This window comes from Atractosteus spatula, chromosome 1, assembly GCF_055471065.1.
Source record: "Atractosteus spatula isolate fAtrSpa1 chromosome 1, fAtrSpa1.hap1, whole genome shotgun sequence".
Classification (NCBI taxonomy): domain Eukaryota; kingdom Metazoa; phylum Chordata; class Actinopteri; order Semionotiformes; family Lepisosteidae; genus Atractosteus; species Atractosteus spatula.
The window spans coordinates 72,810,283-72,954,461 of record NC_142706.1 but is presented as its reverse complement, the minus strand read 5'-3'; the positions used below and the strand labels follow the sequence as shown (position 1 = coordinate 72,954,461).

General features: G+C 41.8%; 1 protein-coding gene across 5 annotated transcripts; it reads left to right on the top strand.

The window, feature by feature from the left end:
* The first annotated feature begins 61,810 nt into the window (after positions 1 to 61,810).
* Positions 61,811 to 140,129, top strand: fgfr3 (fibroblast growth factor receptor 3). 5 transcript variants are annotated; one of them, XM_088918818.1, is made up of 18 exons: positions 61,811 to 62,400; positions 70,082 to 70,362; positions 89,091 to 89,354; positions 94,648 to 94,698; positions 105,208 to 105,380; positions 114,484 to 114,607; positions 115,329 to 115,519; positions 118,438 to 118,588; positions 123,511 to 123,689; positions 125,036 to 125,181; positions 126,390 to 126,511; positions 127,226 to 127,336; positions 127,864 to 128,054; positions 129,029 to 129,151; positions 131,441 to 131,511; positions 133,787 to 133,924; positions 135,184 to 135,289; positions 136,029 to 140,129. In XM_088918818.1, the coding sequence occupies exons 2-18, from the start codon at positions 70,194 to 70,196 to the stop codon at positions 136,191 to 136,193; spliced, it is 2,475 nt and encodes an 824-aa protein (XP_088774944.1). In that variant the 5' UTR covers positions 61,811 to 62,400; positions 70,082 to 70,193; the 3' UTR covers positions 136,194 to 140,129. The 5 variants fall into 5 exon arrangements, with proteins under 5 accessions (XP_088774944.1, XP_088774959.1, XP_088774952.1 ...); XM_088918833.1 differs by lacking the exon at positions 118,438 to 118,588 and adding an exon at positions 120,065 to 120,209 and having other exon boundaries at positions 61,814 to 62,400; XM_088918826.1 differs by lacking the exon at positions 118,438 to 118,588 and adding an exon at positions 120,065 to 120,209 and having other exon boundaries at positions 61,814 to 62,400; positions 125,033 to 125,181.
* The last annotated feature ends 4,050 nt before the right edge of the window (positions 140,130 to 144,179 follow it).

Below are 144,179 nucleotides of genomic sequence, written 5' to 3'. Positions count from 1 at the left end.
ATTTTAAAATATAAGATTTTATATTTCAAGGCAGTGAAATTTAAAAGTTGAAAATATAAAATGTGGCAAACACGTGGAACTGCTGACGGTAAAAGGCCAGCTCTGAAAAATGTCTGCCTCAAAAAAAACATTAAAGGACTTCAGAGAATAAAAGGCAAAATACTGCATCTTTACGTGCAACGACACCAGTGTCTTAACTATTCACAACTGCTTTTCACAGGTGCTATCAATTCAATTCAATTTATTTTTAGAAAGCGCCTATCAACAAGAACAAACATCAGATTGGTCCTGCCAGGGAATAAAATACAAAAACACTCTGACAAAAATGTGGGACATTTAAAGTCCTGGGAAATGTTATGGCTTTTTGGGGACAGCCATCTTGGAAAGAGAGCAATCCTGGGAAAAACGGTCAGGTGGTGACCCTAAATCTACTGTGGAGTGGGGCTGTTGCCATGTAAAAGGTTTTGCACATCAAACAGGTGAGCTCTATGCTCTGTGCTTGTGTGGTGAATGAACTGTGCCCCTTCTTATATGTATGCAGGATTTTTGGGCCTGTATTGTAAAAGTGATTAAATACAGTGATTAAATACAGAGCAGGGAGACAAACATCCATTGCACTGTAATTTTACAGAAACAGAAACTTTTACAAAAACTGTAAAAACATTTAAACTATGTAAGACATAGTGATGCCTGATATAGGAAAATCTGAAGACCAAGTTTAATTTGAAGTATATGTTGGTTCTTAAGCTTCCCTTATAATTCATAATAAGTGCTTACGCTTATATAGCGCTTTTCTGGACACTCCACTCAAAGGACAGTTTACAGTTTACAGGTAACGGGGATCCCCTCCACCACCACCAGTGTGTAGCCCCAACTGGATGATGCGACAGCAGCCCATACTGCGCTCACAGTACACTCACCACACGGCAGCTATTAGTGGGGAGGAGAACAAAGTGATGAGGCCAATTCATAAATATGGATTATTAGGAGGCCATGATTGGTAAGAGCCAATGGGAAATTTGGCCAGGACCCTGGGGTTACACCCCTACTCTTTTCAAGAAGCACCCTGGGATTTTTTAATGACCACAGAGAGTCAGGACCTCAGCTTTATGTCTTATCCATTGGACGGCACCTTTTTACAGTATAGTGTCCCCGTCACTATACTGGGACATTAGGACCCACATGGACCACAGGATGAGTGCCCCCTGCTGGCCCCACTAACACCTCTTCCAGCAGCAACCTTAGTTTTTCCCAGGAGGTCTCCCAGCCAGGTTCTGACACACCTGCTTAGCTTCAGTGGGTTGCCAGTTGTGAGTTGCAGAGTCATATGGCTGCTGGCACATTATGACTTGTGACATTCGTGGTAACACCAGAGATCGACGATTATTGAAAACGCATTGCGAATGATTTGGGATTGCAAAGCAACCCTGGAATAATGTTTTTGGGTGTGCTCCCTTGTGTTCTCCTAAAATGGTCTTTTTCATAATAACTTAAAACTCATTTCTAACCTTCTCTGAGCTATGCTCTGTCTGCTTGCAGCCCTATATGTAAAAATGCTTTGGGATGAAAAACAACAAATACAAAGAATTATGATTAACCCACTACTTCGCTAAGTTACATACAGCTCATAACTCCTCTTTAATTAAAGTTGTATTACATTGCTATAGATCATTGTGCTTGTGATTTTTATATTCTCAATTATTTGCTCTCTATCAACCAATAGCAAAACATTTTCTTCCTTGTGATACTACCAGACATAATTTACCTTCTTGTCTGTCAAAGACAAAGGATCTGAAAGGTCTGGCAGGCAGAACACTCCATTATTGGATGGTAAAAAAGTTCTTCATTTTGTTTAGGGAAAATATCACAAGCACTTAGACTGTTGCAGAACCATGCGTTTTTAATTTTACAGTGACTTTGAGGGGGATTTTATCCTGATTGGTGCCTTTCAAAATAGCTGAGTGACTCAGATGCTGTGTTAGTTAACAGTAACACAGCATCTTCTTAATTGATAAAAATTACCTTTTTTAGTTGGAGGCGGCTGTCAATCATTTTGGGGTCAGCAGGAATTTGATTAAGGCACTCAACAGATAAGTGCTTCAAAAGACCTCAAGACCACTTTTCCCAGTGTAATGTTATGAATTAGCAATAAGCCAAATTCCAGTCTTCCACCGTGGTAGCAAAAAACAAATGTTCTGTTGGTACCCTATTCGATATGTGATGTTGATAGTCAGCCAACTTAGTAAAATTTGTTAAATTTTACAGAGTAAAAAAAAACATTTTCACAGATTGCATTTTCTTGAATTATACAAAAAAAGGGAAATGATTATCTACATGGAGTTTGTTCCCACCCACAGTCCAAAGACATACTGGTAGGTTAATTGGTTTCTGGGGAAATTGTCTGTGGTGTGAGTGTGTGCGTGTGTGTATCTGTGTCTGCGATGGACTAGCGTCCCAGCCAGGGTGAATTGGATGAAGGGGTGAGAAAATGGATGGAAGTATAATTCTGTAACTGTCATTGACCATAGCTTAAACTTTTCTAGCAGCTTCAAATTCGGGGCAATCTAATAATTTCGGTAAACTTTGTAATATTTCTGTATTTTATGGTCTAGTCCTTTATTAAAAGAGCAGTTTCACACCACTAAAATGATGAACTGAGCTTCTCTTAAAGCGATACTTAAAGTAACATTTTACAGAGTTATTCCTTAAATAAAAAGTTACAAAGCTGTAGTCTTTAATTTTAGAGTATGGAATTCATTTGTATGCAGTACATTGCATATCATATTGGTTCTAAATGAAAACCAAGGTGCTGGTTTTCTTATCATGCTGGGACATGTTTTCATTCATTTTACCCACTGCTATCAATAAAAATATGGCATTTTTTTGTTTGTTTTAATTGAGGCTGCATGACAGTTTCTCTATCCAGGACTTTGTCCTTGTTGTGCAATTAGGAAAAAATCAGTAGAGAATGAGATAAATGCCAGTTCTTTACTGATGTGAAATAACGGCTCGCTGTTGCTGTGAAGGAAGAGAGGTACACTGGCCTCTTTGTCTCAGGCTGGAGCAAAGAGCAAAACTGTCACCTGCAAATACGGATCGCCATCTTCTCAGGCATTGTCCCGAGCCCTGTTTGAACATCACACACAAACACTGTCATTTACTCTGTAACACAGCTCTCTCCCATTCACAGAGACAACAATCAATGAGCATTTAAATTCCAATTGAGTAAGCACACAGATTAGCTTGGCTGCGGCCGATCGCCGGGACAATGACGGGAGTTCAGCGCAGGAGGAGAGGGAGCAAGACTCTGCCCCTACTCCTCCTCCTCATCCCAGGAGGACGGCGCAGGCTTTTCCCTTCGTATCGCCGTCTCCCTAGAGATGGAAATGGGGGGAAGCGAAGGGAGGGCTGGGTGCTGGCCCAGATGAAAGGGACAGTAGATTGAGTTGTGGGCTCAGCCGACACAAGCAGGGCATTGAGCCGTGGGCGGGCGCTGGAGCAGAGCCAGCAGTAAGCTGCGGAGGAAAGCGAACATGAGGCTGGTCGTGCAGGGGAGCCACCTGAATTATCTCTCCCTTTTCTCTTGCAGGCAGCGTGCTTAAAACTCGAATGCGAACCTGACGGCTGATGTCCTAAATACTAAAAATTCCATTAAAACAGAGTTTTGCTCCTGCGGCTTTCCCTGCTGTGACTCTCAGGATTCACTCCTGCATCCCTGCAGCTCCAGAACGCAGAGTACTTCATTTAATGGTGCCGCCTGCTCTTTGTCACTAAAGAAGCTGTTTGAAGAGCTGTGTTATGTAAGAATGGAACTTCTGAAGGTACTTCTTTCTCGGCCTCATAACTTTAGCTTTAAGTTATGTAAACAGAGCTGGGTTCTTTCTTAAAATGTGCTCCTGTGGATAGTTTTAAGTATACTGGTCCTAACGCCTTGGACAAAACTTTTAGCCTAATGTATGCATAATTATATAGTTGTATGATATGCCTTGTTGAGAGCATCCTGGTATTTAACATGACAGCTTGGAATGGAAACCTATGGTTGAAAAGTAAAATCAAAATGTCCAGGATTCTGAAAATGGCAGGAAAAATAATTGGGAAACAGCAGCCCCAATTAAATGATTTATATAATAATAATAATAATAATAATAATAATAATAATAATAATAATAATAATAATAATAATAATAATCTGTACATCCACTCCATTTTCAATTCATAATGTTCCCATCAGTGAAATGTTATAGGGTACCAAATTCAAATAAAAAAAATTAATAAGAAGTCCTTTGTCCCCTGGGCAAGAAAACAGCTCAATGAATGTATGCAAATGTGGTCCCCTCCACCACCTATTTATTTATATATTATGTATTGTTGTTGTGATTTCATGTACTTTATGTGATTTGTATGTTTTGCTTGTGTGTTTCATGCTTTTATAGAAGGAGCCAAAAACAAATTTCACAGTAGTGGAAAATAACATATCTCTGTCTATCAGTATGGAATAGTGTTTAGTGCTCCAGATTCAGAACTGGAAGGCTACTGCAATAGTGCTATTATACCCTTCATCTATCATGTAATGTGATGAACAACACTATGACTAAATGCCCAGCAGTGTAAATGAACACAAATCGAATCTCTTTTGTATACTGTAAATACATCTGTCAAACAAATGATCAATCGTACTACTTGCAAGCATTTTTGTTTTGTGACATTGTATGACTTGAACCTGGACAGTGTGCTCACATAGAAGGGGACAGCTCCTCACCCTCCTCACTTAATTCACTGAAATCATAAAAAGAAGTGTTACCCTTTATGGTATGATGTGTTGGTTATGGCCACAAAACTGTCATGTGGCTGCAGTCCAAATTTATAAGACTACTTCCTGTGTTGTTAGTGCCACTGCCTGATTTAGGACTAAACCTGTACAATAAAAATTATATTTTGAGCTTGTTAAGTGACCCTTGTCAGCAAAGCAGATTAAAAGTGAGACACCTTCTCTGTGGAAAGATATTTAGCATAGGCAAATGCCCACTGTTTCAGTTTGCACTGTTCCTAAAAGCACATCAAAGTTATCAAACATTTCATGGTTAACTCATGCTGGTCACAATCTTCTTTATAGAAGTCAGTCAACTCTCCACCACACAGAGTTGCCCTTTTTCCACAACCCATTGAGAAAAAGTACCTCATGTTCCACAGCACAGTTTTCACTTATTTTCTATTTGTTTCCTCTGGTTCATGTTTTCACTGTTCATTCTGAAGAAGTCCTCTGTGTTGACTGTGTCAATGCCTTCGAGTATTTTGAGCCCTTGGAACAAATCCCCTTGTGGTCTTCACTGTTCAAGAGCAACAAGCTTCAGTTCTCTTCGCCTGTCAATGAAAGGACGCTGAGCCCAGAAATGTATCTGATCACTCTTCTCTGGACTGATCGAGTCTGCAGCAATATCTCATTTTTAACTTTAAATGGTAAACAATAATCTGACCACAATCGTGACATTTGCTTTTTTAATTTCTTCTTCACATTGTCTGAAAGAGGAGAAGGCAATGTCAACATGTCAACAACAATGTCAAAGAACACCAAGTTCTTTTTCAGAAGTGACTCAGTTTTTTTCACATTTCCTGAATTCCCTTTGCATCTTATACAGTGTTTGGTAATCCTCCGCTGGGATCATCTGCAGACTTCACTATACCATAATCTAGATCACGGATATAAATTTGGAAGAGCTGTAGTCCTCATACAGATCCTTGTGGTACTCCAGAAATTAAATCATCCCAACTGAAGCAGTCACCCCTTATCTCCATTGTACTGTCATCCTTAGCAGCAGAATACTGTTCCCCTGTCTGGTCCAGATCATCACACACTCACAGAGCAGACACCCAGCTGAGTTCCATCGCGTGCATCACTGGGACCCTACACTCCTCCCACTCCCCTGGCTCCCTGTCCCAGCAGACACCACTCCTCCACTCACAGTCACCCACAAATTGCCCTCAAAGGTCCAAAACGCTCTTCGCCTGCCACTTCACAAGGACCTATTTAGTCCACTGAAGAAAGATATGTCTTCCTTCAAGAAAGCCTATCTGGAAAAACCCTCTCCAGCAAGACTTCCAACTGTCCACTCTGAACTGCACTGGGACTGGTCAAGCCTCTATAGATGGAGAATCAGTGCAGCCCTCTTTGTTCCTGCGGGATGGAGCAAACTGTGCAGCACATCCTGCAGGACTGCCCAGAACACAGTCCTCAGTGGGGGACAACACACCCTCCACACAGCTGGAGCAGAAGCTACTGTTTGGCTCAGGGACTTTGTATTTGCCAAATAAATAAACACAAACCCCTCTCCTGTACCCTGTTTTCTATTCGTTACACACGTAAGCTTGAACGCACAAGCACCTAGACCTGCACCTTTTGCCTGTAGCCTGTTTGACACAGACTCTTATTAGTGACACTGATGGGTGCTTGCTTTTAAGGACACACCACTTTCTGTGTCCTGCTTCCTAACAATTTCATTGTTACAATCTAATGAAACACTATTGTTTGAGTATGTGTTGTAATTATTCTTACAGCTTGCAATCTCCCTCCCCTCGACTGAGCGAAAATTAAGCTGTACCAATCGCCACCAGCAAAGGAGATTAATTCACCCGTCTTCAGGCAACATTCATATTCCATCCAAGCTTTAAATCTGCCGTATTGTTGATCGCAAATGAAAAATGTCAGTACACTATGGCCGCAAATCATAAACCATTGTACTGTCAGATGACGTCGTTATAGAGGTCTCAGATCAATCGCTTTTCCTCTCGAGCCCAATTGCTTCCTAATGTCATCCATGTAAACCATGCTCTCCATGCAGGAAAAAGAGAATATAAATCAGATAAATAGGTGCTTTGTGAACTGCAGCAGGCAGAGTGATGTAAGTGTTTTCCCCTAATTTTTCCCAATTTAACAAATGTTCCTATTTCCTAGCTTCTCTCTTGGGTTTGCGATTCAATTAATTAAACTTCATATTTGTTTTTTAGTTTAAAAATAAGCATTCTTTTCAACTTCAATTACATTTGTGGATGGGCCACGTGTGCAAAGTTGAAAAGTAGGAAAAATGTGAAATATGAAAAAAAAAGAACTATTCTTAACTAACTATTAATCACGACCTGGTGTTTATTTTTAAAATGCTTGTTTCAGCAGAGCAGATTTGGCATCTTAAAATCTAGAAATGATGTACATTAAAAATGTTAGATGTGAGATCGAGCTAGGGAAGCTTTTTTTAACATCTGGGACATTGCCAATAGAAAATATATTTCTGCACTCTTTATTTGATAATGGAAGTGTTTTGTATACCATTTTTTATGTTTTATTTGATTGATAAAACTTATCTTCATTATGTTCTTATCTGGTCAAGCGTAAAATGTATCATATAAAATGCCAGACTTACTTGGCGACAGTTTATGAAATGCTACTCCTGTTCATTTTTTTATAATTATAAACATCATTTTTAAATCTGTGTAAACTTACAAGGACTCACTGGCTTCCATCAAAAATGGTTCATAAAAAGGAGACTCAAACATACACTCAGCAAAATTCCCACAAGAGGTAATTGAGTCATAAGCAGTCAAGTGTATTTTATATTTCACCTATACCTTCAATCGTTTGAATAATCCTCACTTCTGAGCCTGTGGGGTGCTGCCTTCATTACTTTAACTTGAAAGAAAGCAAGTCATAAAGTACAAATGCATGAAATCGTTGTGACTGCAGGAGGGTGTTAATGCTTGGAATCTTGCTCTTAACAACCGAAAGAATGTCCTTCAAGAGCTGGCTATTTCACAACTAGGAGTTTGAGAATTAGGAACAAAAGGGCTTCGCGATTTCATTTCCTAAAGTGAAACAGGAGAAAAGAGCCTCTGTAGATGCTCTATGTATTTGACAACTCCCCTGTTGTCAGTCAGGTATTTGTCCAAGTTGTTAAAGCAGGTTTTGTGTGGTTCTTTTCTGGAGCGCTGGCAGGCGCACTCCTGCTATTCAAAACTAATGAGCTGTCGGTAAAGGCCTATTGCTAAAATCGACAATGCACTTCATTTTCAAATGATAATGGCGTACGAGTAAACCAGTGCTTCCAGTCGCCGAAACAGTAATACCCTGCTGATTAAGGCAGATTAAATAGAGCAGGCTCCGGGCTCAGCAGATTTCTGAAAAGTTGTGCGCCTTCAGTGTTTGCTGGCCGGAGTCTGTTTTCTCGCAGGGATAGTTTTTGTCGTGGTGCTCAGTTTCCCATTCACACCTAATCTATCCCCAAGATCTTGCACTGTGAGTCCGAAGAGGCCGTGCCGGAATTTTATGATACCCTGAATCACCCGCCTCGACTTCAGGGCAGTGTGCTGGCATTCAGTCCACCCTGGCATTCGCTTACTTAATTAGTCTAATTATTTGAAATGGAACGAGTACAAGTTAATTCCACGCTGAAAGGCAAAAAGAATGGAAGAACCGGATGTTTCAGTAAGTGGGTGGGTTTGGGTGCAGCAGGTGTGTTCTTTTAGAGGCTGAAACATTCTTTGTCGTTTGTCGGTCTTTGCACTTTGGATTTGTTCCTCTGCAGCTTGCAGACTTATGCAGCAATCATTTCGGTTAACCTGGGAAAGTTCAACCTGCCTTCCCAGTCCTCTGAAGTCTTGCAAGTGCGATACCTTGATTCAAGAGTATCCTTAAATCAGCTATGAAGGACCTTGGAAAACAGCTCTTAATATGCCTGAGTGAACAAACAGTTTGATCAATGAAGCCCACAAAAAGCAAAAGCTGCAATATGATGGCCCTTTCATACTTAAACCAGTAATAAGTCTATTTCTGGGCACCGTGACATGAAAAAGCACATAGAAGTCTCCGAAAATACAAAAAAAGACTTAACCCTATTCGACAGGGATGGGCTTTGATGACAAACTGGAAAAGCTTGGTGAGTTGATTAAAGTCTTTGAAATTGCTATAACAACAACAACAAAGGTTGATTCCAGGAACAATGTCTAGATTAGTCATATTACAGGAATACAGGAAGATAAAAGAAAATCAAATTAAAATATAATTTCATTACAATATGTCACATCTTAAAAAAAGGGTTTTGACATAAAGGGTTGTGTAAGATGTGCAGTATAGCCTTTGAGCTGCAGGCTTGAATCCTGTCCAGGCCAGAGGCTCTCAGAGTCACACTGCATGAGTGCTGGGGTGTATGGACTCAGACTGGGGATAGGTACAGCAGCAGTGTTTCCACAAAAAAGATGAATAGATTTAAATTGGCAAAATAAAATCTGATTTCAGTCTATAAAAAAATCCATTAAACCAGGCTCAACCAAATGATGTGTCTTGTATTTTCTGGTGCTGAAACATACGATAACTCCATATATTTTCAAAATGTGAATAAAAACAATAATGTGCCCATTTCCATCAACTTGCTTCTATTTTCTCCTTTTACTTGTGTATAAACTCAGACGAGTAACTCACACAGATATTGCTAACTTGTTCCAGCATCTTACCACATTCCAATCCAAAGAGGTGAAAGGTCAGCCTGATCTCTGGTCTGGTACAGTAACAAAAAGGCTACAGCATGCATTCAGCATGTGAAGAACATGTGCTTTACTGGTAGGTGCGTGGACTGGATTGGATCTTATCTAGCTAATCCTGTTATAACTGGAGGGATTGCAATTCTGCTTACAATTAGTGGATTGTAACACATGGCTTGTTTGTGATGTGAGTTCTGAGGACTTGCAACACTGGCAGGTTGGACAGTCATCGCCCAGCAACTCTCTAGGCTGTGGATCAATTCAATTCAACTTAATTTGTCATTATACTCCCACAGGTGCATAGTATAATGAAAAGTGTTTCTCATTAAGTGTTTCTCTAAGGACAATAGACAGTTAATACAATCACAATAACAGTGTAAACAACAGTATGGTACCAGTGTGACAGTACCCATATCTGTTAAAAAAGTAGACAAACGGAGCAAATTAATACGGTGGGTTCTCAGTTTGTGTCTCCTAGATTTTTCTCCAGCTACGTTTTTAATTGCAGTCTAATTGATCTTGATATTCTAGGTCATAATTTCACATTTGCCATCTCCTCTTAATACCTTGATTGGATTTTGGAATTGGTTTCAAGCATTTGCCAATTTCTGAGCATCAGAACATCTCTCAGTCAGATGTTTTGCTGTACATCACATGGAACCATTTGACCTTTGCAGGAGAATCGTTCCCACCTACGTGTGTTCAAAATAAAGTGATAACGTATTAAGAGTTTGCATACAGCAAAAAGGTAGCAATCACATCATTACTAAAGAGAGAGAAGAGACTCTGTAAAGTTCTGTATGCTGATGTTTTCGCAACAGTATGTTTGAGAGCGTTTTTGAAACCGATATCTGAATACAGAAAGAGGCAAACAAAAATCTAAACAGCGAAGCAGACCAATTAAAGTCATTAATTACCACTGGTGATCCAGAGCTCAGATGGAACGAAGAGCAGCAGGACCAGAACTGGGAACCACTGCTCTAAGCTCACAGTAGAACAGTAAAGGACATACAGTTAGATAAGACTATTGATCCCGAAGGGAAATTGATGTGTTACAGCAGCCCAAGACAAGCAAAAAAACAGACACCAGGATAGATAAAACATTAGAATACGTACAGTAATACAAAATAAATATAAAATACTGTAAATAAATAAAAATAAATACATAGGTGTGTGCAAAATATGATCATAGTCACCATAAAAACAATAAAATATGTGCAAAATGTGCATAGGCATATACAGATTGAGTGTCAAAAAAAGTACAATGGAGCAACATGCTGTCCATAGACGAGCAAATGAAGGGCTAACAGTCCGAGTCTAGGGGAGCGTCATACACCCTGACAGCCGCCGGGAGGAAAGACCTGCGGAAACGTTCCCTTGAACACCGTAGCTGGAGCAGTCAGTTGCTAAAAGTGCTCCGCTGCCCAATAACAGTCCCATGATTGTTATTGGGCAGCGGAGCACTTCTAGCAACAGTTCGCACCAGAACAGTGTTCGTGAATTCAGTCATGTGGTGCACCTCAACACACCAACCCCCCAAAGCCACCAAAGGACCTTGTATTTATAACCCCACTAGTGGTGGCTGATAGCAAAGTGACTTGAGGTCAGTTTTACTGGTGCGAAGCAAACTGCCTCAGGCAGGGTTCAGCAATGTTTGCCTCCCCAAGGCAGTGCACCATGTTTGTCCCTAGTCTATCCCACGCGCACTGTCCCAAGGCACGTGGTCACTGCTCTGTGATCCTGCATATTATGAAATCCCTCACATCACTGGAACCTGCAGTCGGGTGCGGTTCTTAATGACCCGTTACTTGCCGAATTGATTGAGAAGTAACTGCAAAACGGAGAGTCACCAGGAAGCTTTCATTGGCAAATGCACAGTTTCGGAATCTCCAAACTACAGCCTCTGGAGAAGTATTGATATGCAAAACAGCAGAAGGCCTTCCACAAACAAAAAAAGAAAAGTGGTGTGGAATGGCCCGCTGCCGCAGTTACATGCACACTTCTATAAAAATAGAACTGCACTTTGAAAATACAATGGATGTTCATGAAATATGCATAGATCTGTAGTGAATTGCTGTAGGCATTATGATTATATACTGGAGGTGAGACTATGAGCTTATTACTTTTGAGAGTGTCATATATAATAAAGCTTATTATTATTATTTCGAAGGTGGTATTTATCATCAGGTTTTTAGTTGTTGTTTTATTGGACGTGTCGAATATGTAGAAATGTCTATTCGTTTGTGAAAAAAACAGCTACAGAAATCTTAAATTACTGTCAAGAAAGATTTAAAATATATGGATATACAGGTTTATTTAGATACATTTGAAGAATTTAATTTGTATTTTACTGGCACAAGGACAGCAATACTCTAAATATAAAGGCGTACTGAAAAGATATAGTATATTGTATGTTCTAAGTGTAAATCTCTCAAGAACATCAATAATCTTTAGAAACTCATTATTGGCCATTAATCTCACCATCTTTATATACCAACTGTCTGCTGTTCTGTGTCGTCTGCTGAACTCTGCATGTCTTGAGAGATTGGTGTGAGTAAGAAGTCCAATGTACATCCTACCTCTATAAATCCATAAAAAGCTCTGCACTCTATGGTCTGCACTACACTTTTTGACTATTGTTTTAACATCCAAAATTGGTGATGTTTCATTATGTAAAGATCTGGGATACATGATGATTTGCACGTGACATTGGCATGCGAACCAGGTGGCAATCTTTCCTCTGGTCCAAATTACCAAAACATGTACCAATTACCATGGTTACTGTACTACAGTTACTGGTTCCGTATTACTCCCACAATATGGAACCATTACCATTAACATAGTCTAAAATAAAATAGCTAAAAGTACACTAAAATATTACCAAACCCCTGACTAAAAATGAAAAACTGTGAAAATGGCAGTACAATGGAAAATGGCTTAAGACTTGGGAAGAGGAGCCTGTAGTTACATCCAGTCTCTGTGCTTGCTGTAATAGTCCTGACCTGAGAATAGTCCTAAGAATTTCATTCTTTTTTTTTACATTAACTAACCCATTTGAGACAATGGCACGCTGGTTTATAAGATCACTTTATTAGCCCTATACAATTTCTTGCATTAGGAACTTTCTTTTCGCATCTTTTCGCATACCCCAGCTTGCTCTCCATGAGACACACAGACACACAGTTAGAGAGAGAGAAGCCAGGGGTCAGAGCGCAGGGTCAGCCATTGTACAGCACCCCTGGAGCAGTTGGGGTTAAGGGCCTTGCTCAGGGGCCCAACGGAGTAGGATACCTCTGCCGACCACGGGATTTGAACTGGCAACTTTCCAACCACAGGCACAGATCCTGAGCCACAGAGCCACCGCTCCCCCAATTCTTATGTGTAAGAATGGCACCTTCTCGTTTGTAACCTACAGGAGTTATCATCCTTTGGATAAGATGTTAATCTTAATAAGATGTTATAAGATAACCTGTTCAATATTGAGCATCCTTATTTTATTTTTAGGTACGAAACTTAGACAATTTTTCAATATAGAGTTTAAGAGTATAAGAGTTTGACTTAAGAGCTGTCCTGTGGAACTTGTCCTGCTGAACTTGAGACCTTAGACTTTTTATCATCTTTAAATTATTTGAAAGGAATGTTCTCAAAGAAACTGAGCCATTTCTCCATTGTGTAGGTCAAGTCCTGGGAAAATCTACAAAGCATTTTGTGACCTTACTTCTTGAATATATTACTGTCTTTTGAAGATGTAATCCTTTAATCCTTTCTCTGGCTACACGTACAGATTATCTGGATCCTGAAGTTAACAACCTATGTTACCACCTTTTCCACAGAAAATTCCTATCTTGTGGACATCTAGTGTAGATCATCTGTTTGGTATAAGTGGGATCTGAAACCAATTTTTCATTAGAGTTGCATCAGGATTTCTCAATTTCCCACAGATTCAAAACACTCGTTAAAATAATCGACATAACCATCTTGTGTTTTCTGCTGTTCCCTCCTAACATTGAGACATGAGAAAAAGCATATAAATTGCATTTCAGTTCTTTCAAGGTGTCTAAAAGCATTTCTTTCAAACTACATTTACCTAACATTAAAACTGGTGCCAGAGGCACTTTTTTAATAAAAGCGCCAATTGTTTTCTCTTAAAATAAATCTGACATGTGGAAACAAGCCCATATTTACAAAAGATAAAGCCAAGGAGTTAAAGAGGTCCTTAACATTGCTGTGTAAATATGATAAATGTACTGGCACTGCCCATTTTATTAAAGCAATCAAGGTAGAAAGATTTTTTGCACTGATTTCGGAGCATTTTTTTACAGTGAGACACAATAACAGAAAAGTACTTTGCTCTCCATTTGGCGTGGTTTCATTTCTGTATCTTATTCCAATAATATGATATATCAATTGCAAACAAAAATGTTATTTTGGCAATGCTTGTGGTGCTTTATGAGGGCAGAGGCAAAAGGGAGAGATACAGAACGATGGGAAAAGATTGTCAAGAAATGACTGAAAACCAAACTCCTTTAAAATAGCAAACTGAATGGATTTTAAAAGACATTTAGAGCTCAGGTGGGTGCAGTCCATGTACATTGACCTGCAGACAAAAAAAAACTTGAGAAAGCTCAGGCTTTCTACACTAGATTCCACTGTTGTGTATGTTCTGCAATTGGTCAAAAAATGTCATAACTTCCTTAAGAATTTGCATGCTAGGGACACCGGCTTGCACAAGAACTACTTAGCTGAGAGCTTGAGGATTCGGTTAACTAACTAGGCAACCTTGGAGAAGATTCAGCACTTACTTACTTAGTGGAAATGGGTTTTCAGCCATTGACCCTAGCCAGGGACGAGCTGCTCTGTCCAGAGCCCTCTCAGTGCCCAGGGAGTACAAAGCTGGAAACCAGTCTGAACCACAGGCCATCTTTCTGGGCAGCACCTACCCTGCTGCTGTTGGTGGCACCTTCTCAAGGGGAGACTCACAGGGCCAGTGGCACTTAGGTGACAGGCAAAGACATATACGGTATGTTTAAATGCAGGTAAATGCATGTTTGATGATTGTGCAATAAGAATTGTGAACAACATATTTAGGGTAAAATGGATGTCTTGGCTTACAATAGCATTACAACAATTATTTTGTAATAACAACTATTATAATTATCTAAAAGGATCAAAGTTACACTGCAACATCAACTTGGCTCAGTACACAATGTTCTGTTTAAAAATACATTGTAAAACTAAGAAAACATGAGTAGAAAAATCTCCTGTGTATTTCTTGCCTGAGAGAGCCATATGGTCATTTTGTTGGGCTTTAGTTTTATTAGTAACCTTTGACCTATTGATTACCATCAAGCTGGTAATCAATAACTCCAAAGTTACACTCCCTCTGGAGCTGTCAGTGACATTATTGTACTGCTGGCGAAACTCCTGCTTCAGAAACAGAGGGACGACACTAAACATCACTCTTTGTTAGGAATCAAGAATTGAAAGTAAACAGAGTGAAATAATACAGACAAACACTCATAAATAAAAACAGCTGTTGTCCTCCAGCACTGGGCACTGTGTCGATCAGGGGAGTTCTGGCAACTACTGTGATGAATGAAAGAATAGCAACTCATCTGTATTTTACTAATCAAAGTCATTGTCTGGCACTTAATAAAACTGAAGGGATCTGCAATCAGTCACTTGTCTCTCCTCCCTGGTACCCTACAACAAGCTCAGAGATGTTTTTTCAGAATATAGGTAGGTACCACAGTGAACAATCCTAAAACACACAGAAATGACAACAGAGAATAATGCATGAAAGGGGATGTGGAAGATAAAAAAGAGATTAAAGAATAAAGATTAATGTTTTGAAAAGGAAACAATAACAACTACAAAACACAGACATCATCAAGTCAAAATGGCAAGACCAATGCTCATCCAGAAATCTGTGAGTCCAATGTCCCAAGCTATGCAATAGAAACAAAATAAAACACATCAGTCGACCACATTTACAAGCAAAAGGTGGCTACAAAATAATCGTACCAAAATATAATGAAATTAAGGCAAACGTAACTTTGAAATGTCATACATTACCATTTACAAAAACACAACATCAAATAAAGACATAGAGGCACTGGCACATTAAATCTTTACTTCTCAGAACTTGTGTGCTCCATACTCCATTTACCAAGGAAACTCAAACTCTTTTCCAGCACTTAATCAGCTACTCCTTGCAATTAATGCCATACATTTAGCTTGTAGTGATTAAGCTGAACAAGGCAACAGAAATACTGAATCTACTCCAAGCACAAGACCGAGGTAGTGATAACAGCTGTGATGCATATACTGTATGTCAGATAATCTAAGGTTACTTCTCATGTGGTGTGAAAGTTTATGGACAGATGTTTAGGATTTGGGAACATTTAGCAGTCCAGCTTTCCTAATATTAATGGAAACCGCAGTGAGCTCTAGAGGTTGATCGTGAGTGTGTCCCAGCCTTTGTATAATAACATCTGGCAAAATTTGACCTTTTGTGTCATCAGGATGCCAGTTGCACTACAGTCTTAAAATGGATCTGGGTCTATTCTTACTTTGCTCACAGAATAGAGTTCGCCCATGAAATTAGATGACTTAGTGCTTCACTTGAATTTTCTTCAATAACAGAAAAGCAACATTTACAGCTGCCATGGTTTACCATATATATCGTGCATATATAGTACATGCATTTAGAAGCATGATCAAGTGACAGGAAACCTTGAACCCTGGACTGTGTTAAATTCTCCCCCAACACAGGGCCTGACATTCTGCACAGCAAATCATGGCTGCTTGGGGAATGGTGCTGTGTGGCTCTGAGCTGGGAAGAGGATGTGATTGATCCTGCCAGGGGCCAAACAGAGTGCCACCCCTCACACATCTGAGTTTTTCAAAGTGCACTACCTTTACAAAGATTTAATTAAACGCCAATTTGCTTCTTACCCTGGCAGACAAAAAAAGGTTCATGTATGAAAATGGTTCAGCTTTTATTATTTGAGCAGTCGTGATTTATAACTTTTGGTTGGAGGCGATATACCTCACCACAAACCACTGCGCAGCCTTCTGCAGTTAAAGGCAAGTGCAAACGTTAGTGACTCTAATTAGGGAAAGGGGAGGGAAAGTGTAAAGTAATTACAGACCCCACCAGGGGCTTAAAAAAGAACAGCGGTACCTCAGGGCCTGACTCATCTGAAGCTTGACTAAGAGTAATAGAGAGCACATTTAGAAAGCAGATTCGCAGAGACCTATAGAATATATTAATTGAGGTTTAGACCATTTGAACTGGATTATTTTAAGAAACATTGTCTTTAAATAGCCATAAAGATAATTCCACACCCTGTGGAAAAACAAAACATCGTGAAGGGTGTGCTTTTCAGCTGCTAATCCAGAGAAATGCAAACACACAAGTGTCCTCAGGTGTGAGAAAGGCGAAGCTCTGACTACAGCTGTGAGGGACGTTTTGCACTCCTGTAAAATCCCTGTTTGCTTAAACCGGGACATTCAGCGTGTCGGAAAGGTTCCTTTGTGTGCGAACGTGTTCAGATGAGCAAACACAAGTGAAGAAAAGATGGATGCAAGTTTACAATAGATGTGGGAGAGCAAAGGCCATTCCCTCACCCTTTGCCATTCTCAGCTAAAAATAAATCTGGGTAACAAACCCCCTGTCCCAGGCGTGCAGTGTCTTGCCCCCCATTGATCATCACCTATGCAGCAGCACCCCGAATCCCCCTCCTTTATGGGGTGGGGTGGGCTGTGATGACCCCGTCTTTACAGGCGGGTTAAAGCCAAATCAGAGTCTCAAATTGTTCCTGCACTAAACCCCCGGAAAATACAGTAATTTAACTCTTGAAATAACGCTAGAACTTTCTACAGTCTTTTATTCAGAGGGAGTGGGATACCTGCTGCTGTGCACAAGAGCCCGATCCGGAGAGAAACAGGCATGTGGAGACTGAGAGCCGTTTCGACGGTTTTTGTGGAATTCTACTCGGGCAAACTGGGTGGTAGCGGAAGCTCTTTAGTCCAAACCTGATATTTGTATAACCCAGCGACCGCAGTTGCTACTGTATGTAACGTCTTAGTCCATGCAATATTCCCATGGAGCCATTCTTCAGGTTCTGCAGCTCCTGCAGCTGAGACCGAATATGACTCCTGAGAGCCAGAGACCGCATGATTTATTGATTCTGCTTGCAAAATAGCAAACAAAGAGAAACAAAGAAATGGATAGCCGGGCCCACCCGTTACCCTCTAATGAATATCTTTTAAAACTGTTTCACAGGGAAAGATACAGTGACATGTATAAAACAGTCTTGAACACCCCAGCCACGTAGGAGGGTGCCGTGTGTCTCAATGAATTAAGCTTTTGCTAAGTTAGCCTTCGTTTTAATTATTTCTCTCTGGTGGTATTTGACACCTGCTGGGGAATGTTGGCTGAGATCCACGAAGAGCAGCTGAAAGTGGTTTTGATTGATAACTACGGTTATTCCACTTCGTTCTGTAGCTCAGGGCACTTTCAGTGCAGCAGAGAACAATGAGCCACTTCTTGTTCTCAGCACAGAGGATAGTTTGCAGTGAGGGTACACACAATTCCTTATTAGACTGCGTGACAAAGCCAGAAACATTTGTCTGGAAAAACTTGTCATTTTTCTATTCCTTCTCCATTCTGTTGTATTTTATACATACCTCATAACTTTGTGCTACATTACATTTTGGGTGGGGATGGTGAAGTTAAAGTATAATCTTATTTTAATTATTTTTAGCTCTACAATGCAATAACAAAGGTTTAGCTCTCGTATGCATCTACATACTTTTTAGTGTATCGTATAATTACTGTTCAAAATTCCCAAACTATGAAGTCGTGTTGTGTACGAAAGCAGATATACAGTGTGTACTGTATAATATATGTGTACAGTATATTTACATTGAAATATAGGGAGAGACTTGTAATGTTCAGTCCTCATCAATAGAACTCTGAAACAAATAACATTAAATAATATAAATGAACAGGATTTAATTAGGATGAACAGCTTTTCTTGTAATAATCACTCATTGGCTGCTCAATAAAACAACATTTTAATCTAGATTGTGATTAGCATTTTCCTGGAATTAAAAACTGGAGAATGTGATTTGTTAGTGAAATTATAAAAAACAGGAAGAGTTTTTTTTCCCTAAAGAAATAGCTATTGGAAAATGTAAAGAATGTAAATGTAAAGAATCTCATAGAATGTCTGTAAAATGGTTTCTGTTAGTGCAGCAGAAAGATTTGTACTTTCGTGTCAACAAGCTTATGAGAAACTGACACAACATCACAAATTAAAAAGGAAGGTAATTATTGTAAATGCTCTACTGGTGAAATAGGAAAGCACTTCGAGGCTCAGGTTTTCCTTATATTTATATTTTAATTAATCAGCCACCCTCATCTGTACTTTTCATAATACTAATTTTGTAAATCCATTCTTTAATGAGTTAATTACTTTCTAAATTATTTTACTGCAGTGTTCCTTGCACATTCCATTACCAGGAGCAGGCAGAGATGGTGAAAGAGGAGGGGAAAGTAATTACTCTCTGAAGAATGTTAAATGCTTTCAATTAATCTAGGACCACGAAGAACTGCCTTATCAAGTCCTCGTGGAAATCTGACAAACCAGAGGAAAAAGACAAGAACGTTTACGACTCACTAGCTCTGTTAAAAAATTATGTTTGCTTGTTTCTGTAATACCTTTTGGGGAAAAAAATGTTAATCTACTCCTTGCTTCTTGCAAGAAAAACAATGATCGAGGGATGAGAGCATTTAGCCTAACTCTTCACATTTACCAGCCGTATTATCTGCAAATCTGACTGATTTCACCGATTCTGTAGTAGATACAGAGTACAGAAGTGGTGACAGACAGCAGCCTTGAAAGAGAGTTGATGGTAATCAAAGTGGGGGACAACTCCATGGCAAACAAATGAAAACCACCAACAAACCCCCTCTCCCATCCTTTCTCCACTTACAACTACAACAGCGTCACACACGCTGAAGGAATACATTGCATGAACTGGCTCGAGGGTAGATCACGAGAAACGCCCATCTCCAACATGAGCCAAAATCCCAGAAGTCATTTCCATCAGCGAGATGGTTGTCAGCACACTCACCTGACCGAGATGGCACAGGAAGGCCTCAGGCACCTTTAAACCAGTCTTCGATTGCTTCCCATGGAACACATTCTGTCCCTGGGTTGGACTGGATGTCAAGTCCTGCCGATTCCTGCAAATGCACGCTGTCCCAACACGCTTAGGTCATTTCCTTGCGATCCTGAAATGACCCATGAAAAAGTATGCACTGTGAAGGTGAAATGTTAGTCAGAGAAATCTGAGAAAAACCACAGCAAGCACCCAAACTCTTCGAATCCTTCAACGCAGACCACAGGCATCAATGGGTAAGGCTGTAGAAAGCCTTGACTTCAGTCACACAGGCCAAAGGACATGGGTTGTGTCTGTGCAGCTTGCCATCAGAAAGAGAGGCAGCAGCTATAGTCTATAGTAATGTTGTATGCATCTGGCCTTTGGATCTCACCCTTGAAGTATAGCTATAAGCTATAAGCTAAAAAAGCGGTTCCTATTCCCGTTCCCGGAGACCCACACACATACGCAGGGTTTGGTTCGAGCCCAGCTCTCAGTGGCACAATTGAACTCTTAATTGATTTAGTAACAGGATTGATTTTGACTGTGTTCAGCTCTTGTCGGAAGTTGCCAGTTAACCGCTGAGGCATAAATGTCCGAACTTCTGAGTGGAAAAGATCAAGCAGCTTATTTCAATGAAGACTTCAATGAAGTAATGAAAATGAATGGGATGAAAAGCTGCAGGTCTGTGGAGTTCCAGGACAAGGACTAGGAGCCTCTGCTCTTTGACAGGGCAGAGTCAGGGTACAGCCTTCCTACAAGCCCCATCGTGGACAGAACAGATGGAGGCTGAGAAGGAAGAGGGAGAATAAGAGGCACAGTAACCCCGATTATTTAAAATCTCTTCCTTGCTTTGCAATCAATGCAATCAATGTCTTTGCTTATTAAGTAGCAAATTAATACGAATGATTCCTCCCTTGAGTGCTAATTATCGTTGGTGTGATGCTGGAGATTATTAGCAAAAGTCAGCTGTGAAGTGGATGTCTCCGAGTGTTCAGTGTTTTAATACAGAGAGGTTCCCTGCTCGAGTAACCACTTTCCAGGATAAATCTGTAAAAGTACTTATGTCTGAAAATTGTTAAGTGATGAATTATTTTTTATTTACACGGCAGGGAATGAGTGCTGGCTGTTTGTTATTGTGGTGCTTTACTTGGTTGAATTAATTATTTTTTTTGCAAGAAGAAACAACATTTTAGTTTTGAACAGAGAAGATTATGACAGGACCTGATTCGAGTATTCAAAATCTTCAACAGATTCCGGAGTGAACACCTTAACAGTGAAACATAAAACAGGGGACACAAGAGGAGAGAAAGTGCATTTAAAGCTGAGAACAGGACATTTTACACAAAGGGTTGTGGGAGTGTGGAACAAGCGACCCAGCCATGTGGTTGAAGCTGATTACTTGGCTTCTTTCAGGAAAAGGCTGGATGAGATCCTTGAATCAACGAGCTACATATAGCAATATATATATATAGCAAACAAACTAGAAGAGGCTGAAAGGCTTCTTCCCATTTATGTCTATTCTTATGTACTCGGGAAAGAAATAAGCATTTTCCACATTTTGTTCAGATGATTTTCTCCGGGGCCTGGAAGAGAAAGATTGATTTCCATCCCGCCCTCCTTTTGAGAGCTGAGTTCACAATTTCTCAGCGTCCTTTGTTTTGCAACATGATACATGTTGACACACTTTCCTGAAAGAACCTCTTGTCTTGCATGTAGCCAAGTCAAAGTTACACAGTTACACATGCAATGCTGAGCAGTGGCTAAAACACAGTCTACCCGGGTGCCAAAGATTTTACTGTTTTTCTGACAAAACCAAGCTGTGCAGTAACTCTATGAGTGGCTTTGGATTAAGGAATACAAAAGATGCCCAATGTCCTGTGTTTGAAAACAGGGGAGGAGTTGTGGTAGTGGAGAGTGGTATTACTAATCATACAGTATTAACGACTAAGAGATATATGTTGCAAGCTTACACTAGGAAAAGAAGATGAAAGCGCTCTTCTGTGATTTTAAAGCAAGACTGAATGCAAATGCAAATCTTGGCACTTTCATTTGGATGTCGTTTTGAGAGACGGGGTATTTTAAGATAAATAAACAGTTTGGAATTGCCAATTCGGAATTCTGCTTTTACGTTAAGATAAGTATACGAATTGGTAAAAAAAGGGTAAAATCAGAAAATCGTTTTTTTAACATATCGTAAGCCAAAATGCATTAAACTTTTAAAAGATATAGTACAGAAACCATAAAAAATTGAAGTAGATGGCTTAAAGGCCCTGCAGTGACTGACAGTGAGTTGTTCTTCATATAAGAATGCTGTCATCTCATTATCCAGGCCTGCCTGCCTCCAGCTCTGCTCCAGAGAGGAAGTCGTCCGCTCCTTCTCTTACAGGATGTGTCAGCAGGAAATCAATGCTCTCCAACTGACAGGAGAGGTTTTGAAGTCCTGGAGATCAGCTCATCCTTGTCATGAGCAGGTGCAAGCATCAGCATTTCACTGCTCACGTCTCTTTGAAACACGGGAGTGAAATACGAAAACACATGGCTGCAGTGCCCTGCTAATGACTGACATCAATGATGGTGCCATTTTACAAGGCTTTCACTTTTCATATGGAGCTGAAGGACTTTGAAGCTTCCACAAGACGGGCATTTATTGTAGCCGTGAAGCACACATCTCAGCAAAGCAGATCAGAGAAAAGAAGAGAAGGAAGGCAGAACTGGGGGTTGAAAGTCTTGGCATGAGGCAGGGCTCTCAGCACAGATCACAGCCCCGCAGTTTACCATGTGTGACACAGGGCGAACCACCCGCAGCCAGACACAATAAGCCAGAATGAGCAAAGAGACTACACCAGCATCGACACAGTGCAAGGCCATCGAACAAAATGTTAAGAGATAAACTAGAAGAACATCTTCAGGCTAGTAATATTCATAGGAATGCTCTGCTTGACTGTAAAAAAGAGTATTTAATTCACCTACTATTTATTTTTTAGCAAACTGCTATAACTGCAAGTCAGTCACATGGTATCTTTCGATTTCCAGAAAGCATTTGCTGTTGCTCCACATCAATGTTCGGTCTACAAGAATAATAACCGTTAAGCAATTTCCAGATACTCTGCACCAGTCCACATTAACACAGCAGCGTGGGGTAGTGGTTAGGACCCTGGATTGGGGAGGACAAGGGTTCCTATGCCAGCTGGACTGCAGATGTTGCAATTCACTCAGACTTGGTGGTAAATGCAAATGTTTACTTAACTGACATACCTACTAAAATAAAACAGTACTTTATATTATAAAATAATGCATGGGTCATTAAAACAAATGCATTACAAACTGGATAATGAATAATAAGAGAAAAGAACGCTCAGTAGGCTGAGGCAATTTGTAACAGTACAACAGGGATCTGTTCAGGGCCCAAAGCTCCCTCTGATTTGCAGAAATGATCAAGAAGATTCCAGTACAGTCTGTGAGGCTGTGAAATTAGAGAATCACACAGAGGCAGGTGGGCTGGAAACACATCAAAAGCAGCACAAGCATAAAAAAGACAGCTATACCAGCCAGCATCAGACAGACACCTCACAAATGAAATGTAATGTCAACAAGTACAAAGTACATAGTGAGAAAACATGTTCGAAATGCAAACTGAGGGTTTAGCTGTTCACTCTCCAAGGGTGGTAGCCCCCCCCCTCACTCCTTCTGGGATCCAGAATTTGTTAAATCCCTGAAGCTTTGGGGGGGAGGGGGGTCGAGCAGTGGCCTGAGGAGGACAAAGAGTACGTTAGGGAGTAAGTGCCAGCCATCCTACTTGTTACTAGGGTTTGAAAAACTGTGCACAATGTTGGTCACCACATTTCAAAAGGGACACTGCTGTTCTTAGTGCACATAAGGGCGACAAATCAATGCGTGTAAGGGTGACCGGGTTAATTGAGTGGAAATGTTTTTTTCTGTTTGAGAACCGGAGGCAATTCTTTATACAAGGAGTTATGGGAGCAGGGAGCAATCTACAAGTATCAACAGCACGGGCACCGCCCTGGAACCTGAGCTGATGTGGTCTGAAGATAAGCAGGGCTGAGCCCAGAACGGACCAGGACCGAGAACTTCAAGTGAAACTAGGCTGCTGTAGTGGAACAGCAGGTGGTACTTGTCCCTCTGGACCAGGATGGCAAGTTGACCCACCTAAAGGTCTTTCACATATCTGCGTGTGCAGAATTAAATATGGCCCATGCAGTCCCCTCTTATTGTACTTCACTGACACTGTTGATAAGAGAAGCCTTGTTAACTCCAGTGTCCAGTGTCCTGGGATCGTTCCCCCTTAATCTAATACATGAAGAGACTTTCCTCCTCTCCTCTCATCAGCTGTGCAGTGAGGCTGCCGGTGAATCACAGCTGCCACCCTAATATATATACGACTTATTATTGTTATCATCATGTCATTTTGCCAAACCGCTTTATACCATACAGTGTCGCGGGAGGCTGGGGCCTACCCAGCAAGCAGTGAGCTCAAGGCAGGGTACACCATGGACGGGGCGCCAGTCCATCGCAGGGCAAGTGCAAGCCAATCATACATGGGGACAATTTGGAGGCCACGGTAATGGCCGAGGTGGTGGTGGGGGAATTTGGCCCGGACATCGGGATAACTCCCGACTCTTATCGAGGAATGCCTACAGATCTTTAATGACCACTGAGAGTCAGGACCTCGGATTAACATCTCATCCGAAAGACGGCGCCCACTACAGTATAGTGTCCCCAACACTACACTGGGGCATTAGGACCCACACCGACTGCAGGGTGGGCGCCCTCCGCTGGTTCCACGAACACCACTTCCAGCAACAACCATAGCTTCCCAGGAGGTCTCCCATCCGGGTACTGTCCAGGCTCAACCCTGCTGGGCCTCAGTAGGTAGACAGCTGAGAGCTGCAGGGTGATATGGCTGCTGGAGGCGGCTGTTGCTGCTGGTATTATTATTATTATTATTATTATTATTATTATTATTATTATTATTATTATTATTATTATTATTATTATTATTATTACTCACAAACAAGATTTCTAAAATCTAGTCTCATTTTTATGGACATGAAATGGAATTGTAACAAAAAATATAAAAAATTCCGGAGAAAAGCTGGATCCTAAGCTCGCACATTTTCACTCGCCTAAACATATCTGTTCTGCACCCAGGACTTCCTTCAGTGTATCCCTCTCACAATTATAAGGATCTAACCCAACTACTGAAACCGCAGTAAACATGGTGCTCATAATTCCCAGGACAGATCTGGCCAGACTGGAGGATATTATAGAAAAAGGGATGTACAGTATGGGCAGTACATCTATACACCACGGCTAACAGGTAAACCTTCTGAATTCACTTCTTGGAAGAGATACTGGCCTTTAGTGGTATTCATTTACTCATCACTATGGTAATAAAAGCAGAAGACTGGCTCTTGCACTAACCTCACCCTCATGATTTTTCCGAATCTGGCACACAAGCAGATGCCAGTGTAAGAACAGCATGAAACCAGTCAAGGGAGGCTGGAGCAGGTTTTTGTTGTAGTTCTGATGTGTCATAAACCCAGATAAAAATTTCAAATTTCTTCCCACTCACTTGCCGACCACAGATTCGAAAGCCCAGCACCTGATTTGGCAGTTTTGCCAGTAAGAGGCTTTGGAAACCTGCCAGAAAGCTGGGGTTTCTGGAACGTTGCGTGGGGCGAAGCCTCTGGCTGAATTCGGGCCGTAGTCCAGCGCGTGAGTCTGCTGGAAAAGAAGCAGCAGGAGGAAGAAAGCACCTGTGATTAAGCCTCCCTGGGATCTATGGAGATAAGTTGATGTTTTTTGGAAGGCTCTGCTGCGTGATTTTTGTTGTATACATTCTGATCTACTGAAACACAGAGACTCGCTGTCCATTAAAGCAAAAAGAGAAAACATTTTAATTTTTTCTTTGGCGTTGTTTAATTTTCTTTGCTGCTGAAGTGCACAAACATATATTAGTAGTAATACATTATGTTCTACTCTTGGGAGCCAAAACAATTGTTTGACATTGCCATACCAGGAAATATCCGAACTTTCACACACTGTCTCTGGCAGTGTTTTTTACTGTGACAGGGATTCCGGCCAGTGACGTGGTTCCACACCTCAGCCAGGGCTGGGAATATGATCACTTCCATGGAGCCCTGAGTACTGTAACATGGGGTCCCCGGTCTCGTTGCGGTCTCCCTGTGTCTCAGCTCTTCCAAGTCTCTTTAAAGCACCAGCAGCTGAAGAGCGGGAAGAAGCTGTAAGACTGGTCCAGTTAAGCCAGCAATGAACCGATTGTAAGGGCGGCATGATGGCGCAGTGGTCAGCATTGCTGCCTTGCAGCGCTGGGGGCCCTGGGCTCAGTTCCTGGAGTGCTGTCTGTGTGGAGTTTGCATGTTCTCCCTGGGCTTACATACATTTCCTCTGGGTGCTCTGGTTTCCTAACACATGCTGGTTGGTTAATTGGCTTCTGGGAAAAATGGTGCTGGTGTTACATTGTGACTGTGTCCTGTGATGGACTGATTTTGCTTGCTGGGACAGGCTCCGGCTCCCTCGCGGTCCTGTATTGAATAAAGTGGTTAGAAGATGGATGGATGAAGTGATTCAAGTCGTTACGAGCCCAGCTGGACTGAAAATATTCACACACAACCAACACTCCAGGACCAGGACAGGAGACCACTGCTGTGACCACTCCAGGATATTCCCAGGTGAACAGTGGACGCTGTTCAAATGCTAAAACTGTTTTAACTTTATTGAAAAGAAAAATACTTATCTCTCTATAATTTCACAACTCTGCTTCATGGAAGTGAATGCTCAAAAGTAAAAAAGATACAAATGAAGTAGGAAAAAGGTCCAAATGTGGACTGAATTGACGAATATGGAACACACACAAAGTCCCTGATCACATCTGCTAAGACTGGCATTTTCTCTCTAATTCAATCAAAGAATAAACAAGTACATTTTATTTTTGTTTTCCTAGCTGTTGTTTCCAAGGAGATGGCTGTTGTCTCAAATGATCCACTTGCAGCTGACGAGTTCAATTACAGAAATGCAGTTAAAGGTTTGACAAAGCTTTGATTAGATGATTTGTTAGAAGAAAAATGAGGAGAGTCTCAAATGTGAAATCGCATTTGCAAACGGGAACATAACTCTTGTTTCTATCATTCTAAATAGGGGTCTATGTTACATTTCCATAAAGATGGTGATGCACTCCAGCAGTGAAGGCTGTAGGCCTAGCACTGTTGTAAATTGTGCACATAGTTTTACACACAGGTAATTAAGAAGCCATCAGACAGTTTGTCTAGTCACATCAGGGACAGCTTTGATGGTGCTGTCAAAACCTGTTGATTCTTAGACTATTTCCTTCTTGCCCTGGGGTGTTCTCGAGAGGTAGGAGTGGAGAACAGACTTGTTGAATACAGTGCACGTCTACCTAGAGAATGTGGCTTCAACAGAATGCCACAATACAGGTTGGGTGTATAGAGGCCTAGCCTGTTGATTGACATGAAGCGTAGTTAGAATTTTAACCTCCTGTCTGCTGTCTATGTGCACATTTGCAAGGTGAGAAAGTCTTTGTACCTGTAGCTGACATCACAGCTGAAAATAATGTGCACAAGGGTTAAAAAATGCTGGAAACAGTTGTCTTAATGTTGTTTTCAAAGATGGTGTGAAATCAAAAATAATTCTTAGTTATGGCCATTAAGACTCATTAATAAAAAAACAACGTTTCTGCCATGTATTTTTCTCTTGCGTCTAAGATAAGCGTTCTGGTATAAAGTCTTCATTTCAGATCAGGTGTGGCCAACCCTGGTCCTGGAGAAGCACATTCCTGCAGGTGTTAAAGGTCATCCTTTAATCACCAATTTGAGCCGACATCAGCCACCAGTGAGCCTTCAACAATTTAGAAAGATGATTCATTCAGTTCCACCAGGAATGACCAGCTGTGGACCTTCAGAGCAGCCAGGTTCTGGGTTTTACATTTCAACTCTAAACAACTTAATTGAACAAAACACCTGCTTAAGTAGTCAAAATGAAATGAGTACTTAGAAATCAAAGATTTACTAGGCTTGAGGCTCTTCAAGACCAGCACTAACCCTGCCTGGTCTTGACCCCCAGTATTACTGTATAACAACTAATACCATCAGATGTATAATTTAGGAAGTCCAAAAAATAAAAAATACGTTATTGGACAAAAAAATTGCAAACTAATTGTAAATACTGCAAATCCTGATGCTGGCAAATGTTATCTAAAACCACACAATTCATCAGTAGCACTTTGTATGTTAAAATGATGGTTTATGTTAAAAATATTATTTTTCTGGTTTGGTAAACAGGTCTGCATTTGTAATTCTGAGCCATTAGAACAAGGCAGATGCATTGCAAATGTGTTTGCACTGAACACGCAGTAAAGAAGCGTACTCCATTCTTTTGCATTCAACTCCATTCCTGTTTCATTGCCACTCCTCAAGGCTCTCCACTCTTCGAACTACATCTCAGCCTGTTGCTTATTTTATTTCCTTTAGGCACAAGAGTGGATTATACTGTGTGATTGAGTGTTTAAATTGATGTGTGTTCATTTGTGTTCAAAGAATTGAACATAAACAGCTTTTAATTCTTTATTTTAAGCACTCAGGAGTTCTGGAACTCATTGTTGATTGAAGTAACATCACTTGGCATTAGATCAGTCTTTACAGTGAGCAAGAAACATTACTCACTCCCATGTAAGGGAAAGCAGAGAACAAGCGATTAATAGTGTCTACATTAGTGCTGGTTACAGCTCAGTACAAAGCACCCATGTTGATGAGTGTTACTAAGCTCAGATAATGAACTGAGACACGGGTAGTGTTAGTATAGTAGTACACTTGTTTGACTTATACACATGAACCAAAACATGAAATATGCATTCCTAACCTAATACAGTTCATTTGTATCTCATTAAACAAAAAAGAAAAATTGTCTTGAATATTTCTAGGACTGGGTCTGAACAATGACATGTACAATTTAGGTAATCCAATACACACATACAAACATAACATAACAACACATAAAGACATTTACAGATTATGAACAGAAGGCTAAGACAGTATTGTGTTTGGCCAAATATAATTAGTAAATTCAAGAAAGATTATCCCCTTTAAATTCCAAGTATTCAAAACCTTTGATGAAAAGTACGTCTGTAACACAAACACAACCCATTAGAAACACATCATTTCCGTCATTTGTCTTTTTCAGCCTTTAGCATGTCGGCCAATATGCAGGTCATATTCAGTCATTTTAGATTCCAATTTATGGCACAATGTTGGCAAAACATTAAATAATAAGTAACATTAATAATTCCATCCATCCATTTTCTGCTTCATCCAATACAGGGTCACAGGGGAGCCAGAGACTCTAAGGCAGGATAGCAGGCAAACACACATTCACATCTTTGGATTAGTGGAGGAAAGTTGAGCATAGAAAGGAAACACTCAAGCATACAGGGAGAACATGCAAACTCCACACTGATAGCACCTCAGGAATTGAGGCCAGTGCTCTGGTGCTGTAAGGCAGCATAGCTACCCACTGAGCCACCCCTTCAGTCTACTTTTACAGCTTCGTTAATGCGATAATGTAACAATCAGCTTGAAGAAGAGGGCATCCCGCCCTATCCGAGAGCTGTCTTGCAGGCCTCCCAACACCAGCCGAGCAGCGGTGATTTCAGTGTTTATGTTGACAGAACCGGAAATCAAACCTTTGACGGAAGATAGAAAACTCAGGCTGAATTTTGACCCAACGCATTGGGAATGTCACAGAGTAAAGGCACTATCTCTGCCCGTTTGAAGCTGAAATATTGATACATGCTTCTATTTCAGCCTTACTTACTCAGGTACCCCTTCTTAGGTACTTATAAAGTGCTAAAGAGGCTCCGGTCTGCTTCAGAATCCGGTAGATTTTGTGTTTAATTAATCCTCTGCATTAGCACCTATGGTAACTCCTCTCCTCGTTAAATTACACCCATCCCTTGAAAAGAGGGTGAGCGGGCCTCCTCTCGTTACGAAGCTCTGGAACTCTATCCCCAAGCACATCAGAGGGTCCCCCGGCCTGAGCATTCTCACATCCGAAACCTTCTTCTTCTGAGAAGTGTTTATTTAATTGGTGTCTGTGTCTGCTTCTAACATCTTGAGCTATGGTTCTACAACTCTACAACAAAAGTGTCTTTCTTTGGGTCAGTTGTGTTTTTCTCCTATCTCTGTTTTTATCTTTTGTTTTCACTTTTCCTGTCAAGCGCTTTGAGGATATAGTTTTAAAGATTCTACCTAAAGCTTCTGAAGCTGTGGTAGCTCAGATGGCAAGGGCATCTAGCTCCTGACTAGAAGGTCTGGGGGTCAATCCCAGGTAGGGGCATGTGATGTAGCTTGCTCCAATTCCTTCCAGATGGCTCCCAGCTCCACTCAGCCTGCTTTCCAAATGAGTACTGGGGGTTAATCCTTCTGGGGGTAATAGGCTGGCTGGAGCGTGATGCTGACCACATCACCTCCACCTCCAGTGTTGGATGGTTGAGGAAAAATGGTGCCCTTTCCCCCCATTCCCCATGGGCCTTTATGGCCTGAAAAGGGCCCTAACTACTACATGAAGTTTCTTCTTCTTCTTATGTCAGTTATTAGGTCAGACCGTGGGCTGTGTCAGTGGCCGACTGTGACCAGGATTCAGATTCCCGAAGGGAGGAGAAGACAGTCAAACAGGTAGAGTTCAGCCCACACACTTCTAGTGGGTCTGAATGAGACACTGTTATTTAAGGCGAGTAACCAGGCCAAGTCTGTTCTCTGAGTAGCCTATTTTGAAGCATTTTCTAAATTTGTTGTCTTTGAAAACCAAAAGACCGGGCAAGGAAGCACAGATGAAATTCAGGAGGTATGAAGGAATAAAGCCTGTGCCTGGGGCCAAATGTTGTCTCTGTGGTTTAGCAGGGCGCGATCAGAGACATGTCGACAGAGCAGGACCTATTGGCACAGAGAATGGGAACTTTGTTCTGGGCTCCAAGTTTACACTGAGGTTAGATGTGTGGCGACGGTTCGACCTGTTGACTTAAGGAATGGTTACTGTACACAGGAGCTGAAACCCCTCCTGTTTGAATAAAGAAAAACAGCAGAGCTTGTTGATAGTGCTGGTGCTCTGTAGGCATGTCAGATGCTTAACAAAGAACAGAACATCCAGGGGAATAAGCGCTGGCGATCACTGGCGCCACCTTCTCTTATCTGTGCAGTTGTCTGAATCCACATCGTGCCAGTCAGCATGGATTCAGGATCAAGGACGAGGGCCAGATATAATACACCTCTTATTTAAACATCAGTGCAGCAAGTAAACCTTCCACATTAAGTGAAACAACCTCAGCAAACCATGCAGAATTACAGATGTTGCTGCTTGTTTGTGACCAGCATGTGGCAGTGATCCAGATGGGACAGAATTAATACAGACAGACTTACCATTAACAGGATGCCCTTATCTAATGTATTTGCTTGTCACAGCTCCCATTGGTGACATTATGGACCACTGTGAAGAATGACATGTTCAGCTGCTGCTGTATAATCCAGGCATTGCAGTTTACAGTTGGCACAGATATGAATACAGGAATGAGAGTAATTGCTCTGTATACACATACATATGGACTGCAACTGATCCACAACATACAACACATGACATCACGAGCAATGTATTCCCTGCTGCCTCGGATTTTCTTCCTTCACGTGTGTTTCTCTTAAAGAAAGACACAGAGCTCTAGGGGTTCAAATCCAAGTCCCCTCCTATGGTGCTGTATTTGAATTAACAGGGTTCAGACCTTTTTAAAAAAAGTTTGATAAGAGGTCTGCTTCTTCCATCAAGAAAAACCAGACTGCCAGCGCTGTGCACTTGCAGCATGTAAAATCAAAAAACCAAATGTTCTGAAATTCAAGAAATGACATAACAACAAGTTTTGAAAGAGCCTCTGAAAGTGCTTTAAAGTCAATTTTGTGGGCACAATTAACAGTTTAGTAAAAGCGTTTTGTGTATCTGTATATAAAACCCAAACTCTCTTTTCTATCTTTACATGACTTTGTGAAGTACCTGAAGATAGTACTCATCATGAACCTGAGCTCTGCACAGTAAAAGATCAATTGATTTTTATACTTCCTTGCCTCAACAAGAGTCTTAAATTTGCATGTTAGCCCTACATAGGGATATAACAATAAATGTGGGTATTTTCTTCCAGTCCCACTCTCTTTGAACCCATGATTAACCAAATAAGAAGATTAATTGATGAATTGTTCATGATAAAGTGACTATTTTTACTGCTTTGCAGCTCTTAAAAATCTTGGTAATGGACTTTCAGTTATTGCATATAATTAGCCATTTGAAATCTTCAAATTCAAGTCTTTAAATAGTAAAAATAAACCCGATAGTTCGATTAGGGATGTGCGGACCTCTGGGAAGAGGACTGGGAACCCCGTGGCTAAGAGACCTGACCCAGATGGTAACCAATTGAACACCACAGAAGGCACACAAGTAACAGAAGACCCCCAGGTGGGCTGGAGGTGATCAGAGTTGGTTCAGCCTTCTTCTGTGTTTCAGGATAAAGAGACCCGGGCGCCAGGGAGGAGGATAAACAGCACAAGTGGCAGCAGAGTGAGGAACAGGAACAACAGAAAAAAGAAAACAAGTGGTCTAAGAGAGCAGTAGGTTCAGACAAGATGGCAGCTTTTGTTGGAACCACATTTCCCAGAAGGCAGTTGGTAGAAGACAATTGATTCAGTGATGACAAAAAAAACAGGAAGTAGAGACTTCCAGTGGCCAAGTTCTGCTACCTAAGAGAAGAGCAGAGCCTCTGAGATGCTGCACATCAGAGGGAGATGGGAGTAAGGAAGCATCCAAACTACTGATCTACCAACGAGCTCATGGATATGACAGTATGTTTGGAAACACATTCTTGGATTAAGTGAGTCATGTTTTCATGGGGGAGACTGATTTTGTCGGCTGGTGCTGGACTGGTTTTGAGCTTATTTACAGAGAAGGAACAAAATGAACTTTGGAGGGTTTTTTTAGACGTCATATTCATGATCTGTTTTAAAGTCTATTTCTGCTCCATTAATGATTTTTTCTTTCTACTTTGTGTTTCATTTTATCCCACACCTTGTTGATAGTGACACAACATCAGATGATTTTAGAAAGTATGAAACAGGGAGCTGTTTGAAGTATGAATCCCTGTAGCTTCTGTAGATTGCGGAATGTTGTACCATTGTCCCTTATCAACCTCCTCTCCTACACATGAAAGCAGAGAGAAAAGGCTTTGGGAACACAATGATACTGTCGGCCTCTTCATCGCAGTGGTCTATACTGGTGGCTCTGGGTGATTGTGAAAGAGGCTGTGTTTGCTCTGTACTGCCTGTACATCTCTGGTGGTATTATTATTGATTATTACTGTTATGTGTTCAATAATCATAATCTATTATTTTTAGAGATGACAGTATAAGACTCTCTCTCTGATGTTGTAAGGCACCTGTATACCTCCTTCATGTTGTGCATGGGAAGTCTGATGGGAGGTAATGTAGATAATGACTTCAAAACATGGTGACTCCTACAGAGACAGAGTAAGAACACATTGCGTGTATTCCACACACACACACAAGAACAAAAATGTTGTCGATAATCAGAAACCCAGAGTTTCATAAGGATCTTTTCTATTTCTGTGTTACTTGTCAGGTAAATTCAGAAATAAAGAAATACCTCTTATTTATTTAGGAAAGACCATAGATTTCACAAGTATTCTCAATGTTTGACATCACCAGAGTTACTATAATTAGAAAAACAACATCTGGGGTGCCGTTCCAGCTGTAGGAACTGGGAAGGCAATTCTTTGGGGGAGGAGGTGGTGAAAAAAAAGCAAATAGCAGTACAAGAGCTTAGTAAAACCATTCAAAAACCTCTTTGCATGAGGCTTGTAGGTTTTTTTTTCTTCTGGATATTGTTTTCATGCGGGTTTTGGGGTGTAAATTGTTTCCAGCTACTGGTTAGAAGTTCCCAGGCAGGTTATGAACCTTGTTTTATAGTCAATCGGGTTGTAGGAGTCTGTTCCTATTTAGATTTATTCCAAATGGAAAATGCGCCCAGAAATCTCCTTCTTTATTACATTTTTTTTCCCACGACGCCTTTAAATCAAACCTAGATGGACCTGAAGGTTCATAATCCAGCCCTGTGGAACTGTAATGGGAAACAGACTGGATTTAATGAAGTCCGCTGATTTGGCCCTATAGCTATTTTTCAATTGTCTGTAATGCGAGGTTCCCTCAAGGCCTATAAAGCTACAGAAGGTGAAGTGAAATTGAGGGAATGCCATTGCGAAACCTAAAAGCAATTGTCTTCCAGAACAAATATCACAGGCTGGTAAGCTGAGACCACACAGGACTGCCGGGAGGCTGTTGTCTTATCATTTATAAATTCTGCATTAAACGTCTTATGTGGTATCCAGTCTTGAAAGCAAGATTCCTTCTTTTTTTTTTTGAAGCAAAGAGCAGTGAGATCCCTTGAGATTGTGAGCTGTGAAAAGGCGGAAGGAGGGGAAATGAAATTCAGCTGGACATGATCTTCACAGGGCAAAGCAGCTCAGATGAGGATTTATGCCTATAGAGGAAGCAGCAGAGTATTTCAGTAGGTACCTCTGATTATAACAACACCTGATACTTCATGCACATTCTTTAACAATACACAATAGCTCCTTAGATAGCTTAAAAGTCTTAAGAAGCAGTCACTTTAAATCGATCTGATGGCACAAACATTCTCTCTCTATGTTTTATGGAAAAACTCTTTTTAACTAAGCAAAGTTAACTATTAACTCAGGTGGGTAGCTGCGTCAGCATGCGTAGGCTGCAAAGGAACAAGTAATAGGTTTATTCCATGCTGAAAAAAAGAAGAAAGAGAACACAACGTTTCGGCCGTGGAGCCTTCTTCAGGTGTGAGATACTTCACACTTCAGATGTTAACTATTAACGTCTGACAGTTCACATGGTGCAGAACATCTGTTTTTGGCTGCACTTTTCAATATTTTCTGAATTGCCTGAAGGAAGCTCTAGGGCTGTGCTTTCTAATATAGCAAAACATCAGGGTCATTCCATGTTCACATATACAGTACATTGAATGGAGTTTTGAATGAATTATCTACTTTCCACTGTTTCCACAGCAGTAGAACAACCCCAAAATTTAAGCACACATTTCTGTGTTTTTCTTAAGATACCATTTTGAGTTTTTCCACTTGGTTTTCTTTTCTAAACACAACCATATTGATGCCTCTGGAATTTGAGACTTAGCACATTTTATTTTTTTATCCTTTAATCTTTAAGGGTCATTGCCCATTCATAGGTTTTATTAACATTCTTTTCTAATCAGAAAAAAAGGTTTTCAAAATGCATAACTTCCCATCATATCAGCTTTCCAAAGTCTTATCCTTTGTTGTGTTCTTGTAATGCAAAGAGTTGTGGGAGTATGGAACAAGTTAACTGGCCATGTTGTTGAAGCTGGTACACTGTTTCTTTTCAGAACTAGCTGATACCCAGGATCAATTTGCTACTAACTACAAGACAGGATAGAGAGAGGCCATTGACCTAATAGCCTCCTCTCATTTTAACCTTTCTTATGTTCTTATGTTAAGTTCTCATGCTTTGATGGACCTGGTAGGATTTTGTATGCATTTTGCAACAACAGCAAGTTGAATTAGTTATAAAACAAATTTTATATGAAATCAGCCACTTTACAATTTACAGAACTACCATTTTTATCCTTTTGTTGAGAGTGGTCTGCCCTCCGTAACACTTATTTGGGGATATTCAGTATGTATATTACAAGGATTTAAAGGACAATTTGGGATTTATTTTAACTAATAGTTCAATCCAGAAAGACAACAGTACACACGAATATAATACAGTTTATTTCCAGTAACCCTGCCTGAGGAAGAGAGAATAGTGATATGAAAAGCAATATGAGAAGAGAAGAAAAGAAACACAACATTTCAGCTGTGGAGCCTTCTTCAGGTGTCACTACATTTCGGCTGTGGAGCCTTTTTTTCGGGTGTCACGCCCGAAGAAGGCCCCACAGCAAAAACATTGTGTTTCTTTTCTTCTCTTTTCAGCAGGCAATAAACCTTTACTTGTTCCTTTGCAGCCTATGCATGTTGACACAGCTAACTACTTGAACTACAGTACTTGAAAAGTAATATGCTGAATAGTTTTAAACAGGGTGACCCTCTGCTCAAGAAATATAGTACACTCACCACATGGCAGCTCTCAGTGGGGAGGAGAACAGGGTGATGAAGCCTGTTCAGAGATGGGGGTTATTAGGAGGCCATGATTGGTAAAGGCCAGGGGGAAATTTTGGCCAGGACGCTGGAGTAACACCCCTACTCTTTCCAAGAAACGGTCTGGGAATTTTAATGACCTCGGAGAGTCCGGACCTCGGTTTATCTATTTGGATAATTTGAATTATCCAGTTGGATATCTATGTTCCACATACTCTTTCCTTACTTTTCAAGGCTTTAATATTTTCTATATTCTTTTATCCCTTCAAATTTTGTTTTTTAATTGAAAAAGCAATCCATACAGCTGCCTTCCTCTGCTTATGTCCCACACATAGGCTGGTAAAATTGGGGAGAGATGGATATTTCCCACTTTAAAGCTTTTTACACGTCTTAGCTTACATTTTCCTTTATTTGCTTCACAGGTTCACACACACTGTGTGTGACAGAATGCTGTACGTGTACAATTTTTAACATAACTGTGTTTCATCGATAAAACCCAAGCCGGACTTTGCTGACTGTTAATATAAAAAACCTCAGTAATGTTAAAGACAAAATTATCTGCCCTCTATTAATAATGCCATCAGTCTAATGAAGGCCAAAGGCTTTTTTTTATCTAAGCGGGATGGTGAATATTTTTATATTTGTCAATATGCTTACTCCCTGCGGTTTCTGTCAGTATGAATGATGCTCGGCAGATGTCAGCCAGCACTTTGCAGGATGTAGGATGCTGGAGGGGACACAGATATTTCTTTCAACTGTGGTCTGAGAAGGTGATTGAGAGAAACATGAGGTGATTTGTCTTTTAATTGTTCTAGAACCTATTATGCAAATGCACTGATTTTGCTGCCCCTGTGAAATGACTCTGATGTTTACATAAACTGAACTTTCCTTTTCACCTTTGTATTCAATTTGCTATTTTACAATGTGGTGAAAAATTAAGTAAATCCCTTAAGAGTTCATGGTTTTACATATAAAGACGTATTTCACCTCCACCTAGTCCTCACCAAGTTCTAACAGTAGATAAAACGAACTTCCCTTGACCAATAACAAACAAAAATTCTATGTTGTCAGTATAGATTTAAGTAAAAACTGCTTCCTCACCTTGCTTCAGAGGAATGCGCAACACTAATTTACTTCCCCTCTTTACATCCTCCCAGTCAGCTTCATTAAGCCTTTCCAGTATGAGCAGCAGAAACAGCAGCACTCCTCCAACAAGCTGCATGGCAGATTGAAAGTTATCCTTTGGCAATGACTTCTATAAGGACTTCTTCATTACGATCACTGAAACATATCATAATAGTGAAATCAGTGAAACCACAGGTAGGACACAGGTGGAAACTATGTGGAAGTGTAGTTAAAAGTAAGAATAGGAGGCACTTCTTTACCTAAAGGTTTGTGGGAGTATTGGACAAGCTACCACAGCATTGTGGTTATACCCTTAACTTTGACTTCCTTCAGGAAATCACTTAGATGAGATCCTTGGATCAATTAACTACTAACCACATCAGCTAGATGGGCTGAATGACCTGCTCTCATCAGTAACCTTTCTCAGGATCCTAAGTTCTAAGTTTTAGAAGCTATGACATTCGGTATAGCACTTCACAGATTTACCCGATAGTTTTCTGATCTTAAAGGTCCTCTCCTTTTAAAAGATATTTCTTTTCACATCAAACCATTTTGTACTACAGAGAATGCCTTTAATTTTACATTTCCCAAATTTTATACGTGTTTGCTTTTTTATATATTTTAATATATCAAAGCCACCATCCAAATCAGTTTGCTTTCACTTGTGGAAAAAAGTTGCTCCTACGTCTGTCACTGAGGTCCTAACTCGATCTGATTTGCGTTCAAACCAAGGTTTTCAAAAAGGTACAGATTTAAACTGCTGTGTAAATTATTTAAATAATTTGTTATAAATTCTGACTCTTTAGCCTTTTCAGATGATCTCAAAGCCATGGAATTCAATCTTAACAAAGCAAAAACAGTGGAGACAGACTAAATTCATAGATTTAATAGATTTGACAAGATGTTGAAATCATTGTTATTTTCCACTGCTGACAGATTATCTTCACCAGGGAGAGGTCTCTTGTTTTCTCAGAGTCAGGATCTCGTCGACTGTTCCACTAATAAAACAGCAGCAGTCTCACATGCTCACTCACACTCTAGAGGAGCTCAATTACACTGTTTCACCCCTTTCACTGTTTGCTCCTGCCACGATAGCTGTCTGAATTTTCCTCTCCCTGAAGACCACCTTTTGCTCTTTGGATCCTCTCCCATCTTCTCAAGTGTAATTTTAGCCTTCCCCCCCCCCCCCCTTCTACTACATATAATACATTTGTCACCACCTCCAGACTGTTTCAAAATTGCTGTGAATACTCCTCTTAAAAAAAATCTAATTTAATTTCTAATACGTAGAATATGCAAATTACTGCCCTATTTCTCATCTTCCCTTCCTTTCAAAGATCTTGGAGAAACCACTCAATTACAATCTCGTTTGTCTCCAAATGACCTCTATGAGCAGTTTCAGTCTGGTTTGCGACTGTCACACTACAGAGACAGCCCTGGCCTTGGTTTCAAATGACCTATTAAACTTGGACTTTGGCTGTTGTTTTCTATGGATCCTATTAGATCTAACAGCTGTTCTACACTGTGGACCATCAGATCCTACTCGATTGCCTTAAATCCTGTACATGTGTGACCAGACCAGCTTTGAAATGGTTCCAGTCTTATTTGTCAAACCTGGAACAGTCTGTTGCCCCGTAGTCCCCCTCTATTCAGGTGTCCCCCTAAGCTCTCTCCTTGGATCTCCCATTAGGCAATTGTTTTTGACAACAAGGGTTTCTGCTTTCATTTTTATGATGACGACATTCAGCTTCACACCTCTAGCTCCCCTATTCCTCCGTGTGACATACCGATTCTGTGAAACCTTGTGAGCGAAATTCGGACCTGAGACCAGAGCCCAGATTTCTTCTATTTAAACATGGCAAACACTGAGGTGATATGCCTACTGCCAGGGAAGATGCATCTTTTTTATTAAGGTCCCTATAAATAGGAAACAGTGGCCTCAAATATTGCTCTTCTATGAGAAATGTGGGAGTCTTCTTTGATCCAGAGCTTTGTTTTGATTAACTAATAAACACCATCTATAAAGTCTCTTACTTTCACCTCAGAAACATTGCCCGCATTCTGTCTTTTCCTGATTACACTGTTGCAGAAGCCCTGATTCTTGCCTTCATCACATCCTGACTGGATTACCGTAATAGCCTTTGCAGTGGTCTCCCTACTCCTTCCCTAAACAGACATCAAGATGGTCCAAAACTCAACTTGCTGCTCGACTTCTAATGCATTCAAGGCTCTGTGGCCACCTCACCCCAACTCTGACACGTCATCACTGGCTCCCCATTACCCAGCACAGTCAGCTCTAAATTCCACTTCTGACTTCTAATGCCTACACACCAAGTCCCCTCAGTCCTTAGCATGTGCCATACTCCCTCTGTGCCAAGCAGGGCTTTGCACTCTGTTAAAGCACATCTTTTAGTACCTTCTGATAGGTCCTAGCTGCTCACCCACTTTGCTCCACAGCTCTGGAGCCCACTCCCTGCCACTCTGAGGAATGTAAACTCCTCCACAGTTTTTAAATCTAGACTCAGGGCATACAGTATCTGTTTGTACAGGCTTTCAATTCCTGCCTGCCTGTTTTTCTTTTCCCACATTTGTATCTCTGTCTTTTACCTGTATTTCATTCTAATAATTATTATTTTGTTGTTTTGATCTTATTTTTCTCATTTTTGTGTGTGTGTTTTTTTTTTTGTTTTTACCCTGTAAAGTACCCCAAACACCATTGCTATACACAGGCACTGAAATAAATTCCCTGCAACACCACTAAGAATGTTAAACTTATTTCATGACTTCTAATGGTAACTTAGTGACTTGTGAATTGCCAGATTAATGTGTCTCTAAACACTAAGGGAAAATACCATCATATCACAACAACAATGAATAAGACATGGAAAACTTTAGAAAGAAACATGATGAACAAGAAAAAACGTTTGTACAGTACATTTAGTGTAGCACAGGCCGAGCAGCCATTAAAAAAAGATATACTGTACCACTGTGAAGAATGACCAAAACCTAAAAGTGGCAAATAAAATCTCTTCACAAAAACCAAAACAAATGTTAAATGATAATCAGCAAAGATTTCATTGCTATCAAGGTACCATGTCTTAAATAAACTAATAGTAACAATGGCAAAAACCTTTATTTATAAAGCACCTTTCCAAACCCAAGGACGCTGTACATCGTGAATCAACAAAAAGAAAAAAAAAGTACAATAAAAGTAAATGAAGAAAAAAAAACAAGAGCACACAGGTTTTTACAGATTGACTGTAGGTAATCAGACGTGGATCTTGGTAAAGAGGTAGGTTTTAAGTTTAGATATGAAGAGAGTTAAAGAAGCTGTCTCTTGTTCTGAGGAAGGTCATTGCACAACATTGGAGCAGAGCCAGAAAAGGCACGGTCACCAGAAGTCTGTGATTTAGTCCTGGGGACGGTGAGTAGAGACTGAGCAGAGCCTACGGGGGGCAGGGGATGAGTTCAGAGATGTATGATGGAGCCAGATTGTTTAGAGCCCTGAAAGTCAGCAACAAGAACTTATATTAAATACATGACTTTATAGGCAATCAGTGTAGAGACTTTAGTGTAGGAGTGGTATGCTGCCAGGGTTGGTGTGAGGAATAGTCCAGCTGCAGAGTTTTGAACATATTACAACTTGCTGAGAAGAGAGCCCATAGAGTAAAGAATTGGAGTCAAATCAAGCCTTGATGTTATAAAAGTGTGGATCAAGCACTCAACATCGGACTTTGCTACAAATTGCCTAACGTCGGCTATATTTTTTAAGGTGAAAGAAAGATGTCTTAATCAAATTTTTCACATGTGGCTCGAAAGACAGGAGAGGATTGAGTGTGACTCCCAGACTCCTGACTATGGCTGACGTGTGAATGGGGAAGCCATCAACATTCACTGTGAAACCCTCAGGTTTATCCAGCTGAGGTTTGCTGCCCACCAGTATAATTTCTGTTTTGCCACTGTTTGGCTTCAGGGAATTTGATGTCGACCAGAGTTTGATGTCACACAAACAAGAGATAAGTGACGGAGGGGGGAGAAGTTTTAACATAAATCTGAGTATCATCTCCATAACAGTGAAACTGAAGCCCATGTTTGCTTTTAATTTGGCTGGGGAAAAAAAAACTAATAAATATTTGCAAGCAATGAAAAAACAATGACTGTGGCAAGTTACAGTTCTGTGCCACATAAAATGATGTGTGCTTGCACCAGAATGTACGACCTCCAAGGCAGTGGTGGTGCTCAATCAGGGAAATGCTGTCTGATCAATGAAGCCCTCCTGCCTTCTGTCACGGCCTCCCAAGCCTGTCGCCCTCTGTTTCCCCTCTGTTCCCTCTCCTGCACAAAGTAGTGATCGGCAATCTGTGGGGAATGCCCTTTCCAAGTTTCACTGTTGCACTCAGGCTCTCTCGGGATTAGTATCGCGGCTTCTGGCTTGGCACGCCGCAAGAGCAACACTGCAGGTGGGCGTGGTGGCAGGAAAGACAGAGCAGTGTGTGAGTCAGTCCAGATCACAGTGCAGGTCAACTACAGCTGCACAGTGGGCATCACGCGCCACAATGTTATTATTTCGTGTTTGTAATGTACTGTCCACATGGTGTGGTGTTGTCTGGTGTACTATGCGGGCGGAGTGGTGGCTCTGTGGCTAACGATTTGCCCCTGTGGCTGGAAGGCTGCTGGTTCAAATCCTACAGCAGGCAGAGGAATCCTACTCTGTTGAGCCCCTGAGCAAGGCCCTTAACCCCCACTGCTCCAGGGTTGCTGTACAATGGCTGACCCTGTGCTCTGACCCCAAGCTTCTCTCCCTGTCTGTGTCTCATGGAGAGCAAGCTGGGGTATGCAAAAAGATGAATTCCTAATGCAAGAAATTGTATAGGGCTAATAAAGTGATGTTATGTATGTCCTAAGAATTCAGCGTGATTAGGGATTCTAATGTATGTGTACATATGGCAATAAACTACTCTACACCACTTACAAGAGTCACAGTTCCACTTCCTATATTTATTTCTAGCTATCTTTTAAAGGAATGGTTTTATAAGGACCAGAAGGCTACCTTATGAAGAGATGCAGTAACATGAAATAGAAAACACTGTTTTCTTGAATGCTCGTTGTTATGACTCCCTGTCTACACTTGGCACAGCTGCCTCTTGAAATGTCTTTTTGTTTTGGCAATGGTTTTTGAATGCAGTAGGAATCATACTATTCAGAGGTACTGGATCCACAAAGAGTACATACAGGCAGTTAAAAAACCATTATGACTCATGTTTCAGAGTATGTGTTCTGTACCAAATATGTCAAACCTGCAGCCCATGAAATAAGTTCTATAATTTCACTGGTCAAATATTCCTTTTAGATGTCTGCAAATTACTATCACAATATTTCTTACAGAATCAGGTGGAGCTGGAAACTACTCAGTGTATTAAGACAGAGGAGAGCCCGTTGATGAAAAGCTTGCACTGCCGTACGCTACAGCTAGCGAAAGGAGGCCTACAGACGCTTGTAACAAAAAGTTGACACGATCCCTTGCAGTTTTTAAAGAGAACGATGTGTTGTAATGTGTTTCTACGCGTGTTTCAGAGTCGGTTCGGCGTTTAGCAGCACTGAAATGGGTAGTTCCAACATCATTGACAGAAAAAAATTAAAACATTTCAGGCAGCAAAGACGTGTAGCGGGTTTCAAAAGTGAAACAATGTAATGGTAAACATAAGTGTTTAAGCAGCACCATCTTGTACAAATAATGATAAACGTTTCATTCATTTATTTAAAGGTTCGATTTATCTTAAGACGACTATAGGATTTAGTACCGGCGTGTTTACATTTAAGAAAAACAACCTTAACAAATCAAACAGAGGTTTAAATATTAAACGCCACATCAAAGTTACCGGTTAGCTGTTCTAACGATGCCTGGAACTGACCATTTCTTTAGAAAAATGTTAACCCTTCATATAATGTTAGATGTACTTTATAATGGGTATTTTAATTAATGCTGACTGGGTTGTCTTGCTTTTAAATGTGCGGGGACAATACAATTTTTGCGATAACTTTTTTTTCTTTCATTTTAACTTAAATTGAAGAACACTGATAAACGAGGAGCCCAAAGAGATCACTTGGTCCGTATTCAAAGATCACCTCGTCGTCAGTTGCCAGTTATTTTTTTTTTCATTTACTTTCTGTAATGCTTGTTTTGTGCGCAGGGTCGAGACAGAGCGATTAGGCCGGCGGAATAAAGGAAGACGGGAAAGCAAACGTATTCCCTGAAACACAACAGAAGAGGCGCAGTGAAGCGCAGATATAACTCTATCAGTCCTGAAGCCCGCTCTTTATCCTCGGAGAGAAAGAAAACAGTAGACAATTTTAATTGAGAACTCAAAAAGACAACCCCTCTGAAAGCTCCTAATAATTACGTCTGCAGTGCCTGAGCTCTTCATCGCGGCCCGCACAATAGGGCCTTCTGAGCCCAGCCCCCTGGGATTACACCCCAGCTGAGAGGGTGGACACCTCTCTAAAAGACTTGTAATTTGTATTTTGCCAACAATGGCTGCTTAATCCCCCAGAAAGGGCTCCTCGCGAGAGGCGACGCTTTGTCCTCCTGCGTTTTTAGATGGGGGGCGGAGATGGGGGTTGTGGAGAAAGAGCATTATATTCTCCTCATGGTCGTGTTTTGCTATTCTGCAGATATCGGCTACAATTTGGGCCCCTTCTGGCTTGCTTCTCAGCTATCTCACCGGGCTGTGTGCTTTTTGTCACGATTGACAGTAGTGGGTCGCAGAGAAGGTTGTCACGGTTGTTGGAGTCATTTACCCTCTGAGTAGCTGAATACCTTGATATCTACAAGGGGCCCTATTTTAATAATAAAGTCACCAGTGCGTCAACACCAGAAATGAACGAGACGGGGGCTTTAAAATACCGTACCTGAAGTGTACACATGCTCACAAATTCTTCTTCCATGACGTCTCAGATGATTTGAACGAAACAAATCTTTGCTTATAAAGGCAACATTCTTTTTCGCTTCTGTTACAACGTCAATGTTAATGTAAAAAAAAAACACGTAAATAAAATGTCGCGAAAAGGCAAGGAAGTGTGTCACTCGCATGGAAAAAAGCGTACTGTTCATTAAAGGCATTCATCAGGATACGTCTCCCATGAAAATATTTTTTAATACATATAATTTCCGAGCACAGGCTGCTTCAAAAAGCAACAGTGTTCAACGATTCCGCAGCCTTTAAACAATCAATACAGTGTTTAAACCCTGATGCAGACTTTACAGCAACAGAGCAATAGCAGCTACTGTATGTGGCGGCATCATAAATTTACCTTTTCCGAAGGAAGGAGATTTAACTTCACCAGGATTTACGTCCTCCTTCAATAGCACAAGCTGAGATAGTGTGATCTAAAATTAATATTTATTTATCTGGCACTTATTTCTGGCAAGATGGTGAAAACTTATCCTGGGGGAAAAAATATAAAAGGCATTCTCTCTGACTTAAAAGAGTTACATGTAATGAGAGCCATGTATAGCAGTCGGTTTTTAGTAGAGTAATAGCTATTATATTACATTAATGTTAGTGGTGAGCGCAAGTGCTGCTGGATTATGAAGGTGTGCAACTGTGGTGGGCATACAGTAGCTCAGCTCCTGCCAGTATTGGACCGCAGTCGCTCATGGACTCAACAGCTCCAGAGAACTCTACTCGCACCTTCTGGGTTTCAGAGGGGTGACATCACATCTGCCTCGGGTGCACAGGTGTGTTGCTCTGGTTTTACAAATGTGCCCTCTGTATCTTTTCTGTTTCTAATTTGAGCACAGCTCACAAAGCCTTCCTCTACTATATGAAAATGTGCTTACTGGGATTCAGCTAATTGCACATGTTCCCCTGGGCCTGGGTATTTGATACTCTGTAATTTCTTCATTTTCATTTAACTCCACCTTTCTCATTTGAGCTGATTCTCCTACTCGGTAAACAAGCGCGTTTTTTTAATACTGAAAAGCCTTTTTAAAAAAGCCATCGAGTCTTACGTTTATAAGCTGCCTGTTCATTTTCTATCTCTAAAGAAAGTTGTACTGATTTTCTTGTTAGTTTCGTCTCTTCCTCCACCTGACGATTGTCTTCTAAACCCGTGTTTCTTCACGGCGGTGTGTCTTCAGACATTAACGGGTGTGCCGCGAAATTTTAAAAAAGCTAACTTCTATAGTAAATTGAATATATTAAATATTGTTCATATATTTATATTCTTTTTGTGCAGAATACCAAAGTGTCACGTGGCGTGTGCGGTGTATTCACACGAGACTAAAAGCGAGTTAAATTTCTCACGTTTGTCAGACATGAAACAACGTGTGCGAGAGAATGAGTGAGAGCTCGGAAAAGCTGAAAAAACTGAAAACAAGGAAATGTCTGCGGAACGTCGCACAGGCAGCTCTCGGGAAAGATGAGGAACTATCGACCTCAACCTTGAGATGATGATGATGATAATAATAATAATTCATTACACTTACAGTACATAGCGCTTTTCTGGACACTCCACTCAAAGTGCTTTACAGGTCATGGGGACTCCCCTCCACCACCACCAGTGTGCAGCCCCACCTGGATGATGCGACAGCAGGCCGTACTGCGCTCACAGTACACTCACCACACACCAGCTCTCAGTGGGGAGCAGAACATGCTGATGAAACCAATTCAATGGGAAATGGGAGTTATTAGGAGGCCATGATTGGTAAAGGCCAGGGGGAAATTTTGGGCAGGACGCTGGAGTAACACCCCTACTCTTTCCAAGAAACGCTCTGGGAATTTTAATGACCTCGGAGAGTCCGGACCTCGGTTTAACGTCTCATCCGAAGGCAGGTCCCCTGTCTACAGTATAGAGTCCCATTACTACACTGAGGCATTTGGAGCCACACAGACAGCAGGGTGAGCGCCCCCTACTAATCTCACTAACAGCTCTTCCAGCAGCAACCTGAGCTTTCCGATCTACTGGCCAGACTCACACCTGCTGAGCTGCAGTGGGTTGCCAGATGTGAGTTGCAGGGTGATGTAGTTGCTGGCTATGTCACGCCAGGAGGTAGAAGGTGAACCCTGAGGAACTTCTCAGCTCCGAGCACACGCCCTCTTTACAAGACACAGTGCTAGGGGCCTCTGGACTGATCAGGCCTCTCACCATTGATGAGGTCGCTGTGAGGTTTCCATGCCTTCATGGCGGTATGGGAGCCGAGCTGGTGGAGGGTCATCCCAGAGATAAATAGCTCTGTCAAGAGAGGACAATGCTGGGGTACCTCTTTAATGGTTGGTACAGTACCACTGGACAGGCAAAAGGGATATATCCCCCAGCGACTGCCCTGCCTGGAGGAGTCCCGAACCTCGACAAGCTTCTCCGATGGGTTGGGTCTCCTTCACAGAGAACCTCCACCGTCTTGGTGTTAAGTGGCTCGTCCTCGGTGTGAGGTGGTCCCAGGATCCCGCAAGAATCCCCCCAGGATGCTTTTGTTGGATCTCCATTGAATGTGACCGGACCTGGCCAAAACCACAAGGCCAACCCTGGACACAGTGAAGGGACTCCTTCCCCTGGCAGTCTGCTCTGAGAGGAGCTGGAATCTGGTGTGGAGGGAAACAGCCTCTGGCCCTGCCTCCTTGACTTGCTGTGGCTGTGATCTTAGGAGATGTGGACTGAAAATGGAGGGACTAACTACACAGATGTTTCTGTAAAGACCTTTGATGGTGCCAAAGCAGGCTGTTCTGCCTCTCTTGCATTGTTTTTAACAGATAGAAACATTATTCTCTGTGTTTTTATCCAAAATGAATCTGTACCCTAGATATCCCGACTTTGAGTTGCTCAGACTAGTAGATTCTCATCTACCAGGAAATGCAGCTGTCGTTTACCACACATGGGATTCTAAACTGGTCTGACAGGGTGCAGTCGGCTTGCCTGTAGCATTACTTAGCACAAGCTAGTTGATTCTCACATAGGGGTGTAGGTTAAAATATGCAAGTGTTCCCTCCCACACAGTCATTAAAAAGTGAATCAGAGTTTAAAGAAAATCTCTTTTGGCACAAAGACTCATCAAATGCCTTTCTGAAACTCCTGTTGCCTCCTTCCAACATCTTCCTTGAAACTGCTCCGATATGGAATTTGTAATCATTTCTAAGATTCTGCTTTTAATTTAAAATGAAAAGTGTATTTGAAACATGTAGCTAGATCAGTTGAAATAGGCATGAGAATAATTTGACCATAAATTCATTATTGTGTGATGAATATTTACAATATTCTTAGATGAGGGACATTAACTTTAGTCGACATGTCACTACTACTCCCATTAATACTTCATTATTACTTTGTGGGAATGTTAAATTACACCACAGCTGTATTATCCACAAATGAGTCTGACATCGCCAAAATCAAATATATATAACTGACAATAACAGAAAATATTGTTTTCATCTTTGAATCTCTCCTCAGTCTGGAGGAATAAAGGGACACTGTGGTGTATACATATGCCTAATTATTATATCTCCAATTAAGTGGCAGGTCTAATATATTAGACTAATATTACTAAATCCTCTGTTCTTTTTTTCTCTCCTGCTATTTTTGGAATAAGACAGCTTGTGCTGAAATGTTTCAGTTCAACTTGGCAATCAGAGTACATTAAGGCAATCAAATGTCACTAGTTATGAGATTAATGTTTGGAATCAGTGATTGTAGCCTAGTTTAGGCTGCCAGTTGTATTGCCACTCATGTCACTAGTATTGTTTCATTATTTGCAGCAAAATCAAACCCTAGCCTAACCTTTTATAAACAAGTAAGGCTGGATAAGATGATTTTTATATCACTGATTGTAAGGAACTTGATTGAGGCCGGGTTATTTCACAGTTCTGAATTTGAGTTATCAGATCAATATGATTTTAATAAGCATTAAGTTAGTGGGGTGGTGCAGTGGTGCAGTGGTCAGCATGAGCCCTGGGTTCAATTCCTGGGCTGGTAGCTGCATAGAGTTTGTATGCTCTCTCTGTGTTTGCATGGGTTTCTTCTGGGTGTTCTGGTTTCCTTCCACGGTCCTACCATGCTGGTAGGTTAATTGGCCTCTGGGAAAATTGGCCTTGGTGTGAGTGTGCCGGTGTCTATGTCTGTCTGCCCTGTGATGGACTGGTGTCCCATCCAGAGTGTATCCTGCCTTGTGCCCATTGCTTGCCAGGACAGGCTCCAGCTCCTCTGCAACCCTAAATTGGATGAAATGGTTAGAAAATGGATGGATCGAAGTTAGTTCACAGGTGCAACCCTTATCTGAACACTACAAGGCAAAGGTGGTCCAATTTAGAATCGGCAGACAGAGACGTTGCATCATTTTAATCAGAAGCGTATCATTTCTACATGTTAGTTTTCTAGATGGTTTACTTCAATAATTGTGTTCACCATTAAAATGAGAACACTTGGTCAAGTCAAACTTAAAACTACACAGGCACCCATAAAAAGACTTATTTTATAGATCCATTTCAAAACCAATCAAAATACAGAGCCAAACATCCACCCCTTGTATCTTTCCATTTTTCAGTTTACGAGCTCTACAAATGTGTAGACAGTGTGCTTTTGTATTGTTTATTTGATCCTCTGAGTGACTGTTCCAATGGGTTAATGTGGAAGAAAATGTCCGAGGTCTCTCAGAGGAACACTTTTCAGGAAAGTGTCAATGTGACACCACAATGCTTCCTTAATGGGGACAAATCGTGTAAAATGATCCTCTATGAACCTTTAACTGAGCTTCAAGCTGACTTTTTAGATCACACATTATTGGTCATTTTAGAAAATAAAAGCCAAGAATCACCTATGGCACTGTAACATGTCTTAATGAGACATGTTACATGCAAAATTAAGAGAACTGAAAAATTCAGGTAGTATAACATTTTCTTTTCATGAAACTGTCAAAATCAAATTGCATCGGTGGCTCTTAACTTAGATGTGTATACTGGAGGTGCTTTCTAACATGTATATAGATTTTCATTTATATTTGCTGTTCAAAAGTGGAGGGAGAAGACATAGAGAATGAGCTGCAAACTTAATTAAGGCCTCGTCAGCCTAGCGCAGTGTATTAATCGAGCAGTCCTCTACACAGCAGGGAAATCTATATTAGATGCAATTATCTCCTTCATCAAGGGGCTAAATGCTTCCCAGAAGACAGAAAGCTCAATCTTCGGATCTGTAGCCTGTGAAGATCTGATTTTTTTTTTATTACTATGACTTTCCTCTTTATCTTACTGTAGAGTTTGTGTATTGCTACTACCGCCGATGTGCACTATGAAAAAACGACAAAAAACATATGAGTTCTGATTATGGTCACAGAAAGCCTGGACAGGTCTAAATCTTGTATTTCAGCTCCCTGTCCTGCCACGGCCCCAGATCGCCTCTCCAGTGCTCTACTCAGAAGAACACGGCAGCTCTACCTCTGTGCCCTTGCAGTTCTGGAGGCTACAGGGGCTGCAGGAGTCCCCAGTTGCATGTTGGTTTTGGATAGCAAGGAGTGCAGTTGCTCCTCCCACTCTCCCCCCGCCTCCCCATCACTCCAGCTCACCCGTTCGCCCAGCAGAGAGAGAAGGTAAATGAACTCTGTCACATTGCTTGTCCTTTCTACCAGGTGGTGTGCCACAACTCGCCCACTTTCAGTACAGGAAAGCTGTGCATCTGTGAGATTGTCTCTGCCTTCAGGCAATGGTTATCAAGCAGATCTTGATACACAAGCCCTTCGGGTACAATCCTGATCTTAAAGGATTGCACTGCATTGACGGGCGGGAGGAACTGAGTCTTCTTTGTCTTGAACAGACAGGGGATCTGATTCAAGCATTCAGGATCCTCGTGGGCATTGACAGTGTTTAACGCTTGTGGACGTCTTCATAACAAACAGCGAAACACAAACCTTGGGGCACAAATACAAAGCCACACAAAGGTTTTGCAAAAGGGGTTCTGGACTAAGTTGCACCGGTAAGCATCGCTGCCTTGCAGGACTGAGGCCCTGGGTTTAACTCCTGGGGAGCTGTCTGCGTGGAGTTTGTGTGTCCTCCCCTGTATGTTTGTGTGTTCGACGGGTGTCCTCCCAGACTCTAAAGACGTACTTGACGGTTAATTGGCTTTTGGGAAAACTGGCCCTGGTGTGGTTGTGTACGTGTTTGGTTTTGTGTCTGACTGTGATGAACTGGTGTCCGGTCCAGGGTGTATCCCATCTTGCGCCCATTGCTTGCTGGATTATCCTTATGCTTCCCCTGCGACCCTGGACTGGATAAAGCAGTTAGAAAACCGATGTATGGGTCTGGATTTTCTAGTTGTCCTTCAGCAATGTCCCAGCTTTGCGTGGGAAGCTCATTACTACAAGGCAGGTGCTTGTACTCTGAGCTCTGTTCACTATAGTTTAAGAGATGAGCATCCATACTAATGTACCACCTAGGTGAGAATGGGGCTGGATGGCAAACCCAGAGGTCTCTTCAAAATGTGCAGTGCTATGAGTGTTTATTGCAAATATTGAGGTGATATCTAACATATTGCCCTGGGTTGTCTAGCTTGTCTGTCTTTGGACTCAGAGAGAGTTCTCCACTGTGGCAATGGACCAATAATCCCTAGCTAACAGTATGTCTTCAAACCCTGGAGAAGAAAGGAGAAAATAGTATATGATTTGCCCAATGGAGCTTCATCTGGTATACTTAGGAAGAGGAGTTCTGGTAGTAGACACATATTTCAGGTGATCAGGCCCTCAGATATAGACATTTTGAGGTGGAGATCCAAAATTTATACTATACTAGGTCTTCTTTTTTTTTACTTTTCAGCATTAATTAACTTCACATTTTCCCTCAGACACAGCGTTAACAGCATTGCACTATTCTTCGTAAAGAATAAGAAACTTAAAAAATACAGAGAAAATGGCTACATATAGGCACATTTTTACAAGGTCATTACTTTCTGTTTTCTCAAGAACCATTCAACTGGTATCTTTTTCTAAAAAAGCAAATCACTATGCAATACTTTTAATGAAGGCAAGGGACACAGGCTCTAATATCCTGATTTTAAATTATATGCCGTATATTCATGTCGGTCTGTTTAAAGGAAATCTCACTTGATTCTTAGGTCTCAGCAATCAGATTTCCACGTTGATCCAATGGGCATAAACTGTGTCAGAACACAGCTAAGGATATTCTAGTCTTCTTCACGTACGGACACTGCATTCTTCGATTGTGGCTGCAAACAGAGCCGAGATTTTCGCAGCCTGAGAAACCGCGGTGCGTTGGTGCACAGGGAGGCCCAGCAGGAGAGGCTCTGAATGTAGAGGGCAGGGTGAAAGGTGGAAAGGTGAAAGGTCAGACTTGCAGAGATAACCTGGGCAGAGAGAAAGTGATGGGGGAAGGTGAGTGCTTATGCAAATTGGACATTCAGTTAAAGTAGTTTATGCAGATCACTTCATTCTGGCCTACCAGATCTTTTACATCTAGTACAGTAGAAGAGCTTCTGGAAAGTATGGAACAATCATTACTCCATCCAATCAGGCAATTGAAATTATACTTACCTGAGCCTCACTGTAATTGCTATTGTTATGCTTGTTTTTAGTAACAACAGCTCTAAACCACTGCTGTAGTTGTATTGAGTGTCATTTCACACTTAAAGCGCTCATCCTGTTTGCTACCCCAGTCACAAGCTGAACGTTAAACTCTCCCAATTGTTCTTGCTTACAGCAATGCCTGGAACAAACTGAACAATAGCGATGAGTCTGCCCTTTGCTTCTCTAAGGCTAATAACCATTTGTGCTCTACCGCGTTCAGCAAGAGCCCTAACTTTAAAATCTCACCCTGTTTCACCCTGACCAGATGAGTTTGATGTTTCTTCTTATCAGTGTGCTTTGTCAGTGTCACCTTATTTAACCTATTGCTTGAAGTGCTGAAAAAAAAGCAGGGAGCTGATATTTTTTTTCATTTGCAGCTTTGGTTTAGGAGCTTGTTTAGGAGCTTAGAAAATATTCATTTACAGAGCAAACTGCAGTTAGAGCACATTTCAGCTTCATTCTTATGTTTCCATCGGTGTGACTGGTACACTAACACTGCTTCATAAACGTGTCATAAATGGGCAATTCATCACAGTGATCTCCTTTGTGCTCTACACTGTCACTGATCAGGTACTCCAGCCCCTCACTTCAAAGTTGGTTTAGTGTGACGAAAAAATTAAAACTCGGTCAGCAGCAAGGACTTTCATTCGGGCAAGGCACATGCAGTATAATCTGTAAGCAGCCCCCCGACTGCTGCAAACTTCCCGATCAGCATGTCAGCGTGAAACAGAGGACTTTCCAGAATTTTGTGCCATCTCGGCAGCGGTCGATTTCAGAGGCACTTCAAAGTGATCCGCGTGAATTATTGGCCTGCGGCCTTTGTTGTTTCTTTTTTCAGTTGAGACAATGGCTGCCTGCCTCAGACATCTCGCTCCTCCATTGTTCTGATCTGCTGGCTCGGTTTACCTGCTCCCGGCAGAGTACGGCTGAGAAGAAACATGAGGCTTCAGCCGATCTCTTGACATGCAGAATTATCAGTGCAAGTATGCATTCCCTGATAATCAAATTAAAAGAAACAGTCTGGCAGAATGTTTTTGTCTGCTTGTAAATCAGTAGCCAACAAAGCACTGATAAGAAGAGCCATCTGCTTGTAGCTCTGGTTGGGTAATGTAATTGAACCAATTAAATCCTGAGATATGGTGCCACTAAAAGACTTCAAAGGTTGCTAACAGCATGGAGCTTTGATACTGCAATGATGCTGCTTAATAATGGCTCTACCTGGCTTGGTGTTTTTTGGCCCACTCATGTACTCCATCTGAGTGCACTGAGGTCAAACTCACTGAGATCTTGCCTTTGTTTATTTCAGCAACTTCAGAACAAAGACCGATTTTTTTTTATCTCATGTCCAACATCTTTAGTCAGGATGTGCGGATCGATATTCTTTAGTTCATGACTGTGTTTATTCAGAGATGAAGGCTGCCCTGGGAGAGGCATTGACAGCCCAATTCCTTTTAAATAACCGACGGTCATCGTTTATGAAAGGAACTCGGTAGAGGGAAGAGGTGAACGAGCACTGGTCAAAGTGACTACGTTCAGATGTACAGGGGACACTCGCCATTAATAAAGAGCACAGCCTTGTGTGGCATTTCACAGAGAGGGCTGTCAGGGAAGGTGTCATTCTTAATTTGTTTGGGCAGATTTTCATATCCAACAAAACGGCACAACAGCAGCTTGCTTCCTGAAGGTTAAGGGTTGTCTTTCGACAGCTTTTCCTCAGAAACTTCAAAAGGAAGAGGGTGTTTGAGTGTGGGCCACCATCCTCTCTAACTCGTCTTAGCGGACACTAATAACCTCTTTGATTTTTTTCTGTCTGCTTTGGCAGCATTACATCACTTCTGCTAGATCTTGTCCGATGAGCTTCCATTGACAAGCACGCAGTTTAAGCGAAGCCTTTTTGTTTTTGTCAATGCTGAACAGAGAAGAGGAGAGGTGGGGTGGTTTTCTTATTTTAGTGCATGCATGTGTAACACTCCCTAATAAAATCCTTAGGATTTATTTTTGTCCATAGATTTTTATCAGTATTTTTATTTGTGTTTTGAATCTTATTTATAATTAAGTGCCGTTTTTCAGATTTTCATTTGACTTATAATCTCACCTCCATGCCGGCATCCACCCATTTTCCAATCACTTCTTCCACTACAGAGCCACAGGGGAGCCGAGCCGGAGCCTATCCCAGCAAGCAACAGTGGCAAGGCAGGACACACCCTGGGCATGATGACAGGCCCTGGCAGGGCAGCCTCCTCCACATTTATTCATGCCCGAAAAATGAAAACGTAGAAAATCATCACCAATCAGATAACAGCTACACTTAAATACTTCTCAAGGCGTGATGATGACTTCTTCTCCAATAGAGTGCCCCGTAAAAGGCTTGGACATATTTTAAACTCATTTCACATGCCCTCATTATTATTAATAATAGCAGTAGTAATGTCTTGTAGCTAATGGAATCTATCAAGTTGTCTCTTGAAAATAGTCAGGGTTTCGTCTTGGATATGGTGTGGTGGCATGTTACAGACTCCCACAACCCTTTGTGTAAAGACATCCCCCACCCCCATTTTAAACTCCATCTTAGTCTCCTTTTATACCCTTGCTGTTTGAGATTTTACTTTTTCGACAATTGATTCTATAGGAATCCATTGCAGATTTCTGATGAAGCCAATTCATAGATGGGGGTTATTAGGAGGCCATGATGGGTAAAGGCCAGCTGGAAATTTGACCAGGATACCAGGAATAAGACTAGAGCAATTTAATGGATCGCTTACAGTTGTTCGAAGTATGATGGATGAGACGCAGAAACTGGTTAAGCACACAATATTTTTATGTGCCCTGTGTGTCACAGGTGTTTAATAAATGATTTGGTCCTAGCCAAATCCATTCACTTGTTCCTGCTGTCAATAATAATGTCAGTAATGTCAGATGTTTTCCTTTTATTTTTCCTTTACCATTTCTCCACCATTTCAGTTTCTATATTACTATATTCTAATTTGCATTCTCCCTGTGTCAATTAATGGGTTAACATAATCCATCCATCCATTTTCTAACTACTTCACCCAACTCAGGGTCGCAGGGGAGTTGGCGGCTATCCCAGCAAGCAATGGGTGCAAAGCAGGGTACACCCTGGATAGGACGCCAGTCCATCACAGGGAACAGCCACACACACAAAAGGGCCAGTTTTCCAAAAAACACACTGGAATCTCTTTGGCCTGTGGGAAGAAACTGGAGCACACAGAGGAAACCCACAAGGGCAGAATATACAAACTCCACAGGGGTAGCACCCCAGGGTCCAAGACTACAAGGCACCAAGGCTAACCACTGTGCCATCTTGCTGCCTGGGTTAAACATCATGCCTAGTCTAATTAAAGACAAAACACTGGTTACATTTGAATAGGTGGCTCAATTTATACCAGAAACTCAAAATAATGATGGTTCTAACAGAACACTGTGAAATCCAAGCACACGTCCAATCCAAGAATATTCCATTTCTTTGTGTGCAATATAGCACTGCCAATTCAATGTTTATCCTATGCTATGTCTTTTTATAACAACAATTACAGAACGAGACGGTGAAACCGCCTGGGAGATAAATGGTTTCTGAAATTCTTGTAGTTAGAGATTTAGACAAAGTGGATGTTAAAACAGAAAGAACTTCGCGCAGACAGGCGAATGTGGGGCGCCAGTGGGCATACAGCCTCGACTTCTGACTTAGCAGATGATTAAAACCAACTTGTTCGGACTTTATGGTGCCATAAAACTGCTCTGTCGAAACAGGCTGGAGAAATGACACTCATCGACGCTCTTTTACGGCTTATTTTCACTAAATTAGTGGCACGGTCCCCACGGTGTTACAACGCTAATTGGTTTGTAAGCTAAATTAGGACATGATAGGTTTTACACAAACAAGTAATTATTAGCCTAAACGAGCTCACCTCTGCCTTCGTTGACCTCAAGATTAACAAAACTAAATCGCCGTTAAAGAATACACATTCAAATTTACATTCCTCAAATTTACATTACCTTTATTTTAAAATGTACGTTATTTTATGTATTAATCGCCAGAATATCGAGCCACATTATCACACTCATTGCAAAAGCATTTCACCTGTGGAATTCTGATATTAACCTACAGTATTTTCCCCGATTCTTGCTTTGAATTGTACTATCCCATTTGTAAACCATACATTATTTCTGTTGGCATTGAGCGTTGAGGTAAATAGACGTATTTAATGTATTGTGAACGAGATATTTCGAAAGAAGACAGCTAAATGCTTATATGTTCATATAAACTCTTGCGCTATTGATTTTCCGGCTTACACATAACAATTTCATCTGATCGAGTTAAAAGAGCTTTATTGCCATGACTTATTCATTACAATGTTTAATCTTTAGCTTTATCTTATTTCTTTAAAAATGTTGGTAAAATGCGGCCCTTCACCCACATCCATGTGACGTCTTAAACTGATTCTTCACTACTACAGAATAATTATATTGCCATCTGTAAAAAAAAAAAGATAGTTATCAAAGTAACCTAAAATGATTTTCGAGATGAACCCGTAGCATTTCGTGTTTGTGTGCGCCAACTATATAAAAAGGTGTTTGAAGTCTTATCACAACACAATGGGCTGGAATTACATTTTCGGGCGTCTTTATTTTGCAAAGCAGTTTTCTTCGGAGTGGGTCAGAAAGGTGTGTCCCGGCGAGTTGAATGGCTACTGTTGTCGATGCCTGGGCTCTTTCTGTCCGATGAAAGTTGATATAAAGAAGAGGAGAGGGGGAGGAGGGTAGTGGGAGCTAGTGCTCGCTGGAGCGGCAGGAGGTCAGTCGGGTCCCAGGCATGCTAAATGAGACTCATCAGCGCAGGCATTCTGGCCATTGTGCGGCCGGCTGTAAAACTGTCTTTGCTCGGCACTGCGGAGTTTGCTTCCCAAGGTCCCGTCCAAGGGCGGCTTTTGCGAAATCCCCCCGTTCCCTCCAATACCGGTATGGGACATTTGTCTCCAGCCGGGGGTGGCGGCCTCTTAAAAAATGCCAAGGTATGAAGAGTTCAGCTGCGCTGTCGGTACATAATTCTCCAAATTTGTTCAATCCACAGACGCGCACCACCACCGCAACACTGTTCCGCAGATGCGGGAGTGCAGCCTCTGTTGGTGATATTTAATTCCTAAAGCTGTGGGTATATGTTTATAAATCGATCCCCTTGTCTGTTGGCGAGAGTCATTGAAAGGAAATGGGATGTCGGTGCGGTATTATTGGCTCTTCAGTCTCTCGCCAGCTCCCCGTGTGCACTCACTGTACACTGTGCGGCTGACAGCTTGCAGTTTGCATTAAAACTTCGCAAAAGTCACCAACCCTTACCTCCCTCCCCCGAGCACTCGTCGAGCTAGGGTTAGCGTCGTGAATCTACTGTATGACGTCAATGGCGAAGCGAGCGCTCGTGTCAGACACAGCTCGCTCGCTAGGGCAGTGGTAAGCGGTGAAGCACTGTCCAAATTGTCACACCGCAGAGTAGAGCAACAGAGAGCAATACATCTCAATAAAGTCCACACGAAGCCTCTGAGGGTCATACATTGCCTGTACAGAGTACAGCCTGTATGGACACATCTTAAAGGTATTGGCACAAGAAGAAATTACTGTAATACAAAAAAGTAGTACAGAAACGTTTTTAGAGTGCTTTATTGTTTGACGGACTTAAGCATGCTTTCTGTCATATTTTTTATCATTAATAATTTTTAAATCATTAATATCTCTAAGAAGATAGCGACACATCAACACATAATGGCTATTTTACTATACTGAAATGACTTTTTTATTACTTATTACTTAACATAGGTTTAACATATACACTGTCTACAATGCAGTGTGTAGAGCTTGTTACTTCTCTAATTTTGTCTTAATCTTTTATATAACATAATGTAAATGTTAACAGCAATATTAAATAATTCCGATGGAGTTAAAGATATAAAATTGAACAGAAAACATGTTTGAACTAGCAATTTGAAATTCCTGAGCCTATATTTTCCCTTAAAGCGTCAACTTATTTAATCTACTTACAGTCGACCTACTTTAATGCTGATCAACTTGTGTGCATCTCAAGCTTCTTATACTTTCTGGGTTTTGATTTATTCAGAATCCACTGAAGCATGCTGCTTTCTGGGGACCTGTTGTCCAAGAGCAGAAATGTCCACATCTTGTTTGTTTATTCTAATTGGTTTCTACAACCCAAGCCAAATAAGAATATATCTGGAGGTGTTGTTCTTCTGCAGTCTGATGATATTTTATCAATTGTACTGATGTTATTCATCAACCATCAACAAATCTCTTCCAGTAGTCTCTCATTTGGCCAATGCTGTTTCCAAAGCACCTATTTATACAGCTGGGTATTTTACTGAAACACTTTAGGTGATGTACCTTACTCAAGGGTACAAGAGCAGTGTCTTACCTGGGATTCGAACCCTCAGCCTTCAAGTTAATTCACTTCAAGTAAACCTTCAAGTCCACTGCACTGTGCGTTGAATGGAAAATTGCTTCTGTAGTGCCCATCCAAAATTGGTTGACAAAGCCAAAATAAATAATTATAAACCAACACATGTTGTCTCTATAACATGTAAGGTTATGGCAATGATAATTCCATGCAATTCAAGCTTCATTATCGCCTGGGGGAAATAACAATAATGTTCAAATTGGGGTGATATTAAAAATGGAGTACCACTGGGATCTGTTTAGGGACCACTGCACTTCCTGATTTAAACCAATGATCTAGACTCGGGTATCGTTCCAATACTACTCAGGTTGACAGATGATACCAAATGATCAAAGAATGGGACTCGCTGTGGAAGCTGCAAATTGAGGAACAGCAGTCCCAATTTCTCAGACCGGTGATTAATCTTGGTATCAAAATGAATGAATTTACGGTATAGCAAAAGTGTACACAACCCAAATTAAGCACACAATTGTGAACTTTGTGAAAGTCCTGTACTTTGCTATGTTTTTGCAAACCCTTGGCCCTGCCACGGGCGAGAGCAAGGATCTGCGAAAATTGTGCCTTAAATCGACCCTTCCTGCTCACTAGTCACTGTAATGACTGATGTATTGCGATGTACAAGTGAATAAGTACAGGTTGTGCAGCAGATGTTTCACCACAGAAACATCCAGCGTGACCTGCATGCAGAGCTAACAAGTAAGTTGTATTTGTTGGCAAAACCATCACAAAGACGAGAGCAACATTTCTGTCGGATCAAAAGAGATGTGTTCACAAGCCTGCTTCTTCACAATCTTATAGGGCCGTTTCATGTTACTGGACGTTTTGTTACCTCATTCTAAATCTCAGTATATGGTGCTGCACATACCTGGAAATGTAGTTGATTTTGTGATGTAAATTGGATGTTTTACACAGTACTTTCATTGTGGTTTGAAATGCACTCATCAAAGCTGATTCTTTCTAACCCCAAAATATAAAAACAGCGTTGCAGTTCCCCTTTAGATTCATAGAGCTTTTCAACAAAATTCAGGACATACAATAGACGACATTTATTGTAGACAAGAACATACTGTAAGTAGCAAAAATAAGAACAACAAACACAAAATGGAACAGTGATCTTATACAGCTCCTTGTGAAGAAGACATAGGAGTTTATGGGAAGCAAATAAAACACAGAGAGAAACAATATGTAGTTTAAAATACTGAAGTGAAATCAAGGGATGTCATGTTCAATTTGCACAATGCACTAATGAGGCCTAATTTAGAAGATTGTGGAGAATTTGGGTCTAAAAAGGATATTGCAGCTCTAGAACACCCTACACTGCCAGGCTAAAAGATCTAATCCTTCTTAGTCTTGAACAGAGACGACTAGGAGGGGAACTGACTCACGTATTAAGATTTGGTCATAGACAGACACATAAAGGGAGAGAGGAACAGGTCATTGCAAAAGAAATACTGCAACCATTAAGAGGCGGAAATGGGTGCCACAGTGGCGCAGTGGTTAGTATTGCTGCCTTGCAGTCCTCAAGGGCTGGGTGTTATTCCTGGGTTGCTTTCTGTGTGGAGTTTGCATGTTCTCCACAGGTTTGTGTTGGTTTATTTTTGGTGCTGTGGTTCCCTCCCACAGTCCAAAGACATGCTGCTAGGTTAGTTTGATCAGGAACAATTGGCCCTGGTGTGCCTGTGTGCATGTATGTGTCTGTGAGTTCCCTGCGATGTCATGATTTCAGTGCTTCCTGGAACAGGCTCGGGGCCACCATGACCCTGAAGTGGATAAGAGATTATTGAAAGTGCGCTGGAGATGTGAAATAGGCTGAATTATTGTTGTCGACTGTACATTTCAACCAGCCAGCACATGGCGTTTGCGCTGTTTTAGTCTAATGTCGGTTAATTTAATGAAATTCATTTCTGGATGAAGTCTTTCATCCGGAAAAAAAAAAACTATTTGGCTGTTGTTATGTTGCTACGGAGCTGTGATTACCAGAATATAAAGGCAGTAAAACAGAAGAACACAATGATGTAGTTTTCTTTGCCTGGTGACGTTGTGTGTTAGCGGTGGTCGTGCAGTGTTATTTACCAAGAGAAGAATAGGGGCTGATTTGTTTGAAAGGGGCCCGGTTGTGTGAATGTGTATTCTCCGAGTTGCGGGAGCAAACACGATCGGCCAGGGTACTGCGTGTTTGCCGAGTAGAGGCCATCTGCCCCGGGTCTCTGAAAGGGAGGGCTCTCGTTTACAAAATATGCTAATAGGGAGAATCACTGGTTTATTTCTTTGTGTTCAGACTCTGCCCCACTGTGGATTAATTCACATTCCCGATTATTACACATTTCATTACGCCTATTAAAAAAGAATTTAAGCTTAAAAGCCTGAAAAGTTGACGTATTGGTTGGCATGCTAAATAGAAAGGAGAGGAAAAAAGACAATAATTTGTGTTTAAATTGGATGAAATGACCGAAGAGCCACAACCACAATTTTTATAAATCCTGAAGATGTGTAACGGGTATTTCAGTTTCGATTATTCATATTCACGACGCCTATAAAAACAGGGGACAGTTTCTGTTTTTAGGACATCTGAGATTTAAAACTGTGCTACACGATTTAAATCCGTCTTCATTGAACTACAGTAAACGATACAACTTAAAAAGGTATACTAAAGAGGTTTTCCGCGATCAATTAGAGGCAAAACAGAAAAAAAAATGTTTGGTCAACAGAAGTCTATAATAGGAATCATATTACGTGAGCATAAAAATATGTATGTATATGTATTTCATGTTATTTTTAATAAGTTACACAAACCATTGTATGTTCACAAACTTCGTTTCATTTGACTTGTTTTCCGAGTGCCCGGGCTTTGGAGGTTGAATGAAGTAATGGAGTTTCTGTTTTAGTTCATCGTGCAACAACAAAAGAAAAGTTAATCCACAAATTCGATACAATTAATGTTTTAGCTTCCAAAAATTACACAAGTGTACACGTTTTTTTGTGTTAAGAAGTAGCTAGTATAAAAACCTTTAGAAGGAGGGTTAGTAAAGAATACTTCATCCGTGTTTTTTTAAACATTAACCATGAATTAACTGTTAGCAAATGTAACAGAATGTTTAGTATAATTTAAGGACGACTCCTGATATGAATATTAATCAATTTAATTGAGTTATAACCGAGTGTTTTCTATGAGGCAGTTGTCAGCTTCAAAGTAAGCCTATTGACCTGGGATATTGATCGCTGGACAAATTTAGACACCTTTCTTTTATCATATTACTGATAGACTACAGAGAAAGGAACGCTTAACGAATTCGCATGTACAGTGTTTTAAATGTCGGGAGTAGAAAAAGCTCACGGTGAATTGCTTGTGGAGAAATGTCACTAGATATATAATTTATTTCAAAATAAACAACCCTAAATATTGCCAGTACAACTCATAACAAGAGACAATGGTCTGTAAACTATTTAAGCTCTGCAGTTCTAAAGAGAGTTAAGGAACGAGGCACACGGGAGCGAGTTAAATTGTCAAAGCCTAAACATTTATTTAAGGGGTGACTGAATGTTGGAAACGGGGACAGGGGGAGGTACCGCTGCCGTAGCCTCCGCCCCGTTTCTCCCCGAATTTTATCGCGCCTGCTGCCTTTAAACTCTCAAGGGGGCTGGGACAAGCACAGCACTCGCAGAGGGTCTAGAGGCTGAAATCTGATCCTTGCTAATTTTTTTTTTCTGGTGCCTTCAGCCCCGGGCTGCCAGTGCAGGTCTGCGAGCCAAGCTTTCACACACACTCGCGTCCGCGCTAGTAACTGCGCTCACACTTTTTCAAGCGGAGCAGAGCAGGCGGGCATGAACAGCCTCCTGTCCGGAGCGCTCTGCCGGTGGAAGCTATCACCCGTCTCACACTCGGCGCACGGCTCAGCGGCGCCCCAGACACTAGCCATTCGTTTACAGGAGAAAAAGAAAACGTGGGCATAGAGACAGCGGCGAACGAACTACGTGGTTTTAAGGGATTGTTGAATTTGGAAGCTTCCTTGCCACTACCAGAAGAAGAAACTCTTTCTGGATATTGTGTGTGTGTATGTTTTTTTTCCGCTGCTTGTGATTCTCCAGTGCGGGTTTGGGCGAAAGGATTTTTACAGCTACTGTTACTGTATAAGAGCACATTTGTGACTGACCCCGATTTCTTGGTCAGTCAGTACACTTTGACAAGAATTGTGACCATTGGGAACTCATCCGGCGAAGACTTCTGTCAGTCTCCTGCGGGTTAGTAGTACTTTCATTATTATTAAGAATAGTTTTATCTTACCCATACAGACTGGGAATGCCGTGTCGTTTTGGTTGAGGCCATTAAAATAATTGCATTATATTTTCCACTGTAATTTCTCGATTTTCTCACGATTCTTCCGTGTTTCTACTATTCCTCAATTTGAGCTGCTGTTTCTCGTCCAGTCGCACGGTTTGGTATTGTACAGTAAAATGAACGAAACGGGAGGCCACTTTCAGTTGTTAGTCACTTAAAAGGATTGTGTTTTGCTGTACGCGGTAGCCGGTTTCTATAGCCGATGTTTGGCACAGATCTCGGTAAACTTTGGCATCTGTCGAAATGGTCGTTACTCGAGATTTTGCGTTTACTACCTTCAGGACAGTAGAAAACTAGTATGAATTAAATTCATACTGAAGTCTTTTCATGGTATAATTGCGGACCTTTGAAAATGTTCTCCCATTCCAATAAAAGCCCAGACAGTATTTTTATGTGTTCTGTCAGTTAAAGATGCGAACAAGGAACAGAGTAAACTGAGGTCTGTTCTACCGAAACTGCTGGTTTATTGCTCTTGAAATCACAGGAAGAGCACAGGTTGTAGCCTCGGCTTTTTATTGATTTTACTGTCTTTGGGTTTTATGTGGTTCATGAACGCAGTGTTTAAACGCAGCCTGCTTTTGCAGGATGACATGAAAAACTATCGCAGCTCCCACCGACCGACTGTAAACGACCTATCTCTTCCTTTGCATTCAAATGTCACACTTTAGCAAACTTGTATTACTTCATTGTATTGTCCCCTATGGAAACCTATGTGCTTTTCAGGCAGGTGAAAGACACGACACGATACACACTACATTCAACACATCATGAACCCAGTAGCAATTGCGAGACACGTTTATATATTCTCACCAATACGCGTGGGAAGTGAGCAGGTCTGCCGATGTTCTTTCCGAGGGCTCTCGCTGGGACCATAGTGTGCGCGCCCTTTCTGCTCACTCTTGTTATTATTCTGTGTAGCGTAAAAAGCCAAGCTTTATGCAAAACGGCAGGTCTCGGCCGCGGTACAGTAAACTCGGGGCAGGGGAAGGGTCAGTACTTACAAGTGGGCGCACAGCTTGTCCACTTCAACACGCGTTACACAGGTCTACTAGGAGTAGAGACCTGACGGGTTTTTTTTTTCTGATCAGATTTCACAACATATATTTTCACCGTATAAAGGATGTCGGTGAAATGAAGTTATGAAGCCAGGTATTTTAAGAATGCGTGTCTCTTAACGTCAGCCATTAAAACAGCAAACCAGCGTTCTCACGGTAGAAAAGAAGAAATAAATAAGAGAAGCAGGCGGCAAGAAATTCTAGGTGGACGCCGCAGGGCCCGAGAGAAGATTTGTAAGGAGTGTCACAAAACAATAGCGCAACTAGAGCGTTGGTTTCGTTGAGTCTTAAGAAGTCTGAAGCGCATGCAAAGCCTCTGTGTGATACTTTTTGTTTCAAGGCGCAATGATATATTTATCTCTCTATAGCCTGTATTGTATTTTTCCCTGTGCGCACATATAAGCATATGTATTTAATATACCCGTATTTGAAACGACGTTATAAAATATAGTAAAACAGAACACTAATAAAAAAAAGGTATTTTTCTCACACAGCTTTAACAGACTACTCACCTCGTTTTGCAAGTAAACTACGGTGTCATGACAGATGACTCATTAAAATTCAGTTAGTTTGTAATTAAACCTCAGGTATTTACTTCACTAAACGACACTTCTTGCACAACATCCCAGAATTAAGCCTATTTGGAGTATACATTAGACCACAAGTCCTTCTACACGTGTAACGAATTCATGATCTGCGTTTTGGTCTTTTGAGTGTGGCGTATTTGGCTTTGGGAGTGACAAGGTCATTCTAATGCGTGGAGTGGCAGTACCTATAAAGTCATAGGCGAGCAATTGGTTTCTTCATAGGCAAGTTTACTCTACCATTGAAGGATGTTGAGGGTAGTAGTCAAGGGAAACGCGTTAGCGATAATATATGTGCTGTATATATATCTCAGATCGGCACAAGTCAGATTGAAAAAATGCGGACTAAGAAAACGTCTTCATTAAAAACGCGCTACGAATCCATCGCCTTTAACATCACAGCAGACGAACTTGGCTTGTAATTTATCATGTAGACTTCGGGAAACCAGATACAGGCAATAGCCTAAGTACTAAGGGTGGTGAAGCGCTGGGCAAGTATTTGGCAACGAGAAAACGTAAGATAAACAGAACCTTACACTGAAACTGATGTAGGTCGTTTTCTGAAGCTGCCTGCTGTTCTCCCACCCCAATTACAGATGAAGACGGTTTGAAGCATTAGTATGCTCTTACAGATTTGCTCTGCCCACATGACTTTTGCATTTTCAGGTCAGGATTTGTTAACATACTATTTTTTTAAAAGGTGCACTTGGATCTAAGAATAGCGAAGTTTCTGTGTTGTGGTACATTTAAACATTACCGTCATTTGGGCACTCAGTGAAACTCTTTATCAGCTCACCGCTGTGATTGATGCTATACGAGAGCACCCAGGTTAAATATCTTTGAGTCATTTATTTTTGGGGATCACTTTAATTTTTATCTCACCCTCGCCTTTTTGTGCGAAATGGCGAAGATTTATTTTAAATATATCTCGAAAATTATCATCTTTAATTGTAATTTCTGGTATTTTTTGCCTATTAATATGAATCACGTATATCGTTTTACTCTTACTATGTTTATATATTAATGTATGTATTATATATTGCAAACATTTTTGGCATACCTATGCCAGCAATAATTAATTGCATTTCAGGTTTGCAAAGCATATCTACATTTTTTAAAAGGTAAATAAGTTCATTTTAATTAAAACCCAGTTGTGGAACAGCCACTTTGTTTTTTAATCCTTCTGAAAAGGTCTTAGTGTGGGTACAATTTAAATAATAATGATTATTGTGCTGTATTGTTTGTTTAAGCCCTTCAGAATAGTGTGTTATCAGAGATGAAAGAAAGTGGAAATGAGAAAAAAAAGTAAAGGAGGGACTGTTTCTTCAGCACGGCACTCCAGATGCAGTTTTGCAAGTCGAAAGGGAGGTAAATTTAAACTAGCTGTTTTCAATTAAAGTTTCTCTCTGCAGCAGCTACCACGACACAACAGAGTTCCTCCAGAAGAACACAGACTGCTAAAGCTAAACTGGTTTTAATGGGCAGCTTGGCGTTAGTGTTTCAGATCAGAATAACCACCACCAGTTCAGAGCCCTTCAGCTGCCAGCCATTAAAATAAACAGGGGCAACACACATTTTCCAGATTGGAATGAAATTGAATAGACGGCAGGGCTAATGTTTAAGCTGTGAACATCTTGAACTCATGAACTGGGAGACGAGACACTTTCATACAGTATGTTTAATGATAGCCTGTCTTAGACCACCCTTCATGTGCTTCTCAGAATTTTGTTGCCTTTGAGAAATGTTTTTAAAATTATACCGCAAAGCTCAAAGATGAGATCATGGACCTTCGTACTTTATTGATGGCTACTGTGATCTGGCCAACATGCCATCGATCCCTCAAGAGCTATTGTAGTGTCCTGAACTGGAAAATCCTTTTCTAATTCAATTTTGGGTTTTCCCTATCAGATAAAATCTGGTTGGAAGATGATATAAATAAACCAGAGGGATAAGAGCTAAGCAGAAGAAAGTCTGTATTGGCACAAGATATACATCATGCCGTCATTATTGAACTTATTGGAAACATCACCCTACTTGGTAACACTCACGTATTACCACCGCCTTTTTTGGCCAAATGCACAGATAAAAAGTTATTAACTAATTGATCAATAATAATCTGAGGACTGATTTCCTGCAGAATGCTGAATCCATCCCAGAAAGGATCTGTTGTTGTGCTCTGCAAGTAAAAACTAATTATACAGTATGGAATACCTCAGAGCTGTCCAGTCACACTCTTTGTGTCTCTGTAGAAATGCAGAGCACATCAGCCAAGTCCAAATACCTCACTAAAGTGCACTGGAGTTGTGTCTGTATGAATGTCATTCACAAGCATTGTCTTGTTGCCAGTTTAACACGCAAGTTCTTTACTTAGTTTGCTGGCAGTCAGTAAATGCAGAAATTGGGGAATTGGGGGAATGCACATTTAGCCCATTCTAATCTAAATATTGCCTTTAAAGACATGCATGATAACATGTGCACCTCCTCTTCTGTTTAGGCATTCATTTTCATGACACTGGCCTTAATTGAGACTGAGGTGTACTCCACGTGTTTCTACAAGTCTCTTATCATTATCCTGTTTGTTTTTTACAAAGTAATAATCAAGTCATTTCTAAAAGTGCTTCCTGTTGGAGTTCCAGTTTTACAAGACTTTACCAGGTGTTGCTTAGTAGTCTTTTTCTGTTTCCCCCCATTTTTATTTCAAAGTACAGGAAGGAGTAATAAAAACCCAATGTGATCTGGGCTCTCATTCAGTCTTCCTATTGCAAAATGGCAGCTTTTGTAATACACCAGACATCCCTCTTTGAAATTAGTTATTGTAGGGACAAGGCAAAGCAAAAAAATCTATAATTGTTTCTAATATAAGGGGAAATGAATGCTTTGGAGTTCATATACAGAAGCCTTGTAAGGTAAGGGAATAACCAAGGCCGTTGTGCCAGCGTTTTACTGTGCTTTTCAAGTCGCTCTGGTGGAAACAAAGCTCTGGGTGGAGAGTCCAGTGCTTGGCAGTGTGTTCTCTCCCTGTTCTCACAGCCTCCTCTGTGAGCTGCTCCCCGAACTCCGGTTAATCTGTAGGGATCTCGCGTTCTCTCTGAAGTGCATCCCTGCAAACGAAAGCCCCTGCAGGTTCTTGACCTGACTGGCTGGAGGCGACCCCACTAGGGGGCTGATGGGAGGACAAAGATCGTCCTCAGTGCCACAGCGCATGGCTCCAGGAAAGACAGATGGTTCTTATCGAGCCTTTCCAGGGAAGACAAATGGTCCTACTGGCTGTGTTTGACACTGGGACTTGGGGTTTCTGTGATTCAAAGCTTGTTACCCATTTTGCAGTATGTGTGGCTAATCTTTGTCCTGTTTTTGTTTTGGGAGGGGGTGGTGATACTGATAGCAGGACTAGTTGTAATAGGAGGGCCTTTTGAGGTCAGTTACTGAGTATATATGCAGTACTTGGGCAAACTTCTTTTACATAGGTGAAAGAAGAAGGCGAACTGTTGAAAAACAATAAGCATTCTTTGCATGTTAAAAATATTATTCCAAAGCCTTTTTAAAATAAGTGCTATGTGATTCTTCCACACTAGTGCTTTAGGAACTCTGTACAGTCAGTGCATTTTCTTAAAAAAAGATGCGAGTTAGCTCTAGTGTAGTGACTGGGGATATCTGGCTCTTGGAGAACTGTGTGAGCCATTAAAACAAGCTGAAACATTTACTATAACAAATATGCTGCAAGAAATTAAACAATCATGGAGGACTTCAGAACACAAATATCGAATTGCGAGTGGAATGAAGAATGATTGATTTTCTTTCCATAATTTAATTGCTAGTTCCGGTTTAAATGCCCATTTATTGGCATAAACTGGCCGTAATTTGTTTTGTTTTTATCTTGTGCATCTTGCTCTGTTCACATTAAGATGTTATATCCTAGACATGTTGTAATTTAGAGAGTAGTTTACTACATAACAAGATATGGCTTAGCGGATTCAGACAGATATCTAAACGTGTGTGCTTGGAGAAGAGCGTTATCTTTGTCCTGAGCTCTTGCTTGTTAAAATAAATGTGTTGTCTGTCAAAGAACATTGGCTGTAATTACACTCAGATCAACTAAAGATTATCAGGCAAATAAAATACTACCCAGATATAACAGGCTGATATCCACGTCCATCTGTTTTTATCTCATTGATCAAATCCGGGGTCGCAGGGCACCGGGAGCTTATCCCAGCCAGCCACGGGTGCAAGGCAGGATAGACCCTGGAGGGGCACACAGGCACACACTCACACCAGGGCCAGTTTTCCAAGAAACTGGCCCTTAAGGCCTACCAGCCTGTCTTTAGCCTGTGGGGTGCTGTCTGTGCGGAGTGTGCATGTTCTCCTTTAGCCTTTGACAAGCCACCTTTAAAGGCGCTATATAAAATAAAGTTTCTTATTATTTATTACGGGAGGAAACTGGAGCACACAGGGGAAAGCCACACAGGCTTGGGGAGAACATGCACACTCCACACAGACAGCACCCCAGCAACTGAACCCAAGGCCCCAGCGTGGCGCGACAGCAATGCTCACCCCTGCGCCACTGTGCCAGGCTTGCATTGCCACTGCCAGCTGTGAGGGGCAGCAATGCTTGATATACGCATGCTTTACTAAAACTTGTTTGTACTTCTAGTTTTCAAGGAGCCTTTCACCACTTAATCAAAGGTTTCAGCTATTGTCTTCAGCAGTTAAGAGAGCCAACATACAGCATAAGCAAGTTTTTAGAATACAAGGAGGCATTATTCCAGAGCAGAGTTAGACTCTGTTCTTGTAGTATGTCTGATATAGCCTTGAGAGAGAATTTCTGGAGTTTTATCTGTTACAGTGCAGTAGAGCATTTCCAATGCTGATGCCAGTGTTATCAGAAGGTTAGGTGCTCTAAACATGGGCCTTCTTTGAGATTAGATAAGACGGCCTAAAAAAACCAGTATCATCTCGCTAGTTGGAATTAAATTGATCTGTGAGCCCCGAAGAAAAGCTTTGCTCAAGGTTTCTCTATCACATTCACAGACCCTTGAGCTCTTATCCAGTTGAATAAATAAACCTTGTTTTAGAATCTGGGCTTCTTTTCACCCAAAGCAGGAGGCTATGAACCAGCTTTTGTTCTAGTGGTGTTAAAGAACTTCTGTCAACATGAGATTAAGGTACCAACCTTAATTTTTTTCTACAGTAATGAAATGAGAAGCACACAGAAGCACATTTAAGAACACAAATTCCTGAGCTTAAAGAAGAGAGAATCTTTGTACCTTTCTTCATGTGTTGATGAAGCTGAAGTTTTTTCAGGAGCAATGAGGGAACAAATATACCAGAACACTCATGACAGGCACTTTGTCCATGTGCATGTGGAATTGGCTCATTTCATTTCACACCAAAGCTGCCCTGAGGCCACCCTTTCCCAAATCTGTCTGCTCCAGGCCCACAGAGCTTGGCTTGTTGATTTTACCCATCAGGCCGTGTTCGCTTAGGGTAGATCAGACTGTGGAATGTTAAGATGGGTCTGATACTCCTGCACCTCATGTTGTCGTTCTTGTTTTCCATAAGAAATTATCCACGTTCAATCCCAGGCTGTTGTGCATATCAATCCAGAAGTCCAATCAGCTGCCACTGTTCTGAGTTTTACGTAAGAAGAAACTGGTGTCATGCTATTTTTGCTGGGTTAATTCCGGGATGTATCCTAATCAAGATATTTAGTGCGCCACCAATGAAAACATTACATCATATTATTAACTGAGAACGCGATCAAAGCAAAGCCAATGCGTGCCCCCAGGACATGATTTACACACACATTCTTTGCACATCTCTCACTCTCTCTCTATATACACTATGTATGTATGCATTAAGATTCACATTAGCAAGCTGACACAGGATGTGTTTCAGCCCCAGTGTGCGGAACCATGATCGCTCTTTTCCCACCCTCTGTTCTCCAGCTCCCTGGCGCTGCGGCCGCCCCGTCTCCCCTCCTGCGCCACCGCCGAGCGAGGCCGCCCGGGTACAGGGGCGGGAGGGTGCTGGGCTCCGCGAGGAGCATGCACCCGCGGGATGCGTGAAGTCGGGTGGGGCCGCAGCAGTCGACGTCTCTACGCCCCTTCCAGAGGAATGATTGCCCTGTGGTGCGCCCTCTGCTCCTGCTTCGTCATCGTCCACAGCGTACCCGCTGCCCGGCTGCCCACCGCCCAGCCTGCGGAGAAGGCGACGGTCAAGCCCACCGGTAAGAGAAGACGACACCCGTGGGGGGGAGCTATGAAAATACCAGAACATGCATCCACAGCACATTTAATGTTAATGTAATGTAATGTTGCTTTCTTGGCACTATACAATTTCTTGCATTAGGAATTTGTTTTTTCGCATACCCCAGCTTGCTCTCCAGGAGACACACACAGGGAGAGAATCCTGGGGTCAGAGTGCAGGGTCAGCCATTGTACAGCGCCCCTGGAGCAGTTGGGGTTAAGGGCCTTGCTCAGGGGCCCAAGGGAGTAGGATTCCTCTGCCGGCTGCAGGATTTGAACCGGCAACCTTCCAGCCACAGGCGCAGATCCTTAGCCACAGAGCCACCACTCCGCCCAACTGTGCCCATTTAACGCACAGTATTAGCATGATGGCCTAATAGGACCACTTCCATATTGCAGGCAGGGCTTAAAACAGTTCTGAGGGCATTTTACAGTTTCAGTGTTTGTTTTACTGCAGAGCTGAGGCTCAGCTGTAAAATTATCTTGGGTTTTGCCTCCCAAGCCTTGATGCAGTCGGGCTCTTTTATGACAGGCCCCGGTGAGCAATTGCACCACTGCATCAGCTCAGATTAAAGGGTGGGGAGAGGCTCCCTGTTATCAGATCTTCCCACAAGTTCACACTGCCAGAGCTCTCCAGCAGCTTGTTTAGAAATGACTGAAACACAATACTCGAGGCTCTTGATTAAAAATCAGAAACTGGCTCGATCCTAGCCTGCCTTTCCTCTTGTCCAAAAACCCCTGGTTCATTAGTTGTTCGTTCTGTGTTTGAAACTTCAGTGCAGGCAGTTTTTACAAAAAAAATGTTTTGGGCAGTTTTGTAGAATGTTCACTAACAGATATCATTTTAAGCCAGCCAGTCTGTTGGCGGGCTTAGCCTTGCTTTCGTAAGACAGAGCTGTCATCCAATCCGTGCTTGGCTTTGCCCCAGAGTTAAACTTTCTTTTTTAAAAACAAGCTTACCTTTCTTGTGTGACCGCGGTGTGTGAAAAGAATAAAAATGACAATTAACAGAAAAGGGTTTGGAACGATGTCACATATTGTGCCTCTCTGTACTGGGAGATGCTGTGCTGAAAGCAGTGCGAGATCGCTTGAGTGTTTTTCTCTGATCTTTATCTCATGAGATAACTCAAGCACTGCCAGTTTGGAGGTGTCACTGTAACTCCTTTTATAAGCGATCAACGGAGTATGCAGTACACTGTAGGTGATCTGCATTACCCAGAAGCCAGCTCTCTCTTTCCTTAATGTTTCCAATGGGCATCTGATGCACACAGATGGAATATCAGTGGGAATAAAATGCCAATCGTTTATCTGCAGATGGCAAATTTCGTTCCTCTTCCCAGCATCAGGAATTTATCAACGGCCACATGCAGCTCCCAGCAAATCCCAGCAACATTTTATTCAATTTAAGATTTCAAACTTATTTCAGATGTCTACGCTGAAGCAAAGTGTCAGTGAAACAACTTAGGCAATCCACATTTTCCCAAAAGATCCCATTATTCCTTACGTGTGACCGGAAGAGTGTGACGGATTGACCCTAGCCTGCCTTCTCCCCAGAGTGCAGCTGGTCTCTGAATAAGACAGGCAATACCACTGAATTGTGTTTAAGAGTTTTCGGTTTTGGCTGTCTTGAGAAAAGCAATATTTGACTTGCTGTTGCTGAAGCAGAACTGTTCTTTCAAAACTCATATGATTTAGTCCACAGTGGGCGCTGTGCACTCCCTGCAAGAACTGACAGTCAAGTGCACAAACTTGACGAACACCAGCTTCCAGTTGTTCCTCTCCGTCTCTCGTGTCGTTTGCCGAGTGGGTGAGAAATAACATTTCCAAACACAATCCTTGCCATATCTAAACATGAGCAGTAACACACCGTGATCGGATTTGCTCTCTTTTGCAAGCTACTCCAGGAAATGGACAAAATAAAAAAAAAAAAGAAATGATCCTTAAATACTGCATTTTGTGAAATTTTACAAAAATAACTCTCTCATTGTACAGCTGGGTGACAGCTTTTAAAACTTCGCTAGGTGAATACAGAAGAAAGCATGAAATGAGCAAGGCATATATTTTTAATAAATAAAGCCTACTTTGTATATACTGAATGGTTAAATTGCACAAAACCCATAGCATATGTTGCATTTTTAATGCTTCTTTGTATATATATACACATTAAGCTCACACTAATGTTTTATGTAATGTAATGTTTTATTATTAAAAATAATTCCCATAAGTAAAATGCAAGTCTTTTAAAGTACTGTATTTAATTTGAGTATATTAGTTGCAACAAATGCACCTTCTGAAGCTCTAGGGCTAAACACCCTTAGAGGGTGTGTGTGAGTGTGTGAGTTTGTGTGTGGTTCAAAAGCTAAAGGAATCCCCTTTAACCTGCTTCTTCAATTAACACTATAAATCACACCAGGGGTTGTTTTTGTCATTAAAAGAACGGTAATAAAACACCCTATTCTGAATGTAATTCACTAGGGCTCATTTTTCACAGCTTAAATGAGCTGATTTATGGGCGACACCTCAGCACATCTCACGGCGCCGCTGCTGAAGAGTTTGTGCCGAATTGTAAAGAAGGTGGGCGGGGCTCTGGCTCCTCCGCCCCCTCCCTGCGCCAGCTTCGAGACGCGTCCTGCCAGCACACAGGACAAAGCACATTTCTGAACGTTGTCGACTCGCAGCCTGTACCTGTATGAAGTAAACAAATCAAAGGGGAAATCATGAAGTGAAAGGCATGTATTGCAATTTTGGCTCTGTATGAAAAAGCGTTAGTCAGTTAGCTAAAAGTTTGTGGGGTTTTTTTTACTGACTTTTTAAAATCCATCTGTGACAGACAGGGTTTCATCTCGTCACATTTTTTAAGAAATCCGAAGTTAAATATAAAGGGTGTTTCTTAAGCAGGATAAGCATTTTTTTATATTTCACAGACTGAAGTCCATTTCCATGACTGCAGAGGTGGAATTAATTTTATAAAATTAATAATTTCGCTTTACATGTTGGATCAGTGCCAACATGAAAAAATCATTAGGACATATTCGTTGGATACATGCAAAACAGGACAATTTAAAAAAGTGTATTCATTGCTGTTGTTTTAAATTTTCTCTGCTTCTTCCAACTCCTCTCATCCAATTTTCCAAATGAGCATTTCAGGAAAAATAACACTGCATCCGTGTTTTCTGTAGTGAATTGTTTCTTTGCTGCATAAAGCACTTCTCTATTTTTAAAATTTTACAATTATTTTCAGAAGAATACGGGAGGTGATTAGGATAAGGAACCTTTGAAAATCACCTTGTCAATGTCTGTTTAGCAGTAGACACACCTTTGATGATTACTGTCAAAGACAGAAGTTAAAGTGATATTTGTATTTGTAAGGAGTGGGGGTTTCATTAATCCCTATCAAGTTCAACTCTTGCATTTTTAACACTTCATCTGACATAACTTTATTAATAATCCAAACCAGCAACCTGCTATTTCTTTTACTCGGATACCAGTATGAGTAAAAGCTTTTGAGTCTCACAGTAATAATAAAACTGTGAACAGTGGAATCAGTAATAGCTGCTGGAAAAACTAGTTGGGTGTCAAATTTTAAAAATAAAAATTAATTTTCTAATCCCAACCGATGGTATTAATTGACCAAACACTGCTAACTATATCAACTTTTTCTTTAAAGTAAAAGAACCTTCCAGTTGACATAGTTTGGGGTTTATTGCCCCAAAGCACCTGAAACAAGATATCCTCTAAATTGATAAACCCATTGGAGATTTGTACTGGCAACTGGCAAATAGGCTCCATAAATATTGTTCCTGTATAATTCCATAGGGAAAGCTGCACTATGTCTAATTTCCCTGTCTCTCACCAGCACCAGTCTTCAATTACTCTAGCACTGATCATGAAAATTAGGAGGACTGCATGACAATATTATCGACCTCTTGTCGTTTGTTTTTTAGAAAACTTGAAAATACGTATTTTTTTTCAGCTGGAATCCAAAAACCAACTGAGTGACATCATTTATATAAGAAGGTTTCTTTTCACCTAAAATTAAACAGCTGTATCAGTCGAGATACTGCCTTCTTGTTTGGAATATTGTGTTAGTCTCTCGATTCTGTCAAGCTGAAGCGCACAGAGGATCTGGCCATGTATGATGACATCTACGCACATCATATATTATTTGTCAATGACTGCCGGTAGGGTAGAATCAGGCAAGACTGTGGTTGGTGCGTGTGCTCTTCCACTCTCTAATCAAAGCTCCCATGAAGGAGAAGGCCTGTTGGTGCAGCAGCATGTGTGACTGCCAGCACGGTCTCCCAGGAGGAGCCTGATAGCTCTGCAGCTCTCACACAGCCCCACTGGGAGCTGCTCCGCCCCTGGCAGGGTGCAGGCAGATGGCAGCTTGTGAGCTGCAAGCAGTCCAAACAGAAAACAAGGAAGCCCCCCCCCCTTCCCTGCGTTTTACTCTGGTCATTTTCAAGCCCTGCTACCAGCAGAACAGCGTGATTTTTTTTTGTGAATGAAAACTGAAGAAAACTCAAAAGTGAATGACCTCCACACTGAAATCTTCTCCAGCTGATTGGAGCGGATGGTTCCTGCTGGTGTTGTTGTTGTTTGATTTGTTTTCTCCATCCTGTGGTTAGTCCATTCGGTTCAGGCTGCCCGAGAGCTTGACCCCACCTCCCTAGTGTCCCACTCTTAATTGCTGCTAGTAATGAGCTCAGTCTGTCAGTGTAGAGAGACATGCTATATACACTCACCACTGCATTAATTATGTTGTCCTCAAAACCACAAACAGCCCGTTATTAATTGGCTGCACAAGGGCAGCATGGTGCTACAGCAGTTAGCACAGTGCTGGGGCCCTGGGTTCAATTTCAGACTTGGGGTGCTGTCTGTGTGGAGTCTGCATGTTCTCTCCATGTTCATGTGGGTTTTCTCCCACAGTCCAAATACATACTGGTAGGTGAATTGACTTCTCGGAAAACTGGGCCTGGTGTGAGTGCATGCATGTTTGGTTCACTGTGTACCCCTCCTTATCAGGATGGGCTCCAGCTCCCCTCCCACCCCAACTGTTATGAAGCAGAGAATGGATGGGTGTGGGGATGCCAAAATGCTGCCTTGCATTGGTTTAAAATGGAGGGATTTATGTGATCTTTTTTTTGGGGGGGGGGGTAACTTAATTTTGTTAGATACCACCCTGCACCGCTGGGCCCACTCCCTCCGCTGCCCGACTATGGCGATCTGTGAACAGGCAGCAGGTGGGCTAGGGCCTGGCCGGGTCTCCTCTCGGGCTGGAACGCCAGGCTGGCTGCAGGAGGAGACTCAGCCCGCCCAGTACCACCGTCAAGGCGACTTTATAAAAGACGCCATTCAGTGTGGAAACGGCGTGGCAGTGCAGAAATGTGTCGACTGCACGGGGTCACAGAGTTGCAAACCTAAATTGACCTATTCCTGCTGCACTGCTCACTTGCTGTAACATACTTCTGTCACCTAAGTAATGTGAAAACAATCAAGTTTCTAGTATTAGCTTCTAGTGTGGGATGGTGTCGGAGGCCATCGACTGCCAAGGTAGAGTATCTACCTTATCTATTTAAAATGTAGAAAGATGTTCTACTTTTTAACAGCTTAAGAAGGCTCCACAGACACATTTTGCTTTCTTTCTTACTGCTTTCCACCTAAATACAACATCAGTGTCTTAACGTGGCTACAGTGTTATGTCTGAATGTCTGACATTACTAAACTGCACCCTTTCTGTAGTGCTGTAAAAGCTTTGGTTCAGCATTTTGTCTGGGAGGAGGTACCCACACGCAGCATTGCAGCAACATTTAGAGATGCTGTTGCAACATTTTGCGTCAGCTGTTGTTAACAGGACAGGGATGCTACAGCCCAATCACGTCTGTTGTGCCCACAGCGAGTCAAGTCTGGAAGACTCCCCCCAGTCCATTAGCTAATGCCAGAGCTCAAACACACACTCTGGCAGCTCATCCTGCCTCCATGAGACCTGTCCTCGGTTGAACTCAAGAACACCCATGTATTTAGTTTAGTTACTCTTTAATTTTTCACAATTTTTTTCTTTATTTTGCAATCAAAGAGTTGTGAAGTGTGCTTGCATTCTGGCTTTTTTTTTTATAACCCATGTGATGGATTTAGACCTAACATGTGTCTCCTTTCATTCAACAGAAAAGGCAAACACGTACAGAAGTTTTAATTCTTTAACTGCCTGCGTTGCAGATTTCTAACTCCAGATCCCGCTGCCCAGCACAAAAGATTAGTAAGAATTAAATTTTGAATTGCTCACCTTAAGTAACCAAACCTCCATATTTGAATGTTTATTTAATTGGAAATTTTCTCCTGCCAAAATAAATCTTCATCACTTTTCACATCAAGGTATTAATTTATACACAGCTCACAGTAAGCATTAAGAGGTAATCCTCACCAATCAATACCCCCCCCCTAGTGATTTACAAGTCTTATACATCTTTGCTTCCTTAGGGTGGTCTTTTACACAGTACAGTATTTACGTGCCACTGCAAGGACTATCTGCTAGCATTTGGACAGGATTATTCCTCTTCAGTCTTCCATTCTGAACTACTGCAAGACGCGTCCTTTTTTACTGGTGCGGAAAAGTGTTTTCAGATTAACAAGGAAACAAATGGCAAAGCCTTGCAAGGTGTAGCCCGAAGAAGCATCACTCCCATAACAATAAAACGCAGGTTTCCTGTGCGCCGCAAGACAAAAAAAAGGAAAAGGAGTAGATTTGGCAGCACATGTCATCCAGCTGACAAATCATGTCTTACGTTAGTGTAGTAGTATTGCGTGTTGCCGCTACCTGATGTTCCTCATTAACGTTAAGGGGAACAATACGGAGGCATTCGCTCACGTGCTCTAGCTGTTAGCATCCTGCTTCACATCAGGCACCACTGAAAGAAGTGGTGTGGGGGGGGGTCCAGCCCTGGACCGGGATCAGAGCAGGGAAAAACAAAAGGGACAGACAGGGAGAGAGTGGGTCCACAGGACAGAAGACTGGTATCTGAAGGATTTACACAGCCTTAGCCAACTGGCACTGGGCAGAATAACATGGAAAAAGTGTGATCAAGCAAGAGACTGGCGCCAAAGGAGAGCATGCCCACAGACACTGATGACGATGATGAGCTGAGCCTTAAAAAAAAAATCATTGCTTTTTTCTGCTGCATGGGGTCTGCATCTGGGAGTGAGTGAACGATGTCGGACTCAAAACAATAATAAAGATTTAAGAATCACAACGAGTTCTAAACAGGGACGGTTTCTGAAACCCCACAGGGCAGCAATGACGCCTGGGCCACCTGTACACAGTTGTTCCTTTACACAGAAGAACCCCTCTCCTGTCCCTGTTGGTTTTAGGCTCAGTTTGTTGGGGTCAAGAGGCTGCGAGGATTTATACATCTTCCTGCTGTGAATTCTTCCGTTAATATATGAAAATACGGTACGTCTCCGGTTTATGTTTCTGTGAAAAGCATAGAAGATTGAAGTCGGTGGCAGCAGTTTATTAGGGAAAAAAACCTGAACAGTTTTCCCACAGCTGATTAATGGTTATCGGCGTCTTAACTAGAATTGTAGGTTTAATGAATAAGGTACAGCGGGTAACTCGAGTCGAGCTAGGCTTAGCCAGAACCCCACTGGAGCAATGAACGGAGAATCCAGTGAATGTGAGCTGGCGGTTATTAAAAACACCTGGGAAATAAACTCCCAAAAGCGTAACAAAAAAAGCGATAAATGGTGTGTGTGTGTGTGAGAGTGAGGGAAGGTTTGGTCTGGCAGCATAATAAACAATGTTTTACATACCTTTCGGAGAACTTCAGCGCCGCGGCTGGCGTTAGCCATCTTACAAGACACGCCTCACTCCTCATGCTAAGAATGGTAAAGAGACAAAAAATATAATAATAAGCATCGATCTCACACAGGAAGACGTGCGAAATAACCTCCTAAAAGATTGCTTCCCAGCGAAAGTTCCTAAGGTAGTTTGAATTATTCCATTAAATTTAATTAGGAAATATTCGGGGTTTGATTAATTCCGGGACTCTAATTAGCAGGTTCTAATTGTTACCTACTGGTGAAAATGTAACACTGAAGAAAAGGGTAATCACTGCCCTCTTCTCCTGAAATCCCACCAGCGGGAAAAAAAGCAGTTTCTGTTTCGTCAACGACCCCCTTCAGACCTGTACAGGCTGAGTGCGCCGTGCAGCATTCTCGAATTTATTGTGCTTTTCTTTCCTCTCATGATAGACAAGGTTAATTGCGGCATTCGTGTAAAATTTCAGATTTACCACAATTCAAACATTTAACTCGTGCTGTTCTCCAGCTCTTGTTGGATGCACGGCGTTGAGAAAAAAAACAACAACAGGTTTTTCGCTTTTTCAAAAAGTCTCTTTATAAAATGTGTCACTTTTATCTACAGTAAAGACGTTCGTTGGTTTGATGTACACCAGACCCTGACTCATAATAGGTCAGGGGAATGAGAGACAATTTCTGAAGGACAAGCTTTCTTCCGCTTTTTATTCAATCATGTGATGTCAATTAAACAATTTACTTTAATATTCTCTTAGACACATACAGGATGTTTCTTAAGGACTTCTTCAAATAATAGCTCAAGCCACTCGCTTCATTAAAGGCACAGTTACCTATGACTCACCTTGGAGCCTGGTTTGAAAACTTACAATTATGCAGCTAATTAAATAATTAGATTAATTAATAATTTAGATTATTTAAGCAGGTAATGAAATAATAAGGTTACTGGGAGATCAACTGAACAGAAACCAGAGGACACCAGTCACCCTTACTGCAGCTCCAATCTGCACTTGATTTGTGATCAGATGCTTTAAGGTAGAGCTGTAAAATTAGTTGTAGTACCACTGCTGTAGTACTGCAGTGTCACGCAGGTAAACTGCGGGGCCAGGTTAAAGACAGGTCACGACTGGGCACTGCCTGGGAGGAGTGGGGGCATGATGGGAGGATCTGACATGGAGCTGGTGAAGAGACATGAACCCATATGATGAGGCAGGGCTGCATTCCAGAGTCTCTGGGGCCGTTTATGTCTTTTCCTGTGGTTGTCAAGGCAGACTGAAAGCAAACACAAGCCTACAGATTTTGCATTTGTAGTCTGGGGCTCGGGGAGTAGTGATGTGTGTAGGGGGGTTATCACCACAGTTTCAGCACAGCTTCTATCGAAGACACTGTTTCACACTGTGTCACCACTTTCTCTGTTTATCGCGAGCACAGAAAGGCCTTCCCTCAAGCAGGCGAGCAGCATCTCCAGATCCTTACCGAAGTGTTTACTAAAACCACATTCAGCAGTGTTTCCTTGGAATGAAATGTTTCCTGTGCCAATGTTAGAAAAAAAATAAAATTAGGTCAATATAAAGTTTCAAAAGCTGCATTCTTCTGCGCCATTAAGCAAATCAAAACTTTAGCTTGACGTGAAAACAACGCTCGCTGAAAAGAGCCTAACTTGGTATCCCAGAGTTCAAAAGATGACGCCAGATGTCAAAACATTTAACGCCAGCAGTGATTCATCACAGGCCCCTTAGGAGGGAAAGTCCATTTTCTTTCTGCCACCAAAATGGCGGTGTGTTGTTTGCTTTGTGAATACAGAAACAACCTTGTTTGTAAAAGACTTTGCGAATGTTTTATGATCTAACACATGCGTGTTAGAGGAGGCAGCGAGGAGAGTTGACTTTCACTGCTGCAACATAAGGATATCAGTGAATGGAGTGTGTGTAGATCGTATGCTGTTGATATCTATGTTAGGGAGGCTCAGCAGGGTCTCCTGGCCTCCTGACCTCTGCTGTTCTGTTAAACTGTTCCGGAGTGGCTAGGTCCTGCTCAGGCGGCCTGCGCAGAGCAGAGCAGGGTTGAGACCTCTTTAGCCGATTCAAGCAGCTCCACACAGGCTTGAGAAGCGCACAGCAGGGATCGCTCCGCGGTCACGAAGGTCACAGGGTCTTTTATTCCCTGGGAGTTGTTTCGGTCAGATTGAGTTCGAGTAGGCCCTTGCTGCCCCACAGCTGAACTGTGGCCTCCTCCTTTCATTGCATGGTCAGAGGTTCTCTTTTGGATGGAAGAGGTACTTTTTTTTTACGAGCATGACAGTCATCTTCTCAGTTTGCATTATAGCTCTCTGATTTAGGCGTATTGTCCATTGCGTTCAGCATTCTTCTTTTGTATAAATATCATACTGCAGTATCCCCTACACCTGCCGCGTTATGGATCTGTATCAGCTGGTGGCCACTGCAGGCCTGACTCTTTTATCAGACAGTATTTGACTGTCTCCCACTCGCTGACTTATAAACGCACTTGAGGGCTACAATCCAAAGACGCCCCCTGGCACATCCTGCTCACCTTTTTGATTCCTATGCATGTTTCACCCAAACATTCACTCCTGCTCAAAAAATAATGCTCATAAAATTGACGAGCTTGTTCATTTAAGAGGCGTTACTCTGCACCAAGGCTCGCACAGGCATGGTTACCCATGAATTCCCAGACAGAACTCCCAGTGTTTCACATTTCAGCAGGGGTGAATCTCTGTCAATTAAATCAAAAAAGGCTGTGAGGAGATTTTGTCCAGATGTCAAGAAAGGACTTGCATGGTTAATCCTGGTCACTACTTTGGTCTCTGCGCAGAGACCAAGACCACAAGTTACACCCCAGCCAGACCTGGACCGAGAAGATTGGAAACATATTGAAAATCGAACAAAGCAAACACTCCACCTTTCTGATACTGGCGTACACGGTACAGCTTGATAAGATAAGATAATTGATAAGAGTATTTGAATCACTTAGTGACTATCAGCCCTATAACCACAATTGATCAAATGGCCTCCTAGTGCTCACTGCTCATGTTGCTCTGACTCAGGGGCATCTTTTAAGAACATCCGGTGTGAGGTTCATCCAGCAGGCTACTCTCAACTGGATTAATTGAAAGGCAGAACCGCCTCATAATTTGTATATTATATTCTGCTCTTAAACTAGGGAGACTGGCCTTTCATCCAAGACAAGCTCGTTCATACAGTGTGTTTCTTCCATTGAAACTGGGCCAGTCGTCCTTGGAATGACAATTATGGCTGCCTAAATACAGTCCCAGTTGGAGGCCAGGCTGGGGAGGGGCCGGGGGGGTTTGAAAAGACTGAAGACTCTTTGGCTTTAACAAGGCACTTTGGATGTACAGTAGCTTCCGATGTTAATTAGCAGTTCAGAGCAAGGAGGGGGGAAAGGGATGTTTTGAAGCCGCAGTTATCTTTACTTTTGGGCTTTGATAACACGCGGTGCAACACACGAGAGAAAAGAAACAGCCGCAAAGCCCCCTTTCTTGATCTCTCTCAGATACACCCCTCTTGCTCCTGCGCCTTCTGGGCAGTGTGAGGTTGTCAGGCTGCCCGAGATTAAAGACATTGTTCTGAGGTATTTACATCCGGCCAAGGCGCATGAAACAAGAGATTAGGGCGCTCGCATTAAAAGTGAGTGCAGCCCAAATGAGGATGGCATTTAGAATCTGCATAGCTGTGAAACCGAGAGAAAGAAATTTGCACTTTGTGGCGAACTGCGTTTGGGGGTCACGTGACGGCCGGCCCTGCGTCCTGAGTTGGCAGCACGGCGGTGTTTCAACTGACGGAAGAAAGTGTTTCAGCGAGCAGGGCTGCCACTGGAGCAGCCTTGCATCTGTGAGAGCCTGGCCCAGGACTCTGCTTCCTCGTCTACAGAGAACCTCATAGAGAATCTCAATCACATTTGCTGCCCCAAAGCTCTTTAAGATCTAGGTTTGATTTCGGTGGGAACCTCCCTCTGTGTGGAGTCTGCATGTTCGCCTCACGTTTGTATAGGTGTGGCGAATGTCTATGCCTGTGTCTGCATCAGCTTTGCTACGTGCATGTCGGGAGATAGATACATTACTCAGACTGGGCTGAAAGAATGACTTAGTACTGCTTTGTCCTTTTTCCTTCCACATACTCAAACAATTGTTATGCGCAGTGATTTTTTTAATATTTTGGGCTGTTCAAAGAAACTTCAGTTTCGAAAACAGATGGGATGATAGACTAATTACCTGAAACAGCAGCAAAACTATTAGCAGACAAATTGTTTGTAGCTGATTATTTTTACAGAAAGATACCTTTGTGTGCAGATGTTCATATTCTGAATGGAGATTAGCGCACTGTAGCAGAAACCGGCTTGATGAATGTCTGCGTGGGTCCATCTGGAACATTTCACATTTGTAAGTGTTTTACATATAAAGTAGTCGTAAAAGGTGAGTATATTTAGTGCTTTTTGGAGTGATATTGGGAAGAAAGCATGAGAAAAAGGGGACATCACTCATATGAACCATAACAAGCAATTATTGTGTGTAGGAAATTATTTTTCTAATTTAATGTGAAGCATGGTAAAGGAAAAGTATTCATAATTTTGACTATCATTTTGGAAATTATTAACTCCCCAAAATGGGCTATCTTATTCTGTAAATTTGTTTCAGTCCAGCCTGGTGCCCTCAAAGGTCTTATAGATCTAAGTTTGATTTTAGCATGTAAATCCTTCTGTGTGGCTTTTGCATGCTCTCCTCATGTGGGTTTTGGTCAAGTGCTCTAGATGTGCGGTCAAGGTTGAGCTCCAGATACCTGGGCTTGGTGAATTATTGTCTCTGAAGTGTCCCTGTGTGCTCCATGTGTTGAACTTTGGGACTGGCAGTGGACTGCTGTATCCATTTCCAGCTACAAGTATCTTTCTGATAATGAATGGATGGGTTGCCAGTCCTATAATAATTGAGCACACTAAGATTAATGGATGGTATATTTGCTTTTCTGAGTTCTTCCTTTATGCAAGTACTCACCATTCCTTATATATTTTATTGCATTTGTGTATATATTAGAGAGCATATATAATAATATATATTATAGTGTATATATAATAGAGTTTTGTGTTATCTAATTACATTGTCTAAGTGCAAGCTGCTTTGTGTGGCTTATTGGAATAGTTTTGCATGTGGTTTTCTACTGAAATTGGAGAACAAACAGCATGTGAAGAAATGGATTAAGGCTGCGTTCTAAAACAACAAGACAAAGATTAAACTTACATGGAACTTGTGAGTTAAATACATGACGTCACTGTCATGAAATATACGTTCTCTTTTGTGTGGGAAGGTGCTGTCCCAGGCCTGCCCTATTCACAATCTCATGCCAATAAAAGAGGGTATCGTGAATTAGTCGTGGGAGACTTTTTAAAATTTTCTAAGCATGTTTGAACTCACTAAGGGCTGAATGATTAAAACTTCCTTGGATTCGGAGTCTTATCCTGAAAGGTGTAATTGCACCCTCCGGTACTTGTGCTGTATCATTGGAGCAGAATCCAGGGTTCCAACAGTGCAGCATTTATAATGTTGTTTACCAAGACCTGGTTACACCTTCACTTCAGCAAAATCACAGTCTTTCCACAAACATTGCCCTGCTGTAAGGCGTCTCAGGATCCAAGGGCAGAACACTAACCCACTACGCTTTGAACTGGAGTCAGATCTGTTTGCTCAGGATGGAGAAGAATGAAAACAATCCTTTGAAGATTCCTGAACCTCATCGTCCGCCTTCATAAATTGGATTTATTTTCAATTAAGTCCTTATTTGGAAATGCCATACCCAGGATTATTGGGAGCATTAGAACAGAAATGTAAAACATATGGAGCTCTTGGCTTTTTTCATTAAGAGGGAGTAGTCAGCTACTTCTCTTGCTTCCGGCAGCAAGCGCCTGTAGAGGTCTTCAGCGCCCGTTCGGCAGCGCACTTGAAGACTGGAGCCGTCAGGCCCTGACACAGAATAGCTTCTTTCATAGAGGAGAGGACATTATGCTCTTATGAAGCTTCCAGCCTGCACCAGAAGGAGTCTCCGGACCGAATAAATGTGCCTCTCTGTAGTCTGCGACCTGGGCGTCACACAATCGCTGGAGTCAAGGCGTTTCGTGACTTCTTTTCCGTTTTCCCTACACCGTACCTTAGTGGAGAAGGGCAAATCTTTCAAGCCGGGGGGTGGGGTGGGGGGGGGGGGTATTTATTATTTCTGAAATGAAGAAGAGATTGCAGGAAGGTACCACCGTGTCTGCGTGCAGTGCTCGAAAGCGCAATACCTCTCAGCTTCTGAGGATCCCAGACACCTCGCCCTGCAGGTGGGCACATTCGGAAGCGCCATTGAAGTTATAACAGAAATTAGGGGCGAAGGATAGATCGGAATATCGCAGACTTCTGTTCTGCCTACGTACATAAGAGTCGCACCCGGGTCTTCCCCTCTCAAACCCGCCCACCTTCCCTTGCAGCCACCCCCCAGGTCAGTCCACACCGTAGAGAGAGGGGACTCGGGCAGCCTGTCCAGCCTCAGACAGGGAGGAGAAGGGTGCTTTAGGGTTTGACCTGACAACATGAAACTACAATTTCATTGGAAGTATTGTATTTTTCCCAACGGGTCATAAAATAATACTTTTGGAAATGTAAAATGAGAGGAAAACTCGTTTGGCAGAGAACAAAAATGAATATACACTTGCAGTCTTATATTTTAAAAGCTTAGGAACGTGTCAAAGACAAAGGAGTGCATGATAAAGTAATGAACAATAAATAGCTCTCTGATGAGCTTCACAAAGGTTGGGACCATAAAAAGATGTCATACGAACATATGAAGCACATTAGAACAGTTACAAATGCAAGAAAGGCATTCAGAAAATCTGTCTTGTTTGCTAGTAAGTAGTTAATTGATGTGAGGGTCTCTTCTTGAAAGAACCCAGGGTATTGGCTTCAGCAACATGGCTGAGTAGCTTGTTCCATGCTCCCACAACTCTCTGGGTAAAAAAGTGCCTCCAGTTCTTGGTTTTAAATGCACTTTCATATAGTTTCCACTCCTGTCTTCTTGTTCAGGCTTCACTGTTCATTCTGAAGAAGTCCAGTGGGTTGTCAGTACTTCTGAGGATTTTAAATATTTTTCTCAGGTCCCCACAAAGTTTTCTCTGTCCAAGACTAAAAAGGTTCAGCTCCTTCAGCCTGTCAGTTTAGGATACTCCCTTGAGCCCAGCTGCTCTTCCTAGAACTTATGAAGAGCTGGGCTTTCCATTTTCAGCAGGATTTGTACTCGGCAAGAGAAAGACACAGATATGGGATGTATGGTTTAGGCAGATGGGCAGAACTAGAAATTAGCTGTCTGTGCCCCTGGGGGCTGTAGGCAACCATTAACAATTTTCATAATGAATTTCTGTCAAACCTGATCGATTGTGTGTCTTGTTTCACAGAGAGTATTGAGTATTGGTCCAAGGGTCATGCTTAGCTGCTTTGCTGGTGTTAAGTAGCTGTGTACCTGCATCATTCCCTGCACGTTAGAGAGCTTAAGAGAGCTTTCAGTCCTGGAAGATGTAGGGCTCTGCAGGTTTGTTTCTTAGTTTGTCACTTTGACATGGCGTCGGAACAAAGGGGTGAATAGGGATGGGATAAGGATTTTCACAGCATTCATTCATTCCAGAAAGAATGAATAGGCAATGTTATGGGATGGCTGAAGCATGCACCAGAGGATTTGCAGAAAAAGGCTTGTGGGAGTCTGGAACAACCACTGTCGAACAGGATATCCTGGTGTCTTTTTAAGGAATGGCTCAATGAGACCCTCAGATCAATTACCGGCTAACAACCCATTGGGCTCAATGGGCAGAACATGCTCCACCTGTGGAAAAATGAAACAATGTGGGAATATATGGAAAAAATAAACCATGCTGGTCAAACGACTGCCTCTCTGTTATTAGTATTTCTTATGCTTTCATTTTCAAATCCAGGCATTTTCCAACCGCTACATCCAATTCAGGGTCGCGGGGGAGACAGGGGAGGGCACACACACTCACACTCACACCAGGGCCAGTTCCCCGCCAAGCCAATCAACCTACCGGTCTGTTTTTATTTCCACTGCGGGAGAAAACCAGAGCGCCTAGAGAAAACCCACACGAGCACAGAGACAACATACAAACTCCACACAGACGGTGCCCCAGGTCGGGAATCCAACCCAGGGCTCCAGGGCTGTGAGGCAGCAATGTCACCACTGCACCACCATGCAGCCTCGTTTCTCAAGCCTGTTTATATAAAAATAACATGTCTAACATGCACTAAATTTCCGTGGCAATTTGTCATATTCGAGATATCCCAGCCAATTTTTATTTTCAGGTTGTATACTGTAGTTCTATAGCCATTCATTTAAAATATCCTTGGCAGCTGCCTATGGAATATATGCAGTGTGTATGTGTTCGCGTTTTGTATGTTTTTGCTTGCTCTCCCATTATCACTTACTGTACAGCTACTGTAAGCATTCCTGTAAAAAAAGAGTGCTGTCTCAGAGCCAGACACAGGGTATGAAACAAGAGTTCCTTCTCTGCAGAAAAAAAACAACATTGCCAGTATGTGACACAGTGATTTCTTTCTTCTGCTTTCTTTTTGTGTTTGTTCAGAACTGGCAGAGCTCGTTTTCAAAAGTTTCTTTTAATTTGAAAAGCAAGTAAACACATTTTGCTTTCCACCACAGGCCACCTTGAGCAAACTGAAGTGAGTGCCTGTGTGTGGAAGAGATTGGGGGTTGGTCGAATGTTTGATTGAGTTTTGGCTTACCTATAGACAAACAGGGCATCATTATGGGAGTTCGAACGTAATTTGTGTGGTACGTGACAAACTTCTTAAATTCTCTTTCCTCTTTTTTTCCTTCAGCCCACTGGAATCCCAGTTTTTATAGCTTAATATAAAGTGAGTGTTTAAACACACTTTTCGGGAAAGATTTAAATTTGCAATGACAGTAATTTACTTTTTTGTGCTTCATTCACCCTTGGAATCTCCTCAAGATGAGATTAAACTTAATTTTCTTACTGCATTTGTAACAAGAATTAAGGCAGGTTTCCAACATCTTTTTTTTTTTGCTAGAAATATATATATATAAACATTATTTTTTGGTAGTGAGAATGTTTTATTGATTTTCATTTGTCTGATTCTGAAATTGGTACACCTTGGAAAGAGTTACTATCAAATTGCTAGCACTGCATTTCCCAGATATTTGAAGTAAAATATGATACCTCCTATAAATAAACTTCATTTCAGACTGTACAAGTTACAAGTCTACTGCTGTTTTATGGATCTTATAGCTAAAGTTGTATGAATGGACAGGCATCCAGAGAAAAGATTTTAATGAATATTTTACAGAATCTGCTGGTGTCATTGATTTAGATCTCTCATATTCTGACTTCCAGAAAGCCTCTGTCCCTTGTCTGTCAAAGCAAGTGCCTCAGTGAAGTTGTTAAGCAGACCAACAAGTATACTTTTCCCTGCTTTCCCTCACCATTACTACACAAGAACACCTTTTTTGAGTTAATTGAACCTGGATTACAACAGGAAAAAGTCTAACCTGGATTACTACAGGGAAAAAAGAGAGGGAGAGATAGACATTGAGGCAGAATGTACTCCCCCTTTTCTTTTTTTTAATCAGAAAAGCAGACTATATGGTTTTACAGCAGGAGAAGCGCTATTCACTATGTTAGGATTGTGAAGGACCACTTCTAAAGCCTGTTTTGTTTTGCCTGAAATTGTAAGTTCAACAAGAACTCAACATTGACCTCTTTGAAGCTGTCAGAGATGAATGACGACAGGAAAAAAAAAGCCCAGAGTTGGGATTTGAAACCTTATGGTACAGCTGCTGCCCATACAATACTGGCAGCAAATGTGTCCTCCATTACAGTAAACACAAATGTCTTTTTAATGACTGTGGGGGCGCCTTTAAGGACTGTTTCTCTTTTCTTAAGAAAACGTATACTGATACCTTGGTGCTACAGGCCAGTAGCTTTTAGTGCGGAAACAGTGTCTTGTTTGTGCAATTTTATCTGGTTCAGGTTCTTTGTCACTTGCAGATCACGACAGCTTTGCAACTAATCTTCATTTAGAGTATTTTTATGTTAAATGCAGGCATCTCTGATCTTCCGCTGTGACTTTTCTGATACATTGCACCAGCTGTCGCTTAGTTTGTGAAGCAGGGCATGGAGGGGTGTACACAGACTCACAAAAAGCTTGCTCACAGTCATTCATATGAACAGGTCTAGCGATCCCAGAAACAAAAGTTCCTTTCTGAACAGCTGCTTCGCACACAGATTACTCTGAACATGTAGTCTTGAGTCCTTGCTAGGATGTACTAGGCTTTACAGATTAAGTATGTTCATTTTGTGGTCACAAGGAAAATTAAAACACATTGTTGCACTCTCTAATTTACACATTCTATAATCATTTTAGGTAATTATACATGTTATAAAACAATGTTCAATTCACAACTGCTTCTTTATTACTGTTTTTTAAGTCACTGAAAATCCTGCATAGATCTTGCCCTATTCTGGTGTTTGAAACTGATTTGAGATGAAAGTCATTATTGATTAAAGCTAGCCTACATGATATTGGCTATACATGCTCTTTCTTCTCACATGCACTGCTACCAGGAGCTGAATGAAATACAAAGGATAAAGGAATTCAAATGCAAGAGATGAGATTGCAAGTGATCCTTAAAAGATATTTACTCCTTTGCTTCATAAAAGATCTGGCTTTGAGGCAAAAGATGGCAGAAAGTTCAAGAATATAAGAGTGTGAAATGTTCCTGTGTTTACAGTCTGAATTTACAACATTACAAAAGATGCTCTTGGGCTGAATCTAATCCTGCTTCCTTGTTGTTTTCCCCAGACTCGTTATCGAGTGAGACGGCCTTCCTGGAGGATTTCATTCTGGGGATCGGAGACACCCTGGACCTGTCCTGTGGGCCGCAGGGGGTCTCTCAGCAGGTGGCCTGGTTCAAAGATGGCGCGGCGGTGTTGCCGAGCAACAGGACCCGCATCGGGCAGAAGGTGCTGCGCATCATCAACGTGTCGTACGAGGACTCGGGGGTGTACTTGTGCAGGCTGGCTCACGGCGGGGCCCTGGTCAGCAACTACACTGTGAAAGTAGCAGGTAAGCCAGCTGGCCCTCTGGACACTCACCCGGTGGGCAGCCCAGCTGTCCACACAGCCCCTGCCCAGCTCTTGAAGACACGAGTCTTCCCTCATACCCATGCATGCCATAGAAGAAGGGGTCGGGCTGTAGATTAAGGGCTGCAAATTCCACATGCCAGTTCAACAGAGTGTGAGTGACCTCGTGTTAGTGACTGCACAGTAACTATTGATGGTTAATAATGTCTGTTAACAAACAAACCAAATTTTTATTAACTGACAATTAAGTGATGCAATAACACGTTATAATTCTCTGCATTTATATAGCGCTTTTCATCCCACAAGATCTCAATGCGCTTCATGTCTAGGAAGAGGCCCACTTCATCCAGTACTATCCAGCACTGAATTGCAGCTCCCGCCTGGGTGGCGTGAGGCAGCCATCATGCACATCATTGAGAGGGAACTTTAGGAAGGCCTGACTGAGCAAACCCTGAGTGGAGTTTAGCCAGGACACCGGGGTTAATATCCCTTTTACAAACAGTGCCGTGGGATTTTGAATGACAAAGTAGTCAGGACCTAACCTACAGCACAGTGTTCCCTGTCGCCAAAATATTTGGGCATTAGTTTGCAAATTCTGGTTCAGAGAGTTTAGCGGCACCTACTGGTCCACCAACACCCCTTGCAGCAGGAACCTGGTTTTCCTTGGAGGTCTCCTTCTGACTGGGTTCATGCACTGAACCAGTTACTGAAGCAACATCACAGCCCCCTGAAATCTAGACAATGCAGAGCTCAGCCTTTGGGGCAGGACCTGGCCTTCCGGGGTGGCAGAGTTATCCCCCGTCTAGGGAGCGGTGTAGTTTGTGCTCGGACCCCACGAGCAACCAGGATCGAAACTGGCGGGGGCGGCGGACAGCCGGACTTGTCGTGTCCTGTCCCAGTACTGACCAGGCCCAGCCTTGCTTAGTTTCTGAGAATGTGCTGTTACCTGTAGGCTTTTATACAGGGTCCTCTGCAACCTCTAAACTGAAGTGTTACTGCGGACTGAGTGGTTTTCTCTGATTTGCTCTCTGTTTTACGTGAGAGTGTAGCCTCTTGCTATGCCTGTTTATTTTCCACTGCACCCTGCTGTTAGCACGGAGGTGGCCAGGCGCAGACGGGGGGCAGGTTGGGGGCTCATGTCCTCAGGCAGACACTGCTGTTGTGCCCTCGATGAGGTGCTTCACCCTGGTGGCTCTGCTCCAGCCAGCTTTAGAACGGGGACCAGCATTGCTGTGGTGTCACTCCTGTGGTGGACCAGCATCCCATCCAGGTGGTGGTGGTGGTGGGGGGGCACCTGCTTTCTTTTTTTGCAGCATGACCTTGACTTGTATGTCAACCTAAGCCGCTCCGCTGTGGTGCCACTAATAGAAAACGTGACACTCAAAGAATATCGCATGGGCTCTTTTGGTTTTCGGATGCTACTGTCGTTTAGATTAAAATAGCGAGATGTGTTGTAGGAATTCAGTTAGGAATTTTGTAAATCATTTTTACGTCATCTAAAGTCAGTGAAATAGAACAGAGAGAGCCATGAACTATATAGGCTTAGCCTCCAATAACGTCAGCAGCTCTCTATCTGAAATTAACTGAAATATTATTAGTAATATTAATAATTTAAGAAAGCTCTAGCATTTCCAGCACATGTTCCTGAGCTGTGACGTGCAGTGTTAGTGAACTGCAGGTTTTCTTCTCCCTGCAGTATAGCATTGATTGGGAGTCTGAATCTAGCTGTAGGCATGTAGAGGTTATCTTAAAGAGATTAGGACACAGCTGCCTATAAGTGGGGCTTTCTGGGTTAAATAAGGTTAACACTGGCAAACAAGGGAAATGCATTTTGAAAACCCCTAATATATGTGGACCAGCCTCTGGGGAGGTATTAAAATCCAGTGAGACAGAAGATAAGTGATAGAATGTCTCTTTTTTCAGAGCATTGCCATCAGCACTGCACAGTAACTCACAAATGGTTCGCATGAACGATAGAAACTATGATTTGTAGTAAAATAGAAAGCACTGGAGCATATCTGTTGCAATGATATACAGGACTGCGCCTGCACTGGAATCAAGAATTCCAGGTGCAAAACAGCATGACCCAGGTGAACAGCAGAGGTTTGCACCGGACAGGATTTACCAAAAAGTCTTTTTTTTTTAGTTTGGACGTTGGAAATGGTTGGTGTTTTGTGCATATCATGATTTTTTGTTTGTTTCCATTCATAAACTTTTTTTGTGATTTACCAAATTGAAAGAACGGACTTTGAAGCTGTGGCCCAGATGAAATCACAGCCTTAATCCCACCACCAGATACGAATTAAAAGTGCGGTACTTGATGTTGAAGAAACCTTCCATCAGGTCATGGGCAGTATTTTGTGATCAGCAGAGGGAGAGGTGTCAACGGTTTTACTTTCAGCTGTATACTAAATAGAAAACATTTAAATTGAACAGTAATGTGGAACATACCCATTCTCACTCTGCTAGCTGGCTAGACTGTGGTGCAAAAGAGCTGAGAGTAGCATTGTGGTCTGAAGTTGTTATTTATATGACCAAAGCATTTCATTCTCACCTTGCTGGAATGCATCTAGAGTGGCCCATAGACAGCTTAGCTGGAGCCTTCTACTGTAAATGTCTTGAAGTTTGCAAATCAAACTTACAATAAATAAATCATAGTAGTGTGGGTGGTGGAAGCCAACGTAATGACTAAGAAGTGATTAAATGTGCAGCTACACCTTTCAACGCTGGCCTACACAACGCCTTTTTTGAGTTTGGGTTCTTGGCACTATTGCAGTCTTTCAGTCGTTTCCTTGTAGATTTTATTTTAAAATCTCCTGTCAGCACTCCATGCTGAGGATGTACAGTAGGAACCCTGTCTCTCGTTTTTAACCCTCTGTGTCCATGCAAAGGGTTGACTGTTTTAAGGAATAAGACCAGAACACAGGTAACAAGCTACTAATAGTGCTGCTGCCAAGTCACTTTCAGACATTCTACTCCCAGCTGGGACCTCCCAAGTGTAACAGTTAACAACCCAAACATTTTACCCAAAAGTGAATATAATAAAATAAAAAACACACAAGAGTTTTTTAAGACCATCCATGACCATCTTTGTTTACAGAAAACTAAGAGGAGGATAAATGCTCATTTAATTTGGCTCATTTGTCTGTAAATTCAGGGTACCAGCTGAGCCGGTTATTGACAACTAATTACAAAGCAATTAGCCTGAAATGCTTCATTATCGAAAACAGATGGGTTGGCGAGGAATTTGAAACTTTGCTTTCACTCGCATGTTGGGAATTTTGCCAGCTTAACTTTTTAAATTAGAGTTTACCGCTACTGATCAAAGACAATCCGAAAGTACTTGGCTTGGATCGAGATACTGTCAATTTAATGTTTTAAAATATAATTTTACCAACAATATTGCTTTTACCTGTGTTTAAAAACATACTCTTTTCAAAACATATATAAAATACTGTGTTATTTTATAAATAACTAAACATAGGTGTCAGATTGTTTGAAAGAGATTTTCCTCTTGTTTTTCTGGTGAAGGGTCATATTTGATAGCACAGTTCCTGGGTAGTTTATGGTGAAAATACCAGTTACACAAAGTTTTATGATTCCTCAGGATGCCATGTCTTTCATTGTGAAGCTGTTTTTATTCCATACATACATTGACATTTCATTTCAAATAATCCAGTTATATTTACAAAATTTATAATAGCTTTTTTAATAATGGTGAGAGATTATATCAATGAATCAACCTGCGTCTTGATGGAAGTCTCCATGTGACAACATACAGTATACCGGAGCTGTGATAACAGCTGGCTTTCATTAACCTTCAAGTGCAATTGCACGAGAAACCTCAAGGTCAGGTAAATACAATTATTGTGGAGTTTCATGGGCCCTTGAAAAATTTTATATTCTCTGCATGTTGGCGTTGATAATAAGGAGAAACCTGAGTGCCAAGAGAGACCTGGATTTAAAATATTTCTGAGTAATAAAATCATGAAATGTCTGTTCTGAGGGTAGAGTACATGATTTTGCAGTGTGGAGCAGTGGTTAGGGAGCTGGACTTGTAGCTGGAAGGTTGAGACACTGTTGTTACGCCCCTGAGCACGGGCCTTCATCGGGATCGTCCCTGTCAAATATCACCTGTGTAGAAGGCTGCAAACGCATGTTGCTTTGGACAGAGGTATCAGCCAAATAAATTTGATTTAAAAATGTAAATATATTTTAAAATGAACATATTTCAATAAAAAAATTAAGGATTTAGGATAATTTAGGATTTGGTAACTCTTCTTCTATTCTAGCTGATCTAAATAATGGTTATCTAAACAATTCTATACTACAGAGTTAAGTCATTCCATTTGTGTTACCATACTCTACCTTGGTGTAAGTGTACAAAAGCATATTTATGCACATGTTATAGGCAAACACAATATAATGCTGCATACTATGGCTTTCAATGGGGTCCTGAATTGATTTTAAAATCTTACGCGTGCTACAGTCAAAAACCATCATATTGATTTTTCTCCTCTTATTTCACTAAACCGTTGTCCAGTTATAATCCCAACCTCAGCCTTCAGTCCTTTCATGCATGGTTCTTGTGTCTTGTGTCTGGGCACATAGACTGTGGAACACGCTTTCAAATACTATCAGAGGACCTGACTCAAGAGTGTTTTTAAGTCTTGCCTCGAAACCCAACAGGCATTGATTAATACTTTATTTTCCTCTCCAGCTTTGTTTTTTGTCCCCGGTTTGTATGTACGGTGCTTTGGAATGTCGCAATTTAAAATAACATAGAGGCAATTATTATAATGATGACCATGAATATTCATTTTAAGCATTGCTTACGGCATGTATGAGTTCTTTTTACAGAGAAACAACTTCTCATGCAAATTTGTTAAGATATAAATATTTAATATGTAACCAATAATATTTTTTGCAGGCAATGGTAATAAGTACAAACTCTTTGTGCATTAGCTTTCCACTATTTGTTAGATCCCAGTATATTTGTCACAAATTACTCATACAAGAGTTACTAAAATTTGGCAGCTCATACTATCTGAAAAGTAAGCGATAAGCTCAAATTTCTAAGATATTAAATAGCAGGAGTGCCACACACCCTCAGGACTAGCAGGACTATGGTCTTGTAATATCATTTAGCTTTAATCCAGTTAATCTATTCTAAATCTGCATGTTTAGCAACAGGATTGTAGTGCATAAAAAATTAATTCAGCATTCAGTAATTTAAAATAGCTCTCAGCAATGTAACGCTCTCTTTCTGTTTATAGATTCTCTGTCATCCGGTGACGATGAAGATGATGAAGAGTCGGACGATGCAGGTAATGCAGTGTTCTGCTGTCCTTCCTCTTATCTCGGAAATACACAGTGATCTTAATGCTTTGAGGGCAATGACTCAATGAATAGCCAGCGTGTATTTGCTTCCATTCGGTTTGTGGGGGTGTTTAGATAGAGCAGAGAAGAATCTTCACATATTTCTTTTTGTGGTGTCATCAGACTTCTTAAATTCACATGTCGCAACAGCTCTAGAGTATATTTTAGTCATTTGTCTTTTGCAAACTCAGACAGGTACTGTACATACATAATTTTGTATGCTGGCTCTACAGGTTGAGTGGAAACATTTTTTCACCCTAAAGGTGGAGCCTGTGCAGTTGTTGTTTTATTTAATCCCACATTGTGTTTTCCTCACTCTCAGCTCCACTGCTCCCTAAATAAGATATTGATCTGTTAAAAATGAGGTGCTATAACAGCCCATACCTCATTCCTGTCAGGATCTGAGGGTTCCAGTCAGACCTGATCGGTTTAGATCTAAGACTTTATAGCTCTCAAAGCCCTGAGCATACGTCCTTTGAGTCCAACAGTCTTCCACATTGGTAAGACTCCTTAAAGAACATCACAACACATAGTAAGGTCCTTGGTCATATTTACCCTATTAAGTTGGGAATTTTGAATCCCTGTTTTTTTTTGCACGGATATCCAGACACTTTCACACTGTGGATCAGTGCAAAGATGGAAAGCAAATCATCTTTTTTTTTAACAGGAGCACACTCAGGCTAGAACCTTAACCACTGGTTTAGAAAACAAGAACATAAGAAAGGTTACAGACAAGAGGAAGCCGTTCAGCTCATTTAACCTCTTTGGTAGTTAGTAGCTAAATGATCCAAGGATCTGTTCCAGCTGCTTCTTGAGAGAACAGAGGGCATCACTTTCAACAGCATGGCTGGGTGTCTTGTTACACACTCCCACCACCCTCTGGGTAAAGAGATGCCTCCCGTTGTTAGTTTTAAATGCACCTCCACGTAGTTTCCGGTTGTGCACTCTGGTTTGTGAAATGACCGTGGTGCTAATTGAACTCAGTGAGCAGTGACGAATGAACTAAACCGGTCGTTGAGGTGTCCTTTGTTTATTCAGCGTTCAACTTCCACCTCAGTGGTTTTAATTCAGATATCTAGAGTGTCTGTGGCCAGAGATACTCTGAAAGAGGGCAGCTAATGTTCTTAAGCCCTTGAATAACAGGCTTGCATTAGACTGCGCACTTTGGACACTGAATAAATGGGGACTTCAGATAACTGAGCTCTGGTTGAGTCACTTTTACAGGTATTCCCAGTTACTCCCATGCAAATGGTTACCACTGTTACCACATAGCCCATGTCATCGGTATTTTTACTTTCAGTAGATGTAATTTATTTCAAACCAAAACAAAATCGTGTTTAGTTTTCAGGGATTTTTTGTTGTCGCTCGGATCAGATGTTTTGGGAATAGGGAATGAGAAGCTGAAGTGCTGGCAGGCGGGGGGGACGTACTGCACTGAGAGTGGGGCGACAATCACATTGAAAGCATGTGTGTGGGAAGCAGGCCGAAGGCGCTCCGGCTCGCGGGATGCGTAAGAGCAGGAGAGCGCGCAGCTCAGTGCTGACTGAGGCACAGCTTCTGGAGGTGCGGAGCTTCAGCCCGGAGGCCCATGTTAAAGCAGTTGGCAGACATCATGCATGGAGGGTAGACAGATATAGAAACCGAGACGGCGTTTCATGTTTCTAGTGTCCTGTCCTTTGCTCAAGACAGACTACATCGCAGTGTCCCCATGTGCATTTAGACTGATCTGTGAACGCTCCCTATACAGAAAGGCAGCTCGCTCCTCTGACACTGGTCCTGCATGTTTTGCAAAAGACGGTATTAATGGATGGTCCTCTTACTGTTTCTGTCCCCTCGAATGCCAGACATCAAAACCTATCTGAAACTGTCTTCAGGGTAGGTCAGATTAAAAGACTGAGAGCTTACAGAGGACTAAGCCGTTGGATGTGCCTCATCGCAGCAAATTAAATACCACTCACTGATCAATCGCATACTCTCCATATCCATGGTGTTTTCCTTCACATTTTGCCATTTCATTGTTGTTATGTTTTTTTTTGTCTGAAACAGTACCTTTTAGCCAAGTACAGAGATATAATCCTAAATACAAGCCTGCCTCGTGACATTCATTTGCCCCTGTGTCACAGGGCAGTAGCATTTTAAAGAAGGGATTAGGAAAAACTTAAAACCTTTTGTGTGCAACCTCCACTAATCCACTCCTAATTAGTTTGGAGAAAAAAGGTCCTTTTCTAAGTAGGTTATGGGACATGTGACATTGAAGCCACAAAAAATGTGAGTAAAGTGCCTCCATTTCTCAAAATCTCAAAGGCTTCAGATGCCGTTAAAACGTTCCAGTATCAGACAGCTGTTAGAAACCTCCTGTAAATCTGGTCACCCTTTTGATTTTGCTAATTGTAAATCTGTTGCTTTCAGCGAAGGGCAGATTTTAGAATGATAGCAAATCACGTTTAGAGTTGATAACTTGTCTACATTGAAAACTTCAGTTTAAAACTTTAGTCAGTTGCTTTGTGACACATAAGAAGTCATTTTCATTTTACACCTACAGGGCATATAAATGTACTTCTAAGATCAGATAACTTAAATGTTTCATTGTAGCTGCCTCGTGAAAATAATGCCCATCATAGTGTCCATGCTTCTTTCTAAAAATTAAATTCTTTTTCACGTTTTCACTCCCCCAAAAAGTACAGTAGTTCACATACTTCAAAGCCCCTGATTCATTTCCATCCTCAAAATATCTGGAATGCTAACGAGTTCTAATCTGTGCCACTGTGTACCTCAGTCGTGCACGGTTCTGTTTTTCCTGGCCGGGCTGCAAAACCCGAACGCAGCAGGTTCATTGGCTGCACTGTTTGTACTGCGTCCCTGCAGACTGGACTGAGCTCCTTCAAAGAGCCCATGTAATCTCTAATTAAATCTGGCTGTGTACTCACAGGCGTCTGCTAGGCAAATTACACAATTACTCCTGATCCTGTCTGCTGCAAATCTTCATGGCAAGACCTAATCCCGAGCCAGTGTCCCAGTCCTCTTAATTATTCCTCATAAGAAATGGCTACAATTCCTTAACTGCAGTAGGCCATTTATGGGATGCAAATACCTCGGAATTATACGAAAACCTTCCGATTACAGAAACGCATTTGTTATCTTTCTGAATAACATGCAGTTGTAAGATAAATATATAATGTTTGTTTCGCATTTCAACCAAATTATTATTTTTCTTGAAATACAGGCTCTTAGCTTACACATAGAAGGCAAGACCTCGTCTGGCCGGAGGGAAGTTCGTTCCCACACGAAGGGGCCAGTGTTTTCTGAGATTTCCTGAGAAAAGCCCCACACCGTGTTTGTCCATTTAATCCTTGGCTGAAGACGGCAAGACGGAAAAACATTTTCAAAGCTGCGAAGCCGCCATCATGTAAAAATTCCCAAATGCGAGTTAAGTGGCTGGTGACATGTTTCACAGCCTCTTTGGAGTCAACAGAAACCATAGCCATCCCTTAGCACATGAACCTCCAAATGCTTAGGGTGGACCCTAAAAGCCTGGGGCTGTCTTGTCTCCTTGAGAAAGGTGGCCAGGAAAGGGTTTTGTGTGAAGACTGCCGTAGGAGATCTTTGCACCAACACGTGCAGTAACTCCTCTCTACCCGTTCTAGCTCTGCTGACATGATTTCAGTGCATGAGGGAGAAGAGGGAGGGCTGTTATTGCAGGAAGCTGTGAAATACCTTCTAGGTTCGGCGGCAAGTGCGTTAAGCTGTCTGCCTCCGTTCGTTGTCTCTGTTTTCACACTTGGCGCGTTCTTGTTTTCACAGTGTAGTCTTCTAGACAAGATGCCGATCCATCATGTTTACCTTACTGGGTCTGCTGCCACATGATGTACTGTAACGGCTTCAGGGTCTGCTGCTCGTCACCAGTCCGGGCACATCAGGCTGACCGCTGTTTTATTCAAGCGGTGATGCACTGTGAGCAAAACCCCTGAGGTTCACGATTTCCAAAAGTTTCCTTTTACATCCATCCTTTCTGTCTTATTGAGGAAAGCAGACAAAAATTATGGTAAAGGGTAAATTATAAGTACCACCACTTAAGGGCGATAAAAGAACTTACAAAGGATAAGAGGCCATTCAGCCCATTCTGCTCGACAGAATAATGTTAGTGTTCGAGTGCAGTTAAATGATCCAAGGATCCCATCTTGTTTCAACAACAGGGCTTGCAGTGCAGCTTGCTCCAGACACCCACTATCCTTTGCGTAAAGGAGTGTCTGTCTTAATTGCTAGTCCTCTTAATTTCCCCTTGTGTCCTCATTGTGAAGTGTGAAGTAGTCCATTGACTTTGTCAGTGCCTTTTGGGATTTTGAATACTTACATCAAGTCTTCTCATAAGACTTGAGAAGGAAGGAAATTTAATAAATTTCCCTACGGGATTAATAAAGTATTATCTATCTATCTATAATCTCTTGTGTTCCAGACTTCACAGCAGTTGGGTCTGTTGAAAAAAACACTGCAGTGCGAGAAACCTGAATAGTATGCAGAAGGCATTAGTGGAGAACAGCTATGGGCAGAGACGTGTGTGCACCCAGATGAGAATGGAAGTATTTTCTAAGGGAAGGCGCAATAAACATGAGCAAGACATAATCAACCAGCACATTGCTTTGCTTTATTGCCTTCCATAAAGTTCCAGAAAGAAATGTCTTTCCCAAGGAAGAAGGAATTTATGCATCATCCTGGCCTCTTGCTACAGGAGAGAATTGGGCTCAGCAAAGCCAAAGACATGCTCAGGGATGTTGCCCGTACAGTACCATGCCATTCATTACTCTGTGGCGGCTCCAATGAGAAAACACATACCTTGCAAACATACCATATTATTGTGACATGTGCTTCCAGCTTTTAATCTCCCTCCCGGAACCCTGTCTTTTCAAATAGGTTTAAATGTAAGTTGGGTTTCAAAGGGGCGTTTTACCCTCCCGATGAAAAGATCAAGAAGGTAAGAGTCAAAGTTATGTTTCCTCGATTCCTTTCACTCTCGGTCCCATCTTCACGTCACATGCTGGGAAGCAAGAAGAAATGGCTGGTAGCTGATTTTCCTTTTATGGTGACAGGGCATGTAAATACCCAGCTCAGCTGTTTTCTACTGCCCTGCTGTGGAGTCCCCAACGCTTTGAAGGCATTAAAGCACACTTCAGCAATTGACTTTGCAGACTGCAATTCTGCATTGCTGTCATGTGTCTCAAGGAAAACAAATGATTCAAGACCCATAAAGCCCAACTCCCTGCCCCCCACTTAATTTTCTTAATTATGCAATCAGAGCTCAGAGCCCCCTATATCACAGTACAACGAAAGTTAAAACACATTTTGAATTATCCAAATAATCTTAAATGTAGGCAACAGACGACTGCTGAAATAGCACTGGTGCAGTTTCTAACACTGACAGATATCAAACAATAGTTAGTCCTCACTCATTTCTCAGTCATGTCTGTCCAGTCAAGTTCAGCAAGGATGACATACTGTTCAATTAGTGCTTATGGGCAACCTTTAAACTTAAACCTTCAAGCCATATTCCTAGAGGAATGGAAGACAATCATGAAATAAAAGATAAAAAGAACTGAAAAGTGACAGACAGCGAGAATTGATCTACTAATCAATAATTTACTAACTTAATATTATTTGACTGAAAAGACTACAAGGGGACCTGAAGCAAGTATTCTAAATCCTAAAAGGCACTGACAATGTCAACCCCATGTACTTCACCCGCGTCCGTAGCAAAACACGAATCACAGGACACTGGTGGAAACTGTATGGATGCGTGTGAGAAAAACAATTAATGACATTTAAATATTGTACAGTTGTACAGCTGAGTGAGTGAAACGCAAAAAGGATCAGAATGATCAAGTGTAGGAGGGACACACCACTCATCACACAACTAGTGTGAATAGATTTAACAGCCGGTAAGAAGCTTCTCCAGGCACAGACTCAAATAAATCAGTAGTCCCATCCTAACAATGAAGGATGAGTGAAGGCTGTCCAGGACTCAGCCGATTCGGTACCAACAGAAAAAGCTAACATTCAGTAGTCTCTGCTATTGCCGCAGTTTTAATGAAAAGAAAAAATAAAAGCACACTTGCAATGAATTCTACATTAATTGATAAAAAATATAAAAAATATATGTTTAAGATTAATGAAAGGTCTAAAATAAACAAATGCATGTAAATAATCAATTACAAGTTTTTTAAAAAGCAGAGAAAACCATGTGCTCTAATAAAAGTGAAACACAAAGGCAAAATGAGATGCCAAAAGTAAACTTTGGTTCAAAGAAACATGAAATCACATGGTTAACATTTAGAGTGTGTACTTCATACACACAAACGATTGAACACCAGTGGCAAAAAAATGCCTGGTTGGTCACACAAATTAACCCAAAGCTGGCTCTCTATCGCTGGCAGCAAGTATATAGCAATAAATGATCACCATCACCTCAGGTGAGTCAGGTTTCAGAAAAGCAAGCAGTCAAATGTTAAACCACGTCTGAAATGGGAAGTTAAAAAAATCCACTTGCACTCAGTGAGTAATTATGTGTGTTATGTAACCGATGTACTGTCTTAACAGCAGGAATGTAAATCAAAGTTTTTTCCTCAGGAACTGGAGCATGCTCTGATACCCTCTGTCTGTGCCCTTTCCTGCTTGTCGAGGATACAGAGCAATTAGCAGCTAATGAAATTAACGTCAGGTCCTACCTGTTACCCGTGCTAGGTTATTGTTATTTGAGCAGTTACACACAGCTAGATTTTTTTTCCGAGTCCTGTGAGCAGGAAAATGTAACTTAATTAATCTATTTAGTTCCGACTTTCTTAAATAAAAGTTCCTTTTAATTCCGCTGGGCCAAGCTGGTTGCAGTTTGTATTATTATGTTAAATCCATCTTATTCCTCGGAGAAAGACTGGGCTGAGCTAAACAGCTAAACAGGGCCTTAAGCCATAAAGAGGCTGATTTTGACTGGCTCCTGTGTTCTGTGTTTTTCTTTTTTCAAACAAATCACTATTCAGGGCTGAAATTCGGCTTTCGGCCCATGACCACTGAGTCCTAGAGAGTCTTTCCATAAACAATCAACTCTCCCTCCTACTCTTGTATCACTCCCAGAGGGTTTTGCAAACAGCACGCATTGACTGAATGAGAGGCTCAGGGAACCTTTCAGGACACGTTTCTGACTCGAAGAAGGCCGGCATTCTCCGATGGCCGGCATCACGGTGACCTGTTGCAGGTCTGTTTCCTTCTGGCGCTGCCTCGGGGGCTGTGAAAATGAATTAGTTTTACACTTCTGCCCACATGCTGGGTGAGAAAGACATCACATGACAGGCGTGCTATTTGTCAAGCCTGGCCGCACTGTGTGAGTTCTCCTGTCCAGCTCCGCCCAGAAATAACACAAGACAACTTTATATGGGCTCCTGGTGCCGGCGGCCTGGGGTTGTTAGAAGACACAGCGCTTCGCTGAAAGGAGGTTGGACAGAAGGCTTAGGGGAAGAATTCATTAACATAAAATTAAAACACGGCCCCAGGGGGGACCTGCGTCTGAGTGCGCTGACTGTAAAGCAGCAAGTGAAGGTTAATTCCAGGCTGAAAAGTAGAAAGAAGAAACACAATGCTAGTGGCACACACCTGAAGAGGACTAATGTTGGATTTCTTCTACCTACATCCCAGCGTGGGCGTTTTCTGTGATGGCGACTTTGTGGCTTTGAAATGTATTTGTAAACCTTTCCATCCCCTTTCTACCTGCTTTACCCAATTCAGGGCCATGGGGGCGCCAAGGCCTATCCCAGCAAGCACCGGGGCCAAGGCAGGGTACACCCTGGATGGGATGCCAGTCCATAGCAGGGCACACAAGACACAAACACACACACTCACACCACAGCCATTCTTCCCAGAAGCTATCGGGGGGAAAAAAGCCTACCAGTATGTCTTTGGACTCTGAGGAAACTCACGCGAACATGGAGAAAACCTACAAACTCCACACAGATAACACCCCCAGGAATCAAATCCAGGTCTCCAAAGCCAAGAGGTAGTGCTGTCCTGCCTGTAAATTTAAAACAGTACTGCGTCGTGATTTGTGATTTTTTTTCTTCATCCTTTCTTAGGCAACCTGTATTATGTTCAAACAGACTCTGTTTCACCTGGAAGGAAGTCTATACATATGGATACGGCACAGATACACAAAAGTGCCAGCAGCACAGTAAAAAAAAAACTTACAAAACCTACACAAACTCCCTGAAGAAACGCAAAGCGCAGTCCCTCGCTTTTCTTGTCCAAAGGCTTGGTGCTCCGTGTTCTGATTGCCGCGGAAACGGGGTTGCGTTGGAGTTGCTAGGGAAATGCAGGACTGGGAAAGGAAGGGATGGGGCTGTCGGTAATCAAGAGAACAGGAAGGTGGGTAGGAATCTACAGCATTGAGTATACAGGAATTCAGTTCAGGTGCGTGACCGATTTTTCACCAAGCAAGAGCTATCTGCACTGCGCCATTCACTGGGACTGTTTCTGTTTGTGCAGGCTTTGAAAACGCTCCACTATTTTTCTGAAGGGATTAATGGATTTTTTTTTTGTCCTTTTAAATCCTTTCTTTTTCAGCCAGACTCGGTGTCAGAGCTCGCACGCGGCGTGAAGCCTTTAGCTAAGATGTGAAGTGACTCGGTGTGCTGGAAAGCGCTTGTTCACACAGACTTCTGGGCTTTTTTTTGACCCACCTCTGCTCAGTGCCAATGAGGTCCACTGCGTGTTCCGTCCGCAGGCTGCACCGCTCTGGTGTTTCGGTGTTTCATCATGTTTGTAGCAGAAGTTTCCACAGCATCGTCTGGGCCTTTAATTTGTTTATTTCCACCCTTTATTTAACAGTATAAATAAGGGCTTGCCTGTTCCCCCTGAAAATTCATCCTATTCAAACATCAAGCAGAATAAAAAAAAACATTTTGCAGGAAGACATCTGACTTCAGACAAGCCAGTAATGTTTACCATACCTCTGAATAACAGACTAAACTGGTGTATGTCAGTTCAGTGCGTTGTTCTACCAAGTACCGGCATTTATACTGACTACATTACAAAACACTGAAATGTTGAATATGCTCCACCATTTCGATTATTTGTTGCTTTTTTTCTCTCAAATCTTGGGGTGTTTTGTATATCGTCAATAGTTTTGAATGGGGAAGCACTGTGGCGCAGTGGTTAGCATTGCTGCCTTACAGTACTGGGACTGTGGGTTCAATTCTGGACTTGGGGTGCTGTCTGTGTGGTCTCCCCCTGTTCATGTGGGTTTCCTCCTATAGTCCAAAGTCATGCTAGTAGGCTAATTGGCTTCTGGGAAAATGATCCTGTGTTCCTTTGAATAATTAGGATAATTGAAAATAAGACAAAACTTGCATGGGATACTGGCTTATCACCACTTAAGACGTACAAACATTGCAACCTCCTTTCAAATTGACTTCACTTATTGCTGGTTGAATTTTCCCAAGTTTTATCGGTTTTGTTATTGCTTTTCTTACATGCTGTTAATAGGGGAAAAAAGTGAAGAATAACATTTTGTCTTGCTTGTTAGAGCCAATCTTCAGTCCATCAGTTAGAGCTCGCTGAAAACTTTTAATCTGACTAATATCCAGCCTCTGCGGACCAGTGAAATGAGCTTGTTCTTTTTTTATATAATTCTGTCTTTGTGTTTTATCTGGGGTCTTTTTTTAGATTTGTCTCAGCTCAACAGAAATTGCTTGCAAACTGCAGTTATCTGATTTGAATCCGATTTGCTGGTTTATTTTTCATAGTAGTTAAAACAAACATGCAGTTTCTGCGTTGGAGAATTCGGGGTACACTACAGTAGAGGAAGTCCACAGCCCAAGAGAAAAACACAGTTTTTTTACAGGGGAGGAGACACAGGCACTCAATTAGGTGATCAAATCACTGTTTCCAGCTTTTTTAGGCCTACTGCCATTGCTTAAATGCTGTAAATGCCCCTTTGTGAGCCACACACATTATTTTTAGTAAAAATGTATTAATATTTCATTCAAAATTCAGCAAAGTCTGCTCTCTTACTACTTGAAACCAATTTTAAATAAATAACAAATGGTTGTCCTTAAAAGACGGGGACTCAGACCTTCTCTGTTTGGTGTTATGTCTGCATTGATCCAATTTAACCCATCTTCAAAACTGCACACGTAGGCGATCGGTCTCTTTATTTTTTTGTAAGTTGTCCCACATTGCCAAATGGATTTCACGGCTCTTGGTGGTTCTTTTTGTCAAAGGCCCTAGGAGGCGGAGTCCTTTGGAAAACTTTGTTCAAATCCAGGTCAGAGCCAGAAGTGCCGCGATACGGGGGTCCCCCCCGATGGTCAATATTCCATCTCAAAATCATCCCCCTTTAAACATCACTGACAGCCGAAGGCTGGGGCTGCCGCCCTCCCTTGCCCTCTCCGGTTTAACCGAGCCCTGCTCTCGCTCCCCAGGGGAGGCCCCCTACTGGACGCGTCCCGACCGGATGGAGAAGAAGCTGCTGGCGGTCCCGGCAGCCAATACGGTGAAATTCCGCTGCGCCGCCGCCGGGAACCCCACCCCCACCATCCACTGGCTGAAGAACGGCAAGGAGTTCAGGGGCGAGCAGAGGATGGGGGGCATCAAGGTGAGGGGGCGTCTGCTGTCGCTCACACTGCTCCATCCCCACGGGTGTTTGGTTGTTAACATTTCATTCTCATCCAAAAGACATTCTTCCTCCATAGACTGGTTCCAATTCCATGTACTGGTTCCAGTTCCAGATTCTAGTTGCAGTTCTAGTTGCATTTGTTCTAGTTACATGTTCTAGTTTTAGTTCTGCGGCCCACACTTAGTTTCCTATGCTGGTTCTAGATCCATATTCTAGTTTTAGGTCTGTATACCGGTTCTAGTCCCATATGTTGTACTATATGGTAGTTCAAGGCATTGGAAGAACTGCTTCCTCCAATAGCTAGTTCTTCCTCCATATTCTGCTGCTTGGTATCAGTCTGATCTCCTGTTTCAGACTGTGAATGATGACCAGGGTTAAACCGGAACTGGTGATTGCTGAAAAGAGGGGCTGAAAGATTAACTGGCAGACCGAGACTAGGAGGGAGGGCCTCCCAACAAATTCAGACCCACAGCACAGCTCCATCTCTCTTTATACCGACAACACCAGACCATCATAACCCAGGAAAATAAACCCTGTGTAGTTGTGCCAGATTTATTGAGATCACTGACATACCTTAATGCAGCGTGAATGTGGGTGTTTGCCATCAACAGCCTGAAGGCACAGGTCTTCTAAATGGAAGAAACCTCTCAGTTTGAGTCACAGCATGCCTTAGTGCAGACTGACAATCTCAAACCCCACATTGACAGCTTTAGAATATCCTTCTATATGAAAATGCAGTTGCTCGTCTTGGTAATATCATCTTGGTAATGTCCCAAAAGACACAATGAAACTCTAGGTAGATTTTAGTGCTATTTTATTGTCCTCATACTTCTTTAAAAACATGCAGAAGCTAGGTTGAAAATGTCTTATAACATTGAATAGGAGTCTTCTTTTTAAAAAAAGGAATTGTCGATTTCTATTATGTGTGTCACATAACGCTATACAGTAAAACGTTCAACAGCACTATTGTTGTAACTGTTCACCACAGTTTCTCTGACATGAATGACTTTTCTAGTGGTTGTATTTTGTGTTTTGGGAAAGCATGCAGTGGTCAGAGTCACAGCTTAGCTTTGCTTTCTAGGCTTTTTGATGTTTGTTTTTTTCACACATTTGATAGAAAGATGTTAAAAAATCCTGTCTGTAAGTCGGTAATGTTTTGTCTATTGTTATGCCCATGCTTGCAGTATATTTCCAAGGACAAGGAACACAAATGAAACCTTGCATAAGGTTTCCTGTGAGTGGTGGAAAGTTAATTGCGTGTTTACATGCCCCCCACACACGCACTGTTTGAAGCCATTAGCATTCCCTGCTTGCCCGATGTTGACCTTGAGAAAGCGATGGCTGACCTTTGCCCCCGTGGCAGTCGCGATGACAGACGAGCTAATGTGATTGGTGGACAAGGTCTGTGTCACTTCCAAAGGATTAGGGTCAGTGCACAGACTGACAGGCTTGACTGTCTTTGGACAAAACCTGTCATTACACACAATCTGCATAGCAGGGCTGAATGCCTGTCAGGGTGATAAGTTTATTTCAGCCTATGGACGGGCCGATGACAAATTCTGATGGCTGGACAATGCCTTTGCAAACTGCTCCCCTATAAAAATAGGCCTTTTAGAAGATACATTTTTTCTATTTTAATGCATACAAAGATCTGTCACGGAACAATGTGATAATTACTCCGGTATCCTGTATTGTAGCCATGCAACATTTTACGGTACCCTGGTTTTGGACAAGCAGTTGAAACAAATTTGCGCCTCAAAACATTTCAGTTTTTATGAAGCCCCATTAAATGTTTACCTCATTAAATCCTTTGCACCATTAGATTCTGTATGGTTTATGCGGTTTCTTTAGATGTGGAAGGAAGTAAAAAGGAAGATTTAAGAGGTTTTTTAATAACGAACTAGTCTGAAATTTCAGGGTACTGGAAGTCAAACACAGATTTGCAAGCTGTTCCTAACAGGCAGTGCTGGAGATTTTACAATGAGCTGTGAGCTGGATATTTTTGCTGAATGCTTTCTTGTTTTTAATAACTCATCAATAATTTCCAGGCAGTAATGGTGTCTAATACTTGCAGTAATTTCACTGCCTTTCAGCAGCTTCCTGCTGTCTTCATTAATGGATTTCTGAACAGTGATGGGATGTGTCCCATTGCTATGAGGTGTTAGAGTATGTGTACAGTACCTCACTTATTAAGTAATGTTTCTTTTTTCTAATAAAGCAGAGCCAGCAAGGGTCTAATAAGATCTTCTTGCAAACACACTAGAGGCTAAGCTAAGAAGATCAAATTTTCCTTGCTCTTGCTTAGATGCAGAACATGCAGTTATGCATCACTTGAAAGTAGCTAAAAAACACATCTCCTTCGACAAAACTGCTCGCCATGAGTAGACAACAGGTGTGAAAGGAGCAGAGAGCATGCTGAGGGTTGGATTAAAAGGTGGACAAAAGTAATGAAGTTGCTTTATTGATGTCCACGCAGCTGCAAAGCTAATGTTGCATTTAATTCCAGAAAATTCAATACAAGTAGAAATACATTTTTGGAGCTATTTTAATAGCTACCATCTTTTTCCTTTTCACTCAAACTAGGTACAGTGAATTTTCCAGGACCTTGGTGTGTCAGAAAAACAAATCTCTTGAGTCGTTTCATTTACTTGTTCCAATGCAAATGTTGGACATTTCCAAAACATTCTTCAAGAATCTTTTTGTTAGCTGAAAAATCTATTAATTGACTCCCAATTAGTTTTAAAAAATACAGCCTGAACTAATGGAAGCTTTAAGATCATATCGATAAACACCTGCAATAAGTGATATTAACTAAATTCCTTCTGAGAAATATCAAATGGGATGTTTGGATGGTGACACCTGATGTACACCTTTTGTACCTAGCTTTCAGATCCCATTGGCCTGAAACTCTGACTCCTTACCGAGGAGACAAGGTTATTCACTGACCAGACAGATGGAGGAATGGAGGAATCCCATATGAGAATGGTGACAGGGGCAGGTGATGTGACTGAGCAAGATCAAACCCATCTTTTGTAGTCCTCATATGTAGGAAGTCAGATGTCTCCGTTTCCCCCCAGACCAAAGCAGCACTAGATGTCTTGCAGATAGGTGCAAGACCCCTGTAATTCACATAAGAGAAGTTGAAAGAGAGAAAGAGAAAAGAAAAGCTCAGAGTAAAAGACCTGGGCAATGCAATGCGAGAAGACACTGTCTCCCAGTGTAGACAGCCTGGTTTTCAGCTGAGTGAGAAACCTTGAATCAGGAGTCCTCAGATTAAGATTTGGACTACAGTTAGGCAGTCAATCTTTAAAATGGTGTCTTGTTCTTGAGAAGGAGCACTTGCCACTCAAAACTTGAAGGGTCTGCTCAAAAGTTTCCCAGGGGCCAGTGGAGATTTGTGAGATTAATAAATGGGTCCCAAGTCTGGAAGCTAGATTTCGCTAGATAGGAGTTTCTGATGAAACAGGTGAATCCATGCCGTTCGCAGTATTCATACTGTCTGATTCATACTAGCAGTCAGTGTATTAACTGTTAAGTCAAAATGCATTAAACATCTTTAAACAGTCTTATTAAAGGCTACAATATACAGGGTGAAAATATTTCCTTCTTGTCTGATTCACTTGTAGTAGTGTGACTGGCAGATCCACAAGCACGGTAAAGAAAAGATACCCTTTTATAGGCAACATCACTGGATTTCAGCCGAGAACTGGCACATAACCACCTTTTCACACATTTCTTCATAACACAGATTTTTTTTAAAGTTTGTACCAGTCTCTTCTGAAGGAGTTGTATAACGTGTTTTGTTTTTTTAGTGTTTGCCCTGGTGCCTGTCCTGAAGTACTGTATATACTTAAATAAAACACACACATCCAATCAAAGCATTTCGTGCTCTTTAATTTCTGGGTCTCTTTCACGACAAAATGTCTGTTTTCAATGAAAGAATATCCTGTGTGGTGAATTCAGTGGTAGACAGACCTGGACCCAGCAACAGGAAAACGGGCTTTTCAAAGGATCCACTTTTTGCACAGCAGCTTTAATGACCGAGCCCGACAAACCAAGACCTGATCAGTTCCTTCTACTTCCTCTCCGTGAGTGAACTGAAACCTCTTTATTGCACAGGCTGCACACAGATTAATGAAGGGATAAATGGCAGTAGTGGCCCCAGCAATTTTAATAAGTCTGTCTTGTTAAATTAAGATAAAAAACTTGTTCTTTAACCAGCTCACCCTCTCCTATTTTCCTCAAATCCCCAAAACACATCTGTTCTCATGCTACTTGTCCCTAAAACCCCAGTCTTGATTTTCAATCTGTATGACTTTATACAATAAGCTCATTAATGTTTTAATCCTGTTTGGAATCTTTAATATCGTGTGAAGCCTGTTTACACGTTGGGTAAACCCCGGGTAATTCAGCAAGTGGAATTATCCTTTTCAGATCTTAATACCCAGCGAAGCACGAGGACCTGCTCAACAGTCAGGTCTGGGGAGAGGCTGCAAGACAAAATGGCAAAAAGGTTTTTGTGGGCCAAAGCGCTGTTGCATTTGGAAAGGACTGACAGAAGCTGAGCTGCAGTGTGGAATTTGCCTGGGTCCTGATCCGTGCGCCGCCTTCTAAGTGAATTGGCTGACGTTGAAAGAAATAAAATACTTAATATTTGAGTAAATTCAAGCTTTGCAATATCTTCAGATAACCAGAGCTGATGGCTGCATGTGTACTATCATATGTCAAGTGTGTGGAAACTTCACCTGCAGTGTCTTGATTTTTAGGAATTCAGCTTTATTGCAGTGCATAAACCAGGCATTTTTGTGCAAAGTATCTCATGTTGCTGAAATGCACGAAGGCACTCAAAAAGGTGCTGATGAGGGACTTTTCACGCTGAGAGCGAAAGCTGTTATGCCAATAGAGCTTGCATCACATCGACATCAGGTGCGTGTAACAGTTTTGTACTTCCTTCACGTTATCAGGAAGGTGAACCTCTTGCTAAAACAAACAATCTGGCTTTTCATTAACATTCTCAAATATGGAGCTCTTGCCTCGCATCGCACAACAATTAGACACATTTTACCTCCTTCCAAAAGAATTGTAATTAACTCCATAATTTAGTAAGTTGTTACCGTACTGTGCAGTACATTGACTCATTTTCTCAGGCAGGGTTTAGACCTGCATACTGTAACCATGCAACTGCTAGCAACACAAGACATAATATTTACACAGAGGTATTTCATTTTTCCATTTAGAAAAACTAAAGGGAAGGTGCACCGTGTCTTTCATATCATTGTAAGTTCTCATGTCAAACTATTAATGACTTGTGAATTGTTGAACATGGGGTTAAACATTTTGCAACACTGGCAGCACATTTAATGCAGTGGCCAGTGTTTTCATGTTCTGAACCAAGTACATCTTTGTATGTTGTTCTCTGTAGAATCAGCTTTATAGTATGCAGTCACATTAGCACATTTATTGTGGCATGTTCATACTTAACTAAACATGTCGTTCATAAGGAGCTGTGCAAAACAGTCTGTACAGGCTTATTGTTTATCAGAAATGGCCATTCAAAACTGGACAGCCTACTTTGTCTGCATAGCAGCTACAGTACAATTGCCCAGTGCAGTCCTGCTGCGTTTAAGTTTCCCTGTCTTTTTGCTTGTTCTCGATTTGTTTGTCACTGCCAGGTAGACTGATCCCGCCAGCCTCTGAGTTTGAGAGTTTGGTTCACTTGCATCTGTTTGTGCGGAGTTTTCATTACATGTCTGTGTGGGCTTTCACCAGGTGGTCTGGTTTCCTCCCCCAAAGCAAGCTGTCTAGGTGTGATTAAGTGCTACTTTTCTCCTTGGTCCTGTCCTGTCTAGGAGGGAGAGTAGCCATGTGATCTCAGCTCTGCCTTGGACTTAAATTCAGCCTGGTATAAAAAGTGTTCAGAGTCTCACATTTGCCCCAGTCTACATTGTGGTGTGCCGTGAAAGCAGTATACCAGTCACATTGTGTGACTAAATGTGACACTCTAGGTATCGGCTTCTCCAGGACATCCTTCAAATATGAATCATTTACCACATAACTGTATCACAGGAGTTGTGCTTATTTGATGGCTGCAAGAGTTTTTCAGCGAACCAAGGGTTGTAACCAATGTTAAATTCTTCAAAAGCCCTCCATAAATGCAAACCATTTGATTATTTTCAAAGCCTGTTGTTTTTTAACTGCTTCTTAGCAGTGACTGAAGACTTTTGAAAGATTAAGAGGACACCCGAAGGAGTTGTTTCAGTGTAAATCAGAAATACAAAACCGAAGCCGCCCAGCATTGTCCTATGTGTGCTCTGAGGGAAGCAGTGAAATTTCAGTACTGTGAGCTTTCAAATGTTTATTTTTTGATTCCGAATAGATATCAAAAAGGAAACGCAAATATTTCCTCTATTAAAAAGTCTGCTTGAGTTTCTGATGAAATATAACCTCATATTTAAGCCAACCATGCATTATTCTTAATTTCTTAGAATAAATTATCTACAGCTTTTAGATAAGATAAGATCACCTTATTAGCCCTACACAATTTCTTGTACTAGGAATTTGTCTTTTCACATAACCCAGCTTGCTCTCCATGAGACACACAGACAGGGAGAGAAGCTTAGGGTCAGAGCACAGGGTCAGCCGTTTATACAGCGCCCCTGGAGCAGTTGGGGTGAAGGGCCTTGCTCAGGGGCCCAGAGGAGTAGGATTCCTCTGCCAACCGCAGGATACGAACCGGCAACCTTCCAGCCACAGGTGCAGATCCTTAGCCACAGAGCCACGAGAGAAAACAACCTTGTGCCTGTTGCTTGACAGGATAGGTACAGGCTTCCCAGCAAACCTGTATTCGAGGTAGCGGTTAGGAAATGGATGGATTTCCCATAAGTACCACAAAAACATTTTCAGCATCTCAAATCTCCCATCTATAGCTTTTCATTATCTTGAACCATGGGTGTTTCAAATTGGTAAACAAATACGCATTGTAGAAAGTTTGGAAACATGTAGAAAGCTATTGGAATGTAGTGTAGTGTAACTTATGTTTCTTTTTCCTGACGGATGCAGACAAATAAGACGACACAAGTCAAAGTGTTTCCAGTCTCCAGTTTGTTGTTGTTTCTATGTCCCTCCAAAAATCTGCTTTGTTTGAAACAAAACATCTTAGTTTGTAGTTATCTTATCACACACTGGGAACAGGTCTTATTGAAGAAGGGTTTACATATAGGATCAAGTCCTGGAAAAAATGCCTGTTGCTTTTCACAATTAATAAATGATCAAATAAGTTGTTTTTTGTGCTGTGGACATACTAAATTGCAGCTGTGTTAGTTTGAAAACTATATTTAAAATACCTTTTAATTGTAAATTGACTGAGCAATCCATTGATAGCTTTTTTGTGGCTATAACATATGAACAGATATTGGACAGACATTTACCCATACTTGTGTCTGAGATAACCTAGGCTGTCAGCTACCTGTGATCTGGTGCAACATCTCAACAGTTTTTCCAAGTAGAACCTGTCCTGTGACCCCCCCCCTTCTGCAAGTAAGCTGTACAAAACAACTTGCTGGAAATGACAGCTTCATTTACATCACATAAGGCATTCAAAGTGTCTCTCACAATGAAGGAATTCCTCATGTAAATCAGGGCAAATAAACCCTTCCTCAGACTCCGCAGTTTCGATTTGCACAGATCTGCCGTCATGTTTCAGGCAAGCCCTCCTGCAACCGTGACTTAGCCAGAGCTTATTGGAAAATCTGTGCAAGTCTCATGAGCCACGAGGCCCCACACTGTCCTTCCACAGCCCCACAGAGAGTGGAGAAAGTCTAATGAATAGCCAGGCTTGTGAAGGACCTGTTTTCAGTCATCACACATCTGGTGCCTTGCTGCAAATAGCTTGTTTGCTGCCTTATTTGAAATTTTGTGACACATTCCAGGGAGCTTTAAACGAATCATTAGTTACTTAACATGATTTCATTTGCCGAGACACACCGAAATCTTAAAGGCTGCGGGAAACCTGTGTGCACAGAACAATTGCTGTATAGTTCAGCTGGATGTTGGTCGAATGGAAACTCCAACCCAAGGAGTAATAAATAAAGTTCTCTCTCATAATTATATTCAAAGTCTGATACACCAGAGTCTTTTCAGCATAGTCTCTTGCTTCTGTTAGTATAGACTAACTCTATTATCTTAATTATTCAAGCTATATTCCCAATGGAAAGATGCTAAATGGGCGACATTTTTTTCAAATTAAATTAGTACCCAGGTACAACATGTTCAGCACAGCAACATCAGAGAGGGTTTTTTGTCCTGGTTGAAATAAAATCAGAAGGGTGAAGCTTATGATTCCTTACAGAGGGACTGTTACCTCCTCTCGCACTTTGTGTTCCTAGTGCTTGGGGGTTTCTAGAGCTGAAAACAGTAGTGCCAGGCCTTCTGATTGTCAGGATCCCACCCTGCTGGATTTGTCCCCCCATATGTCAGAGCCAGTGGCTCTTTCTGTTTTGAAGTCGTTTATTTCTTTGGTTTGGAGTTCTGATCCTGTTGGAGTGTCTTGAAGTCAGTTCTTGGTGGTTGGTGGCCCCAACCCTCATTCCATCTGGACTTGAACCATTGTTCACCTACTGTAGCTGGTCAATCTGTCCAGGTCTTCATCACCTGGATATATCACACCTTCATCGAATGCCGCTACAACCTGGTCGGCTGCAGCTTTTTAGATCGAGGAGTTAATATCTGTCACCTAGACCTCTGTTATCACTGCTTAGATACAAGGTTAGATAAACAGAAAATTGCTAATCCCATTTGAATCCCATTTCCTGCATGAAAGACGCTCTGTACAAGCCATTATTTAGCCCCTACTTAGCTTATTCAAAGGAAAAAGAGTTTGCTTGATCTTGCTTTGCACATGTTGTTTTTCTTTTCTTTGGAAAGCCACTAGACAAACAAACCTGTTTTTTGTGCTGAGCTGGGAAGATGGAAAAACGGATCCCCAGCCACTTTATGTCAGCGCCACCAGCGGAAATCACCGCAGCCCCACGATGCTCAGCTGTTTTATTTTGACGTCCTGTTTTCTGTCCCAATCCCCCGGCAGCTGAGGCATCAGCAGTGGAGTCTGGTGATGGAGAGCGCGGTGCCGTCCGACCGAGGGAACTACACCTGCGTGGTGGAAAACAAGTACGGCACCATCACCCACACTTACCAGCTGGACGTCCTAGGTGAGGAGGCACTACTTGGTGCTGTTTGTCCTGTGTCGGTGCGGTCAGACACCGAGAGGGCCCTGGCAGAGAGCAGCAGCAGCACGGCCGCCTGCGGGCTCTGATGCACTTGCCCTGTCAGGAGTGTGTCAGCCTCCATGCCGAGCCAGGCAGTGTGCTGAGGCGGAACAACTGCTGCACCCCAGTCGCCGTGCTGGTTACTTAAGCACTTCGGTTGCCGGAGTGACTGGCTGGGGGCCACACTACCTAGGAGACTAATCCCGTCGGTCCTCAGAAGCTTGGCAGAGCTTAACCACAGCAGTGCCTGAGATCAAGAAGCCTCTGGCTTGGATAATTCACCCCTGATTGATTCTTTAAAAGCTGAGTCTATACGCTGTCTCCTGTTGTCCATGTCCACTTCATCAAGGCAATCAAGGATTTGTTACGAGTCAGTCTAGTCCGAACCACAGCAGCTGCCCAGCATTCCTATAGCTTCATTTCTTTGAGAAATACATGCCTTCTTGACACTCCTGCCGTAGCCTCCCAAACTAAATTGTTCCGGTAACAAACACAGACAAACCTGCTTATTTCAGCACTGCAAAGATGATTCAGGTGATCAGCTCATTTCAGGCTGGCTGCTGTTGGCTCAGGCTGCCTGGGATTGCAATGTGGGTGAACGGGGGATAAACTGACATCGGCTTTTTCTCTCCCGCTCCCTCTCCCCTGTCGCGCCCTCAAGCAGAGCGCTCACCCCACCGGCCGATCCTGCAGGCCGGCTTGCCCGCCAACCAGACTGTCGTGGTGGGCAGCGATGTGGAGTTCCATTGCAAAGTCTACAGTGACGCGCAGCCCCACATTCAGTGGCTCAAACACATTGAGGTCAATGGCAGCAGATACGGCCCTGATGGGGTGCCGTATGTCAGCATACTCAAGGTAAGTGAGAACCGTGGACTGAGTGCCAGGGCGGTGGGGTGGGGCAGTCCGGAACAACGTGAGGGGGGTTTTAGCTACGGCCACCAGGAACCAAATGACAGAAACTGCCTTGCAGTCACTGTCCTGATTGTTCCTGAACCTTTAACATTCTCAGAGCTTCTCTCGTTGATCGTGTCTGATCCTGTGGGCTCCTCTGGTCAGATTAGGCCCACACCTCCTGAGTGCAAAACATGAACAGAAACACTACTCCCCAGGGAGGAGAACCTGATCCCAGCGCAACACTGAATTTGTTGCTTTGTTTACAGATAACTGTTACTCCAGTTATGTGTACAGGATGTTTGGAGAAAATTAATGTAACTACAGAAGTGCCATGGAAGGGGAAATGTTGGACAGGATCAGCTTGTTTGGCAGCCAAAAGGCTCTAATAATCAGAAACACCTGGGTCAATGTTAATGTGTGTCTTGATTTTGTTAAGAAACGGAGCAGGGCTCAAAAACTGTCTCGATTATATTGGAAGTCCATGCGAGAACTCTTGTATAAGGAGCACTTATACAAGGATTGTAAGAGAATGGAACAAGCTACCCAGCCATATTGTTGATGCCAATACTGTTCTTTGAGAAAAAGGGCTGGATCAGATCCTTGGATCAGTTAGCTACTTTCAAATTATCTTACTGGGCCAAATGTCCGCCTCTTGATTGTAACTTGTCCCTATGTTCTTATATTATTATCAAACTAAGGCTGCCTGGCATTTCAATGAATGCAACTTTCATTCACCATGTCCTCTTATTTTAAAATAGTTAGGCCATGCTAGTTCTTTTAGTGACCTACCAAAGGTACTAAAAAGGCCTGAGCAAAGCACCAAAAGGCCTGCATGTTCCAGAGGTTTATGCTTGGAAACTAACTTTGAAAATTAATTAAATCCCATGTTTGGACACTCAGCCAAAGAGGACTAAATCAATGCCTGCGGCTGTGGAGATCTGAAAAGCAAATCCAAAGATTTCCCCTTTAAGCTGATAGGGGCAGGCTTTTAACCCGGAATCTCAGAAGACAATGGAGATCAGGCGCTAAGGATGTCAACAGGATCCACAGAGGAATGTGTTCGGTGTGCACAAGGAGGATTTTCCAGAAGCATGGCTCATTCCAGTGCAAACAGTGATGTCACTGGATTCTAACACTGCCTTCAGAGCAAACCCCCTGCTGAACACAGAGGAGTGATCCTGCCGTTGCATCATTCCTATTCAGAATGCCAGGATTTCTTTCATTCTTGCTAAATCATTAATTACCATTACATTGTTACAAACGTACATAATGCCTGTCTACAATTTTGTGTGTATTTGCAGTTGTTTATAAGAGTGACATGCTAGTATTAATGTCTTTACACCCGTGATTGCTTAGTCCAGCTTCTCATCTGCCTTCACCATGACCCTGCAAATCTTTTATACACACAATCAGAAAGTAACATCCAGAGACTTTAAGTATACAGCTCCTAAAATGTTAATTTATATATTTTCAAATATTAAAATGAGGTCATTTAACTATTCGTATTTTGTACTGCAGGATCCGTACCTTTCACACTAAACTTGTCACCGGCCGTTTGGGACTGCTTGTTTCAGTTAAGTTGGAAAAGGCCGTTGGGAGAAATCACAAGACTTTTCACCATTTACAAACCAGGACAACTGCAGTTACATTCTTTCGCGTGGGATGGAGGTCAACTAAAAATCAGAGATTTCTCTTCTTTTCTCACAGAAAAGCATAAAACATTGAAGCGAGACGTGCTGCCCCCCCCCCCCTTTACTGTTTGAAGAAACCGGGAGGATTCCTTTTGAACAAAGTCAAGCGGGCCTGGTTTTTTTTCCAATAACTAAACGAAAACACTAACATCTGGTTTGAAATATCAGAAACGCCTCAGTGGCGGCTTTCAGAAACCCCCATTAGCAGTCTGAAATTCATTTAATTCAGATGCACTGCTTAATTTAGTGGAGAAGAGTCTCCTGAAAAGCCATGGAAAAAATTACAACCAGCCCAGGACGGGCAGAGTCAGCAGAGGAGACAGACCACTGACGGCTCCGATTTTGTCTCCACATTCTATTTTCGACTCCCGGATAATTGAAACAACATTTGCTCTGATTTTTTTTTTTACTTTTTCGACAACTTACAGCATTTCATTTTATGGGAAGCAAACAAAAAGGCAAATGGGAACAAAGCGTGATACAAACATGGGGTTTGGGGATGGGTGGATGACTTCGAAGTGTCACCACACCAGAGTGTTAAAAGAAAACATGAATTAGTGAGCCTATTCTTTTCAAATTTAAAGCTTTCTCTTTGCGCCCAGCGGAGTCACAAATATATCCTTCCTCACACACATTTATGTTTTGGAAAGTGGTCAGAAACATTTCAGCTGCTGCAAATGTGTTGAATTTTGGACCCAAAACAAAATTAATGCTGAGAAACCAAAAGAAGGGAAAAAAAACACGAGACAGTTCTTGAGTCTTGGGTGGGTCACTTGACTCTTTTCACATGGGTCTGGTTATTTCAGCAGAACACCAAAAACATTGTTCATCCTGGTGGCCTTAGCTGAGTGTTAAAAACGCATGGAAATGGAGAGGTGTCCCATCTTTCCCAGAAATGTGTTGTATTGTTCCATTGTGTACAAGACAGACATCACATTTACTGATAAGAGAAACACTTTTAAGTATATTTCTAAAAATAGCTAAGGAAAGCATTTCTGCATATTCTTGTGATGTTAACTTAACCTTTTTTTTAATTATTATCAATGTCCCAGTTAAAATTACTGAGGTATTGACTGTAGAATTTCCTGACCTTTAAAAAAAGTTAAAAAGGAAATCGTACTCGGTTCACAGTGTTATGTGATTCCAGGTGCACAGTGTATTCACTAAAATATCTGTCTGTTTCTGCAGTCCTGGATAAGTAAAAACACAGAAGCCAATGATAAACTCACTCTGTACAATGTGACAAAGAAAGACGAGGGAAAATATTGGTGTCGAGCCTTTAATTTCGTAGGCATGTCCGAAAATCCCTTCTGGCTTTTTATTCACAACCCGAAACCAGGTAAACTCAGAACTCTGTCCCAGGACCTAATGCACACACAGCTTGTAAGCCTGGAAAATATGATGTGGTGTACTTACCTTTCATCATTCATCTTACAGCTTATGCACAATGTCCCTCTCTTTACTGAGCTTTGCAATGAATCTAACTGCATGCGCATTAACGATGAAACCAGCTGCCAGAGCCGCCCATCTCTACTTATGGTCCGACTCCAAGTGCCAGCTCCCCTGTCTCATCTTGTTTTGATTTCTCTCAAAACGCAATCTACAGCAAAACAATGGGAATGCGTATTTAGTGCCCTTGCACTTTTCTGCATTTGACTTTACTGTACTTGAATTTAACACTGCTGCTGTCCAGGCTATGGATGAACACATCGTCCGAGAGCCGTTGGTCAACTTTCTTGTCACAGGACATCTGAGTTAAGTGGTTTAAAAGAGCTGGAGAGCTCTCTGCCCTACAGTGACACCCCAAAACCCAGCCCTTGGAACTGAGCACAATTTGAACCAGGGCCTGTTAATTGGAAAAAGCTCAGCTCAGCTGACACGTTCCTCTGCCAGCTTTCATCTATAATAACGATCTTCAAATAAAATGTTGCTCAGTCGTTTTCTCTGCATTTCCTTTTTGTTAATCTTCATTGCAGCAGAAATAAATATACAATATGCATTTACACCATTGGAAACACTAGTCTTTACAACAAAAAAATCTTACTTATAACTACAGATCCTTTTTATTCATAAGCGTCTTCTAAGCATCAGCCTGCTTGTTAGCTGATCATCCACAGTTCCACAAAGAGTAATACATCAGACACTACCAATACAGAGTTCTGGTCTTTGTGAGCCAGATTCTATAAAAAAAGAGACGGAGAGCAGCAAAAACAAAAATCAAATTTGACCTGGGAGAAGACTCTTCCAAGTTTCTCTTTTTCCCCATTTAGGATAAATAAGCACGAGACTGTAACGCCTTACTACAGTACCTGTGTTTGGCTTAGCTAGTATTTGTTTTTTGTTAATTGAACATAGATTTGTTTTGCTGTAGGTCTTCTAGCATTTCTAAAAAATTAACCCTTCAGTCTTTTTTCTTAATAAAGGTCACAGCCTTTTCTTCTGCTTCTGTGCTTCATTTAACTTTTCAAAGCGCACGGTTGTACTGTGGACATTTTCCTTTCAAAAGCTGTGGGTTTGCATGCTTTGTGACGGGACAGAGTGACGGTAGTATTAAAGCCTGGTGAAGGGGAACTTCTGCTTTGGCCATTAATGTCCAGGGGGCAAAGCTGGCAGGTGGGTCTGACCACTCCATCTTGGGCAAAGGGACCTCACAGGAGGCGCTGAGCTGTAAACAAAGCTCTATCGCCCCTACTTGCCTCTTCTCTTCGGGGGATCTGTGGAGTTGTCCATTTCTCATTCGGGATCCCAGGCGGACTCATCTTCTTCTGTCTCTCCTCTTCTCCCTCTCTCTCCCTGTCCCTTCCTCTATCCCCAGACGGCAGGTATTAACACAACGGATAAGGAGCTAGAAATTCTGTTCTTGGCCAATGTTTCTTTTGAGGATGCAGGGGAGTACACTTGCCTTGCTGGGAATTCTATTGGGTACGCTTACCACTCTGCTTGGTTGACCGTTCTCCCAGGTATTTTCTTTCTCCATTTGGGTCTTTCCTTTTAGAACACTTCTGTATTATGATTTTATTTTATACACGGTGGCTGTTTCTATGGATTTGCCTTTTTGTTGCTATGGTAACGCCGCTTTCTCTCGCAGGGAATGTTAGCCGGAGACTTTATTAAGGCTCGGTTGTTATGAATGCAAATTAAAATGAATGTTTACAGCTACAAGAGCTTTAATCCTATTCATTTTTAATGTCCTTAAAAGTCTAGGATATTAATTTTACACAGTGAGGCCGGGCTTTTCTTCGGATGCCTTTATTTGATTGAAATTTTACTCTATAATGTTTTTCATTTTTACTAACGTTATGTCGTGACTGAAGGGATGGATGGAGGGATGAAGGGTTTGCAAGGAGACCAAATCAGCATCAAGCCTTCTTTATGTTCAGCATCATAACCTAGAATTAGTGTCTTTAGTCACAGGAAAGGAGACTGAAAAGTCCTTTACCGTATATTTGCGAGATATAAAATGCTAGTTTTTCTGGCAAAAGCTATTTGCTATTTTCAGGTAACTCCCCGAGATTTTCTCAGGACTTCTGAGCTATAAAATGTTGCTGACAGTTGCACAACTAAGCAGTATTTTGGATGAGTGTGTGGATTAGTCCATATTAATGTAATTGTATGACCGTGTTAAAACACTAATTAAGGGTGTTGAATAACTCTTGAATGGATGTGCCCTGCTGTTTGAGTACATCTTAATGAAACTGAAAAGTTCTCATTTCAAAACAGGTTTGACATTTTATTTTAAGGACATGATGACACATTTACCATTTATTTCATATTAATGTCCCCAGGGCTTGTGTTAGCGGTCCCTGTGGTTTGTGAAGAAAAGAATTCCGTTATTTCAGCATTTCCAGAGTGCTTTTGCATTTAATAGTAAAAATGTTCTCCCTGGTGCTCCCTGCCAAAACAGATGGTAATATCTGTGACCCACTACAGTTGCTGAGCAGTATGAGAGATTACTCTTAGTGTTCGCACCCTGATTTTTGACAATTTGCAAAGCACATAATTGAGTCAGGGTCTGATCCTTCTTTGAATCATACAGATGAGGTTTGTTTAATGAATCCCCCTGAGTTTACAGCAGTCACTCGGAAATTACGCTTTGGTCCTGCTAGCAGTATTCCTATTATAAGAAAGCACACATTTTTAAAAACCTTTTCTCATTGAAGTGAGAAATGAAAAGCATAGAGTCTCAGCTTTTATTTGTTTCATTCAATAACAAATACAAACATTGTGAATACAGCAACCTCTTATTTGTTAGGTCGATTAGTTATCTTCACTAATTAAGAAACGGCACGGAATCAGTAATTCCCATATGCTCAAAGTGTGTTACTGGGGCAGAGAATGAGGTACTACCTTCATCCCCCAGCCCATGTGATATGGCCAGACAACATTTTTCACCCAGCCTGGGTTTGTAACACAAGCTGTTGCCAGTCAATTGAAAATGCCAGCCCATCCAGCAAGGTGTGTAGCCCAAGATATAATTACTCATTAAGGACAGCGTGCCGCATGGGGTTCTACCCAGCTGTGAAGAACAAAAGCAGAACAATCCCATTATGTTCAGCTCCTTAATTACTGCTTCTCAGGCTAGCTGATTTGTTTTTTTTTATTTTTTAAGCATCCCACCAAATGGCATGTTAGCATCAAACTCTTGCAGATACTGTGGAAGCACCGGACTCTGCAAGATGCTTATTAAGACAATGAATAGTTTAATTACTTCCCCAGAGAGGACCGACAGGGGCTGCTGTCTGTCGGAATTGCCTGTATAGTTGTGACCCCCAGGAATACAGCAAAATTGGAATCTCAGTGTTTATTTGTATTTTTCTCGATGTGCACAAATTATGTGTGATTAGCTTTTATGGACAAAGTAATGACAAGGCAGCTTTTCACGGTTTAATATTTTCCTATTAAAAAAATTAATGATGTAGGATCCCAACTCTTAGAGCAGGGCTATCCAGTCCGGGTCCCAGAGGGCCATTTCTGCTCAGGTCTTAACAGGAAAGTTACCTCTAAATCTGCTGGTTACAGGAACCAATTTGACAGCTTGTCCCAGCTCTTCAGGCACTGCTGCTTTACAGAGACTTAGAAAACGAGCACACACCCTCTAGGACCAGGACAGCCATGTCTTAAAATGTATGTACATATTACTATAGAGTACTTTCGTCCTGTAGGATCCCAAAGCACCTTGCCTATAGTGCAGCCTTCAGCAGCCCCAATACACAGCAGTTCAAGTGGAGGACTGAGAAAGAGCTTCACCAATTGAGTTAAGGGGAAAGGCCAGACTATGCAAGATCAGAGTAGAACTTAGCTAGGTCCCTATTGTTGCAAACACAGTCGTGGGATCTTTAATAACCAAGCTGTCGGGACCTCTGTTTACATGCCTCTAACAGACAGGAATTCCAGCAGCTTAAGTACAGAATAAGTACTTAAGCCTTTTGGAACTGTGGATCCACAAGGAATAGTGCCATCTACCAGTCCACTAACACCACTCACAGCAGCAACTTCATTTTTCTTGTCCTGTCCCAGTACTGAGCAGTACCAGCCCTGCTTCGCTCCTGATATCTGAAAAGATCCGACTAAGAGATGCGAAGGTTTTCACTGATATACATTAAAATGTATGTATACAAAAGCATTTCTGTTTCATACCAGTTATTACTGCTATGAAAATAGTCTGACTTATCAAAATGTATGTTTTGCTCAAAAACAGCGCTACAAAGTTAGTCAGCAGCCAGTCATTTGCAAAGGATTAAACACTTCTGATTTTGATGCCCTTGTTTGCAAAGGCCTTTTTAGTGTCGGTGTCTTTTTCTTTTGCTTCACTTTCAAAAGTCCATCCAGGGTATAAGTAAACTCATTGTCGTTAGTCATGCAGCTAGGTATAGTCTATTTTGTCATATTTCAAAATCCAGCAAATTATATTATACCTTTCAATCCATAAATCATACAGCTCTCAGCTCTCACCAAGAAGCTTATGCTACTGAACAAAAAACAAGGCTGGTGCAACACTGATTAGTAGAGATTGCTTGATGGGGATGTTAAACGAATGATATGACTGTGCTGGGAAACAAAAACCTGCATATTAAAGAAAAAGAAAAAATTATATTACATTGAAAAGGCAAAGCCACATTTGAATAAAGTTGTTGTACAAGTAGGCAGAGTATTTCAGGTGTCTTTTGAAGGTACTCCTAGTTTGCTTTCAGTCTCTAGTTCAGGAGGTCTAAAACCACGTCAACTCATCCCCTGTTCACCTTTGACCTCTAACCCTCACAGCTATAGAAGAGATAGAGAAGGACGATGACTATGCTGATATCCTCATCTACGTCACTGGCTGTGTACTCTTCATCCTTACCGTGGTTATCATCATCTTGTGCCGCATGAGGATGACCACGAAGAAGACGCTCACCGCTCCTCCTGTTCAAAAGCTCTCCAAATTCCCCCTCAAGAGACAGGTAACAGAAAGTAGATACAAGATTACTGCAAGCCTCCCTTTTATTTCTCTCTGTCTCATCCCCAGGCCCTCTGTCAGTCTTGTTTGTCTTTCTGAGTAAACTCTCTTTCGTTCCAACAGGCTCTTAGTTTCACTAGCTGCCAGTGAAACTATGTGCCTTGTCTGTGCTCTCTGTCACTCTCCTTAAGGCAACATGCAAAAAAAAAAGAACTGTAGTGGAATATTTTAAAAACTATCCAGCTTTGTCAAGTCTTGTTGAGAATTATTTTATTTCTTCTCCTGGATTTTGCTGACTGAAACATTCCTCCCAGGGTCGTTACAATAGTTTGATATTCAAGGGCGGAAATGCTGGTTTGAGACAGTGTTTTGTTGTTTCTGGTAAAACTCTCCTTCAGGTCACCCTTCGGCCAATTTAGTTGGTACTGCTCTGAATTCCCTCTGGCATAAAGCCTTTTTTTTCAACATAGATATATCCCATTTTTGATGCTCTTCACTGAAAATGTAGGCCGAGACTGATTACTGATTCCATACCTTACAAAATCCCCACTCATATATTTGATTTCTAACCTAGACAAACACTCATGAATAAGAAGTTAAATGATTTGTACTCACAGCACAGGACTGGATGTTTGCAAATTGCTCCTTGAATAAGGATCTCTTTATTTCGGGCATGTGGGAACAGCCACGGGTCTGATCTGTGCTGGATCTCAGTAGTGTCAGCTAGGGGTAGGGAGAATATGAATGGAGGTGGGTAGCAGATGTGTCTCAGCTGGACGGTGGTAAAGTAGGAGGTGGTATGGTAAGTGGCTGCTTTTCATTTGGGAATCCCAAGGGGAATGAAACAGTGAAGCAAATTTGTAGCCTTTCCACCCTCGAGACAAAGTGTAGGTCACACAGAAGGAGCAAATGAACCTCTGGGCACTGAAAGCAAGAACTGTTTGAGTCAATTTCCTGGTCACTTAGAAAACCTCTCCAAAACTACCACTTACAAGTTTTTTCTCCACATCCTGTCTGTGTGTGCAGACTTTATTACGCCTTTTGCATTTACTGCATATATATATACTGTATATAACTCATGATTACCTAGCAATTCTTTAATGTACCTCATAACCAGCCTTACAGAATTAAAGGAAACACACAGAGCAGTCTGTTTCGTATCAACATTAGACTTGTAATGCTAGAAAAACTACAGTAAAGAAAACGTCATTATGCAAACAAATCGGTTTGTATCGTTTTAATAGCAGGCCAGTTTGGAGGTAACAGGATTCTCTGTGGCTTGTTTGATTGAACAGGTAGTGTCACCTTTTCAGAGTCTATAACAGGTTCTGTTTTTTGCATTTCAAGCAGGTGTCCTTGGAGTCCAACTCGTCCATGAATTCGAACACCCCGCTGGTCAGAATCGCCCGCTTGTCCTCCAGCGACGGGCCGGTGCTGGCCAACGTGTCAGAGCTGGAGCTGCCCGCGGACCCCAAGTGGGAGTTTCCCAGGTCGAGGTGAGGGGGACTCCAGGGGAACAGACAGGAAAACGGGGGAGAACTGGGTTATGTGCGCTGAAGTCCCAAGAGCATGGTTCACTGGCTCAGACTGGCCCAGCTAAGCCCTTTTTAAGGGGGATTCTAACTCGGAGAGTTTTAGTCATAATTACACAGATTAAGATTCCTGGTTTCCTTTCCACCTGAGCTCATACTTCCCTAATTGTATCATTATTTGCTTAATCGGTCAGCTTGAAGGCTAGCCCTGTTCTGGAGAAGGTGGAGATTGAAAGAGGCTTATAAAACCTGCTGGTCAGTGGCCCTTGTTAGGCTCCCCTGACTGATAGTAAACACTCAAACCTGCGGTTCGTCTCATACTGAGTAGGTTTCCGACTGCAACACCATATCACCGCAGAGTAAAACTACCTTTCTCACCGCAGTCGAAATCCAGATCATGACCCGTATTGGAGGGTGAGATGTTTATCCCCTGGCGAATTCTTCTTCACAGTGCATGTACCTTTGGCTGTGAGGGGTGACCACGGCTCTATCCACTTATTTTGTACAAGCTAGGAAAGTGTAGGCTTGCCCTTCATTGCCAAAATGACTGCTTTAGTGAGAAGAAAATGTCTTTCAGTGAAAATCCCAGCGACATCTATTGGTAACATTGATTGGGTTAATTTCTTAGAAGGAGGATCTAACTCATGGTAGTACAACAGATGGAGATGCATTGATCGATTGATCCCCAGTCACCTTCATACTTCACAGTTGCAGTATTGAGATGTCATTTCAGTCGAGTCCTCTAAACAGCCATGGAGAAAGGTTAAAATGGAATATAATGCCTTGACTGTTTTTTTGGAGAGCAGTGCACAGTACAGCATTATTCCTCCTCACATACATCCATACTGCAGCCCTTGATCTCTGTGCCTGCTTTCTCCACCATAGAGGTGAAAGCTTGGGTAAAGGATAACGTTCCTTTTGAGGAGACAAATAACCAGACTGTAGCTCAATGTGAAAAGTTTCCTATGGACGTCTACAGAAGGCCTTTTGTCTGTCAGAGAAAAGGAGAAAGGGAAAGAGAAGAGCAGGGAGTAGAGTAGTCTACTGCCATATGTACACGTATCTGCTACTACATGTGTGATTTTATAAAATCAATCTAATCAATTTAATTTGCTAATGCAGAGATACATTTCCATTCCTTCAGAGGTCACAGTCGAACCGTTCTGTTTCAGGTTGACACTGGGAAAGCCACTGGGAGAAGGTTGCTTCGGCCAGGTGGTCATGGCCGAGGCTATTGGGATAGACAAGGAAAAGCCGAACAAGCCCCTCACTGTAGCTGTCAAGATGCTGAAAGGTCAGTATAAGAAATAAATTAATAAACAGACGGACCATTGACAGCTAACAAAGACTGCTAGTGGGAAGCTAAATCTAGGTTGAATTATAACCTAACACTGCTCAAAAACTTTTTTTTTTGCTAAAAAGGGGCAAAGGCTTTTTAATGACCTCAAACTAGTAAGTACGTCTTTAGCAGGGTTGTTCTTCAGTTCCTGTTAGCTTAGCCTAGCCTACCATCGAGAGTGCACCTGCTGTACAGTAGATATTGTACACATACGGATACTGTTTAAAGTATCTTCAGTGTAAACACACAGACACTTTTACAGTAAGGAGGGGGCTGAGGATTAGTTAAAAATGAATGTTTAATTTCTTAGGTTTTATAAATACATTGTAAGGAGTCTAACATGACACCATAAAACATTCTTTATTGTTTGAAATTTGAATTCCTGATTCGCATGATATAGCACTATATTGCACTATAAAAGTATTGCACTATAAAATAAGGAATATACCCCATCACACTTAACGATTCACTGTCTTTACTTTGCCACAGATATGCTGAACATAATTAGTGTGTATTATACTAAAGGAAGAAGATTCTAGGACACAGATTTTCTGTCTCTCATCTGTTTCAACTGGATTGGAACATAAACTCGGATGTTTCTGTGATGCTGTGTAGGACAAGCACAGCCCTTATCATACTACTCTTCTTGTTTGCCTTCTGTCTTTCCAGATGATGCCAGTGACAAAGATCTTTCTGATCTGGTGTCTGAGATGGAAATGATGAAGATGATCGGAAAACACAAGAACATCATCAACCTCCTGGGAGCTTGCACACAAGATGGTAAGTGTAAGGTCTTGCCACCTATTGACCAAGATGCTTCATGCTTGTTCTATTCACACAGATCTAAAAACGACACTGAAGTGGCCACTCCGACTGTGCTTAATGGAGTAATTCTGACTGGTGCTAAACATCTTATTTCCCAGAACCATTTTGGAGCATTAATCCCTAAGCAGAATTAAATTCCATAATTGAACTAATTTGCTGGGATGGTATACACAAATAGACACAGGTCCATGGGAACACAATTTTCTAAATAACTAATATCAAATTGGCCACTTGTGTGGAATAAAATGTTTCAGGACTACCAAAGGCAAACATTTTGCAATTGACAGCGCGTCTGCATTCTGAAGAGGCCGGAACACGTTTCCCAGGTCCTCGCTGGCTGATGTTCTTCGCTGGCTGATGTTCTTCACTGGCTGATGTTCTTCACTGGCTAATGTTCTTTGTTGGCTGATGTTCTTCGCTGGCTGATGTTCTTTGCTGGCTGATGTTCTTTGCTGGCTGACCGCCCGCTCTGCTGTTCCCAGGGCCCCTGTACGTGCTGGTGGAATACGCATCCAAAGGTAACTTGAGGGAGTACCTGAGGGCCCGGCGCCCCCCCGGGATGGACTACTCCTTCGACACCTGCAAGATACCCGATGAGCAGCTGACATTCAAAGACCTGGTGTCCTGCGCCTACCAGGTGGCGCGAGGCATGGAGTACCTTGCATCCCAAAAGGTGATCAAGCCCCGAGCTGTCCTCACTCGATGGCACTGGCACAGAGCTGAGTAACCCCCTAGGCCTTTCTGAAAATGGACCAGTCCAGATGATACTGGCCTGCAGCATGCAAAGCCCCTAACAATGGCAATCCCTCTTGAATTAGATAAGATTAGATCACTTTATTGGCCCTACACAAATTTCTTGTATTAGGAATTTGTCTTTGCGCATACTCCAACTTGCTCTCCCGTGAGACACACAGACAGGGAGAGAAGCTTGGGGTCAGAGCACAGGGTCAGCCATTTATACGGCACCCCTGGAGCAGCTGGGGTTAAGGGCCTTGCTCAGGGGCCTAATGGAGTAGGATTCCTCTGCCGGCCATGGGATACAAACCGGCAACCTTCCAGCCACAGGCGCAGGTGCTAAGCCACAGAGCCACCACACCGCCCCCTTCAGTGATGTTTAGAGATGCTTTCACTTAGATATGTGGCAAGGAATGCAGAAGGCAAGACGGACATTTGAAAGGATTTCTAAATGTAACCCTGTGCCTGTCCATTAGAAGGCAAAACACACTTGCTATACCTGGTAGAACTGAACCACATCGTAAACCATTGTGACCTCTTGCACAGATTTCACCAGTATAATTACGCGTTTAGATAAATGCACATTCAGTTTTCAAGAGGTTAGTTAATGAAGGTCTTCGTAGGGCATTAAGGGGCTTTATTTTTATTGATTACAGGCTAAGGTCAGGGTATCCATTTTTTACTCCACATTTTCAGTGAGAATGTCTGTAAACAACGTCAAAATATATCGATCTAACAGCAACTGACATATATATCTGCAATTTCCCTCATGGGATTAATAAAGTATCTATCTAATATACACTAATTCAAATTTATACTTATACTAATTCAAATTTATACTTATCAAATATCATTTGAATTCAGTTCAGATTTCTAATGCTGTTTTCATTGTTTGAATTTTTCCCCTTCCAGTGTATTCATCGTGACCTGGCTGCCAGAAATGTGTTGGTAACCGAGGACAACGTGATGAAAATAGCAGATTTTGGCCTGGCCAGGGATGTACACAACATTGACTACTACAAAAAAACAACAAATGTGAGTACCGGGAAAAAAAGTGGGTAGCTAATACAGTCTGACAAAAAATGACACAACATGAAATCTGTGCATTGTGGGTAAAAGAAACAAGACACTCGTTAACATCTACATCCTGAATATTTATTGGTGATAATTTCCACAGTAACCAGTTATTAATTAGGCATCACTGTTACTTTCCCAACTGTTCTCTCATGATTTTCACATTCTACAGTGGAAGCAAAATTAATGATCGTGCTGGATACGATCAATATAATCTGAAACAGGAGTTACTTATAACTTATAACTCTACTTATAACTCTATGATCCATAACATGAAGATGTTGGTTTACAGCTAGCAAAGAGCCTGTCAGATCAGTGGTGTACTATGTTGGTGCTTCATTTGAAGTAAAACAAAATGGCGACAAAGGCGATTGTTCAAATATTGGACCAAACATCTTTGAGTAGAGAAATCCAATGCTGAACAAAATAACCAGGCCGATTACCTTATGTATGGATGGGTTTTACTCATTTGCACCACCTTGTAATCAAAGAGTAAGGTATGTTTTACTTGGAAAACCTAGGATAATTCAGCAGGGGTGTGCTGTTGTGGCATACAGAAGATGGCTTTGTGAATGCTTCAGTTGACATTAATTTCCCTATCTCTTATGCCCTCTCCCTTGTGCATATCTCCCAATGCCTTTATCGTCACAAACAACCCGTGTTCTGCTTCAGTTGGGATCTCTCGTGAGATGTACATCAGGATCAGAACTAAGAAAGTTTAAAAGCCTGCAAGCGGAAGAAGGCTCAAGTCGGCCCATCAAATTCATTTGGTACTCATAGCGATTTGATTTGAGGACCTCGTCCAACTTTATCTTGAAAGAAACCACGGTATCAGCTTCAACAACATGGAGAGTTTGTTCCACGCTCCCACAACCCTTTGAGTAAAGAAGTGCCTCCTGTTCTTCCTTGTAGTTTCTACTTGTACCCTCTGGTTTGTGTTTTACTGTTTTACAGTTTGGGGGAAAAAAAGCCTGCTGAGCTGAGTTTGTCAGGGCCGTTGAGGAATTTGTTAATACTTGTGTCAGGTCTCCTCATAGTCTCCTCGTTTCAGAACAAAAAAAGGTTCCATTCCTTCAGCATGTTAGTGTATGACATTTCCTTAAGCCACAGGTTTCTCCGGGTAGCTCCCAATTCCAATATCATTTCTGTAACACGGCAACCAAAATTGGACAATCAGTGCACTAGTAAGGACCCAATAATCTTAATGAGTCCTTACCACTGCGTTACACAATTTTATCTGTGCATCCTAGCATTTTGTTGGTGTTTTTAATTGCTTCCCCACATTTTCAGAAAAATGTAAAAGACTTATCCACAAAAACTCTTAAACCTTCCTACGATTTTCTCCCTCTCGATTGTATCACCTGTGTGACGCGTTAGACATCCGGAGGAGTCCTTTATGAATGGTAGTCTTGGTGAAATTATGGTAGTGTTTTTAAACCTAGATTCGGCCTTGCATTTACTATGCTGTCTGATGAAATCAACATGCTTTTGCTTTCTACACTACACCCAAATACCCTCAGACTGCAATGATAAACATTTTCTAAAAAAGTGCTGTGTTATAGGTGTCAGGGCCTTCTGCAGTTCTGTGTGTTTTCAAAAGTGTTTAAAACGTTTTTAAACGGTCCTTGATTTATTTTTATTAGACCTCACGTTGCTTTGTGAGCTGACTTTGTTTTACTGTGTTTCATCTGGTCTTTTTTTATTACAAAGCGGCGGCTCTGTGAAAAGGTGTTACATAAAATACATAAGATTATGATTGAAAACATCTGTTAAGGGATAACGCTACTTCCCGGGCCACTGCAAAACGTAAATCAGAGTAAGAGTGAAGATACTGTGTCAAATTCACCTCGATTGATTTACAAAGGGTAGGATGCATTTTGAAAAAGCCTTTTGGACATGAATGTTAGCGTCCTTGTACACAAACAGCTGCTTTTTCTCCCTTGGATGTGCTTGTCAGCGCTTCGTGTGCTGCCGAGTCAGAAATCTGGCCGGAGCACAGCGCGTCTCCTAAAGCCGGTTTTTGTTCGGGCTGTTTGCGGACAAGCGCTCCTGCCCGGCCGGGAGTCCGGGAGCGGTATCGCGCTTCCGTAGACGTGAGCGAGGCGGCGGTCCGGCGCAGCTGCCGGAGGGACAGATGTGATCGTCGGGATGCGACGCGGAAAGAGGATGAGAAAGGAGGGATTGAGCTGGAGCCACAGAGGCAGACTGGAGAGCTGACAGATCACTTGTTTTGTTCTCTCCTCGTTACAGGGCCGGCTGCCCGTGAAGTGGATGGCTCCAGAGGCATTGTTTGACCGGGTCTACACGCACCAGAGCGACGTGTGAGTTTTGATAACTTCCCCCAGCGCTGCTTATGTTACTCCTGTTTTTTTCATGCGCGCGGAAAAACGCATAAAACATTCATTTCAGTAAAAGGAAAGCATTATTCTTACGGGCACGTTTCTTTGTGCCGAGTTCATATAGTGTGCATATGTGTTTTGTAAGAATGGGGGGATGACTTCCAGTTTATCCACAGCTGTCACTGCGTATGTTCCAGTGAGCCAGCTGTAGGCCTTCTTAATCTGTCAGGAGAAATTGTTTTATTATTATTGTAAATGATAAAATATATTTTAATAGTTTTGCTTTTATTAAGACAGTCCCCCGTCTTTTGACTAGATATAATTGGGGCTTTCCAGTACCCTTTTTTACATATTTTTTTATTTTCTTTCCTTTGTCCCCCTTCTGAGTTTCAGAAATAAGGGTATCTTTCACTGCAGTCTTATAATCACAGTCATGCATCAAGGACCGTTGCAGTGTTCAATAACATCAAATGCATGTATAGAAAGACATGTTCAATTTTATATTAGGCAGTTGGGAATCAGATGTGTGATTCTAGTATGGAGTTGTGAAACTGTGAAATTTACATGCTCTTCCTGTACTTGAATACAGGCTTCCTCCCGCTTTCAGAAATCATCCTGGCTAGTTTAATTGGTGTGTGTAAACTGTCCTTGTTTGTACACCCAGTGATGGTCTGCTGTCTCTTCCCATGGGGTACAATTCTGGGAATAAGTGCCTTTTTTTCTGATAATGGATGGATTTATTCACTAGTCTGCTCTTAATAGCCCTGTCTAGAATTTGTTCCAATAGATTTGATTCTTTAACCTTCCAGTCTGCTTTTCCAACTTGAGCAAGAAAAGTAATGGAGCAGGTAAAAGCCGGCTGTCACTGGTCACTTTTTGTCACTGGTCAGCTAGGTGTCAACGCTCGTAAACCCCTCCTCTTAAGGACGCTAAAGCCCTTTCTAGTTTTGTACTCATTTCCTGCCCCCCGTCCTATAAAAGCCGGACGTTCCTGCCAATCTGGGCTCAGCTTTGGAAGATGGACGCCCGGGAGTCCGCCTACCCGCGAGTCCAGGAGCATCCGCTTCACAATGGTGTCCTGACCTTCTGGTCCCGTGACCCTCCTTTTATTCCCCCGGCCCTTCGCCGGATCCCGTTACAGCTTCTAACTCTGTTAGTCTTTGTCTTGGATGGACCACCCGGCTCTGGACATTTGCTTCGTCAAGGATTTCCCTGTGGACACCCTTCGGACTGTTTGCCTCGGGCACACCCCCCTGAACACCAGCGCACCTAGAACACGCCCCCTGTTTTCCTTCCAGCCCCTTTGCATGATTTTCCCCCCGTGTTTTCTTCACTCCTCTCCGGATTGTGCTGTCTGCATAGGGTCCTGAAAGAACACCTCGTGACACTAGGTTGTCCGTATCCAAACAAAGCACTGAGCAAATCAGCGCTTTTGCTGTGTGTTCTTTTAGAAAGCAGCAGAAAAGAACTATTGGATCCTTTACAGGGTTATTTAAGCAGAACATTTTCGATAGGCCAGGGAAGAGGACCAAATTAGAGATTAAGATGGCTAGAGAGGTAGCTCTATTCTCCCATATATATATATATGTGCACTCAGATTACCTTTATTTCACATCATGCTTATATAAAACACTAAATTCATTTTTAAGACTTTTGTTTTCAATTTGGCTGACATGAAATGTGTGGTTCGAAGTCCGATACATCAGTAGTTTCTTGGCATACCCTTGGAAGTGTCACAACCACCAAAGCAACCGCGACGATGCTCCCTTGTGCACCTCAGATCTTCGGCAGGACAGAGTGCAGGCCTGCACAATTAAGCATTAAGCAATACCAGGGATCACTTTACAGCAATTAGTGCTCCAACCAGCCTGTGGCTGCCGGTTTCTGCTCTGCTGGAGCTGTGCGTGGATAATTCGATTAGCTCCGCTCAGCGGTGCTTCCAGAGGGAGGTGGAGGAGGGGGCCGTCTAACAATGGTCCCATGGTTAATAGATGGGCCTGTCACCTATCTGATTAAATGCTCATTTCGAGCTCTGACTTTGCCGTGCCGTTCTCTCGCTTTGACAGCAAAGGGCTCAGCCGGGCACTTGGGGGGAGGGCTTGATGTGGGAGTTCAAAATGGCCCCCGAGCTGGACCTACTATGCTTTTACAACATAAGGTGGCACAACAGCAGATGCCTGTGATCCGCGCTCAGGGGTGACTCCAGCTGCGAAGCAGGAGAACAGAGCTCGACTGTGTCCTTTCCTTGCCCCCTCAGCTGGTCGTACGGAGTGCTGCTGTGGGAGATCTTCACCCTGGGCGGGTCTCCCTACCCTGGGATCCCAGTGGAGGAGCTGTTCAAGCTGCTGAAGGAGGGCCACCGCATGGACAAGCCTGCAAACTGTACTCATGAGCTGTAAGTCCCACAGACTGATGCCCTTAGTAAGGTGTCTACCTCGCTGGGCCGGGGCCTCGGCACCACTTACTCCCCTTCATCACCTTCCGCCAATCAAGCCCACTTGGTAATTAAGAGCTAATTGACCCATGAATCATCCTTGGACGATCCCAGGCCACCAGCTTCAACAGCTTGGCCTGGCAGCTTGTTTCTGACCCTCGCCACCCACATGATTTGGGTCCCCAGGGCTGCTCCCCAGCCTGAGCAGTGGCCCCGAGGTAGCACCCCTGTTGAGGTCGCCCGTCTGTTTCTTTGAGTGGGCTCACAGAGTGCAGCTGGCATCAGGAGACGTCAGCTGTGCTTTCAGAGATGGACGTGTGATGAGGACAAGGCTCTGTGTCCTCATCTCATGGCTGCTCATGAGGTCTCACAAAGGCTGCACACATGCCCTCACACATTTATATACGTACGTGTTTAATACTCCCCCGTGTTTCCTTTGTATTGTTATTATTGAGACTGCGTTCTTTGTACTGTGTTCTGCAGTCACTTTATTTTATCCAGCGGCCTAGTGATTCCCTAATTATTTATCGTCCACCATATTGTGTCCGTTTACAGACTCTGACTCTGCCTGGGCCCTTAGTGGGGGCCAGAGGCAGGGTTTAGTGTTTATATCCAAGTGCACACTCACAGAAGTCAGTCTGTATTTTACTTGGGTATCTGCATTTTTTTTTTGGAGTTTATGCTTGCTGGACAGGGTGAGGTATTTACTTAATAAACAATCTCAGTACCATTTTGGAAATTGTTCCTAAGTAAAAGCTTTTGACCTTCATGAGGCTCCATAGAGTTGCCTCATGTTTATCAGGGTGTGATCTCACATGAGGCGCAGTTGTCCCTGTGGTCCCTGATAAAAGCAATAGGATTAGTTGTGTGATTAAAATTAACCTTCTGAGTAGTAGTAGAAGTTCTCACTGGTCAAGCTTCAAAGGTATTTCATTAAAACAGATACCCTCTCCAGAGCAACAAAAAAATTATTTTCTTCTTAAAAAGCTCAAGAAGACTGCACTGAAATCACTAAAGAAATCACCCAGGTTCCTAAATTTAGTTTCGATCAAGAAGATGAAACCTGTTCACCAGGAATTAATATGTGTGTGTGTGTTTATGTGAGGGGAGATTTTAGAAATTCTTTTACATACACATTTGCGAACCGAATCCGGTGAAAGCTGAAGGCTGTCACCAGCCTGGTAAAGCGTTTTGGGCTGACCCCCGGCTTTGTCTTCCAGATACATGATCATGAGGGAATGTTGGCACGCCGTTCCGTCGCAGAGACCCACGTTCCGGCAGCTCGTGGAGGACCATGACCGAGTGCTGTCCATGACCTCCACTGACGTGAGTGCAATCAGCTCTCGCCAGTCACAGAGTCGTCCCGTTCCGGGGCTCCCACCCTGCTCTCAGAGAGCCCCCGTCCAGCTGTCATCGGAGGCCACCCTAAACCCCGGTTCTTTAAAGATCGGAAACACTGGTTCGGAAGCATCTGTTGTAAAGAAAGTGACAATGGCGCTTGGGGGCTGAAGGATATTCCAATTTTTGTTCCCAGTGACCTTGGTTTTACTTTATTGAGCGTACAGCCTGTTTGATCGATCACAGTTCAGTTCTTTCAGGCATTTAGAAATTGATGGCCTACAACACCTGCTGGACTGGGGCTTTTCAGGACCCTGGACTGGAGACTCCTGTTCCAGTTGATCATTTCAGACTTAGGGAGCCTGTTCCTTTTTTTTAAATGTTTGCTAAGCTTCGTCAGGGAGCCTTTTTTCTATATGATTTAGAACAATCTGCTTGGAGGGCCATTCGCGTGGACCGAACAGTAATTAAAACGCGCACGGTCTACATGTTCCCACTTAGCGGCCCGGTCAAAGACTTCTTCTTTGTGCTCAATTTCCATAAGATATTTTCCTTAAAATACGCTTTTCCTTAAGATATTACTTAAGCCTCCTTGGTGTGAATATCCCTCCACAGGGGTCCTTTGTAATTTACTCATGTCACCTCGTTCAAACGGGCAGGCTGGGAGTTATTAAATGAGCTGCATCCATCAATGTCTTGTGTGTTGTTGTTTTTTTTGCTTTGGCAGGAGTACCTGGACCTCTCTGTGCCTTTCGAGCAGTACTCCCCCACCTGCCAGGACTCGAACAGTACCTGCTCCTCGGGCGACGACTCTGTATTTGCTCACGAGCCCCTGCCAGATGAGCCCTGTCTTCCCAAACCACACCAGAGTAATGGTGTCATCAGGACATGAGCCGTCAGACTGCCTCCTAGACGGTGCACTAGAATGTGGGCCTGGAGCCTCGGCTGAGACTAGAAGGAAACTCAATCTTTAAGCCGTGCTTAAAAACAAAAACCCGCCAACTCCTTCAGCCTTACATTAACTTCATTTGCTGTTCTTGCTGTTTTCCGAAATGCTGTATACAAAGTCAAAAGGCACTGTTTGACTCGAAGGAGCTGTTCTTCCTTTTTCCCTCTCACCAAGACCCGGACTAATGTATTTCCTATAGAAGCCCGCTTTTTTTTTTTTGGTTTTAAAGAAAACGATGTTCTTCCGGCGGCTCCACAAGAGCCTACTACACAAGAGCAAGTGTTCCAGCAAAAAAACAGAAAAAACCATTTCGTGCCTACAAAGCTGAAAGACAAAGGACAGAAAGGAAAGAGGGTTCTTACATCATAACAGAGAAGCCTTTGGCATAAGATGCTTTTATCTGAGTTGGTGCAATTAACTGCTTCTCAAGAAATCCTGGTTCCCTGAACCCTCTGTGAAACTGGAGTCTCTCTCGGTCAGTATCCAAGTTTATTCTACATATATCGAGTGGCATGAAGGAGTGTGTTGTGGTATATGCAAGAAACGCCCAGCATGCGTGATGGAGTGAAGTGACGTGTGTCGTCGTGGGGAGAGCCACAAGGATGGAGGCAGACTCCCGTCAGAAACTGCGCTTTTCAGAATCTTTTCATAAAGGCTGGAACTTAAGGCCTACCAGAGCCATCGCGCTCAGAGCCTGCGATCACGCCGTCAGTGGGGAGAAAACAAGGGAGATTTTGTAGGTATGAAATACAGCAAGTCACCCCTGTGTTGGCCTTCAGTAATTGGAAGGATTTAAAACAGGAGTACATTGTGACTTTTGTTTTGTTTTTTGTTTTTTTAACTTATATCTGAAAGGTTTATATTGTAAATATATAAATACAAATATGTATCATATTGCTAAGAGTGGCAATGTACCTAAAAGAAATATTCATTAAAAAATCTCCTTTTTTTTAATCGTAAAAAACATTGCAATCTAGGATATACTGTTGTGGTCATATAAACATTTAATCTTTTGAAGCGTTATAAAAAAAAGTTTATTTGAATAATTAACATGTATATTTGTAAAGTTATTTATAGACTTTTAACATATCTGTTCATAGTTTTAAATGATTAGGATAGACATTTTGGTACTGTAAACAACTTATTTTTTTCAGATTTTAATTTTTTTTAACTTATTAACAACAGAAAAGAGACAGGATATTTTCTCAGTTGTCAGCTCGTTTTTCTCCCATTGTAATCGAATTTTATTTTGTTTACAGTTGAAAGAATGTATAAAATTGTAAAGATGCGTTTAACAGTGTTTCTTCAAAGGGATAAGCAATTTCTTTTACAAGGAGGCAAAAATGTTAGTATTATCCTGGATTGCAGTGAACATTGAAGTGTTAAATCAGGCACTGTAAGAGCAGTGATTAAATCTCCTCGAGCTCCACCCTGCTTTTTAATTCTTCAGCAGTTAATCAGGTATTACGAGAAACGGCAGGGTGGACGTTTTGAGTAAACTCTACCAATAAAGTAGCAGGAAACATCCTTGATATGCACATTCTGTGTTTTGAGATTTAACCACTGCCCTATAGTGTTCCTCTTTGAAATGAAGGCATGCATTGTGGTGTAAACATTCCACAATGCAAACAAAAGAGTGACTCTGAGTTATGCTGTCATCTAATTTATGAGTATATTTAGTTTTTGCAGAATTGCCACCATATCTAGTTATGAAATGCAGATACACAAAAAAAGAGGAAGACAGCTTTTACCTTCCTTCTTCTGTGTGTTCAGTAGGGTGCAACTGTTATCTCTCTCTCTATGCTTATTTTAATCTCAGATACTACTACTGTATGGTCCAAAATATTGGTAGGTGGCAGGGAAACCACACCAGGTGCTTTCTTAAAAACATGTATGTGTTTAAAAGAACAGGTAAAGTTTTATTCCACACTGCAAGGAAAAGAAAAGAGACAGAAGGTTTCAAATGTGGAGCCTTCTTCGTGTGTTTGAATGCTCCCTTGAGAAAGATTCTTTTCTATTGAGAAAGATTTCAATTCTATTGAAACACTGGGAATCTGACTCTTTAGAGTAAACAGACCACCAAGTAAATATACATTGCAAAAGGGAAAGTGAAGATTTTCCATATGGCTTGTATGTTACGGGGAAAAAAAATCCAGTTGCTGCTAGAAACATAACTGCAGTTTTTATCTTGGCGCAGTTATTGCAAATTTACTAGTCCCCACCCCCCCACTTCCAGATGCAATTTAATTGGCCCATTTTTTACTTCTCGTCTGCAAAGTGCCTGGGAGTCATTACCATAGGAATGAGGGTCGATGGGTGTGGGCTGAGGGGGGCTTGTACGAATTAAAATTAATCCTATTTGAATGTAACGTTGGCCAACTGAGGAAGGGAAGGACCTGTCTTAGAGGCTTTGCATTGAAAGAAATGGAATACAGGGCACTTCTCTGGTATTATTTCAGTCTCCCATACACATACATATATACTGGGAGGCATTAAATATGCAAAAAATGCTATTGGTTCCTATGCTCATTTGTTGCATTTTTAATGTCACTTAGTATATGTACATATTCTTTGAAAGTTGAGTAAAAGCTTTCCCTATGGTGAGAGTATTTTTTATTCCTTTTCTTATTTCTTCAAAGCACCAGATGCCACCTTCTTCAGAATGAGCACTACAGCCTTGTTCTGAGAATTCTCTAGTCTGTTTGAAACCGTCTCTGGAGGAGGTTGTGGGGGTAGTGGGGGCTGGGGGGAACTATTGTTAGTGCCAGAACCCTCTCATCCCTCCCCTGATACACAATCACTCCCTCCTCCCTGCTGCAGGAAGAGCTCTGCGCCGGTGGCAGGCCTCATTCAGGCTGGGGGGGCGGGCGGTGAGGCCCAGTCTCTTCAGATTGTCGAAAAAGTACCTCATTTCATGTTATACTTCCATATTAAACACTGCAGTACATGTAAGTGATGACCCTGCCTGCCTATTAATTGAAAACTGTAGAACAATAATTAGAAGAATGTTCCTTTCAAAGAGAGTGTATAATGTCCCTCATAAAAGAGAGTAGTGAGGGCTGGCTTTTATTAAATAGAAGTCAAGGAGAATGTCCTACAGGCCTTTCACCCTTCCGGGTATGTTTGCCTTATTGTGAAGGTATCCAAAGTCAAACCTCCTTGTGAACGGCCAGTTCAGTCACAGTAATGCAGTGAGATAATCTGTTCACCCTTGTATGTGTGTGTGTATGTGTGTGTGTATGTGTGTGTGTGCACATTTGTGTTCTTTTTTTTCCATCTTCAAGTTTATATAATTAGCAATACTGGGATGTCAGACTTTCTTCCATTTAACTCTTTTGTTTTTTGAAAGTATTTTAATAGTGCCATGAAGCTCTTACTACATAGAAAAAAAATAATTTAGTTTGAAGTCACTTAAGTGATTGTTGTACATCGAGTAGATTTTATATAGCTGTGTGATTTGTTTTGTAAAATTATAGAAAAAAAGATCTTTACAGTATTTTCTTACAAAATCCATCAGAATATGTGCATTCCATGTACCTATTTCCAATGTTTAAAAAATGAAATACATATTGTGCAAATTTTTCAAAGAATTAAACTAGATATCTATATAATTTATTTTTTTGTTTTACTTTTTTTTTTACAAAGTTGTTGTAGAACAGCAGACATAATGTTTCATATTCAGTGCTTTTGTAGTTTTCATACCTGTATTTTGCCACATTTGAAACATTTGCATAAGGGTCTTTATAAATGCGATGTTTGGTCACATTCCACAGAAGTGAATGACTTCAGGTTGGCAAAAACCTCTATATTTTCATATCAGTCTATGTGCCTGAAAAACTTCTGATGTTGAAAGTTCTTAAATAAACACTAAACGAGTCATGATGTGATGTCCATTGTTTTTATTTTAAAATTCAATTGCATATTGCTTTTGTTTTTGAAAATATTTAAAACCTCAAAATCTCTAGGACAGCTCTGAAGATCATAAAGTACTCTTACAACACCATGATATACAGTACAGTGTTTTGCAAAATTATTTTAGATCCTTTTTATGGTGTTCCATTTTATGAAACTACAAAATGAGCCGTACACATTTTTTCAACTTACGCAAACTCAGATAGTAGCTAATTGACTCAAGGGTTTCATCCAGCTGTTTCTTGTAAGAAGCCGGGGTATCAACTTCTACCACACGGATATTTTGCCTCCTATTTTTGGCTTTAAGCGTGTTGTCACATGTAAACCTCACACAGACGGGGGCCACTGAACTAATTTTGTGACTTGATCAGGTCATTCTGCGTACCGAAAGTAATTCAGGTTGTTAAAACAAAGGGTTTGAATATTTATGCAATCATGATGGTTTCATTTAATCTTTCTTTAATATTAGTTAAGTATTTACTTCATTCTTTTTTTTTTGCTTTGAATGTGTGGAGCAGTTTGTGTACATAACAAATGTTAATCACTTCAAAGTGTCATGACTGCAAGCTCTAAAGCAACAAAATGTGAAAACTGTGTAAGGGTGGGAGTGCTTTTGCAAAGCACAGTATAAACATATTGACATCTCGGCACACGTTGTAGCAACAGAATGTAGAGATAATCCCATTCCGCCAGGCTTCCCTGCCTCCATTGAAGTAGCTTATTGATCCGAAATCCTTATCAAGGCCTCAGTCCACTTGTACCAGTGACAGTCGCAGCTTCATCAAGACCTATCTTACTAAACGCAAATTACCAGCAGTTATTGAAGACAGCTCTGACGTGTCTGAAGTTCTTTTCTGATTCAATGCTGTTTGTTAGCAATGGCAATAGTAATACAATCAACAGAGGCCATAGATAATATACAACCTATAAATCACATGTGAACAGAAGTTTCTCCTGTTTTTTTTACCAACCTTTTAATTTTTTTTTTTATAAACTTATCGGACACTCTTGGTATCATTTCACTCCTAGATTATATAAATATGAGCATGCTGTGCATACGGGTGCAGTACTGTTCTCACATTGAGCAGAGGGCAGGACATCAGTGTGTAGTGAAGGAAAGGTGCCATCTTCAGGGCTGAGGGGGTTCAGGCTGAAGTAATAACTCCTCTTGGGTTGATCAATACACTGTATATATATTTGAATTATACTTTTCACTGGTTGACTGAGGTCAGCACAGTGGAACCGTGGTTAGCATTGCTGTCTCACAGTGCTGGGCTCCTGGATTCAATTCCTGGGCTGCTGTCTGTGTGGAGTTTGTATGTTCTTGTGAGATTTGGTTTTCTCTCACAGTCCAGAGACATACTGGTTTATTTTTTTTCAAGGGGAGGTCATGTCCTGCGCAGGAATCGAACTCGGGCTTCCTGAATATGAGACAAAGCTCTTGTGCCAATACGCCAGTCTGCCAGTGGGTTAAATGGCTGGCTTCTAGGATGTCAGTGTTTGTGGCTGTGTAGGCCCTGTGAAGGATAGGTGTCCTGTTCAGGGTGTATCTGGGGTGTGCCCCGACTCCCCTGTGACCCTGCAGTGGATCAGGCTGACTGATTTGCCCAACATTCATTACTGCTATTCAGGGCATTTACCTCCCAGTAGCAGGAATGTGGAGAGTGGGTGTCTGAAAATGGCTCCTGTATTTCAGAAAGCTGGCCCTGTTCCTGTCTGAAGTGTGTCCTGACTTGAATATCCTGTCTCTTGGTGGAACTTCCTAACTGAGCTGAAGTGGGCCATTCAGTAGGAAGTGTAAGACGGACTTGTTTTCTAATTAAATGAATGTTTTTGTGAGAAGTGTTTGCTTTCATGGTAAGTTTCCATCCCTCACTTTTTCCCTGTGCTTGGATTTGGGGAGCACTAGTGCTGGCTGTTTGATGTATTCCTGAAGAATGCCTCCTAGCAACTGCTAGTTGCCTTATGTCTCCAGCAACGTGAGTGTATTTGAATTAACATGTGTTTGAGAGCTTGGTTCATCCTTTCAAAAGATTTTCAACATCCCTCACCCTTGGTATAGGGCTGGAGTGCTTTGTTAGGTCTTATTGGGAACCAAGTATGTTGAAATCTCATTACTTTTAGCACTTAGCTTTTTGCCAGCCCTCTTTTATCTTCTCTTAACTCTACTAGCACAACAGTTAGATAATAGAAGTAGAAGAAACATATTATATCCGCTAAACATATTAGTATGTGTTTTCTGTCAGTGCAGAAAGCAGGATATACTTCTTTACATAAAGGGTTGTGGGAGTATGCAACAAGCTACCAGGCCCTGTGGGTGACTCTTATACATCAGTTTCCTTCAAGGAACGGCTGGATTAGATCCTTCAATGAACCCAAAACTTCATTGTTAACTTTATTCTGTTCAGAAGTGGTCTCAGCAGAAAGGAAAATAAGTTTAAAACAGCTTCTTTTGTCTTGAGATTATTCACTAAACAGGACATAGAAAATGTTTCAGGTTAAAAACGAGAGATGAAATTAAGAAGCTAAATTTAGAGAAATTAAGGCAGTTAATATATGGTATGTTTCTGGCCACACTGTTTTTTAATTCATACTTTGACTTCAAATTTGTCGTTTTCTTTTTGTACGCAAATGGCAAGAAAGCGATGGTGAACAGCTGTCAGATAATCTGTGCGCAGTGGGCGAGTCTTGAGAAAATGAAGCCAGCCATATTTAGGGAGAGCTTTATATAGTTCAGCAAGTCAACAAGTGAAAAACATTTCCTGACTGAAAAGGGCCGGCAGTGAGGAAGAGAGGAACTGTCAGAAAGGGAAATTGGGAATGCATTTGAAGCTTTGCAAAGATCCCAACTCTGTGACTTCACTCTGGTGTTAAATGGTAATTTTAATAGCTGTGGCTATCACTCTCTTTATATAATGCCAAGCTGAATTTTAATTATTCCTGCTTAGCTCAAACCACAAAGTCGTGTGGTTTTGTGTATTTACAAACTGTCTCCATATTAGTGTATTCAATAGAATTAATTATTTCCATCTGTCTGAAAAAGGCGCGGTCTCAACCCTATAATCTAAATTTATTGATCTGAGAATATTTTGTACTTTAGTACAAAAATGCACATGAAGACCAGAAACACTTGGCACAGGACTTTGGGGGTGACCAAACTTCGTGTTTACCAACAGTCTGTTGAAGAGAACAGGGATTTTGTGGGGAAAAAGCCTCTGTGTCTTTTCCAGGAAAATTCAGAGAGATCACAGTCCTGGTTGAAGTTCAGACAGATTTCTTAGGCATACCCAAATTCAATTCAAATTCAGCTGTGAGGCCAGGACTGTAGAAATTGAGTGCAACTAAATTCAGGGGCTCAGAACAGGAACCACATCTTTAAAACAACAGTAAGTGCAGGAACTATGAAACCATGTTGGGGAAGCTAATCCACCAGAGTTGTTCACAAACAGGCTTGGTGAGAGTTTAGAGTCATCAGCAGCCAGATCCTCAAGTGTCTTTGGATCCTTTAGCGAACTGTCCCCTCACAACACCATGGAAAAATACTTCAGACAGTATCTGGGGCTAGTATGCATTTAGCACACATGAAAAAACATCATGTTAGTCAATGAATGGAGCAGGAAATTATAAAAGTGTTGACATGGAAAATATTAGTTTACATAGCACAGGCACAGAAGGAATTGGACATAAAAATGGTGGGTGCGTTGCACTCCAGCAATATTGAATTCATTTTTCATTAGCTTTCCTTTTCTTTAAACTTACTTATACTTACTTATTTACTTATACTTTCTTTAATGTTGGGAAGCAAACAAAATAATTAAATGTCTTATGCTAAAGGCATCAATAATAATTAATTAAAGTCAGTATTATTCAAAGTAATACTGCATTCCAGTCATGCCAAAGTGTGAAGTAGTGGTTAGGGTGTGAGACTTATATGACTGACTGTACAACTGGAAGGTGGGAGGGATACTAGTGTGTCAATCCATTCCATTTTCTCACTACTTTATCAATTTCAGGCTT

Bases quoted from the DNA above. Each gene is read 5' to 3' on its own strand.
- fgfr3 (XM_088918809.1), top strand. From the start codon at position 70,194: ATGCGTGAAGTCGGGTGGGGCCGCAGCAGTCGACGTCTCTACGCCCCT. The intron at 123,690-125,032 runs GTAACAGAAAGT...TTGCATTTCAAG, and splicing joins AATTCCCCCTCAAGAGACAG to CAGGTGTCCTTGGAGTCCAA. The intron at 125,182-126,389 runs GTGAGGGGGACT...GTTCTGTTTCAG, and splicing joins TGGGAGTTTCCCAGGTCGAG to GTTGACACTGGGAAAGCCAC.